Here is a 144,179-nt window from a genome sequence, read left to right on the forward strand (position 1 = left end):
TTTAGTGGGAGACAACTCTTGATCATGTTTCTTCGACAAAAAAATATGTTTTTTTGAGTTGGGAAAAATTGGTACCTCCATAGCCATTGATTTCAGATCACTGGGAAAACCTATATACATGTCAGTGATCCAAAAGCCGGTTTCCACTAAACAAAACCTATAGATCATATCTACAGTGTTAGACGTGAGAAAAAATACTTAAAACTACGATTTTCGAATGGGCCTAATGAGACCTAACAAAAAAGGGGCCTAAAGAACACACACACACACACACACACACACACACATATATATATATATATATATATATATATATATATATATATATATATATATATATATACTTAAAACTATGATTTTCGAATGGGCTAATGAGACCTAACGAAAAAGGAAGCCTAAGGAGCACATTACTCTCTCTCTCTCTCTCTCTCTCTCTCTCTCTCTCTATATATATATATATATATATATATATATATATAAACACTGTAGATGTGATCTAGAGGTTTTGTTTAGTGGGAACCAGCTTTTGGATCACCAGAATCTGACCTGTATACAGGTTTTTTTGGTGATCCAAAATCAATGGCTACGAAGGTACTAGTTTTTTTTGGCCCATAAAATCATATTTTTTTGTCAAAAAAATATGATCCAAGAGTCGATTCTCACTAAATTGTTCATGCTGAACACATCTAACCATTTAGATTTATCATAAAATACTTTAAACCTATAGGGCAGAATAAGAAATTGGGTCTAATATGTTTTCTCATATATATATATATATATATATATATATATATATATATATATATATATATATATATATATATATATATATAGAGAGAGAGAGAGAGAGAGAGAGAGAGAGAGATTTTGAAAAACTTTCCAATGGAAAACCCTCCCAAATAGATGTTTTATTGAATTTTTATATTTTTTTCAAAAGATATTATCTATATTCTTGTCTTTGTAAGAATTAGTTCTTGGAGCATTTGATTCCAATGCATGGATAAGTTTTTATAAGTTTCAAAAATCAACGGTGTACAATTTTCATAAAATTTTGAGGTCCAAAATTATGCTGTACACATATGTACTATCATAATTTTGAAAAAAAATACCAAAAAAAAATCATTTGGTAGGTTTAGGACCGTTTTCATTGGAGAGGTTTACATTCCTATATATAGAGAGAGTGTGTGTGTGTGAGAGAGAGAGAGAGAGTAAAGCGTTGGTTGAGTCCCTTTTCTCGTTCTGCCCCATTAGGTCCCTTCAAAAATCACAATTTTTTGCATTTTTTCTTACAACTGACACCATCAATGGCTATGAAGGCACATTTTTTTTCGGATGCTAAAATCATATTTTTCATCAAAAAAACATGATCCAATATTCAATTCCCAATAAATCAAGCATGCTAAACACATCTAACAGTTCAGATCCATCATAAAACACTCCAAACAGTGGGGCCTAATGAGGTAGAATGAGAAAAGTGAGTGTAATATGTTCAGTTTTCATATATATATATATATATATATATATATAGAGAGAGAGAGAGAGAGAGAGAGAGAGAGAGAGAGAGAGAGAGTCACTAGAATATGAGAAATGAAATATGAGAACCTGAAAACTGGGCATTTCCAACACTTTTTTTGCAAATCCAGCCATGAGCCTGGCATGATGAATTTACTAGGAATCAACGATTGGATTGTGTATTTTTGATGAAAAATGTGATTTTTGAATGCTTGAATATTTATGAAGATTATGAGCCATTGATTTTAAAGCCTTAAAAAAAACTCATTTATGCATCAAAATTGGATTATTCAAGAACGGGTTCTTATAAAACCAAGCATGTAAATCATATCCACACGGTTAGATTAAAGAGAAAAAAACAAAAAAATCATCAAAATTGCAGTTCACACATTTGTTCTCATATTTTCATTTCTCATATTCTAGTGATTATATATATATATAGGAAAACCTATAAGGTCGAACGGGCATTCCTCGAACGAGCATCAGATGACGCTCATTCGCCCAAGTGTTAAAAAATGGGAATTAGAAGCGATCCTTGACTGCTGCTAATTCCCTGGTTGAAAAACGATCTTTAGTGGAGGTCAGTGACTGCCACTAAAGGGCTCAAAACACACAAAAAATTTATGAGCATTGCCATTAATCGCACACACGATCAATGGCGATGCTTCGTCCGGTGACACGGGTTACTCTATATATATATGTGTGTGTGACAAAGGTCATAAAACCCTAGTTGGTACAAAAAAAAATACAAAAATAGCCGGTCTAGGCCTGATCCCTCCGTTACCACCATAAACCTTATTAAAAACTCTCATTGCATGGTCACCAAAATATTTTAGTACGGAGAGCAGGTCCAAAATTAAAGACACCCACAACATATACGTTCCATGGGAACACTTGCATCAGGTCCTAAATTGTGAGATTTTCGAGTTATACAACCATAGCATTTGGAAGCAGATCAGGTCACGCTGAACATGAGCTTTAAAATACAAAATGGACGGCCACGATGTTGGCATGAGCAAAAAAGCTCATGTTCAGCATGACCTGATCTGTTTCCATAGCATTTGGGGTTCGAACTTGCAACGTCCCAACACAAGGTGACGTGCACTAACTGCTCCTACCAGACAAGCGGAGCCCCCCACCTTTGGTGCCATGTCCTTTAACTTGAATGTCTTGAACAACCCACTAGTCAGGTGTGCAGGGCCATTGTGAGCACCTGTCCTTTGTAAATTAAATATAGTCTTTAAGTCGCACTTGACTATGACACAAAGGGAAGGTGGGTGGAAATGGGAATCTTAATCCCCTAAACTAATCCAAGTTCAAGTCAATTAAGTTTCTCTATCAAAGATAATACTCCTCTATTTAGCACCAACACTAACATCTCTGTGAAGTCAACGTGTGTAGAGAGAAATGCTCCTACTCCCACCCAGTAGAAATCATATGTGAAAGTTACATATTTTCAATCAGACTTCATATCAACATAGTTTATTTGATAGGAATCATGATTTGAATTATGTTTTTTTAACACAAAAATAAGATTTTTTTCAAGTTTTGAATTTTTGACATATTGCAGGCTGTCCATTTTTTAGGATCTTTTTTTTTAAAGGTAAGCTCGCATTAGGCAGACCCCCACCAATTATTATTCATTTGTACCACTGGGGTTTTGAACCTGCAGCGTCCCACCACATGGAGATGAGCAATAACAGCTTCTACCAACCATGCATATAGGTCACATTCATATCATTGAAAACTTGTTTTCTATTAAAAACGGCATGTAGATCATATCTATACAGTCTGATCAACCAAAAAACTCAAAAAATTTTAAAAAAAAATTAAAGCTTTCTTTAGGTGGGGTAGGTGCTCCCAGAGCACCTTATATATATATATATATATATATATATATATATATATATATATATGCTTTTTCTTATTTTTTGTTTTCCTCCACGATCTTGGTAATAAAGTCATCCACCACAGTAAACGCTAGTTAACTGATTGGTTGGGAACTTTTCCAATTACATCAACTTTACTTGAGTTACTTTAATTTTAAGTGAGTTGATGACCTGCATCTTGTAATTGGTTTTATGACGTCAATGTCAAGAAGTGACCAAAATGAACCCTAGGAAATCAAATTATATATCAAGCTACAAAAATTACGGCATTATAGTCAATTCGGGGGAAGCCACTTGCACCCCCCATTAGCACAATTTTATGCAATTTAAGTGCGTTGATGCTAGAATGGCCTAAATTGAATCCAAAACATGATCCTATTTTGACCCCGGGCCCATGGTTGAGGTCTTCCCGGCTAGAAGAGGGGGTTGAGAGTCTGCAGGCCCCAAATGTCTTGAGGTCGAACCACCCTAGTGCGATTTTGCGTAGCACAACACACTATCACATTGTCATATATTTGCTGACCTTGGTTAGGTCAGACAGATCCGGATCCAACTAGCATAACCTATATCCAATTTAGTTTCGATCGGCAAACCTCCTCAGCTCCCAACAAAGGCAAGAGAAGCTAACAACAACAAGGGCAGCAGCAACAATGATTTATTGTACTTCAAACGCGCCAACAAGCCCCCAAGTCATTCGTTGGCTTGACTTTTTTCTGTGAGATGGGCTGGTTATGTTGAAGTCATGAGGATCTGAACGTTGCAACCGCTGGCACAAACCAGGGATCGTACCACACAAACCCACTGCAAATTTCATTCTTGAATTTGAAGTACCATTTAGGTTGGTCCCAAAGTTTTGTCACTAGGAGTCACGTTCATGGCCGTTCACTGTAGGATGATCAAAAGAAGCAAAATGCTGTGCCTGATGATGCACCACGGTCCAGGCATGACACCCATAACCCACATATATATATATATATATATATATATATATATATATATATCAAGTTTTATCCCAACTACATGGGTCAGTGAGTGCTATTTCTTCATTTTTTGCCTATCTAAAGCTAAAACTTTGGTATTTTTACAATCTTTCATGTCACCTCTAAGTTTCTCCTTTCATGCCTTCAGTGGTTTTCCTTTTTACATGCGTCATGAAAGGTCTTTGTACATGTTCAAACCATTTTGAATGACACTTACTTTATCTTTTATCAGTCATACTATTAAGCGCATTTTAATTTGTTCATTTTTAATTTTATCCTTTCTTATAACCCCGACATTCATTTTAGCATACGCATCTATGCAACATGCACTAACAGTAGGCTTCATATAATAGTGTTGGTCTTATAGCAAGATTATAGAAACTTTCTTTCAATCGAAGAGGTACTCTTTTATTATATAACATGCAACTAGCATGTCTCTACTTAACCGTATTAGTGATATCTTCTTGAAATTCCTCATTTTTTTGTAATTGTAAAGGTACTCTTTTATTATATAACATGCAACTAGCATATCTTGTATTCTTATGACATTGCTCTCATTAGCTTTTGTACTAAACTTGAACTCTCTCTCTCTCTCTCTCTCTCTCTCTCTCTATATATATATATATATATATATATATATATATATAGTTTTTGTTCTACTAATTTGTAAACCATTTTTTTAGTATGCCCCTCCAAAGTTCAAGTTTTTTTTTTGTATAGTCCCTATCTTGATTAGCCAATATTATATCATTTATAAGAGCATACACTAAGGGACTTCAACCTGAATACAAGACATTATTTCATCCATAACTAAAGCAAAAAGGTACAAACTTAATACATACCCTAAAGTACTTCCCTAAGAGGGGAAGCACCAACTGAAGCGAAAAATGCTTGAACCCCACTGATCGGTACCAAAACTAGGAAAAGTTGTAAATTGAAATTGAAATTGAAATTAAGCAAAGTAAAGGAAATAACAACTAGGGTTTGTAGAATATCTGAACTAACTCTCCTCTCTCAAAAGAAAAAATAAATAATTTCTCAAAGTGGTGAAACTGGATCTGGACCATGAGAATATATCAAGATATGGATCACATGATGGATGCTATGCATAGGCTCGTTTAACCATGTTGGGCTTGGATCCGAGTAGGGAGGTGAAGACTAAATGCTCACTTCTTGTGCCCCTTCATCAACCTATTGGATCTACGCACAAGACGAATACTACAACTAGTCTCTACATTCATGAAAGAATCCACTTCGGGAACCAAATAAGTAGGCTTATGGTTCAAACCCAAAACTGTAGGGCCACCAGTATCATAGGTCCACTCTGCATCATTCTCCCGTAGCTAAAAAAAAGATTGGCTTTGACAAATCAATTGGATCATGGTAGAATAACAAATCAAAAACATTAAAGATTGGTGAGATATGCCAATCATCAGGCAGCTCAAGTAGATATGCATTGTTCCCTAATTTCTAGAGGATTCTAAATGGGCCATATTTACGTCAACTCAATTTTTTGTATGTCCCTGTAGGAAACTGTTCTTGTCATAAGTAAACCATGGTTAAATTACTGACCTCAAAACTAACATGTCATCAACCCTTATCCACATGGGATTTCTATTGAGCATAACTCTCCTCGAGTTTCGTTTTAACCTAAGAGTGAATCTCCTACATGTAACCAACAATGTCTTAAGTCATAGGCACAGTCTAGGCAAAGGAGCCAAATCCATAATATGGGTGGGGGAACACCCATAAATAATTTAGAAGGGTGACATTTCAATGGACCGGTTGATAGCATTATTGTAGGCAAATTTGGCTTATGGTAAAACAAGATCCCAAGTTTTAATATGGTTCCCTACTAAGTGTCAAAGCAAATTACCTAGAGTGTGATTAATAACCTTAGTTTGTCTATCAGTATGAAGATGATGTGCACTATTAAACTGAAGCTTAGTTTTTAAAAGGGTCCAAAAAGACTTTTAAAAGTGATCCACAAACCTAGTATCACGATCAGAGGTAATAATGTGAGAAAGTCCATGATAATGGGTCACTTTCTTAAAATAATAAGCGGCAACTAAAAAAACATCAATGGTCTGTTTATATAGAATGAAAACTGTCATTTTAGAAAATCGATCAATATAAAGAATCGAATCAAAACCCCCTCACAGTCCTAAGTAACCCAAGAATGAAATCCATGGACACATGCTCCCAAAGCCTATCAGAGATGGGAAGAGGAGTATACAAGCATGTGTTTTGCTTATTCCCTTTTGTTGTCTGACAAACATGACAAGATTTAATCAACCTAATGACATCATGCCTCATTGTATGCCAATAATATATTTCTTCTAAAAGGGAAAAAGTTTCTAACCAAGATGATCAGCAAACTCTGCAATAACTGTAATTTTTAAATGTTAATAAATTCATTATATGAAATCTATGGATCTTGAATTGGATCTAGACATGATCCAAAATCTAGAAGGATCTAAATCTTTTATCAGATCTGGATACTAATTCAAACCCATATATAAAAATAAAATGAATCTTTTAATGGATTAGGATATTATCCAAATAGATATTTTTAACAAATCTAGATATTTATCCAGATCTATATTTTAGGAATATACTTATAAATATTTAAATTGATCACGAGAAAAATAGTACAATTTTAGGTGCTTAATATGAAATACTAAAAAATATCAGATTTATGTTAGAAATTTATATAAAAATAATAAAAAAAATAAAAAAAATAAAAAAATAAAAAATATCATATTTTGACTAATGGCTGACAGCCAACCTTAAACCTCCTTTTCTAGAGGTGACACATCATTGGGCTATAAATACCCCCTCTAGAGTGTCTCTCTCTCTCTAAAAAAAAATCCAGAAGCACTATCTTTTTTAAGATAGATTTGAGATCCTATTGCGGAAACACTACTAAAATTGCCATATTCAAACGTGAATTTAAGAACGCACTACATGCCAAAATTTCTAAAACAAGGTATGTACCTGTAGAACTCATTTGGGCCTTCATATAAATTTATAGAATCTCTTAGCTCTCTTCTGAACCCTTAGGATTACTTTTATAGACCAAAATACAATAATTATGGTTAAATTATACTCCTATATAAGGGAGGTTCCGTCAAAAATTTTAAAATTACTTTTGGGTTTTTCATACTAAAATAAGGAGGGTTCTGTCAAAATTTTTAGAATGAATTTTTTATTTTTCATACTAATATAGGGAAGGTAATGTTAATTTTTTTTAAATAAATTATGAATTTTTTAAATTAAAATAAGTTAGGTAATATTCAAATTTCAATAAATTGATGGGTATTATTGCTAAAAAATAGAGTATAAATTTTTAAAATAATTTTTTAAACTACAATCTGAAATAGGGCAGATACTTCTTGATATTTTAAAAAATCTCAAAATGGAGAAAATAAATCTCAAAATGATTTGTATGATTTTATTTAAGTTATTATTTAATTTTTAAAACTTATTATGATATATTATGAATGATATAAAATAAAATCGTAGGCTTGAGGTTTTGGCACTATTTTCTTAATATAATTAAAAATATCTAGCACTCTCAAATTAATTAAATAATTTCTTAAGACTTTTATATAATATGTATGCTAAGATTAGTATATGTGCGTAAGATTGTGGTTAAGCCATGAGTGTTAATCTAAAACTCTAAAATTCTTCTTAGATCTATTCATGATTAAAAAAGCATAATATGATACGTTGAATTATGTTGATATAAATGTTGTATTATTTTTTATAATCATTTATGTTTAAATGATTTGAAATGTATATTGTAATGCATAAATGTGTGATAAAGTAACTGTATACTTCAATTGTAAATTTATGCTATTTGTATTACAAACATGGTGCATATTACATAGCATAAAAAAATGGATATTGGCTCAAAAAGTGCAACTTATTATAAATTTTGGGCATGTTGCATTTATTGTGAAAATGGCATGCATTTGGAAAATGTTTTTAGAATTATAAGAAAAGTTGCACTAATAATTTTGGAGCTTGTCACATTAAGAAATTATGGACAAGTGAGTCGGTCAAGTGTAAACCAGCATCAACACCAATCTCGTGAATTTTTCAGTAGTCTCTATAAGGGGTAATTCGCAACACTAGGTAGTCGGGACAAATTTTCTTGTGAAGATGAAAATCCAAGATTCACGATCCCTGTGAAGATCAAAATCCAAAATCGAGAAATCTAAAGGACAATGGATCATTTCCCTAAACTATAGTGGATTAGGAAGATTTTCGGGCTCGGCTAAAAGAAGCTAGTAATCTAACCATATACATGTGTTTAGCAGTTGTACTGCGATCATATCCAGTTGCGAGTGTAACGACCTTGATTTATAACTTGATTTTTCTCATAAATTTTTTCTTTAAACAACAGAATATACAAATTGGGATTATCACAGTTACTGTATCAAACCATATGCTTAACTAAATTATAGAAATCAAAGTATATCAACATCAATTGAATTGAATTAAAATAAATTTCATAGTATTCATTTATCCAGTTGCGAAATCATTCCTAAAATCCAATGTCCAAGCCAACCAAACCCTCAAAAATACAAGAAACCAAAACCACCACCTCGATAGGCAGTGTGTAAAGTCCGTGAACAGTTAAACAACATAGTATCACTCGGCCTCCTCATAACCTAAAAAATTTTCAAGTAAAGGGGTCCAACAACCCAAGTCTGAATAGACAATAACATACTTGCATAATGTACGATATCAAAATACATTCAAACATAGCCTCAGATATATCAATCATGTCATACACATCTTAGCAGACTATAGGATAAAAATCATACTAATAATAAAATAACATATCAGTTATACGCACATCCATTCATGTTAAGTTTTGCATCAACATAATAAATTATGCATATGCATGAATATTTACAAAATACATGAACATATATAATATGCATGAACTTACAATTTCAGTGTTGTGAATTCTTCATGCATGAATAACTTCTTATCTTCACTTATTATTTTCTGTTTAAATGATGCATGTCATGTTCTATCTATATGCAATTCAAAATCTTATTTTACTTGTCAATATATGTCTATGGGTATAACACAAACTCTCCCGGATGGAGATACGACCCAGGTTTGTACTTTCAAAAAAAATTGTCTTATTAACCTGCGTGATGCCCCAATTGTGCATACTCTGGAGAGGAAGTATAATTTTATAGAGAGAGTTTCAACTCTTGCAATCCCGATATATCAGATTTTCCTCATGGGTCGTACCTACCACACTGTAGACAAATCATGGTGGTTTCCCCTATTACTGATCCTATGGATGGGGGACAAAAGTAATCTTTTGTGCTAAGCCAAATATCTCACAAAACCATTAGTATCATGCTTACTCTCTCAATAAGCCCTAAGATAATTAATTTTATTTTGATTTTTTTAATTAATACTCTTGTTAATCGTGTCAATGCAAACATGTAACCACATTTAGGGTTCAAATGCAATAATATTCATGGCACTCTATGCATACTTTTGATTAGTTTCTATCATAAAATCAATACAATAATGCAATCATTATATATTTACACAGTCAAGGTAAGCTAATCATTGATATTTATGCATGCTCAATTCAATCAATAATGAAATGAATTCATTTAACATGCATATCAATCCAATATCTCATTTAAGCATCAACAAACATGCACCAAAAAGTAAAATACAACTAAGTATTAACACATGTCATACTGTGCAGTTGAGATCCCTGTTAACCCTATTTTGGAAAATCCACCAAAAATCATAGGTACCGAATTTAACTCTCGAAATTTTAATGAGATTACCTATCATCTTAGGAACACAGTCTAATAAACGGAATTGCAAAATTTGTTGTAATAAAATCAGAAAAATTTGGGGACTAAACCCTCTTCAAAAAATATATTAGACAGAACCTGTTAACTGTAGAAATTTAATCCGGTTTGAGAAATTTCTCAAGATTTACAAAAAAATCTTTTAACAAAATCTTTTTTTAAAGAATGGTTATATATATATTACCTTTCACCCAGATTTTTCATAATTTATTTTGATTAGGGTTTTAGAGCTTTCAAAATCTTTAGTCAAAATAGTCCTGCTGACAGGGCAGAAAATCTACGTTTTGTTGCAATAGATGTTTCGGCCTCTAAACTGAACCAAATGAGACGAAACAAGATTCTAAATTCATGCTATGGATGTGTAAAACACTTAAATATTTTTATTTTTATTTATTGACCTCATTTTTATAGAGATGTCAATTTTTGTTTGAGACTGGTTGGAACAAAAAAATAAGATAGAAGAACCAAGATCCAAACTCATGCAAGATCTATTAAGCAAGAACTAGAAACATGGTTAAACTCATACAATCATGATTTTTAGATGTTCTAAACACATTTACAACACATCTTTGATCATATTTAGGCTAATATTGTTAAAATATTAACAAACATAATCTAAAATTCATAAAACCCTTATATAATATCTCAAATATGATTTTATCTATGCAAGAATCACAAGAGACATAAAAATAACATGGAATCATGAATTATTTATTCAATAACATGTGTAATCATGCTACACATGTCATAATCTACCATATATGATCAGATTAATTTTTTTATAATAAAACAACAAAATCCTAAAACGTTTTTGGCAAAACCTTGTTCAAAATGATTTTTGCATTTTTTTAACCAAGATCTATGCAAGAGACATAGTTATAGCATTAAGAACAATGAAAAAATACTCAAAAATGTGCTTATACATTTATTATTCATGTTGAACAATCAAATAAAATACAGATCTATCTATTCATATGATTTTTGCATTTTAGGGTTTCAAAACTAGTCTTTTCCAAATCATTTTCTCAAAATTGATCTTTCAAAACACCATTTTGGGTTTTCAAAAATCTTTTTCATATAGATCTAATAGCCATAGATATTCTAGGCATAGATTACATGAATATTCAAGCCTTGGATCAAAAAGAGGGTATGCTAATGTATCCCAAAACTGAACATCATAAAAGTAGATATTACCTGCCACACCATGGACTCAGATCACTTGTCTCACCCCCTTTTTTGGAGTCTGCGCCTAGCGCACACTCATCAACTGTAGAAAAGGCTACTTAAGCTTGAGGTGAGATTTGGTTTTTATTTTTGTTCGTATTTCATTTATTTTGTGCATTTTTTAAGTTTTGATAATTCTAATGTTCGTATGTTATTTGTTTTCATGTTTTTTTTTTCGAGTTTTGGTGGCTCCCGCATACGAGGTACGAATCTCTGCAATGTCATCATTCCAAAAATAAAGATCAAGGGTTCCTGGTTCGGCCAATCCTTGCTCATCAAAGAAAAAAAGGCACTTTACCTTAAAGAATGGCTCACGCACTCTCTCAAAGTTTGAATTTGATTTCATATTCATTTAAAAATATATATATTTTAGTGAAAACCCCCTTTTTTCAAAATTCATGAGGGATCCACAGTAGTGGTTGCAACAGTCCGCAAAATGTGTACACCTTTTTTAACTAAATAGTCCTACATTTGTGAACATCCTCCTACCTATGCCCCTTATACAATTTTAGTAAAAGGAGTTCGCACATTTTGGGAACCTTTGCAACTCATGGTTGCAAATATCGTACTGCATGCATTTGCGAATATCATGACATATTAGGCAAAGGGCCTCATGCTTGGTATTTTCAAAAGTACCGCTAAAGGTAAAAAAATCTTTAGTGATACTTTGTCGCTAAAGCCTTTATGAGAAAATTCACATATTTAAAAGTCAATTCGTATATTTGGATATTTGGGGGAGGTTTGCATATCTTGAGAAAATTCGCTTGTGCGAAGGATAAAAAGGTTATTTTACAGCCAAAAAATTTTGAATTTGAACATCGAGTGGATTTTGAAAATTATAGGCAGTTTTAGAAAATGTGTCATTTTCTCTTTAAAAATCTATGGTTCTAAAGGTTTAAAAATTTTCTGCATTATAAATCCTACCTATACATCTAAAGTGTTTGATCCAAGAGTCTATTTATAGTTTTTTTTACCATCAAAATCGCATCCATATATACAGTCAATTTTTTTCAAAAACATCATTTTTATATAATGAATAACCCTAGCCGAGAATCAAGTGACTTAATGGGCAGACTTTCAATGAGGTAAACCCCAAGTGGGGCCACCAACACCCAAGCCCTTACAAAGCGCACTAGTTAAAGGCACCCACACACCCAGTGGGAGTCGAACTTGGAACGCAAGAGACAGCACCTTCTTCCAGGCCCACTGCCATTCAGGCAACCTGGTTCTCGATCGGCAGCCATTTAGTGGTGGGTGGACCACTAACATAAGAATTTGAATGGGAGGACGGGTGGATGGAACACATCCCTCTAAAATCAGCACCATCTACAATCTGTAGAATGTGGATGGTGCTGATTTTAGAGTTTTCAAGCAATATAAATCACATCGGTATGGTCAGATTTTATAGAAAAATTTGAAAAGACCATCCACAATGTATGGATGGTAGGAGAAACCAATCACTGTTTATAGAGAAATTGGTTCCTCTTACCGTCTATACGGTGTGGACAGTGCTGGTTTTCTATTTTTCAAGTTATGCTATGCAAAATTCAAGATTGACGATTTGTTAGGAACGGCCTCATGAATTTGTATTTTTTCATTAAAAATATTATTATTCCTACTAATCAAATCATGTAGAACACATCTGCACCAAAAAGAATAATTGAGAAAGTGAAACATTTTAAAAATTAAGACCGCCTATACTAATGGTCAATAGGAAGAATCAATCACTATATATATATATATATATATATAGGAAAATTGATAGCTGTGAAATGCTTAGGTACAAAAACCGTGGTCAATCATGTTGCCGTCCATAACGCACGTTGATGAACGGTCATGTGCAAAAAAAAAATAGCATCAAAATGATGAGTTTTTTCACCAAAGGGGCAGGTGACAAAATTGTCACCACTAATTATCAATAGAGCATTAGCGGCGATTTTTGTCATTGCTAATGCTCATTTTTTTGCTCAAAGCATTAGCGTGACAATTTTGTCGCAGCTAATGTCACTTTGGTGGATAAACTCGTCAAAAACGTGATTTTTTGTTTTGTTTTGCGCTGGCCGTCCAACGCGCATGATAGATGGTAGGCGTGTTTGAGCATGAATTTAGTACCTATGAATTTCACAGCTACCAATCACTCTATGTATATATAAGGCCTCTCTTATTTAGCACTAGGTGATAGCCTCGTCCAAGAAGGCACTTATAGCTAATATAAATCCTATTGCTAGGCTGAAAGCATTCAAATCTTCAAACTGCAAAAATACCCTGTTTGTTGGAAACTATGCATGTGACTCTTTCACTTTTGCTAGGCTACAAAGTGGGGGAAAGATCAGGTGCAATATGATTGCACAAATACATATTGCACAAATATTTGTGCTTTAAGCACTTGATCACCCTCCATCTTGGGGACAGAGCCTGTCAGTTGTGAGGCCCAAGGCCTGATGGAGGGCAATCGGGTGCTTAATGCACAAATATTTGTGCAATCATATTGCACCCGATTCGGACTTCTACTTCGGGATATTCCTAATGTCATTTGAGCCCTAGCCCTAAGAATCTTCCATTTCATCTATCACAATCAGCCTTGTGACACTGGTGATAGGATAGTTGAAAAGCAATGGCACATGCACAACTTGGGCTTTATCAGTTGCTAAGAGCCTGTTTGTTTCATTCCCATGCAAGAGAAGAGTCTTTCATGGGGGCATGGATTTCTGAACAATTCTGAAAGCTCAAATTTCTCATGAAACTCCTTTCATATGATGCGGGGAGGAATGAAAGAATTTACGCATGCAAAGAGGATGGTGATGAGAAAAAACTGGCACCCACTTACACCCCCAAGGTACTTTTTCTCTTATCTTTCTTGGGTGTTTGTGAGGGAAGGAATGCCGCATTTTCCCCTGAGAACTACATGAAATGAACGGGCCCTAAAACTTTCCAGATCATCACTTCAAATTCATCAAGAAACAGAAAACCCATTTACATCCACTTACCCCAATGAGAATCCAAGACTCCAACCTTGTCAAGTGCAGGTGGGTTCGGTCTGGACATTAACAGGCATGAATAAGTCTGACCTAATAGGATAGATCCTTTTTTCCCCAAGAAGATGCACATGAAGTGGTCAGAATGCCGTCTAGCCCGACCCTCCCCTCATTTGGTACCATAGGTCGCACTTGGCACCTCAGACCCTGAATCTGAGATTCCCCATTTACTGACGGGTTGGATATATATATATATATATATATATATATATATATATGTGTGTGTGTGTGTGTGTGTGTGTGTGGTGTGAGCCCAACACCGGGTCCGACCTCAAACCCGTTGTCCAGCGATTGCCCCCCTAACTGAACAAGGATAAATTAATCTAGTCAAGGACGAAGAAAAACTTTACCCGAATTGGAGTGTAACAAACAAAAAAAAAAAGGTTTTCTCAAACCCAGACATCATTAGCTGTTGATCCGAATCGAATATGATTTTACATGTGAATGGTCTAATCAGGTTCAAAACTCTTTATTGTATCTAACTAATTGGATTTTAGTTTAATCAGATAACCAAACAAAACTCAACGGTTGGCACTCCTACGTTCATGGAATCACTTGGATCAGGGTCCAACTGGCCACCCTTTTTTTTTTCTTTCCCTCTTTCTTACTTTTGTTCTTCCATGTAAAACCTGGATGGGGTCCAACCAGGACCGTTTTGCTTTGAAATTTATCTATTCGAGGCTTGAATCTAGTTTTAGTTAGGGCTCTCAAGGGCTGAGCGTCCGAGCCACTTGGGTGTACCAAAATCCACCAAACAAGACAGTCAGGTACAGATCATATGAATGTATTATGTAGATGTATTTTTACTTAAAATACGTGTGAAATACCTGGGATATATATTTGCTACGATTGCACCCACAATCGATTTAGCAAAACTTTTTTTTTTTTTTTTTGTTTTTCTTTGGTAATCTATCGACATAGACGTGAGCTGCATGATCACAAGTTAATAGGGGTGGCAATCGTGTCAGGTTGGCGGGTCAGCATACCTCAACCCGAACCCGACCCGTTTAATAAACGGGTAACCCGACACGACCTGCCAACCCATTTAATAAATGGGTTGGGTCGGGTAAACGGGTTCTCAGGTTCGCGGGTCGGGTTGGTGGGTCGACGGGTTGGCGGGTCGGGTTGGTAGACGGGTTGGCGGGTTGACCCACCTGCCTAACCCGTTTATTAACCGGGTCAGCCGGGTTGGCGGGTTGGCATACCCCCAACCCGAACCCGACCTGTTTAATAAACGGGTTACGCGGGTCGACCCGTTTATTAAACGGGTTGGCTTAAGCCCAACCCGAACCCGCCTAAGAGGCGGGTTGGCCGTCGTGTCAGGTTTTGCCACCCCTACAAGTTAATATATCGGCAATTTATTGTTTGCCACCCATATTGCATATCGGCTATATATAGCTTATATATCGTTACCTTTTTTTTTGAGAGAGAGAATGGTAATACCATTAATCCAGAAAAAACAGTCTCGGAGATGGAGATATCACATCTCAAACAGAAAAAGCTGTAAATATACAAATATAGAAAAATACCCCAAACCTGTCGATCAAGCAACAGTCCTATTGACCCCCAACCAATCAGGTTGATTGTCCGGCCATTTTAGAAGAACGGGATCTTTTATCTCCCACCTTAGCTGATAAATAATGTTTTCCATATCTCTTTCTCTTGCCTTGAATATCTGTTGATTACGTTCAAGCCAAATGAGCCTCCAAGATCCATGCACGCCATATAAAAATCCACCAGGAACCTTTTGAGTGCATGTGGTGCGCAATCAACACCTCACGCGGGAATGAAACGCTATCCCAATCCATGAAGACATCATGCCAAGCTCGATGTGGCAGTTTTCAGAAAAAAAAGACAGCTCCAAAATAAGTGTGGTGTGAGACTCTTCTTATATAAACCCATGTGAACTTAGATAAAGACAAAAAATGCAAAAGTATTCTTTTCATAAGGCAATTTCCATTGCAGTATGAGAAAAATAAAAAATAAAAAAAGGTAAATAGAGTGCAACCTGCAAAAGGTAAATAGAAAGGTGTGGCGTTTTCATGTCATTTCTTTTAAAAAAAAACTTGCTTTTTATATATTTTTAGGCTGTGTTTTTTTATCCTGTGCATAATTGTTTAGTTATACACTGTCTGTCCCAAGCCCTAATAACGGAGGAGGGTTGTGGTAGGCCAGTGACAGCCAGCGTAAAAACTTAGTCACACCCTATGAATATGAACCAATATGCGAATTTCGTTGGGGCATTCCCTACTAAGTGACGCTATGTACTCTATAGGGCTGGAGGCATTGATAAGTGGGCAAGGGTAGCTAGGACATTACCCAGAAGCGATGCGTCAAACCGGCGCTCGGGGGTGGGGTCAAATAGGCAAGGGTTTCCGCACTTTGTTGGACGGGTGAGGGGTGAAAAAGATAGTTCAAGACCATACAATTAGGTTAGCCACTTGGAACATAGGGTCTTTAACTGGTAAGTTGGTAGAGTTAGTAGATGTTATGTGTAGGAGAAAATTTGATATTTTATGTTACAAGAAACCAAATGGGTAGGTGAGAAAGCAAAAGTGATACAACCTTGGGGATATAAGATTTGGTATTCAGGAATACATAGGAATAGGAATAGAGTTGGGATTGTTATTAGTCGTGAGTTTATAGATAATGTAGTTGAGGTCTGTAGGAAAGGGGATAGGATTATACTTATTAGATTAGTAGTAGGTACGGATATTATTAATTTTATTAGTGTTTATACACCTCAAGTCGGCTTAGACGATTCCATCAAGCATCAATTTTGGGAAGATTTAGACGGAGTAGTACAAGGGATATCTCATGGAGAAAAGATTTTCATCGGCGGAGACCTTAATGGACATGTAGGCATTAGTAGGGATGGATTTGAGAGTATCCATGGAGGCTATGGTATAGAAGAAAGAAACGTGGAGAAATGATTTTAGATTTTGGTTTGTTCTATGATTTGATCTTAGCCAACACGTGGTTTAGGAAGAGGGAGTCTCACCTAGTAACATTTAAAAGCGGGGTTAATAAGAGTCATATAGTTTTTTTTCCTACTCAGAAAGAGAGATAGGGGTTGTTGCATCGATTGTAAGGTTATATCGGGAGAAAGTGTAGCTACATAGCATAGAGTCTTAATTTTAGATCTTAAAATTAGAAAATGCCACAAAAGGGATAGACATAGGAAAGATCCTAGAATTAAGTGGTGGTTACTGAAAGGAGCTAAACAAAGAATGTGTGTAGAACAGGTAGCTAAGGAAGCTAATTGGTGTCTCAAGGAGGATGCAGAATCAATGTAGAATAAGATAGCGGGTTGCATGCGAAAGGTAGCGAAGGAGGTTTTGGGTGAGTGTAAAGGCGGTGTACCGCTAGGTAAGGATACATCATGGTGGAACGAAGATATCAAATTAGCTATTAAGGTTAAAAGAGGGTGTTATAGAAATCTAAGTAAGAGTCGTGATAATGAGAATTTGGAGAAGTATATGGTAGCAAAGAAGAAAACCAAAAAAGTAGTTCGAAACGCGAGGGATAAGGTATATAAGGAGGTCTATGACAAGTTGGATACCAAGGAAAGCGAAAAAGATATTTATAGGCTTACAAAGATGAGAGATATGAAATCGAGGGATCTGGGTATGGTTAGATGTATCAAAGATAAAACACAAAGGGTTTTAGTTAAAGATGAGGAGATTAAGGAGAGATGGAAAGATTATTTTGATAAGCTATTTAATGGAAGGCATGCCCAGGATCTTGGAAGTACCTTTTCATGAGATAAATCGTGACTTCATGCCCAAGATTCAAAAGAAAGAAATTGCAAAGGCTTTGAAGAAAATACAATACAGAAAGGCAGTTGGCCCGGATGGTATACCTATCGAGGCTTGGAAATGCTTAGGTGAGAAAGGTTTAGTATGGTTGGCAAAGCTTTTTAACAAGATTTGGCGGACAAATAAGATGCCTAATGAGTTGAGGAAGAGTACTTTGGTGCCTCTCTATAAGAATAAGGGTGACACACAAGATTGCACAAACTATCGTGGTATAAAACTCATGAGTCATACTATGAAACTTTGGGAGAGGGTGATTGAGTATAGGTTGAGGAAGGTTGCCATGATATCGGAGAATCAATTTGGTTTTATGCCTCGAAGATCAACTATGGAAGCTATACATCTTCTTAAACAACTTATTGAGAGATATAGAGAGGGGAACAAAGATTTGCATATGGTTTTTATTGATTTGGAGAAGGCATACGATAGAGTACTTAGGGATGTTCTCTGATGGACAATGATGAAGAAAGGTATCTCTCTCAAGTACATTAGTATAATTAAAGATATGTACGAAGGAGTAGTAACCAATGTTTGCACTTGTGGAGGGGTGACAAACAATTTTCCTATAATGGTTGGGTTACATCAAGGATCTGCATTAAGCCCTTTCCTTTTTGCTATAGTGTTAGATGAACTTACGATATCAATTCAAGAAAATGTGCCCTGGTGTATGTTGTTTGTTGGTGATATTGTTTTGATTGATGAGTCTAGAGTTGGGGTTAATGCTAAGTTAGAATTATGGAGACAGACTTTGGAAGCAAGAGGTTTTACGTTGAGTAAGAGTAAGACAGAATATATGGAATGTTGGTTTAGTAAGCAACGAGGTAGTGATGAGAGTGTAGTGAAGCTTGGTGAGAAAGAAATAGCGGTGGATGACTGTTTCAAATATTTGGGATCTATCATTCAAAAGAATAGAGAAATTGATGGAGATGTAAATCATAGGATTAAGGTTGGGTGGATGAAATGAAAAAGTGCAACTGGAGTGTTGTGCGATTGTAGAATGCCATTGCGGTTGAAGGGAAAGTTTTATAGGATGACAATTAGACCCGCTTTATTATATGGTACGGAATGTTGGGCTGCCAAGAGACATCATTTTCAAAAAATGAGTGTAACTTAGATGTGTATGCTTCGATGGATGTGTGGAAAGACACTAAAAGATAAGATTCGGAACGGGAAAATACGTAAGAAGGTAGGCGTTGCACCCATTAAAAATAAGATGAGTGAGAATTGTTTGCGATGGTTTGGGCATATTCGGTGAAGGCCTAATGATGCTCCTGTTAGAAGGATGGAGAAATGGAAAAATATATTAGCTAAAAGAGGTCGGGGTAGGCCTAAGAAGACTTGGATGGAGATGATAAGAAAGGATATGAAGGCTTTGAACCTCACCGAGGACATGACATTGGATAGAAATGATTGGAGGAGAAGGATTCATGTGGAGGACCCAAAATGATTTTCTTTTTGGTTCATATCGCCGACCCCAAGTTGTTGTTGAGAGTGCAACCTGCAAAGATTTGCACATAAATACCTTAAAAATCAGTTTCTACGTAAACCCACATCATTTTGGAAGATAAAATCAGGAAAAAGAACAAAAGAAAGGAAAATATCGAGGTTTTTACTCAGAACTTATAGTGATATATCGCAATACCTGTTTTTTTTTTGCTGTTTTTTTAGAATTTATAGGTTCTGAAAGCAAATGGTGATATATCGCTATAGATAGACTATATTGTTATCATGGATATACATACTTTGTTTGGTAAGAATCGGCTTTTAGACTGCCATAATATGACGAGAATACAGGTCCTTTTTACAAATGCAAAATGAATGGCTACACCAAATTTTTTCGACTAAAAAAAATATAATGTGTTTTCGTTGAAACAACACGATTCAAGGAGTACCATCGGGGTCTCCGTTTGTCTGGCATGAGCAGTTAGTGCATGTCACCTTGTGTTGGACGTTGCAAGTTCGAACCCCAAATGGTATGGTTGTATAACTGGTAAGGGTCGGACTAACCCCACTTTCACTGTTGAAAAAAAAAATGACTCAAGTAGTCGATTCCCACTAAAATCGGCTATGCTGAACATTTCCCAAGTTAGATTGAGTCAAAAATGACTTTGCACCGTGAGATCCCAACTAGATTGTAGGTATACACCCACAATACTTGGGTAAGTTGGAGGCTGATGGTCAAACAAACCTGCAAGCGTTAATAAATATGAACCAAGAACCTATTACACAAACTGGTAAATCTTCAATGGCACACCAAGGAAAAAATGTAAATTTTTAAAAACTCATTTAAAGTTTTGGCCATAATCAAAATACATCTAAGTTTTGGACCATCCCAAGAACACGCCAAAATTTATGCTCCATTAATTAAAAAGTCATTTTCATCAATTTAACTTAGGTCGCCATTAACCAAAGTTGTGTTAATAAGATAACAGTTATCGATAAATCCTATATATTTTTTTGGATAATCTTTTAGAAATATGCCTATAGTTTTGGCAATAATAAAAAATACAATTAAGTTTTGGATATTGTTAGAATTTTTGGATCTCATGCCAGTATTAATAATATGGACCAGGCCTAATTGTAGTCATATTTATCTTACCCAGTTCTGAACAAGACCATCAACTCAGATATGGATAGGGATCATCTAGAACTAGGAGTCTAGGATGGAGTTTTCATTCATTTGCAGCCTACTAAAGTTGTAAAGTGGTTTTAATATTTCCTTGTTAAGCCTATGCTTTTGATTAGCAGACCGGACTGGGCTGGGCTGGTAACCAAGTGGTTTTGACGGACTTTAATATCATTTTTAGTATAAAATCACTACATAGGCCTTAAAAATTGGCTTTTTGCTTCATGAAAATTTTAAACGTCGATCTAAAAATGTGAAGATGACATGTTTTTTATTAATACCTAAAAGTTGGGTGTTTTCTAAAATGCTTTTGAGGATAAAAGGAAATTTCAGCATGCTCTGGATATTTTAAATTAACCATTAGAAAAAGTTAGGCAGCTTTTACCAATTTCTAAAACTTATCGTTCATATTTTAAGTGCCGCGTTCAGAATTTTTTCTAAAAAGTCAAAAGTGCCTTTTTCCAGAACACATTTTTGAAGGAGAAATGATAATAGCAACACATTTAAGATTTAACAGCAACTTTGATGGAAGTGGGATCTGAATTTCCTAAGAAAAACCAAAACGTAGGTATAATTTTTATTATCACCAAAAACTGTGTATATTCGAAAATCAGATCACGATGCAAAATTACTTTCATTCAAAGGTCGTTTCATACCAATATAAACAATGCATGTGAAATCCTAGATCGGCTTGCATATTAGAATATACTGCAGAAAATGTGGGACCTAAAGAAATAGCCGAATGTCCATTGTACAACAAAAGGTGAAGTGCCCTGATGGAGCTGCAGAATGCAAACCATAAAAGTTTTAGATAAGCCAGAATAATTCTGTTGGGAAACCAAGACAATTAATAGAAAGCATCGATAACAAAATTTGCTGCTGAAATATTGCTACATTTTTTTTGTTTATGTTGCATAATCAAATTATACAATCATCAACAACAAAAGAAGTTTAAAATCATAAAAGGTACAAAGAGCAAAGGTTTGGCACTGGATTGAACCTGTTGACGACTACTTGCTAGATGCATACTCAATAAGATGCCGATCAAGCTCAAAATATTTGCATAGTCGACTCTGCATCATCATAGTACAAGAACTTATCATGGTTGCTATACATTCTTTGCCAGGAAAACAAGTGAAATTGAAAATTATATAAGTATTTGTCATTGAGCAACAAACTGCACTCGATCCCCTAGACAGGAGAAAGTGGTTCCTGTGCACAAGCCTAAGCAAGTATGGGCTCTGGGGGCAGGGACCGGTCATGAAGTTTAACGCAGCTGAGCACCCAACCGTAAGTTCAGCAGGTTAACCCAGCACAGTTAGGTCACCGACACAGGTCCAGTTTCTCCAAATAAAATATAACAAAAAACAACAAGCAGCACTTCTTTTTCACTTATGGTATTGATGCCCCAAAAGATCCAGGATTATTATTACCATCCTTCAGGAAATTCTGGATTTTCAATGGCATGTGGATGAGCCTTTCTTGTGGCGAAAAAAAAAGGAGAAAAGGCAGAAACAGATGTATATGCATTTTCATCATTTCTGGGTAGGAAATTCAGAGGGCAAGAAAATCTAGATTTTTGGGTGCATCCTGATGTACACAAAAAGTTACCAGTAGCTGTAATCAGCTCAGAGGAACTAGGAATGCAACTACTATTGACTAAAAAACAAGTCTTTGGCCTCATGACAAGCACGGTTGATGCCACGTTCATGGCCTAGCTTACTAGCCAAGTGGACAGACCATGAGATACATCAGGTTGTGATCAACAACTTCAAAGAATCCCATGGGAAACCATGTAGGCCCTAGCGTCATTGCTGTATCACACACACATACACATGTGCATGCGTCTGCAGAGCATGTGCATGGCGCATGCAAACACAGATGCAAAAGCTGAAAACTGATAATAATGAGTGAAAAGGTTTATAATACTTAAAATGCGTATGAAGTGTTAGAACCTCTTCACATAAACAAACCTTCGTAATTACTGGTGAAAGTAACCTATATTCAGTCTCCATATCTGGAAAGCGAGCAATTTCAACTGCATTGTCAAATAATATGTATGTTGGAAGCTGACTTGTGCCCACTACAGGAATAGAATTTTGCCAAAGAAGAATTAGTACTGCAGGTATAATGCAGAAGAATAGTACTTCATATCATGCAAGCAACTTACCACCCAATGATATTCCAAATTTATCTGCAGCATTCGGGAAAAGCCCCAGGTCTACCACCCCAAAAGAAAGATTCTGATTTGAATACCTGGTAAAAGAGTGGAAAAAGAGTTACACCATACAATTTTAAGTTTGACCCTATGTCACACGGACACTCCATATTGCCCTCCATACCCGTGTCGACATGTGTGTCCCCTTATCGACACAGGTTGACAACTGTCTACCCTCCGTACATACAAGTTTGTATTCAATTTATAATTTATAATTTATAATTTATAATTTATAATTATATTTTCAGATTATAACTTTATTTTCAGTATATATTTTAGATATAGCATATATATTTAGATTATATTCAGTTTATTTTGAATTTATTTTGTATTTATGTGATATTTAATATATATATATATAGCCATGTCCCTGTACCCACATTTTTTGGAATTTCCATGTTGTACCCCTCCATACCCGTACCCCGCACCTGTACCCAGGTGACAGAGGTTTGACCAAAATATCATAGGTAGTTAAGAAATGAGTGTTGATATGCTGACAGCAAATAATTTGTAAGTCAGAGTAAAAATTGTGATTCTGCCATGTGGGCATTGTCAGGGGTCTACAAAAGAAATTAAGGTACTTTTGGAAAGAATTAGCTACAACTTTACTCGTGACAGACAATCATGGCAAAATGTTTTTTTCATTCTGAGTTCATTATAAAGCACTTGTTTTACTAAAAAATAATTGTGTATAGCTGCACAGAAACATGTGCACCTCAAGACATGCTTCTCTTCAAATAAAATGGTCTAGGTAGCATTCCAATGTTTAGATAGAAATATTCTTTACATAATACAGTGAAACGTTGGTCACAGCTTCCAAGAAAACGTTTTTTTCCAAACAAACCAAGTTACACATGAGATGAGCTCACGTGATTGATAGATCAGCAAATGACTGACTAGCATGTCTACATCTTGATGACCACCCAGTACAAAATTCAACCTGCAAGTCCATGACACACAGAAGTTGAGAATCACGCATAGAAGCAATAGCTTTGTGCAGAAAAGTTCCAAAATATGGCATGCAAATAATAGGACAGTAACTAGAATAGCATTTTTTAAAGGATATTCTGGAGAGAACTTTGAAAATTTTATAGGCGGCAGAATAAAGGTATCAGGACTTTCTCAATCATTGAATAGCATCATCACTTTCCACATTTATCCTTATCAGATAGTGTTGCCCAATTTAAAGTTCTCCACCGGTCCTACTCATACTGTCAAATCAATATTATGCAACTTTGAGTTCCCTGTTTTGGATTTTATCAAATATTTATCTGTACCAATATTAATTGTTAACCATTCAAAGGTTGAAGGGTCAACACCAAGAATGTCATCCATATCAGAATACAAATTAGCAAAAGAACAGGAAGTAGAAACTCATAAAAGCTAGACCATCTTACTCAACCAAACACTTTGTCAATAAGTTAGAGAATGCTCATTCATTATCAGTACTGTCTACAATGATTGGTAACAAGGGAAATATGACACATGTACACAAGATAGAGAAAAATGGTAAAAAGTGACTCAAGATTTAGGTGCCCATGCTCAAACATAAACTATTGAAGGATGAATACTGATAAGGCAGAAGACAAACCAGCCAGAACCTTGAGGTGTTGGCTTCAGTTAGCACGGTTTCCAACTGCAACGGAGTCAAATGACTTGAATTACCTATCACAGTAGAAAGAAAGGGAATCAGAGTCTTTCATAGAAAAGATGTCTTACCTTATAAAGCAGAAATGTTTAATGACAATTTGAGTATAAAAGACAGAATCATTACTTTCAGTTGTCTTTTTTCTTTTTTCTTTTTTCTTTTCACTTGAAGAACTACCAAAGTATATTATTAGAAATGGCCGGTGTACACGAAATGGCACGGAAACCAAAATCTAAATGCCAAACCAAAAAGCATTTGGATACAAACAAGAACACATTAACACAAATACAGTACAAATATTGTGAATGAATGATTTCATTAATAATGAACATTAAAAATACAAAAAAAAAACATAAAGACCTCATTACAAAATACACTCAAACACTCAAACACTCAAAAACTTAAAAACTATCCATCACTCTCACCAAAATATAATATGCACACTCACCACGAAACAGTGTGGAAACCAAGATACTCCAAACCGAAATCCAAATGCCAAACCAAAAAGCATTTGGATACAAACAAGACACATTAAAACAAATACAATACAAATATTGTGAATGAATGATTTCATTAATAATGAACATTAAAAATACAAAAATAAAAATACATAAAAGACCTCGCTACAAAATACACTCAAAAACCTAAAAATTACCCCACTCTAACCAAAATACAACATGCACTCACAACATATTTATAGAGAAGAGTAGAGAAAGAGGGATTGAAGAGGAGAGAGCAAAGGCCCTACTAGCTGTTAGACTAGATCCAATGGCTAGTCAAGTCAACCTTGGTTGACTTAGATTTATATTATATAATACATATATACATAATATATCATTATATATAACAAGAATATTATATATATAATATATATACATATATATACGTATATAAACACATACATATATATGATATATTATATATAAGAATATATATATACAAAAAGTACATTAATCTTAACACACACACACACCTCAAACTTTCGGTGACTCATCGTAGGTTTGCAATTACAAGAGAAAAATCCCATTACATAAAATGTTTTTATTGTTTTCAACAAGTTCTTCTAAGTAGTTTCCTTGAAGGGTGCTCATAATCTTCAATCATATGCTCTATTATACAAATGGTCTTTAGGATCTTCAATATCATCAATACTTGTCAATACTTGAGAACTTGTAAATGGAGCTAACAAAACATTTCAACCACACACACACACACACACACACACACACACACACACACACACATATATATATATATATATATATATATATATATAAAAGAAGATTTCAAAATTAACTATATTAGTTATATATTACAAAGACAGGATGGCCAAACACACCAAAAGTACAATATATATATATATATATATATATATATATATATATATATATACACACACACACACACAGAGAAAATATCCAAAAAGATGAGTGTTAAGATAAAATATTTTTTAATAATAATTTTAAGCACAAAATTTTAAACATAATAAAAAAGTTTAAAAACAAATTTGAAAAATAAAAAACGTATATATTTAACATGTAGTCATACATAAATATAAACCTTTAAATATCACGAACAAGATCAAAAGAAAACAATTAAACAAGACAACTCACCAAGGAGTTAAATCCAAACAAAGGGAAAATAAAATATTCATGAAAAAGGGTTTTTCAAAAAGGTAGCCATTTTCATACAAATGCAAAGTGGAAATGAGGAAATTCAAAATCCCACATACAACAAATCAAGAGAAATGATAATGTGCAACAATGGCAAACTATATCAAACAACAAAGACGATACTTTAATGTCTCAAAGAGATGCAAAGGCTCAACCTGATCATAACAATTTAAATTTCAATAATAGTAACAATATCTATAAATACATTCAAAATATATTAACCTATGCAACCAAGGCATATTATAAGCATGTTAATGGACCACGTAATGATTTAAATAGAAGAACAATGAAAATGCCTACAAGGGCAATAAGAGAGTAATATCATAAAAGGAGAAATGATATTTACAAATCCCAACAATAGTTTGGTCACCACAAGTAATCATTTCATTAGACCTCTAACTCAAAACCTCAAAATTCAAGTGTATCAGGAGATCAAACACAAATGTCAAAAATAACCATATGAGTGACAATGCACCAGCTATGTCACAGGGATTCGGCCAGACAGGTTCCGCACCCCCGCATCAACGCGACACGGGTGTGGGTGCGGCACCCAGTGCGGTCAACCCGACCCTGGGTGCGGTCAACGCACCCAGGGTCATTTTGTTCCATTTTTGGATTTTTTTTTTTTAAATTTGCCCTATGAAATGGGATGCGAAATTTAAAAAACTTTGGGGGGGGGGGGGGGGGGGGCTGCCCCCCTATAACCCCCCGCCAGGGGCGGCCCCCCTTGGACCCCCGCCCGCTGACCGCGCAGCGGGACCCATGCTGAGGGGAACCCCCGGGCCCCCCTTTATATATATATATATATATATATATATATATATATATATATATATATATATATATATATATATATATATATATATATATATATTGCCACACCCCCGAACCCAAGGTTTTTGAAAGTGCCACACCCCCGCACCCGCACCCATGTGACATAGTGCACCAGCAATTTTGGCTACCTGACAATACAAATCAGCTACAACCACAAGAGGTGCACATCCCTCACCTCATAAATGATTGCAAAACTGCAAGTAAAATCAGCAACAACATGTGCACATAACTCACCACAACCATGGTTGTAAAACTGATAAACACAAATCTCTTATCCAACAAAAAAAGGTCACTCAAATGAGAGGTATGGGTGGAGAAACAAGCAAGATAACGAGAACTTGTAATAAAAACAAACCAATGTCACTAAGAAAACAAGATTTGAAATCAAGATAAGAACAATGAATTTTACAAACTTCCAATAATATATAGTAAACCATTATGGTTTCAACGAAGAATATGACCATCACAGATAAGCATAAATACAAACATCAACAATATAACAATGGTCAGACAAACAAATGAATAATACAACAGACTCACAGAATCAGAAGTCAATCAATTGTCAACCATATCCAATCATACATGCAAATAGTGCACACCTAGACTGACAAGATGACTTGAGATACACACAACTCACCTCAACGACTAACTCTAATTCAATAAAAGAAAATAAAGTGAACCAACTCATGAATCCAGATGTCAATCAACTATCAGTCAGACCCAAGACAAGTGTCAACCAAAGTTACCAATCGAGGAAGCGGGAGCGGGAAGTCATACGGGAAGCGGGAGCGGGAAGCAAGGCACTTTCAAAATTTTAGGAAGCAGGGAAGTGTGGGACCACTTAGAAGAAAATTCCGAACCGTCTTGGAAGCGAACCGAAAGCGACCTAGGAAGCGAATAGGAAGCGAGGGGGAAGCAAAAAAAATGAAAAAATGGGGAAGCGAGGGGGAAGCGTGTTTCCCATAAAAGGGAAGTGCGCTTCCCAAAAAAGGGGGATGCTTCAGAAGCGCATTTCGGGGAAGCGTGACGTTTCGCGCTTCCCCTTTTACCTAGGCACTTCCGGTAACTCTGGTGTCAACACAACACTCATAAACTTGGTAGTCTAGACTGATAAGATGACTTCAGGTGTTTATGCTTGCTCTAATTTTGAGCCTAAAAGAGAAATCAAAGCACATTCAAGCAATCACACAAGACAATATTAACGTGGTTCAATCTAGGGAGGATCTACAGTACACAATTTTGGGAGAGTTGTACCCAACCCACGATTTTCCCTGTAGGGCGTGGGTTGGGTCCTGTGTGAAAGTATCTCCAACAAGATACTAATATCAAGACCTTAATATTCTTGATATTGAACCCACCACGAAAGCACAACAAGAACACTTTAGAACACTTGTGCACAAAAAGCACAACCCACAAATAACTCACAAATGCACAAAGGCATAAAATAATGGAATCAATTTATTGAGAACTTGGGCTTTGACTCAAAGCCATGAAGAAATACAAAGGGGAGAACCCCTATTTATAACATCACTAAAGGGGGCCTTGGAGGGGCTCCACCCATAGTCGTTGGAGCCCCTCCAACGGTCACAAATGTGACCGTTGGAGAGGGCCCAACGACTATGTTGGTGGGCCCCCCAAGGTACCTTTTAGGTACAAATCCAAAAAAGAAATAAAAAGATCAAAAAGAAAAATAAAATAAAAAAAAAGAAACATAATTACAGTCACATCCGAAAAGTGAATGTGCGCAAAAATAGGGAAAAGACTAAACTACCCTTATGACAAAATAAATAGAAATATATATTTTATATATATATATTTGAGTAGATACATATACATATATATTAATATATGTATATGTATTACCATATATATATATAATATATATATTACATAATATGATTAATGTACATAATTTAACACCCCCCCTCAAACTTAGGGCAGGATGACCGAGAGTTTGCTAAGAAGGAAGTTGAAGCGCGGAGCACACAAGGCTTTAGTGAAGAAGTCTGCCAACTGATACTCGGACGTGACATATGGAAGGTCAATGATTCCTTGGAGATACGCCTCCCGAACATAGTGACAGTCCATCTCGATATGTTTAGTCCGCTCATGAAAAGTGTGATTTTTAGCAATATAAATCGCACTTTTGTTGTCACAGCAAAGCTTGGTAGGCCCTTCAATTTTGATTCCCATATCTTCCAGCAACTGATGAATCCAAACAATTTCCATGGTAGTAGTTGCCATGGCACGATATTCAGCTTCAGTTGATGATAGAGATACCTTTTGCTGCTTCTTGCATCTCCATGAGATCAATGAGTCTCCTAAGAAAACACAAAAACCAGTGGTGGAGTGACGGTTATTTGGGTCACCTCCCCAATCAGAGTCAGTATAAGCAATTAATTTTAACTCAGAACAGGAAGACAAAAAAACTCCCTTATTAATAGTGTGCTTTAGGTATCTCACGACACGCAAGATAGCACCCATGTGAACAGAAGTTGGTGCATGCTGAAATTGGATTGCCGTATGCACCGCATGTGAGATATCGGGTCTGGTGATACTTAGATACATCAACGAGCCTACTAGTTGCCTGTAGGGAGTAGGATCGGAGAGAGGAACACCATCATCAATCTTCATTTTTGCTCCTACTATAGCAGGAGTTTCACAAACTTTATCATCTGTAATACCTGACCTGTCAATAATCTCAGATGCAAGCTTAGTTTGAGACAAAAAGTACCCTCTATGAGAGTATGCAACCTCAATACCCAGAAAATAAGTTAAGAAACCCAAATCAGACATTTCAAACTTATCCTTTAATATGGACTTTATGCTTTTAATCCCTTTAGAATCACTCTCAGTAATAAGCATGTCATCCACATATAGCAACAGAATAACAATCCCTGCATTAGACTTTCTAACAAACAAAGCAGTATCAGTAAAGCATGATGAAAAACCATTATCTAACATTACAGAGTTAAACCTATCATACCAAGCTTTGGGAGCTTGTTTTAAACCATACAGTGCTTTCCGAAGACGAAGCACTTTCCCTTTAGGATACTCCATTCCAGGAGGAACATCCATATATACTTCTTCGTTTAGATCTCCGTTTAAAAACGCATTCTTAACATCCATCTGATAGATGTTCCATTTGTTTATTGAAGCAACAGTTATAAGACATCGGACGGTGACCATCCGAGCAACGGGGGCAAAAGTCTCCTCATAATCAATCCCATATTTTTGACCATACCCTTTTGCAACTAAGCGGGCCTTATATCTCTCAAGAGACCCATCACACTTAGTTTTGACTTTAAACACCCATCTACACCCTATTGCTTTCTTATCTTTAGGAAGGTCTTGAAACTCCCAGGTTCTTGCTTTCTTTAGGGCTTCAAGTTCATTGTTCATAGCAACTATCCATTCTGGGTATTTACGTGCTTCCTCAAAATCCCTAGGTTCTATGTACGAGTGAATGGCGCTTAGACAGGCTCTATATTTTGGTGAAAAAGACTCATATGAGATGAACCTAGAAGGGGGTTTTCTTGATCTTTCGGTCCTACGAAGATTTCCTTCACTTGAAGGGGTAGACTCACTATCATATCTTTCGAGAGCACTTCTAAAAGTACTCCTATCTCTATGAGAGTAGGTTATAGGATCTCTATGTGGTTCTTCATTAATGGATTGATCAGTATGAGATTCAACATTTAGATTTGTTTCATCATCGCTAGTATCATCATCTTCAGTTAACAAATCAAACAGAAAAGAATAATCTATATTCTCATCATTAGTTTCAAGTTTTTCGAAACCACTAACATTTTCCAAGAAGCTTACATTTCTGGAAACATAAAGTTTATCACTCTTAACATCATAACAGCGAAAACCTTTATGAGTTTCAGAGTAACCAAGAAAGGCACAAGGAATGGCCTTAGGGGAGAGTTTGTCATTTTTATCAGTAAGGACAAAACATTTACATCCAAAAACCCTTAACCTGCTATAATCAGGTTCTTTTTCGTATAATTTTTCAAACGGGGAAATCTTGTTCAAGTTTTTAGATGGAAGTCTATTTATGAGATAGACAGAGGTAAGAGCAGCCTCCGCCCAGAGTTTTTTCGGTATATTTTGAGAAATGAGCAAGGTTCGTGTGGTTTCAATAATATGCCTATGTTTCCGTTCAGCCAACCCATTTTGTTGGGGGGTTTTGGGACAAGATTTTTGATGAAGAATTCCATAGTTTTCAAGATAGCTTTTAAATTCATTGGAAAGTTATTCGCCACCTGAATCAGTTCTAAAAATTTTCAAATTTCCATTGAATTGATTTAAAACCATCATATGAAATGTTTTGAAAGTTGAAAAAACTTCATATTTATGTTTAAGAAAATATATCCAACTAAACCTAGTGAAATCATCCACAAAGATAACATAGTACGAAAAACCTCCCTTGGATATCACCGGAGCTGGACCCCATACATCGGAGTGAACGATTTCAAAAGGTTTTGTTGTAAACATGGATCTTTGAGGAAAAGGAAGACTTCTCATTTTTCCAAGAATACATTCATTACAAACAAAATTTTCATTACAAAGATTCTTAACAAAAGGCAAATAAGAGATTTTAACAATGTTGGGATGACCCAATCTCTTATGCCATACATGAATATCTTTGTTTTGAGCAACATTACAAAATTGATTCTTGGGAATTTTAAGAAAATCAACATAGTAGAGGTCTCCTCTCCTAGAGCCTTCCCCAATCAATTTCCCGGACTGGCGATCCTGTATCCAACATTTATTAGAAGAGAACTTTATATCGCAACCATAGTCCGAGAGTTGAGAAACGGAAAGTAAATTTAAGTTTAGTTTTGGAATAAAACGAATTTTTGGGATAAAAAAATCTTGTTTTTCAAAATTACCCATTCCTTTAATTTCAAGAGGGGTTCCATCCGCGGTTGAGACAAAAGATGGAAGGCGATTTTCAGAATAATTAGAGAGAAAACAATGACTTGGAGTCATATGAAACGAAGCACCAGAATCAAGTAGCCAAGATGTCTTACCAAGAGAGGAAGAAGATGACATGGCGGCTCCAGAAGTGCCTCCTTTGAGAAGAGGTTGAAGAGCATCCATAATTTGATGAAGCGAAAGAGGTTCATTCGATGTTGAAGGTCGTTCCTCCGATTGGGATGCTAAAGCCGCGGCGAGGAATTTCTTCCATTTAGGACAATTTGGTTTGATATGTCCCGGTTCTTTACAAAAATGGCAAGTTAATTTGCTATAATCTCTCTTGCCATATCGATCATTTTGCCCTTGATTTTTGAAATGGGGCGGTTTGTAGGTCTTCAAATTATTACCGGGTCTTGACACGGCATTGACCACTTCATAGTCATTTTGAAAAGGTGTAGCAAGAATGCTTGGGTTATTTTTACTAATCCCCATACGTGTTTCCTCACCACTTAGCTTGGTGATGACATCTTCAATAGATGGGGAGGTAAAAGCCGATAGAAGGGAGGACCGAATTTGCTCAAATTCGGGTCTAAGACCATTTAAGAAGTTGAAGAAACGATCTTCCTCAAGTTGTTTGTGCCTTAACTCAATAGCTTCTCCACTCCATTTTGGTTCGAGCATGGCAAGCTCGTCCCAAATAGATGATAATTCGGCAAAATATTCCCGAATAGATAAATCATTTTGTTGAAGAGTCAAGGCTTTCTTTTGGAGGTAGTATTTGTGAGACAAGTCCCTTGACGTATACATTTTTTCAAGGTATAACCAAGCTTCGAAGGCCCTTTTAAATTTGATGATGTTGGCATTGATCTTGGTTTCAACGAACGAAAAAATCCAGGACAAAATTTTGAAGTTCTTCATTTCCCACTCATCATGCCTTTTGGAATATTCTTCTAAGGCCTTTTGTCTATCTTCTCCTTCAAGAATTTTGATTTCCCCTTTCTCTATAATAGAAAGCTTGGGTTCGGGTTCCGATATGGATCCTTGAACATAACCCCAAAGACCTTTCCCTTTGATGTGGGCTTCCATGTTGCCGGCCCAAACATGGTAGTTTGAACCACTAAGTTTAAAACCAAGAGAGAAGTGGGAGTCTTTTTCACCCATTATGGAGAAGAGAAGATGAAAAATAAAGCGTACCTTAACGGATTTTCAACCTTTTCTTGACAAAAGTTGCTTCTAAAATATTGCCCGGAGCAAATGCTTTACTCAAAAACTTCACTAGCTTGAGGGCACGATTTTCGAGGTGCTTCACAAGAGGCGAAATGCACGATCTTCTTTCTTCCAACGAGGCTCTGATACCATGTGAAAGTATCTCCAACAAGATACTAATATCAAGACCTTAATATTCTTGATATTGAACCCACCACGAAAGCACAATAAGAACACTTTAGAACACTTGTGCACAAAAAGCACAACCCACAAATAACTCACAAATGCACAAAGGCATAAAATAATGGAATCAATTTATTGAGAACTTGGGCTTTGACTCAAAGCCATGAAGAAATACAAAGGGGAGAACCCCTATTTATAACATCACAAAATGGGGCCTTGGAGGGGCTCCACCCATAGTCGTTGGAGCCCCTCCAACGGTCACAAATGTGACCGTTGGAGAGGGCCCAACGACTATGTTGGTGGGCCCCCCAAGGTACCTTTTAGGTACAAATCCAAAAAAGAAATAAAAAGATCAAAAAGAAAAATAAAATAAAAAAAAAGAAACATAATTACAGTCACATCCGAAAAGTGAATGTGCGCAAAAATAAGGAAAAGACTAAACTACCCTTATGACAAAATAAATAGAAATATATATTTTATATATATATATATATTTGAGTAGATACATATACATATATATTAATATATGTATATGTATTACCATATATATATATAATATATATATTACATAATATGATTAATGTACATAATTTAACACCCCCCCTCAGACTTAGGGCAGGATGACCGAGAGTTTGCTAAGAAGGAAGTTGAAGCGCGGAGCACACAAGGCTTTAGTGAAGAAGTCTGCCAACTGATACTCGGACGTGACATATGGAAGGTCAATGATTCCTTGGAGATACGCCTCCCGAACATAGTGACAGTCCATCTCGATATGTTTAGTCCGCTCATGAAAAGTGTGATTTTTAGCAATATAAATCGCACTTTTGTTGTCACAGCAAAGCTTGGTAGGCCCTTCAATTTTGAATCCCATATCTTCCAGCAACTGATGAATCCAAACAATTTCCATGGTAGTAGTTGCCATGGCACGATATTCAGCTTCAGTTGATGATAGAGATACCTTTTGTTGCTTCTTGCATCTCCATGAGATCAATGAGTCTCCTAAGAAAACACAAAAACCAGTGGTGGAGTGACGGTTATTTGGGTCACCTCCCCAATCAGAGTCAGTATAAGCAATTAATTTTAACTCAGAACAGGAAGACAAAAAAACTCCCTTATTAATAGTGTGCTTTAGGTATCTCACGACACGCAAGATAGCACCCATGTGAACAGAAGTTGGTGCATGCTGAAATTGGCTTGCCGTATGCACCGCATGTGAGATATCGGGTCTGGTGATACTTAGATACATCAACGAGCCTACTAGTTGCCTGTAGGGAGTAGGATCGGAGAGAGGAACACCATCATCAATCTTCATTTTTGCTCCTACTATAGCAGGAGTTTCACAAACTTTATCATCTGTAATACCTGACCTGTCAATAATCTCAGATGCAAGCTTAGTTTGAGACAAAAAGTACCCTCTATGAGAGTATGCAACCTCAATACCCAGAAAATAAGTTAAGAAACCCAAATCAGACATTTCAAACTTATCCTTTAATATGGACTTTATGCTTTTAATCCCTTTAGAATCACTCTCAGTAATAAGCATGTCATCCACATATAGCAACAGAATAACAATCCCTGCATTAGACTTTCTAACAAACAAAGCAGTATCAGTAAAGCATGATGAAAAACCATTATCTAACATTACAGAGTTAAACCTATCATACCAAGCTTTGGGAGCTTGTTTTAAACCATACAGTGCTTTCCGAAGACGAAGCACTTTCCCTTTAGGATACTCCATTCCAGGAGGAACATCCATATATACTTCTTCGTTTAGATCTCCGTTTAAAAACGCATTCTTAACATCCATCTGATAGATGTTCCATTTGTTTATTGAAGCAACAGTTATAAGACATCGGACGGTGACCATCCGAGCAACGGGGGCAAAAGTCTCCTCATAATCAATCCCATATTTTTGACCATACCCTTTTGCAACTAAGCGGGCCTTATATCTCTCAAGAGACCCATCACACTTAGTTTTGACTTTAAACACCCATCTACACCCTATTGCTTTCTTATCTTTAGGAAGGTCTTGAAACTCCCAGGTTCTTGCTTTCTTTAGGGCTTCAAGTTCATTGTTCATAGCAACTATCCATTCTGGGTATTTACGTGCTTCCTCAAAATCCCTAGGTTCTATGTACGAGTGAATGGCGCTTAGACAGGCTCTATATTTTGGTGAAAAAGACTCATATGAGATGAACCTAGAAGGGGGTTTTCTTGATCTTTCGGTCCTACGAAGATTTCCTTCACTTGAAGGGGTAGACTCACTATCATATCTTTCGAGAGCACTTCTAAAAGTACTCCTATCTCTATGAGAGTAGGTTATAGGATCTCTATGTGGTTCTTCATTAATGGATTGATCAGTATGAGATTCAACATTTAGATTTGTTTCATCATCGCTAGTATCATCATCTTCAGTTAACAAATCAAACAGAAAAGAATAATCTATATTCTCATCATTAGTTTCAAGTTTTTCGAAACCACTAACATTTTCCAAGAAGCTTACATTTCTGGAAACATAAAGTTTATCACTCTTAACATCATAACAGCGAAAACCTTTATGAGTTTCAGAGTAACCAAGAAAGGCACAAGGAATGGCCTTAGGGGAGAGTTTGTCATTTTTATCAGTAAGGACAAAACATTTACATCCAAAAACCCTTAACCTGCTATAATCAGGTTCTTTTTCGTATAATTTTTCAAACGGGGAAATCTTGTTCAAGTTTTTAGATGGAAGTCTATTTATGAGATAGACAGAGGTAAGAGCAGCCTCCGCCCAGAGTTTTTTCGGTATATTTTGAGAAATGAGCAAGGTTCGTGTGGTTTCAATAATATGCCTATGTTTCCGTTCAGCCAACCCATTTTGTTGGGGGGTTTTGGGACAAGATTTTTGATGAAGAATTCCATAGTTTTCAAGATAGCTTTTAAATTCATTGGAAAGTTATTCGCCACCTGAATCAGTTCTAAAAATTTTCAAATTTCCATTGAATTGATTTAAAACCATCATATGAAATGTTTTGAAAGTTGAAAAAACTTCATATTTATGTTTAAGAAAATATATCCAACTAAACCTAGTGAAATCATCCACAAAGATAACATAGTACGAAAAACCTCCCTTGGATATCACCGGAGCTGGACCCCATACATCGGAGTGAACGATTTCAAAAGGTTTTGTTGTAAACATGGATCTTTGAGGAAAAGGAAGACTTCTCATTTTTCCAAGAATACATTCATTACAAACAAAATTTTCATTACAAAGATTCTTAACAAAAGGCAAATAAGAGATTTTAACAATGTTGGGATGACCCAATCTCTTATGCCATACATGAATATCTTTGTTTTGAGCAACATTACAAAATTGATTCTTGGGAATTTTAAGAAAATCAACATAGTAGAGGTCTCCTCTCCTAGAGCCTTCCCCAATCAATTTCCCGGACTGGCGATCCTGTATCCAACATTTATTAGAAGAGAACTTTATATCGCAACCATAGTCCGAGAGTTGAGAAACGGAAAGTAAATTTAAGTTTAGTTTTGGAATAAAACGAATTTTTGGGATAAAAAAATCTTGTTTTTCAAAATTACCCATTCCTTTAATTTCAAGAGGGGTTCCATCCGCGGTTGAGACAAAAGATGGAAGGCGATTTTCAGAATAATTAGAGAGAAAACAATGACTTGGAGTCATATGAAACGAAGCACCAGAATCAAGTAGCCAAGATGTCTTACCAAGAGAGGAAGAAGATGACATGGCGGCTCCAGAAGTGCCTCCTTTGAGAAGAGGTTGAAGAGCATCCATAATTTGATGAAGCGAAAGAGGTTCATTCGATGTTGAAGGTCGTTCCTCCGATTGGGATGCTAAAGCCGCGGCGAGGAATTTCTTCCATTTAGGACAATTTGGTTTGATATGTCCCGGTTCTTTACAAAAATGGCAAGTTAATTTGCTATAATCTCTCTTGCCATATCGATCATTTTGCCCTTGATTTTTGAAATGGGGCGGTTTGTAGGTCTTCAAATTATTACCGGGTCTTGACACGGCATTGACCACTTCATAGTCATTTTGAAAAGGTGTAGCAAGAATGCTTGGGTTATTTTTACTAATCCCCATACGTGTTTCCTCACCACTTAGCTTGGTGATGACATCTTCAATAGATGGGGAGGTAAAAGCCGATAGAAGGGAGGACCGAATTTGCTCAAATTCGGGTCTAAGACCATTTAAGAAGTTGAAGAAACGATCTTCCTCAAGTTGTTTGTGCCTTAACTCAATAGCTTCTCCACTCCATTTTGGTTCGAGCATGGCAAGCTCGTCCCAAATAGATGATAATTCGGCAAAATATTCCCGAATAGATAAATCATTTTGTTGAAGAGTCAAGGCTTTCTTTTGGAGGTAGTATTTGTGAGACAAGTCCCTTGACGTATACATTTTTTCAAGGTATAACCAAGCTTCGAAGGCCCTTTTAAATTTGATGATGTTGGCATTGATCTTGGTTTCAACGAACGAAAAAATCCAGGACAAAATTTTGAAGTTCTTCATTTCCCACTCATCATGCCTTTTGGAATATTCTTCTAAGGCCTTTTGTCTATCTTCTCCTTCAAGAATTTTGATTTCCCCTTTCTCTATAATAGAAAGCTTGGGTTCGGGTTCCGATATGGATCCTTGAACATAACCCCAAAGACCTTTCCCTTTGATGTGGGCTTCCATGTTGCCGGCCCAAACATGGTAGTTTGAACCACTAAGTTTAAAACCAAGAGAGAAGTGGGAGTCTTTTTCACCCATTATGGAGAAGAGAAGATGAAAAATAAAGCGTACCTTAACGGATTTTCAACCTTTTCTTGACAAAAGTTGCTTCTAAAATATTGCCCGGAGCAAATGCTTTACTCAAAAACTTCACTAGCTTGAGGGCACGATTTTCGAGGTGCTTCACAAGAGGCGAAATGCACGATCTTCTTTCTTCCAACGAGGCTCTGATACCATGTGAAAGTATCTCCAACAAGATACTAATATCAAGACCTTAATATTCTTGATATTGAACCCACCACGAAAGCACAATAAGAACACTTTAGAACACTTGTGCACAAAAAGCACAACCCACAAATAACTCACAAATGCACAAAGGCATAAAATAATGGAATCAATTTATTGAGAACTTGGGCTTTGACTCAAAGCCATGAAGAAATACAAAGGGGAGAACCCCTATTTATAACATCACAAAATGGGGCCTTGGAGGGGCTCCACCCATAGTCGTTGGAGCCCCTCCAACGGTCACAAATGTGACCGTTGGAGAGGGCCCAACGACTATGTTGGTGGGCCCCCCAAGGTACCTTTTAGGTACAAATCCAAAAAAGAAATAAAAAGATCAAAAAGAAAAATAAAATAAAAAAAAAGAAACATAATTACAGTCACATCCGAAAAGTGAATGTGCGCAAAAATAGGGAAAAGACTAAACTACCCTTATGACAAAATAAATAGAAATATATATTATATATATATATATATTTGAGTAGATACATATACATATATATTAATATATGTATATGTATTACCATATATATATATAAAATATATATATTACATAATATGATTAATGTACATAATTTAACATCCTGCACTACTCCAAGTCAAGTCCAACCCTAACCCAAACCTTTTTTTATATCGGTGAAAGGCAAGGAAGAAGAAGAAATAGGAAGAGGAGGAAGAAGAAATAGGAAGAGGAGGAGAAGGAAGCAGAAGAAAATAAAAAGAAAAAAGGAGAAGAAGACGAAAGAGAGAGAGAGAGCATACCATACCCAGAACCTTAATCTTCTTCTTCATCCAATATGCCTAAGAGAGAGAGGTGGTGGGGCTAGGTCCTCACTTGGCCCTCCTTCGTCATCTTCTCGTTCTACTTCATAGAGAGAGAAAGAGAGTAGGGAAAGGGGTTATGAAATACCCCTTCACCTTTTATATTAAAATTTTCATTTCCCCCTTCCCTTTTTTTTAAACATTACATTTACAGACTTTTTTTTAATTTTAATTTTTAATATAAACCTTAATATGGATCCACATATGATCCAGACCAGAGTTACCGAAAGTGCCTAGGTAAGTGGGGAAGCGTGAAACATCGCGCTTTCAAAATGCACGAGGAAGCACCATTTTTATTGGGAAGCGTGCTTCCCTTTTATGGGAAGCGCGCTTCTCCCTCGCTTCCCCCATTTTTTCAAATTTTTTGTATTTTTTATTTTTTTAAAATTTTTTTCGCTTCCCCTCGCTGCCGGTTCGCTTCCTAGACGATTCCCGATTCGCTCCTAAGTGGTCCCACGCTTCCCGCTTCCTAAAATTTTGAAAGTGCCTCGCTTCCCGCTCCCGTTCTCGCTTCCTCAATTGGCAACCATGATCCAGACCCAAACTCTCTCTCTCTCTCGATATATATATATATATATATATATATATATATATATATATATATAGAGAGAGAGAGAGAGAGAGAGAGAGAGTTGTGTCCCCGTACCCTCATTTTTTTAAATTTTCGTGTTGTACCCTCCATACCCATACCCAGGTGACAGATCTCCACAGACTCATCTGGTTTATATTCCTATTGGCATAACAGGATGCAGGCTTTATCTAGATCCTAGGATTGGTTAAGTTTTGCATCCACAACTCATTTACTCCTTTGGTAGCCATATATCATATCATTACATACTTTTGAGGTAGTCTAGGACTCTTTCATATCTTTGACTTCAGAAACACAGTTAACAACCATTAGGCAGATGTCACTATTTCCAGATGCAGTGTAATTCTGAATTGTCTAATCCGCAGAACCGCATGTTAACCTGTATAGGTTTTTTCTAAAAAGTGCACCTAGTGATTCCTTCCGAAGAGAAGGAAGCGCACCCAGAAAACAGTAATAGGTTGTCATATTACCTAGTTGACCCATCACATTCACTCATACAGCTCCAAAAAGAAAGTTACATCCCCTCATAGAAACTTGACTTATTGATGAAGTTTCAAGAAGCTTCACATTTTTTGTGTCCCTTCAGATTCAATGATCATCATTTATTCATGAGTTCTTATGAAGTCAGAAGGTGGCACACTACTTATCTATAGTGGTGGGTGGGTTCAGATCAAGGTTGCCACACTAGGAAGCGAAAGCGGGAAACGATATGGGAAGCGTAAGCGAGAAGCGTTGCATTTTAAAATATATAGGAAGCGGGAAGCGAGGAATAAAAAACAAAGAAATATAAGAATTGAATGAGAATCAAAATCAAACACAAATAAAAACTAAAATAAAAGTGACTAATATTAAATTTCATGGCTTTTTAGTGTAAGAATTAAATTTTTAACAAAATCTAAAAATGATGACTACCAATTTAGCAAAAGCACATGGAAGTGAGTGAGAATAGTCAGAGAAAACACATAAAAAGCATGAAAAGTTGAGTAAGAGAACATATAATAAGAATAAATGACGCGTGTGGAGAGCATAGGAGAAGCATGGGGGAATTGAGGTTCTCATCAAGTTTCAGAAGCGAGGAGTATCGCGCTTCCGAAGCGAGCTTCCCACCTATCTAAGAAGCTTTCGGTAACTCTGGTTCAGATACCTTCTAACTGGATGTTTAATTGATTTTATGCCCAACTTTACTCATCTCACAGAAAAATTCTGCCTTATATTTATATTTCTTTCCAAACGAAGAGAAGCAGGAATGAAAGAGCTAAAAAAGAAGACAATATGTCACCATTCTAAAAATCAAAGCTCATTACACTAGAGAAAATAGACAATGTGATGGCCAATTCATTGAAAACATATTCAAATTGCTATAACCCTCTGGCCAACTCCGAGGAATTATTGTGCAGCGAGTGGCAGACAAAGATGATGCAGATCAAAACATGTTGGGTATTCTTGATTCAAAAAGAGCCTCCTCAAGAACTGGTCGCTGAGATGCTGGATGTGTGCAGGTTCATGTGCAAGTCTGGTTGGCTGAGGGGCTGATGGATGCACATGCCCTGCCCTGTCACAGCAACTAAGAATGAAGAGAGAGGAAAACCGGCTTGTTCTCATGCCACTAAGAAGATCAACATGAGACAGCACTAGATGCTACCTCAATGGAAAAATTCAAACCCAACGGTTACTAAGAAACAAAGAGAAAAGACAAATGAGAGAGAGAGAGAGAAGATGCTAGGGCTCATTAGAGGATGCGCTAATCCTAGGCTGATTGCCAAGCCTCCAAAAATGCAATTACTTGATTGATAAGATAACAAATCTCTACAATCCCAGCTTGATATAAACTAACTCTTGACATTAATTATCAATAGATAACTGTAACCCTCATCCATAGATAGAAATAAGGTACAGCTAAAAAATAAATATCCATATCCTAACTAGATGTGGGCTTCTTCTACTAAACTTGGACTTTGGACTCCATTACCCTAACCCCATAAATCCATATTCAAACAACCCAAAGAGGAAATAGTCATCATTTACAACTCACAATAAGAGACTCAATAAAGAATAAAACATAAATAGCATTGTCATCAAAAGGACTTACATCTAACACAAATATTGCATAGATGGCATGTCAATGATGCACATCATGAAGGATCTGAAAGATCTCACTGTATCATTAATAGCATGACTTATAAAATCATTGTTTTGTCTCCAAATATGTGGATTCCATTGCTCCCTAGAAAACCCTGCATGTCATTTCATGTCACAATAGCCAAAAGCTAGAAAATCATCAATATCAGATTTTATACAATTTCTACACATAATTCCATCTAGTGGTAATGAACTCGTCAAAAAAATCTGAAAAGAGCCAAGCATTCTATTTAAGCCATGCTAGGGAAAACATGAAGACAAACAAGAACGCTTTATCCAGCTAAATAAAAACCCCTAGATTGAGATTGTCAAAAGTAGGCAGCTTATCAATGCAACCAAGTGAAGAATTTAGCACAAGGGACCAACCCCAAATTCTTTAAGATGGATAGTTAACCATGTTCCAAAAACAATATTTGGCATTATTTCAGTGGGAAGATGTCATTTCCCCCAATTCTATGAAGAGTATTCTGGTATATCCCTGCATGGAGGCACTCTTTCTAATATTTCCATCAAGGAGTCCATTCTTCGAGATCATGATCTCCAAGGCCTCTTCACAATGTAATCCGCATGTAACCCTCTTGTTTGCAACAATCTTCCACATTTAACCTAGTGCAAGAAGCTAACATGTCCGTCATCTTGAGAGACTATTAATGCAAACAATAACAACTATATATAGTCTTAACCAACAGCATCTCAAGTCCTTCCAAGAGTTGATCAGGCGCTTCCTTAAACAATAAAGAAAAACTATGGTCCAAAAAGCTCCACAAGGACACACTTTTCCTTATTGACAGCTCCAACTCTAATGAGATATTGCGGAAATATAAAAAGTGCATACAAGCACTTACAACAATGAATAAAAGAGACAATATTACAAATCCACTAAGAGACAATACAAGCACAAGCCTTTAAGAAGGCAACAATATAAAAAGCCTCTTATTGAAAAGAGAGAGAGCTCTCAAGAATGAAAAATATACAAGGGGATCACCCTTATTTATACAAAAGGGAGAGGAGAGAAAGAGAGGCAAAATGCCTCAAAAGAAGAGCCCAAAAGAGGGCTCCCATGGAGTCGTTGGGAGCCCCCAACGGTCACATTTGTGACCGTTGGGGGCTCCAACGACTCTATGGTTGGAGCCCCTTTTGGCCTTTAAAAAATACAAAAATTAAATGAAAAAAATAAGAAAAGAAAAATACATTTTAACAAAAAACTGAAAATAGTTGTTTTCTAAAACTATGTAAATTTACAAAAATACACCTATCGGGTATTGATGCAATATTATATTATATTATATATATATATATAAGAGATACATTTTAACACCCCCCCTCAAACTTTACGGGGAAATGACGAAAAGTTTGCCAAGAAGGAATATGAAGCGAGGAGCCGGAAGAGCTTTAGTAAAGAAGTCCGCCAACTAATATTCTGAAGTGACATACGGTAGGGTAATTATGCCTCGTAAGAATTCGTCACGAACATAGTGGCAATTCATTTCGATATGTTTTGTACGCTCATGGAATGTATGATTGCTCACAATATAGATGGCACTCTTGTTGTCGCAACATAATTTTGAGGCTTCGGTAATATCAACCCCCATGTCTTTAAGCAGACTGCGAAGCCATACAAGTTCCATTGTCGTGGTTGCCATAGCACGATACTCAGCTTCTGTGGATGACAGTGAAACTTTTTGCTGCTGCTTGCATCGCCAGGCAATCAAAGAGTCCCCTAAAAAGACACAAAAACCAGCAGTTGAGACTCGATCATTGGGATTACCTCCCCAATCTGCATCAGTATAAGCAAGAAGATTCAAGGAAGAAGAAGAGGATAGAAATAGCCCTTTATTGATGGTATTCCGAATGTAGCGGATGATTCGGAGAACAGCACTCATAGCACTCATATGCACAGTTGTACGAGCATGCTGAAATTGGCTAACTGAGTGAACCGCATGGGCGATATCTGGTCTGATGATGGTTAAATAGGTAAGAGACCCAATGAGTTGTCTGTAAGGTGTGGGATCTTCCAGAAGAACCCCATCCTCCAACAGTAATTTGGCATTAATAACCTCGAGAGTCTCTACTTTCTTGTCATCAGAAATCACAGACTTAGAACAGATATTTGCAGCAAGCTTCATCTGTGACAAAATATATCCTCGAGAAGAATATGCAACTTCAATTCCAAGAAAATATCTAAGAAAACCTAAATCAGACATATCAAAATTATTTTTTAACATATTTTTAATATCAATAATACTATTTTGATCATTCTTAGTGATAATCATATCATCAACATAAAGCAACAATATTAGGATACTAGTACCTGCACTTTTAACAAAAAGAGCAGTGTCAGTATAACAAGAGTGAAATCCTAACTTTACCATGATATCACTAAAACGATCATACCAAGCCTTAGGGGCTTGTTTGAGGCCATATAATGCCTTCAAAAGCCGAAGTGTTTGACCTTGCTTAACATTAATTCTGGGTGGCAGATCCATGTAAACTTTTTCACTTAAACTGCCATTTAAAAAAGCATTTTTTTACGTCAAGTTGATAAATAGGCCATTTTTTTGTTGATGCGACAGCTATTAAGGTTCTGACACTGGCCATTCGGGCTACGGGAGCGAATGTTTCTTCATAATCAACGCCATATTCTTGGGAGTATCCCTTAGCGACTAATCTAGCTTTATATCGTTCCAAAGAGCCATCGCTTTTAGTTTTAACTTTGAAGACCCAGCGACACCCAATAGGTTTTTTGTGTGAGAGAAGATTAACTATTTCCCAACTATTAGCCTTTTTTAATGCATTTAGTTCAACTTGCATTGCTTCAACCCAATGTGGTATAGATTTAGCTTGATTATAGTGAGCGGGTTCAAAATAAGAATGTAAGGTTATTAAACACGCCCGATAGTTGGGGGTTAAGGAATCATAGGATACAAACCTATTTGGGGGTATTGATATTCTAAAAGAATGTCTAACTTGTGGTTCCTCAGTAGATTCAGAAATTTGAGAGTATTTTTCAAGGGCACTAATAGGATTTTCTTGATTTCTTCTTGAGTAAACATTTATATTTGTATCACTATCATTTACATTTGAATCACTATCATTTGAGGATGTTATATCAAGATGGGACACTTCACGTGTATCTTCTATGTTTTCAAGAAAATCTTCTTGTATGTCATCAATAAGATCATATAAGAATATATAATCAATTTCATTTGTTTCTTCTATTTTATCAAAATCGTTCTCTTCTTCTAGAAATGTTACATCTTTTGAAACATATAGCTTATCATTTTTAAAATCATAACATCTATACCCTTTTTTATTTTCATCATATCCTAGAAAAATACATTAAATTGTTTTGGAGACAGCTTATCCCTTTTATGTAATAAGACAAAACATTTGCAACCAAAAATACGAAGACAATTGAAATCAGGTGAAAATTTGAAGAGCTTTTCATAGGGAGAAACATTTTTTAATTTGGAAGAAGGCATTCTATTGATTAGATAAGTTGAGGTTAGAACGGCTTCGGCCCAAAACTTCTTTGGAATATTCCTAGAGACAAGTAATGTTCTAGCGGTTTATATAATGTGCCTATGTTTCCTTTCCGCTAGGCCATTTTGTTGAGGAGTCCTAGGACATGACTTTTGATGGCAAATTCCATTTTGGGTTAAATAGTTTTGAAATTCGTGGGATAAGTATTCACCATCGGAATCGGATCTTAAAATAGATATATTATTTTGGAATTGATTTTGAATCTTTTTATGAAAATCTTTAAAAGAAGTAAATACTTCTGATTTATGACTAAGAAAATAAATCCAAACATACCGAGTAAAGTCATCAATAAAAGTAACATAATATGAATAACCCCCTTTAGACATAACCGGAGAAGGCCCCCAAACATCTGAATGTACCAATTCAAAAGGTCTTGATGAGAGAAAAGTTCTAGTTGAAAATGGAATAGACTTCATTTTTCCAAAAATGCAATCTTTGCAATTAATTTCTTTTTCCTTACAAAATTTGTTTCCAAAAGGAAAGAGATACATTTTGGAATAACTTGGATGACAAAGTCTTTTATACCAAGTTTCCATGTTTTTTTCTTGGACATAAGAACAAAAATGATTTGAAGGGAGATCGAGATGGTCCATATAATAGAGGTCTCCCTTTCTATGGTCTTGCCCAATCCGCTGCCCGGACCGGAGATCCTGCACAAAGCAACCATTCGATGAGAAAGATATTTCACATCCATGGTCGGCAATTTGAGAGACCGAAAAAAGGTTTAGATTTAGTTGCTTCCCCCTTTATGGGTCCTCTTTAGTGCTTCCCTCCTCTATTTAAAGAGGAGGTTCCCCCTTGTAAATGTATGGGTTTTTACACCCTTGTCTTCCTTTCTTCAATAAATCCAACTTATGACTTTAAGTCATTTCCTATATTTGTGAGTTTTGTGTGTGCACATTTGGTGTTTGTGTTCTTGGTTCTTGTAGTCACTCTTAAGGAGTGACTTTTGCTCTAGCCTCTTTTCATTACATGGTATCAGAGCTCGGTTGGTGATTGGGCTTCTCTTTTGACATCTTGGAAAGCGTGCCTCTCAAAGTTTTGAAGAAAGGAAGTATATTTGGTGTCGATGGAACGTGACTCTAAAGTGGAGCTCTCTTTCAAGCTAAATGGGTCCAACTATCTCATGTGGGCCTCCGCTATGGAAAATCATCTAAGAGGTAAGAAACTTTGGGGTTTTGTTATGGGGACTAATCCCGAACCCTTTCTTGTTCTTACCAAAATTGAAAATGAAGTTGAAAAGGCTTTAGATGGCGATGAGCGCATCAAAGCCATTAATGAACATCAATCCAAAATCGAGGATTGGGAAAGTAATCATGCCAAAATCTTGGCATGGTTTATGAACAACGTAGATCTTAAAAATTGTGCCAATATTGCCAAGTTTAGAAGAGCCAATGAGGCTTGGTTTTTTCTTAAGGGTATGTATACCCAAAAGGATCTTTCTCGGCAATTCTTTTGCCAAGAAAAAATTCGTTCCACCAAACAAATGGATATGAGTGTCCGGGACTATTTTAGCTCTCTAACTCCTCTTTGGGATGAGCTTGCCCTTCTTGAGCCCAAATGGGTTGCTCCACAAGACATTGAACTAAGAAGGGAACAAATTGAAAAGGAGCACTTTTTTCAATTCCTTCATGGACTTCGCCCGGAATTTGAACAAGTGAGGGCATCTCTTCTCCATAGAAGCAAAGCCCTACCTATTGAAGATGCTCTTGCCGAGGTATGTCAAGAAGAAACTCGACTTGGCTTGAGCATTAGGAATGATGAGGTTTTGGCCGTTAATAGGCCCGGTTCTAATGTTAAAGCATATAGACCTCCCCACTTTAACAAAAATATCAATGGGCCTAGAAAGGGAATCATATGCCACTATTGTAATGAACCGGGGCACATTAGACCGGTTTGTCCTAAGCTTAAAGGAAAGGTTGCCGCGGTTGGAGAAAATTCTCCAAAGAAGGAAGAAAGTACCAAAGAAGGAGATATCAAAGAAACTCTTAATCATATCTCCGAAGTTCTCCAACACCTTCTCAAGTCTTCTCCTTCAACATCCGGAGCCGCCATCGCCTACTCTTCATCACCTCCAGGTATGTGGATACTAGACTCTGGTGCTTCTTTCCATATGACATCTCATAAAAACTCCCTTTCCAATGTTTTTTCCGAACCTATGTCCTCCTATGTCTCAACGGCCGATGGAACGTCTTTAAAAATTGAAAGTATTGGAACACTTGACTTTAAAAATTCTCAAAATTTCTTTGTTCCTAAAGTAAGAGTTGTTCCAAAAATTAATTTAAATCTTTTTTCCGTTTCCCAAATCACCGACCATGGATGCCAAGTCTCTTTCTCACCTAAAGATTGCATCGTGCAGGATCTCCAGTCAGGGAAGCTGATTGGGCAAGGCCATAGAAGGGGTGATCTCTATTTTATGGACTTTTTGACGCTTTCATCTAAGTCATCTTGCAATCTTGTTAAAGATAAAAGTATTGGAATTTGGCATGAGAGACTTGGTCATCCAAATTTTGTAAAAATGTCTCTTTTCCCTTTTTTGAACAATACTTGTAAAGACAATCACATGACTTGTAAAGATTGCATTTTTGGGAAATCTAAAGCTATTCCGTTTCCTCAAAGAAGTTATTTTGCCACTCGGCCATTTGAACTTGTTTATTCCGATGTGTGGGGACCTTCCCCTATTTTATCTAAAGGAGGCTTTTCGTATTATGTGGTATTTATTGATGACTTCACTAGATTTACATGGATATACTTCTTAAGTCGCAAATCTGAAGTCTTCTCGTTCTTTAAAGAATTTCATGCTATGGTTAAAAATCAATTTTTGGGAAATCTATCTATTCTTAGGTCCGATTCGGGAGGTGAATATATGTCTAATGATTTTCAAACTTACTTAAAAGAAAATGGAATTTGTCATCAACGTTCTTGTCCCAACACTCCGCAACAAAATGGTCTTGCGAAAAGAAAGCATAGGCACATAATAGAAACTAGAAGAACATTATTGATTTCAAAAAATATCCCAAAATCCTTTTGGGCCGAAGCGGTTCTAACTTCAACATATCTCATCAATAGAATCCCTTCATCCTCTTTGAAAAATCTTTCTCCATTTGAAAAACTTTACAATATGTCTCCCGATTATAAAAGATTAAGAATTTTTGGATGTAAATGCTTTGTTTTAACTCGCAAGAATGATAAACTTTCTCCTAAAGCTATTGAATGTATTTTTTTGGGATATGGCGAAAAACAAAAAGGATATCGATGTTTTGACATCCTTAATAATAAACTTTATATCTCAAAAGATGTCACATTCCTCGAAGAAGAAAATGGTTTTTTGCATCAACCAAATGAAAATATTGACTATTCCTTTTTATTTGACTTGTTACCTCAAGAAAACATCATAGATGATCATATTGATCTTAATGAACCTCTTGAAGATCTTGTTGAACATCCAAATAATGATCAAAACTTAGAAGAGAATGCTTCAAGACAAATACAAGTCTACTCTAGAAGGAATGAAAGAAATCCTCCATGTGCCCTTGAAAGATTTTCTCAAAATGAGTCGATAGAAGAAACCTCTCAAAGAAGATCAAATCGCATTCCTAAGATTCCAAATAGATTTGTTTCTTATGACTCTTTTTCCCCTAATTATCGAGCATGTCTTCTTGCTCTTGACTCATTTCATGAACCATCACATTACAATGATGCTAAACAATATGATCATTGGAATGAAGCTATGGAGCTTGAACTTAATGCCCTTAAAAAGGCACAAACTTGGGAAGTCATTGATCCTCCCAATGGCAAGAAACCCATTGGATGTAGATGGGTGTTTAAAGTAAAAACTAAGAGTGATGGTTCATTGGAAAGATATAAGGCTAGGTTGGTAGCCAAAGGTTATGCCCAAGAGTATGGGGTAGACTATGATGAAACTTTTGCCCCGGTTGCTCGAATGACTAGTGTTCGAGCCCTTATTGCTATAGCTTCTGCCAAAAAATGGCCCATCTTTCAACTTGATGTTAAAAATGCTTTCTTGAATGGTAATTTAAATGAAGAAGTTTATATGGAACCACCTCCAGGTATGAATTTAAATGGAAAAGTTTTAAAATTAAAAAAGGCTTTATATGGACTTAAGCAAGCTCCTAAAGCTTGGTATGACAGGTTTAGTACTGTATTAATCAATTTAGGTTTTTCTTCTTGTTATACTGACACTGCTCTTTTTGTCAAAAGAACAGGTAACTCCATTATTATGCTTCTACTGTATGTTGATATGATCATCACTGAGAATGACAAAAAGGGAGTAAATGATGTTAAGTCTATATTAAAAGATACTTTTGATATGTCTGACCTTGGTTATTTGAGATATTTTTTAGGAATTGAAGTGGCCTATTCAGCACGAGGGTACATCTTATCTCAAATGAAGTTAGCTGCGGAAATTTGTACCAAGTCAGGAATATCTGATGAAAAGAAAGTGGAGACCCCTGAAGTTATCAATGCGAAACTAAGACTTGAAGATGGTGTTCCTCTTGAAGATCCAACCCCTTACCGCCAATTAATTGGATCCCTCACCTATCTATCCATCACACGTCCAGATATAGCTCATGCGGTTCATGCAGCGAGCCAATTTCAGCACGCTCCTACGACGGTTCATATGGCGGCCGTAATGAGAATTGTGCGATATATCAAAAATACCATCTCCAAGGGACTCTTCTTATCCTCTTCCTCATCTCTTGAATTAACTGTTTTTACTGATGCTGACTGGGGAGGAAATCCCAATGATCAGATCTCAATTACGGGTCTTTGCATTTTTTTAGGTGAATCTCTCATCTCGTGGAGATGCAAGAAGTAGCAGAAGGTCTCCTTATCATCTACTGAAGCTGAATATCGAGCTATGGCAATGACAACTATGGAGATTGTGTGGCTCAAAAGTCTTCTTAGTGACATGGGCGTTAACATTTCCACTCCCACCAAGCTCTGTTGTGATAACAAGAGTGCGATATACATTGCCAGCAATCACACTTTTCATGAGCGGACCAAGCATATCGAAATGGATTGTCATTATGTTCGAGACGAATATCTCAAAGGAACCATCACATTGCCATATGTCACTTCAGAGTATCAACTAGCTGACTTCTTCACCAAGGCGCTCCCAACTCCACGATTCATGTTTCTTCTTGGCAAACTTTCGGTCTTCTCCCCGTAAAGTTTGAGGGGGCGTGTTAAATTATGTATATATAAATATATATATACATATACTTATATATATATATACATTAGTATATATATAAGTATATATACGTATATATGTATATATACATAATTATATTTTCGTTTTCTGTTTTGTATAAACCAAAAACCCGATAGGGGTATTTTGGTAATTCCCAAATGTACCTTTTTACTTTTCACTTTTTTCTCCTTTTCCCTTTTTTCTTTTTCCTTTTTTATTTCTTCTTTTTGCTTTTTGGAATCATAAAGGGGCCCCACCCATCTAGTCGTTGGGGCCCCAACAGTCATATTTATGACCGTTGGGGCTCCCAACGACTAGAAGGGAGCCCCCTTTATGGGTCCTCTTTAGTGCTTCCCTCCTCTATTTAAAGAGGAGGTTCCCCCTTGTAAATGTATGGGTTTTTACACCCTTGTCTTCCTTTCTTCAATAAATCCAACTTATGACTTTAAGTCATTTCCTATATTTGTGAGTTTTGTGTGTGCACATTTGGTGTTTGTGTTCTTGGTTCTTGTAGTCACTCTTAAGGAGTGACTTTTGCTCTATTTGTGCTTCCGCCTCTTTTCATTACATTAGTTTGGGAACAACTCTTACTTTTGGAACACAAAAATTTTGAGAATCTTTAAAAGAGCCAATGCTTGAAATTTTTAAAAAGGTTCCATCGGCCGTAGAGACACAAGAGTCTTTTGAATTGATGCAAACATCAATAAGTGCATTTTCATGGGGGGTCATATGAAAAGAAGCTCCGGAGTCAAGGATCCAAGAATACGTACCGGGTGAGGATGACGAAGCAATAGCCGCACCCGATGTGGAGGAAGAAACTTTTAGAATTTGATGGAGAGCCATAGATATTTGTCCAAGAGTTTCTTTGATGTTATTGTTCTTGCCTTCATCTTCTTTGGTGGTAGTTTCTTCAAGAGAGGCCACCTTAGGCTTGAAAGTTTCATTAAGCTTTGAGCAAGCGGGTTTAATATGACCCGACTCATAGCAATGATGACAAACAATCATTTTTCTTCCTCCATTGTAGTTTCCTTGTTTCCCAAAATGAGGAGGTTTATAGGTTCTAATATTGTTACCCGGTTTTGATACGGCAAGTACTTCATTAACATGTTTACTCATGCCAAGCCTTGTCTCCTCTTGAGTGATTTCGGCAATAGCATCCTCAATAGGAGGAAAAATAGATCTATGGAGAAGTGAGGATCTCACTTGCTCAAATTCGGGACGTAGCCCAAAAAGGAATTGAAACAATCGTTCTTGTTCCATTTGTTTTTGTCTTAAATCAATATCTTCCATAGAAACCCATTTTGGCTCCAAGAGAGCCAATTCATCCCATAGTGGGTTTAGGGCACTATAATAGTCTTGAATGCTAGAATCACCTTGTTTGGTGGTTCTAATCTTTTCTTGCAAGAAATATGCTCTTGCAAGATCCTTTTGGGTATACATACCCTTCATAAAGGACCAAGCCTCATTGGCTCTACGAAATTTAGCTATATTAGCACATACCTTAAGCTCAACATTGTTCATAAACCACGCAAGGATTTTTGCGTGATTGCTTTCCCAATTTTTCACTTCTTTTTTATGATTTTCAATGGCCTTGAGGCGAGCATCTCCTTCAAGAGCCTTTTCTTGACCTTCTTCGTCCTTTGTGAGCATAAACTTAGGTTCCGGAACGGTGCCCATGACAAAACCCCAAAGTTTCTTTCCTTTGAGATTATTTTCCATTGCCGATGCCCACATCATATAATTCTTTCCATTGAGCTTGAAGGATAGGTCAATCTTTGCCTCCATGATGTTGCCAAGAAGTGAGAAGAGATTCACCAAATATGAAATATACGAACCACATCTTTCCTTCAAGAATCGAGTGGCTCTGATACCATGTAATGAGATATTGTGGAAATATAAAAAGTGCATACAAGCACTTACAACAATGAATAAAAGAGACAATATTACAAATCCACTAAGAGACAATACAAGCACAAGCCTTTAAGAAGGCAACAATATAAAAAGCCTCTTATTGAAAAAAGAGAGAGCTCTCAAGAATGAAAAATATACAAGGGGATCACCCCTATTTATACAAAAGAGAGAGGAGAGAAAGAGAGGCAAAATGCCTCAAAAGGAGAGCCCAAAAGGGGGCTCCCATGGAGTCGTTGGGAGCCCCCAACGGTCACATTTGTGACCGTTGGGGGCTCCAACGGCTCTATGGTTGGAGCCCCTTTTGGCCTTTAAAAAATACAAAAATTAAATGAAAAAAATAAGAAAAGAAAAATACATTTTAACAAAAAACTGAAAATAGTTGTTTTCTAAAACAACTATGTGAATTTACAAAAATACCCCTATCGAGTATTGATGCAATATTATATATATATAAGAGATACATTTTAACACCAACAATCATCTTCATCCCCTTTTGGAAGATAACTATCTTCTCATAATCATTGTATATTGAAAAGTTATAACATCAATATGCCAACACTGCCCATTCTCACAGGGAGCATTGCAAGATACCAAACTACCCAATAAGGTGGAAGGCCACACCAAATTGCACGATGACTTTGTAGGAGCTATATCATTTTTTTCTCATGTAAACTGTTCAATAGTTCATGTGCTACATAACATAAACTGGTAAGAATCTCTCCACACCCAACTTATCCACATAAATCTGGTTTCTTTTTTCTTTCTCTACAATTGAAGTTTAGATAGTTCACAGCACCATGAAACTCAATTATGAACTCAAACTCATGCCATCAGCTTCGTATCTTGCCTACATCATCTTCAAAATTGTGATAATAAAAGATGTGGTCTGTGTGGAAAAACCCAAAATAATTGAAAAAAAAGCATGTTTCATATGTACAAAGAAAATAACACTGCAATAAACACTAAAATTCATGCTTTTGATTTCCACTTAGCCTACATACAAGAAGAGCAGAAGGGAATATTTAAAAACATTATATAACAGAAGGAAAAGAAGGTATGGTTTCACATGAATATGGAACAATACTCTGTATGCGTACCATGTGTGTGCAGGTGTAAAGTTTGGAAGACTACTAGCATTAAAATCTATGGGAAAAAGACACAAAATAAACATATCCAGCAATAGCAACTAATCTGATACCTGATTCATGGTAGTCTGGTTGTTGAGTGAGAATAGAGATAACTGCAGGAAAGAAGACAAAAAAGTTTCCCTAACATAAGAACAGAAAACAAAAATAGCATAAAGCTCACAAATGTGAAGAAAACAGCACAAAATATGTCTATGACATCACATAACTTTTGCATATTGAGTTTTTATGCAAAATTCACAAGAAACTCAATGATATTGTAGCTAATCTTCCAATATTCCATGTATCACATAGTAACCTACCACCTTATGTTAAAATACTGTATATATACCTGACTGATATTAGTATATCAGTTAGGGGTATTTTGGTCATTTTAGAACATGTATTTAGTACAGTCCATTAGGGACTGAAATGGATTTTTGTCCTTTTCTATTTTTACTTTTTATATAAAAGTGTAAACATGACTGTTGGGAGGCAGTCCAACGACTCACTACAAGTGAGGCTCTATAAATAGAACCTCACTCTATCCTTGTAATGTATGCTTTTAGAAGCATTTGTGTGAGTTTATAAAATTCTCTTTTTTCTTATAGGCTTTGTGCCTTTGTGTTATTGTGAAGTTCATATTTTCTATCTCTTTTATGAGATTGTGATTGATCCATTAGAGACCACGGTATTGTTGTGCACTTGTGTAGCCCTTTGTTGGCATTGTATTCGTAATTCATTACATGGTATCAGAGCTTAGCTCTTGAGAAAGTGAAAAGCTATCTCGAGATTATTCTACTTGTGGTGGTGCTCTTCAACTCTTGGTCTTCTTCCAACTCCTCTACTCAAAATTCTTGTAATCATTATAGGAAAAAGAGACTTCGCCTCCATCATCTCCTACAAGCTCAATGAAAACAAGTATTTGATGTGGGCGTCGGCAATGGAGAATCACATCAAAAGTAAGGTTTTGTTAGTGGTACTACTAATGAACCGCAACTCAAATTGACAAGAAGAGAAGGAGATCAAGTCAAAGCTTTGTCCGAAGAAGAAAAGGAGAAAGCTTTGCAAGAATATCAAAAGGTTGGAGGATTGAGAAGCGAGCAATGCTCAAATTCTCTCATAGTTTATGAATACCATGGAGTTCAAAATCGCCACCAACATCATCAAGTTTAAAAAGGCATGTGATGCATGGATTTTTCTAAAGAGTACCTTCATCAAAAAAGATATGGCTAGGCTATATTATCTTCAAGACAAGGTACGTAATGCAAAACAAAGAGATAAAAGTGTAAGAGACTTTTACAATATTTTATCTCTTATTTGGGATGAATTGGCTATGTTAGAACCAAAATGAGAAGGTTCGGTTATTGAAACGAGAAGATCTCAAATAGAAAGAGAAAAAAAAAATCTTTACTTTATGGCCTCCGACTGAAATTTGAGCAAGATAAGTCATCTTTGCTTCATAGGACCTCGATTCCTTTTATAAGTGAGGCTCTTGCTCAAATTTGCCAAGAGAAACAAGACTTGGAATGCACAAGTCTAATGACGAGGTCCTTGTCATGGCAAGACACAAAAAATTTGTAAAAACGTATAAACCACCTCACTTTGAAAGAAAATTCAATGGAAAATGACATAATGGAGGAGGATACAAAGGAGCATACAAAGGCAAAATCATTTGTCATCATTGTAAAGAACTGGGGCATATAAGACCAGATTGTCACAAATTTAAGAAAGTAGCCGCCTTAAGTGAAGGACGTCAAGAATCAAAGAAAGGGAGAAACTTCAATGATTTGACCATTGCTCAAATAGCAGAGGCCGTCTCACAAATTTTTAAAATCACTCCTACATCCGGCGGCGCCATTCCCTCCTCTTCTCCTCCAGGTAGACCTTCTTGGATTTTGGATTCGGGTGCCTCTTTTCACATGACTCATAATGAGTCTCTATTATCCGATTGCACTAATTCATATCTTTCATGTGTATCAACTGTTAGATGGTACCTCTTTAAAAGTTAAAAGTATATGAAACCTCAACAATATCTCAAAAAGTTTCTTTGTTCTAAAAGTGAGGGTTATTCAAATTGAATTTAAATCATTTTTTAGTTTCTCAAATTTCTGATTATGAATGTAAAGTATTCTTCTCATCTAAGACTTGTTGGGTGCAGGATCTTCAGTCGGGGAAGCTGGTTGGGCAAGGCCATAGAAGAGACCTTTACTATATGGATTCCTTGTGTTTACCTAAAAACTTCTTTTGTAATCATGTCAAAGACATTAATTTAGATCTTTGGCATAAAAGATTAGGACACCCAAGTATATCCAAATTATCTCATTTTTCATTTTTTGAAAAATTTTATAAAGATAAAGATTTTTTATGTGAAGATTGTATACAACAACAACTACACCTTCATCCCAAAACAATTGGGGTCGGCGATATGAACCAACAAAGAAAATCATTCTGGGTCTTCCACATGAATCCTTCTCCTCCATTCATTTCTATCCAATGCCATGTCCTCGGTGAGGTTCAAAGCATTCATATCCTTTCCTATCACCTCCATCCATGTCTTCCTAGGCCTACCCCGACCTCTTTTAACTAATATATTTTCCCATTTCTCCATCCTTCTAACTGGAGCATCATTAGGCCTTCGTCGAATATGTCCAAACCACCGTAAACGATTTTTTCTCATCTTATTTTCAATGGGTGCAACGCCTACCTTCTTACGTATCTCCTCGTTCTGAATCTTATCTTTTATTGTATTTCCACACATCCATCTCAACATACGCATCTCAACTACACTACTTTTTTGAATATGACGTCTCTTGGCAGCCCAACATTCCGTACCATATAGTAAAGCGGGCCTAATAGTCGTCCTATAAAACTTCCCCTTCAACCGCAATGGCATTCTACGATCGCACAACACTCCAGTTGCACTCTTCCATTTCATCCACCCAACCTTTATCCTATGATTTACATCTTCATCAATTTCTCCATACTTTTGAATGATAGATCCCAAATATTTGAAAGAATCATCCACCGGTATTTCTTGCTCACCAAGCTTCACTACACTCCCATCTCTATTTCGTTGCTTACTAAATCGACATTCCATGTATTCTGTCTTACTCTTACTCAACTTAAAACCTTTTGCTTCCAATGTATGTCTCCATAATTCTAACTTAGCATTAACCCCAGCTCTAGACTCATCAATCAAAACAATATCATCAGCAAACAACATACACCACGGCACATTTTCTTGAATTGATCTCGTAAGCTCATACATCACTATAGCAAATAGGAAAGGGCTTAAAGCAGATCCTTGATGTAACCCAACCGTTATAGGAAAATTGGTTGTCACCCCTCCACAAGTGCGGACATTGGTTACTACTCCTTCATACATATCTTTAATTATACTAACTATAAATTTTTTTTACAGCCTTAGAACACTTATTTGCAAGATTGAATCACTATGAAATTTTTGTGACAATCTTAGAACGCATATATGCATGATTAAGTCACTATAAATTTTTTTTGACAGCACTAGAACACATATATACATGATTGAATCACTATATAATTTTTTTGACAGCCTTTGAACACATATATGCATGATTGAATCACTATATAATTTTTTTGACAGCCTTAGAGTACATATATGCATGATTAAATCACTATAATTTTTTTTGACAGCCTTAGAACACTTATTTGCAAGATTGAATCACTATGAAATTTTTGGGACAATCTTAGAACACTTATGCATGATTGTGACACTATAAAATTTTTTTGACAACATTAGAACACATATATACATGATTGAATCACTTGAAATTTTTATGCTTCTCCCTATGAAAAGCTCTTTAAATTTTCACCCGATTTCAATTGTCTTCGTATTTTTTGTTGTAAATGCTTTGTTCTATTGTATAAGAGAGATAAGTTGTCTCTAAAAGCAATTGAATGTGTTTTTCTAGGATATGGTGAAAATCAAAAAGGGTATAGATGTTATGATTTTAAAAATGATAAACTGTATGTTTCAAAAGATGTAACATTTCTAGAAGATGAGAATGGTTTTGATAAAATAGAAGAAACAAATGAAATTGATTACATATTTTTATATGATCTTATTAATGACATACAAAATGATTCTCTTGAAAGCATAGAAGATACATGTGAGGTGTCCAATCTTGATATAATACCCTCAAATGATAATAATGCAAATATGAATGTTTACTCAAGAAGAAATCAAGAAAACCCTATTAGTGCCCTCGAAAAATACTCCCAAATTTCTGAGTCTACAGAGGAACCACAAATTAGACATTCCTCTAGAATATCAATACCACCAAATAGGTTTGTATCCTATGATTCTTTGACACCCAACTATCGAGCATGTTTAATAACCCTACATTCTTATTTTGAACCCACTCACTATAATCAAGTTAAATTTATATCACATTGGGTTGAAGCAATGCAAGTTGAACTAAATGCACTAAAAAAAGTCAATACTTGAGAAATAGTTAATCTACCCCCACACAAAAAACCTATTGGGTGTCGCTGGATTTTCAAAGTCAAAACTAAAAGCGATGGATCTTTAGAACGATATAAAGCTAGGTTAGTCGCTAAGGAATACTCACAAGAATATGAAATTGATTATGAAGAAACATTCGCTCCCGTAGCTCGAATGACCAGTGTCAGGACTTTAATAGTTGTCGCATCAACCAAAAAATTGCCTATTTATCAACTTGATGTAAAAAATGTCTTTTTAAATAGAAGCTTAAATGAAGAAGTTTACATGGATCCACCACCTGGAATTAATATTGAGCAAGGTCAAACTCTTCGGCTTTTAAAAGTGTTGTATGGCCTTAAACAAGCCCCTAAGGCTTGGTATGATCGCTTCAATGATATCATGATAAAATTAGAATTTCACTCTTGTTATTCTGACAGTGCTCTTTTTGTTAAAAATGCAGGTACTAGTATTGTTATGATGTTACTTTATGTTGATGATATGATTAGCATTGGGAATGATCAAAATAGTATTGTTGATATTAAAAATATGTTAAAAAATAATTTTGGTATGTCTGATTTAGGTTTTCTTAGATACTTTCTTGGAATTGAAGTTGCATATTCTTCTCGAGGATATATTTTGTCACAGATGAAGCTTGTCGCAAATATATGTTCTAAGTCTGGCATTTCAGATGATAAAAAAGTAGAGACTCCCGAGGTTATTAATGTCAAATTACGTTTGGAGGATGGGGTTCTTCTGGAAGATCCCACACCCTACAGACAACTCCTTGGGTCTCTCACCTACTTAACCATCACCAGACCAGATATCATCCATGTCGTTCACTCACTCAATTAGTCAATTTCAGTATGCTCCTACAACTGTGCACATGAGTGTTGTTCTCCGGATCATTCATTACATTCGGAACACCATCAATAAAGAGCTATTTCTATCATTCTCTTCTCCCTTGAATCTTCTAGTTTATACTGATGCATATTGGGGAGGTAATCCTAATGATCGAGTCTCAACTACTGGTTTTTGTGTCTTTCTAGGGGACTCTTTGATTGCCTGGCGATGCAAGAAGCAGCAGAAAGTTTCACTATCATCTACTGAAGTTGAGTATCGGGCTATGGCAACCACAACAATGGAACTTGTATAGCTTCGCAGTCTGCTTAAAGACATGGGGGTTGATATTACCGAAGCTTCAAAGCTATGTTGCGACAACAAGAGTATCATCTATATTGCAAGCAATCATACCTTCTATGAGCGTACCAAACATATCGAAATGGATTGTCAGTATGTTCGTGATGAATACTTAAAAAGAACAAATGCTCTACCGTATGTCACTTCAAAATATTAGTTGGCGGACTTCTTTACTAAAGCCCTTCCGGCTCCCCGCTTCATGTTTCTCCTTGGCAAACTTCCCGTCATTTCCCCGTAAAGTATGTACTTGAGAGAAACACCTTTCTTCATCATTGTCCACCAGAGAACGTCCCTAGGTACTCTATCGTAAGCCTTCTCCAAATCAATAAAAACCATATGCAAATCTTTGTTCCTCTCTCTATTTCTCTCAATAAGTTGTCTAAGAAGACGTATAGCTTCCATAGTAGATCTTTCAGGCATAAAACCAAATTGATTCTCCGATATCATGACAACCTTCCTCAACCTAGACTCAATCACCCTCTCCCAAAGTTTCATAGTATGACTCATGAGTTTTATACCACGATAGTTTGTGCAATCTTGTATATCACCCTTATTCTTATATAGAGGCACCAAAGTACTCTTCCTCCACTCATTAGGCATCTTATTTGTCCGTCAAATCTTGTTAAAAAGATTTGTCAACCATTCTAAACCTTTCTCTCCCAAGCATTTCCAAGCCTCGATAGGTATACCATCTAGGCCAACTGCCCTTCTTGATTTCATTTTCTTCAAAGCCTCTACAATTTCTTTCTTTTGAATCTTGTGCATGAAGTCACGATTCATCTCAGGAAAAGGAATGGAGAAGTCTCCAAGATCCTGAGCATAACTTTCATTAAATAGCTTATCAAAATAATCTTTCCATCTCTCCTTAATCTCCTCATCTTTGACTAAAACCCTTTGCGTTTCATCTTTGATACATCTAACCATACCCAGATCCCTCGATTTCCTATCTCTCATTTTTGCAATCCTATAAATATCCTTCTCACCCTCTTTGGTATCCAACTTGTCATAAACCTCCTTATATACCTTATCCCTCGCGTTCCGAACTACTTTTTTAGCTTCCTTCTTTGTTATCATATACTTCTCCAAATTCTCATTATCACGACTTTTACTTAGATTTCTATAACACTCTCTTTTAACCTTAATAGCTAATTTGACATCCTCGTTCCACCACGATGTATCATTACCTAGCGGTGCACCGCCTTTAGACTCACCCAATACCTCCTTAGCCACCTTTCTCATGCCACCCGCTATCTTATTCCACATAGATTCTGAATCCTCCTCGAGACACCAATCAACTTCCTTAACTACCCGCTCTACAAACATTCATTGTTTAGCTTCTTTCAGTGCCCACCACTTAATTCTAGGATTTATCCTATGTCTATCCCTTTTGCGGCATTGTCTAATTCTAAGATCTAAAATTAAGACTCTATGTTATGTAGCTACACTTTCTCCCGGTATAACCTTACAATCGATGCAACAACCCCTATCTCTCTTTCTAAGTAGGAAAAAATCTTTCTGACTCGTATTAACCCCACTTTTAAATGTTACTAGGTGAGACTCCTTCTTCTTAAACCAAGTGTTTGCTAAGATCATATCATAGGACAAACCAAAATCTAAAATCCTTTCTCCACTATCGTTTCTTTCTCCTATACCATAGCCTCCATGGATACTCTCAAATCCATCCCTACTAATGCCTACATGCCCATTAAGGTCACCGTCGATGAAAAGCCTTTCTCCATAAGATATCCCTTGTACTACTCCATCTAAATCTTCCCAAAATTGACGCTTAGTGGAATCATCTAAACCTACTTGAGGTGCATAAACACTAATAATATTAATAATATTTGTACCTAATACTAATTTAATAAGTAAAATCCTATCACCCTTCCTACGGACCTCAACTACATTATCTATAAACTCACGACTCATAACAATCCCTACTCCACTCATATTCCTATTTATTCCTGTATACCAAATCTTATATCCCCAAGGTTCTATCACTTTTGCTTTCTCACCTACCCATTTGGTCTCTTGTAGACATAAAATATCAATCTTTCTCCTACACATAACATCTACTAACTCTACCAACTTACCAGTTAAAGACCCTATGTTCCAAGTGGCTAACCTAATTTTATGGTCTTGGACTAACTTCTTTACCCCCACCCGTCCAACAAAGTGAGGGAACCCTTGCCTATTTGACACCACACCCGGGCGCCGGTGTGACGCGTCGCTTCCGGGCGACGACCTAGCAACCCTTGCCCATTTATCACTGCCTCCGGGCCTATAGAGTACAGCGCGTCGCTCAGTAGGGAACGCCTCACTGCCTCCGGGCCTATAGAGTATACTTGAAAAAATTCAAATGACACCTTTTAGATCTAGAACTTCTGTGTCTAATGAGATTTTTGAATTAGTGCATTAAGATGTATGGGGTCTCGCTCTCGTTATGTCAAAAGATGGTTATTCATATTATGTTACATTCCTAGATGATTTTAGTAGACATATTTCCTCAAACTCAAATTCGAAGTCTTTTTAGTTTCTTTCAAATGAATTTCAATTGTATCTAAAAATACATGGAATTGTACACCAAAAATCTTGTCTTAGGACCTTTTAACAAAATGGCATTTTTGAAAGAAAGCATCGTCACATTATTGAAACTACTAGGACCTTACTTATTTCAAAAGAAATTTCAAAAAAAAATTGGGCCGAAGCCGCTCTAACCGCAATATATTTAATAAATAGGATGCATTCTCAAAAATTGAAAAACAAATATCCTATTGAAAAACCTTTTAAAATTCCTCCTGACTTGAAGAGGCTAAGGGTATTTAGATGTAAATGTTTTGCGCTTCTTGAAAAATATAACAAACTCTCTCCTAAAGATATAAAATATATCTTTCTTGGATATACCGAAAATAAAAAAGGCTATCGATGTTATGATCAAACAAACGATAAGCTTTATGTTTTTAAAAATGTCACTTTTCTTGAAAATGAAAATGGATTTGCTTTTAAAAAACCTAAAGAAGAATACGAGTATGCCTTCTTATTTGATTTGTTACCTAAATCAAATAATGAAATTGTTGATAATGACATTGGTAATTTCGAGTCTATTAATGACTCAAGTGAAGAAAGAGAATCATCTCATAATCTCCTACAATACTCTAGACGAGATAATGGGGAGCATCCATGTGCGCTTGAAAGATATAATCAATCAACAAATGTCGAAGAAACTAGTGTTAGAAGATCTTAACAAATACAGAGGTCTCCAAATAGATTTGTCTCTTATTAATCCTTTTTCCAAACTATAGGGCTTGTCTTCTAGCCATTCATTCATATCATGAACCATCTAACTACAACGAAACTAAAAACATAAAAGAATAGGTTGAAGCCATGAAAATAGAATTAGATGCAGTGTTATTAAAAACGCGCCTCAAGGCGCAAAAAGCGTGCCTCGCCTCAAGGCGAGGGGCTTTATGCCTTGAGGCGTATGGGTAAAGCGTAAAAGGCCTGAGGCGTGCGCCTCATACGCCTTGAGGCGCACGCCTCGAGGCGAGGCGCGCCTCAGGATGAGGCGCATATGCCTCAATAATTTTGGTCAAATGAGGGTCAAAACCCTCATTTGACCAAAATTTAGGGCTTAAACATAAAGGGGTCGGGGGCCTTTATGTTTAAGCCCCTCTTTTTTTTTTCACAGCAGTCTCTCACAGAAACTCTCATAGCAGTCTCTCTCTCGGCTCTCACAGCATTATCTCGCTCTCTTGTGGTGAAGCCCCAAAACAGGTTCTCTCTCTCGTTTCTAGTTTTTTCCCTCTCTCGGCTCTCACAGCATTCTCTCGCTCTCTTGTGGTGAAGCCCCAAAACAGGTTCTCTCTCTCGTTTCTAGTTTTTTCTCTCTCTCATTCTCCTCTTCTTCTTCTTATCTCTTCTCATTCTCAGCCCATTTACATGTCTTCCTCAAGGTAGCTTTGTGCATAAATTAATGGGGACAGCATGATGCAACCAATTTTTCCATGTTCATTCATATATTTTTGTAATACATAGATGCTGTTAAAAGTAGGATTATGATGGATTTCTATTCTATTGGGTCTAATTTTATTGCTTTTAGAAATGAATGCAAAAATGATTTATCAGGTCTGACTGGGATTCAGTTCTGATCATTTAGATCCGAATCAGATTTAATGCGGTTAAGTTGGATCTGAATCGAAACTATATGTGGTAATACTGGATCCCATAAAAAATAAAGTGAAAAGCATGTTATTTGCATGTAAAAAATGCAAATGGATTGGATTTTGATCCATCTAACAATATTTATCTGGATAAAAAAATAATCCAATTTAATAGATCCATTTGCATCCCTAGCTGGAAATCATATCAGCTCGTTGCTAGTCCATCCAACGCAATCCTATTTGTTGCAATATAAAACATAATCTTTCCTGATAGAACACAAATTCTATATGATCTGTATTCAAATGCGGATCAATTTTAATTAGTTTGTGACTTTTACACGTAGACATGTTTCAACCTCTTCTTTCACCAAATCAAGTATTGCCTTATAAAATTTAATTCTGACTAAAAGTTTCTTACAGCAGATCTAGTTCGAATTTGGATTTAAAATTACCATTTAAAATTTATTTTGGATGTGGATCAGCCTTGTCCCTAGTCTCCTGACCCATATATGATCTCATTATTTCCTAGGATATTGTAATTGTGAGCATAAAAGGTACCTAGGTATTCAATTGGATCAGCCTTGGCTCCACCCTCTACTTCTTCTACTTCGAGCCACACATGTTGTTATTGCTAATATGCATTTTGTTGTTAATGTTAATTTTTTATTGAATGAATGCTCAGATTTTATTTCTTAGATACTTACATAGATCATATTTTTTCCATATTTATTTGAGATTTTTATTTTTTGTTGGTTGTTGCTTCATCAATAAAGCAATTCTTATTTATTTATAATTTTAGATAATTTTTATAGTTTTTTATAAGTTTTAATAAAAAAAAATTGAGGCTTACGCTTTGCGCCTCGAGGCTTACGCCTCGCCTTAGATTTTGGTGGAGCGCCTCGCTACGCCTCAATGCTTTTCACAACACTGATTAGATGCATTACATAAAGATCATACTTCGGCAATTCAACCTCTCCCCAAAGGAAATAAGACAATAGGTGTAGATGGGTCTTTAAAATCAAAATAAAAAGTGACGGGTCCCTAGAAAGATATAAAGCAAGATTAGTTGTGAAAGGATACTCTCAGGAATATGGAATAGATTATGAGGAACCATTTACCTCAGTAGCTCGTATGACCACAGTTAGGGCTCTAGTTGCAATAGCATCCATTAGAAAATGACCTATATATCAGTTAGATATTAAGAATGCATTCTTAAATGAAAACTTAAATAAAGAAGTGTACATAGATCATCCCCTTGGTTTGACTATTGAAAATGGTATTGTTCTTCATCTTCAAAAAACTTTATATAAGGTTAAACAAGCCCCTAAAGCATGGTATGATCGGTTTAGTGGTACTGTGTTGAATATTGAATTTAGATCTTGTTACACTGACACTGCCCTTTTTATAAGATCTACAAGTACCTCACTTATCATTTTCCTTTTATATGTTGATGATATGATCATCACTGTGAATGATCAAAAGAAAATTCAAGAAATTAAAATCATGCTTAAAAAATCGTTTGATATGATTGAACTTGGTTTTTTGATATATTTTTTAGGAATTGAAGTAGCCTACTCGCCAAGAAGGTACATTTTGTCTCAAATCAAGTTTGCAGCTAATATTGTTGTGCATTCGAGAATCACTGACACAAAATATGTCAATACTCTTGAAGTGATAATGCAAAAATGAGAGCTAAAGACGGGGTGTCATTAGATGATCCAACTCTTTATAGACAACTTATCGGATCATTAATGTACATATCCATTATCAGGCCAGACATTACGCATGTTGTTGTTAAAATGTACACTCAAAATCAATATTGTAAGTATAAATATATATACTTATATACATAGAGATACGTATACATATATTATATGTATACGTATCTCTATATATAAGTATATATATTTATACATTTTTCTCCCTTTTTTACCCGAAAGGGTATTTTTGTCAATTTACATTTTGCGCATATTCCATTTGGAATATGCTGTAATTTTTCCATTATTTTTGTAATTCTTTTAATTTTTATTTTTTTCTTTTTGCACTCTCAAAAAGTGCATTGGGGGTCTCCCCAATAGAGTCGTTGGGGAGCCCCCAACGGTCACAATTGTGACCGTTGGGAGCTCCCCAACGACTCCTTTGGGGAGCCCCCTCTTGCCTCCTTCCTTCTTGTATAAATAGGGGTGTTCCCCCTTTGTATTTTTCGAAGCTTGAGAGTCTCAAGCATTTGCTTTTTATGAAGTACATGCATTATTGCATGTTTATTATTTATACGCTTTTTGCGTATTTTGTTCAAGTGTTGTGAGAGTGCTTTTGTGCACTTCTTTTTCAAAGTATTTGTGCGTATATGCGTATTGTCTCTTCGTAGACAATTTTACATGGTATCAGAGCTCGATTGGTGATCAAGGATCGTGGGATTCTTCTTTTTTCAAGTGCCTCGAAAACCGTGCCTTCGAATTCTTAGAAGTAGAAGTGGTGGATCTCACTTCTTAAATATTTTAGAAGGATCTTGTGCAAGCTAGAAGTTGAAGCATTGTGTTGGTACGCCTCCCTCTCCTTTTCTTTTCTCCATAATGGGTGAAAAAGAGTCTCACTTCGCGCTTGGCTTCAAGTTGAATGGGTCCAACTACCATATTTGGGCCGGGAACATGGAGGCTCACATAAAAGGTAAAGGATTATGGGGTTATGTGCAAGGTTCAATTCCGGAACCGGAACCCAAAATAACCATGATGGACGGAAATGAAATCAAGATTCTTGAGGGAGAAGAAAGGATCAAAGCTCTTGAAGAATACTCCAAGAAGCACGACGAATGGGAAATGAAGAACTTCAAGATTCTTTCTTGATTCTTCGCATCCGTTGAAACAAAGATTAATGCCAACATTATCAAGTTCAAGAAAGCATCGGAAGCTTGGCATTATCTCGAAAAAATGTATACATCAAGAGATCTTTCCCATAAGTATTACCTTCAAAAGAAGGCTCTCTCCCTTACTAAAGGTGAAATGTCCATTAGAGAATATTATGCCGACCTCTCCTCCATTTGGGATGAGCTTTCCATGCTTGAACCAAAATGGAGTGGAGAGGCAATTGAACTCCGCCACAAACAACTTGAAGAAGATCGGTTCTTCAACTTTTTGAATGGGTTAAGACCGGAATTTGAGCAAATAAGGTCATCTCTTCTATCCTCATTTACCCCTCCATCTCTTGAAGATGTTCTCACCAAATTAAGTGGTGAGGAAACTCGTATGAGTTTATGTAAACAAGGACCAAATGTTCTTGTGGTTCCTTGTAATCATGAAGAAAACAATGAGGTTAATGTCATATCAAGACCCGGAAATAATGTAAAGACCTATCGTCCTCCTCATTTTAAATTCCAAAATCAAGGAGGAGATGGTGGACAAAGAGGAAAGAGGGACTATAGCAAGACTATTTGTCACTTTTGTAAGGAACCGGGGCATATCAAGCCCGTATGTCCCAAATGGAAGAAACTTCTAGCTATGGCCACCACCGGTGTACCACAAAAGGAAGAGGCATCATCAAGTGGGTCACTCTCGTTGAATCAAATTGTTGAGGCTCTTCAACCTCTTCTCAAGGGAGCTACATCCGGCGCCGCCGTGTCTACCTCTTCCATTCCAGGTAAAGTCTCTTGGCTTTTGGACTCAGGTGCATCTTTTCATGTCTCCAAACATGTTTTCACTTTCCGATTTTTCAAAACATGCTTCTCCATCTTTTGTTTCCACTGCGGATGGAACCGCTCTTGAAATTAAAGGAATAGGTAATTTTGAAACTCAAGATTTTTTCATTTCAAAAATTAGATTTATACCTAAACTTAACTTAAACCTTCTCTCTGTTTCTCAACTCTCGGACCATGGCTGCGATATTAAATTTTCATATGACAAATGTTTAATACAGGATCGCCGGTCCGGGAAATTGATTGGGGAAGGCTTTAGAAAAGGAGACTTATACTATATGGAATCTCTCCAAGTTCCAAAATCTTTTTGTAATGTTGCCCGGATCAAAGATATAAACATATGGCACAAAAGACTTGGTCATCCTAATGTCACCAAGTTATCTTATCTACATTTTGCAAAGGATCTATGTAAAAGTTCTTTTTCCTGTAATGATTGTATTCTCGGAAAAATGCAAAGTTTACCTTTTGAGTAAAGAACTATGTTCTCATCTAAAACCTTCGAAATTGTTCATTCCGATGTTTGGGGACCCGCACCTGTTGTCTCAAAAGGAGGCTTCTCTTACTATGTTATCTTTGTGGATGATTTCTCCAGGTATTCATAGATATATTTCCTAAAATACAAACATGAAGTTTTTACATGTTTTAAAACCTTCCACTCAATGATTAAGAATCAATTCAATAGTAATATAAAGTTTTTTAGAAGTGATTCTGGAGGAGAATATCTATCCAACCAATTTAAAACATATCTTGAGGATCACGGAATTATTCACCAAAGGTCTTGTCCTAAAACCCCTCAACAGAATGGTTTGGCCGAAAGAAAACATAGGCACATCATTGAGACCACTAGGACCCTGCTTATTTCTCAAAACATTCCTAAAAACTTTTGGGCTGAAGCAGCCCTCGCTGTTGTTTATCTGATAAATCGCTTACCCTCTAGGATATTAGGAAAAATATCCCCTTTTGAGATCTTATATAAACTTGAACCTGATTATAATAGGTTACGTGTTTTTGGGTGTAAATGTTTTATACTTACGGATAAAAACGACAAGCTCTCTCCCAAAGCTATCCCCTGCGCCTTTCTTGGGTATTCCGAAACTCAAAAAGGGTTTCGTTGCTATGATCTTCGAGATGATAAGTTATATGTTTCTAGAAATGTAACGTTTTTAGAAAATGAGAGTGGATTTGAAAAAAATGTTTCTCAACAAGAAAATTTTGATTACTCATTCCTTTTTTATTTATTGGCTAGTAACGATGATGTATCTAGTGATGATGATGTATCATCAAACCACGATGAGGATGGTAATGTTGAAGAACATAACCCTCTCAATGATCAAGAAAACAGGATTTCAAGTGATCCGATAACCTACTCCCGTAGAAACCAAGACACCTTTAGAAGTGTCATTGACCAATATAGTGAGCTTGTTCCTACTCTCGATCACCGAAGATCTGAGAGAAATAGGAGACCGCCAACTCGGTTTGTCTCTTTTGATTCTTTTTCACACTGGTATAGGGCTTGTCTTAGTGTCATTCATTCTTATTTTGAGCCAAGGAATTTTGAAGAAGCTAAAAAATGTATAGAATGGCAAGAAGGCATGCAGAATGAACTTAGTGCTCTAAAAAGGGCTGAAACTTGGGATTTCCAAACTCTACCCATGGGAAAGAAAACTATAGGTTGTCGATGGGTTTTTAAAGTTAAAACTAAAAGCGACGGATCCCTCGAAAGGTATAAAGCTCGCTTAGTTGCTAAAGGGTTTGGGCAAGAGTATGGAATTGATTATGAAGAAACTTTTGCTCCTGTAGCCCGAATGGTTACAGTTAGATGTCTCATTACTATTGCATCTATTAAAAATTGGAACATTTTTCAAATGGATGTAAAAAATGTTTTTTTAAATGGTGATCTTAACGAAGAAGTATATATGGATGCCCCACCAGGCATGAAGATTCCTGAAAATAAAGTTCTTCGTCTTCGAAAGGCTCTTTATGGATTGAAACAGGCTCCCAAAGCCTGGTATGATAGATTTACCAGTGCAATGTTGGAAAATGGTTTCTTCTCATGCTATACTGACACTGCTCTATTTACTAAGAAATCTAAAGCAGGAATTGTCATATTATTGCTCTATGTTGATGATATGTTAATTACAGGTGATGATGTTCAAGGAGTCAAGGGTATTAAATCCGTCTTGACTTCAAAATTTGAGATGTCAGACTTGGGTTTTCTGACATATTTTCTTGGAATTGAGGTTGCTTATTCGCAACGTGGTTATTTTTTATCTCAGTCTAAACTTGCTTGTGAGATTATTGACAGATCCGGGATTTCTGATGACAAAGTATGCGAAACTCCTGAAGTTGTGGGAGCAAAAATGAAAATTGACGATGGTGTTCCTTTAACCGATCCTACCCCTTACAGGCAGCTGGTAGGTTCGTTAATGTATCTTAGTATTACTAGACCTGACTTATCACATGCTATACACATCGCCAGTCAGTTTCAGCACGCTCCCACAACCGTTCATATGAGTGTTGTTCTTCGCATCGTGATACTTGAAGGGCACAATAAATAAGGGAGTATTTCTATCTTCTTCTTCTGATTTAAAATTACTTGCTTATACTGACTCAGATTGGGGAGGTGACCCTAGTAACCGTCACTCCACCACTGGTTTTTGTGTTTTCCTAGGTGAATCTTTGATTTCATGGCGGTGTAAAAAGCAACAGAAAGTCTCTTTGTCATCCACTGAAGCCGAATACAGAGCCATGGCATCCACTACCATGGAAATTGTATGGATTCGACAACTTTTAGAAGATATGGGAGTACCTATCCGAGAACCAACAAAGTTGTGCTGTGACAATAAAAGTGCAATCTATATTGCCAAAAATCACACCTTTCACGAGCGAACAAAGCATATAGAGATAGACTGTCATTATGTCAGAGAAGAATACTTGAAGAAGGTCATTGATCTACCATACGTGACGTCTGAGTATCAACTTGCGGACTTCTTCACAAAAGCTCTTTGTTCGCCTAGATTTCATTTCCTTCTGGACAAACTTGCGGTTATCACACCGTAAGTTTGAGGGGGGGTGTTAAAATGCACACTCAAAATCAATATTGTAAGTATAAATATATATACTTACATACATAGAGATATGTATACATATATTATATGTATACGTATCTCTATATATAAGTATATATATTTATACATTTTTCTCCCTTTTTTACCCGAAAGGGTATTTTTGTCATTTTACATTTTGCACATATTCCATTTGGAATATGCTGTAATTTTTCCATTATTTTTGTAATTCTTTTAATTTTTATTTTTTTATTTTTGCACTCTCAAAAAGTGCATTGGGGGTCTCCCCAATAGAGTCGTTGGGGAGCCCCCAACGGTCACAATTGTGACCGTTGGGAGCTCCCCAACGACTCCTTTGGGGAGCCCCCTCTTGCCTCCTTCCTTCTTGTATAAATAGGGGTGTTCCCCCTTTGTATTTTTCGAAGCTTGAGAGTCTCAAGCATTTGCTTTTTATGAAGTACATGCATTATTGCATGTTTATTATTTATACGCTTTTTGCGTATTTTGTTCAAGTGTTGTGAGAGTGCTTTTGTGCACTTCTTTTTCAAAGTATTTGTGTGTATATGTGTATTGTCTCTTCGTAGACAATTTTACAGTTGTGCACACTGCAAGTCAATTTCAACATGTGCCCACATCGGTTTACATGAGTGCAGTATTAAGAATAGTTCGATATATCAAGAAAACTATATCTAAAGAGCTATTTTTACCATCTTCATCATCTTTAAATCTTATTGCTTATATTGATTCTGACTGGGGAGGTGAGCCTAATAATCGTCACTCAACTACAGGTTTTTGTGTGTTTATAGGTGATTCTCTCATCTCTTGGTGATGCAAAAAGCAACATAAAGTGCCTTTATCTTTCAAGGAAGCTGAGTATAGGGTGATGGCTACAACAACCACCGAGGTTGTGTGGATGAGAGCACTACTTTCAGATATAGGTGTTGATGTTTCAGAACCTTTAAAACTATGTTGCGATAACAAAAGCGCCATATATATAGTCAGCAATCACAGATTTCATGAGTGAACGAAACATATTGAGATGGATTGCCACTATACTCGCAAAGAATATTTGAAGGAAACGATTACTTTGCCATATGTTCAGTCCGAGTTTCAGATTGCGGACTTCTTCACCAAAACTCTTCCTCTACTTAGATTTTTGCATCTTCTTAGCAAACTTTCGGTGATTTCATCGTAAGTTTGACAGAGAGTGTTAAAATACTGTATATATACCTGACTGATATACTTATATCAGTCAAGGGTATTTTGGTCATTTTAAAACATGTATTTAGTACAGTCCATTAGGGACCGAAATGTATTTTTGTCCTTTTTTATTTTTACTTTTTATATAAAAATGTAAACATGACTATTGGGAGGCAGTTCAATTGTCCCCTCACTCTATCCTTGTAATGTACACTTTTAGAACCATTTGTGTGAGTTTATAAAATTCTTTTTTTTTTCTTATAAGCTTTGTGCCTTTGTGTTATTATGAAGTTCATATTTTCTATCTCTTTTATGAGATTGTGATCGGTCCATTAGAGACCGGTATTGTTGTGCACTTGTGTAGCCCTTTGTTGGCATTGTATTCGTGCACCCTTGATTCATTACACCTTGCACAGCATTGTGAGGGGCTCAAATCAGGAATCTGATCATCAATTGGTAAAGTTGCATGCCTAAAACAAGGAATCCTATGTTGAAATCCCATACCTTCTTACAGCAGTAAGTAAAACAAAGACGCCACAGAAGTAATGAAAAATAGGAATCATATTGATTCCGTGGATGTTATGAGAGCATAGCAGATCTATCAACAACACTATGTGGAACAGCCTAAATGGTATCACATAAAGTATAGAGCATCAACATGTCTAAGGGTTGATAACAACTTACAATATTTATATTATAGTAGTTATAATAACTTTAAGCTGGTAATGTGATAAATGAATTTCAATTGTGTATAAATTAAAAGGTCATTTCTTACTATAACAACAAAGAACAAATTGGAGGCCACGTATGAGAAAGAATAAATACCTAAGAATCCCACAAAATAAAAGAAGGCCAAGTGGTAATCCAATATTGAAGCTAGTCCAACAAGAAGAACCTAACAAAACAACAGCTGCATAAGAACAGCATATAAAAAATAAAAGGAAAAAATATATGCTGGATAGGTACATAATAAGTGACTGGTCCTGATGCTAAGAGGGAGTCATGCTTTCAAAATATCAACACAAAACATATACTACACAAATACAGAATTGGTGCATCCATAACAAACCTACAACATGCACATATTCATCAGGGAGTCCAATAAACAACAACACTGAAAGTCCAAAAAAGAGGAGTTTAATGAAAGAAATAACCAGACCAATGGTCAAGAAAAAAAGGATTTAACGCATACCTTAGCAAAAAGAAGAATATTAGCTATGAAGGCTTCCCAAGTTTCATCTCTAACTAACTGTATCAGCAAAGACGAAAAAAAGCCAATTAACATTCAAGTTAAAGAAAAACTCTCAAAAATTATCAGCAGGAAACAAAGCTATCAGAAAATTTATCCTAATTGTTAAAAAATAAATCCACTTGTTACTGAGTGGTTACTATCAGTGATGTAAGTATTGTATTGTATCATAGGATACGTATTGTATCGACAAATGTTTAGGAGTAATCTTATGAGAGAAAAATCTCAATCATAGTAGCGTGAATGACAAGCTGGGACCCGGGGGTAGTACTATTAGAGAAAAAGCTCCTAATAGGTGACTGCCCTATAATTTGCTGCCTCCAACTCCAACTCCACTTCCTATGGAAGAACTTCCTCACCCTTTTCCCTTAGCTGTAGAGCTTCCTACTTTTGATGTTATGCTAGGGGTTATAGGATCAGAAGTGAAAATCTCATCATCACCATAATCACCCTTTCATGGTTGTGTAGATCTTGTTTCCACATCATACATATCCTTTTTTTGCCTTTTTTTTCTTAAATCACTAAGCAACTACTGACTTTCACGGCCTTTGGCAAATCCTTTGCCATTGATGGGGCGACATTTTGATGCATCACGGCTAAATGATGCTTTAGCCGAGACACACCATCAAAAAAAGTATTGCGACAATAGTTTCACTTGTTTTCTACACATTATTTGGGTACCCCATTACCATGTTGGGTCTCTTGATGTCATATTCCTTAAAAAAACTCGACAACAATCAAAGAATGAGAGATTTTTAAACTTAACTCACTTCCTTGAGTGAATAATTAGTGGAAAAATGCTCATGTGTGTGAAAAACATAAAAATCCTATTCCTTGTGCAAGAATTAGCCATCCAAAACACCTCCAAGACCCCTAGGTGCATGGCTTCCCTGCCAAGAGCTTCTAAAGAAGTAAGAGAACTAGCCCTAATGGGGTCTTTAAAACCCAAAACCCAAAACCAAAACAACCCTTTTCGGCCCCCTTTAAGATGTGACCAAGGTGCTGGGTCCGAATATATGTGTGTGTGTGTGTGTGAGAGAGAGAGAGAATTTTTATGTGCATATGTAAATAATATATATATATATATATATTAATGTGTAAATATTAAATATAATATATTTTTATAATATATATTATGATTACACATATATATTATATGTATATATATATATATATTCAGCCCGGCCCGGCCCAGCTCGATTAAGCCCATGGGCTTAACAGGCGGACTGTGGGCCGGCCCGTCAATCGACAGACTGAGCTGGCCCAGTCCATTAGCCTGTTACCCACCCCTACCGAATGTGTATCAACTACGAGTCTTGTGACATGTTAGCTTGATTGCATGATATTTTATAATTTGCATTTTTCTTGTGAGATATGCATGCATTCATAGCATATTATCTTTTATTATTTCATGTTTGAAGTCTTATGCAACTCACAAAGGTTTGGTCCGTGATATTATGGTTGTATCTTGTGCAATAGATCATCCTTTCATATGTCAAGAATTTTTTAGAATTTTTTAGAATTTTTTCTGTCCATTTTAAATGGGTGACACCAGCCAGGCCATTTCCCGACCGGTGGCTGGCTGGAAAATGGTCAGCCCTTTTTTTGTAAATTTTTCTTTTTTTATTTTGGGTGACCAAAAACCTGAAAACCAAGTTTTTGTCACCCAAACAGCCTTTTAAGGCTGGTTTTTGAAAAACTAAGTTTGTCAAAAAACTGATTTTAAGCAAAACTTAGGTTTCTCATGTTCGCAAGCATTGTAATGAAACAAGTGCACAGATACAATGCCACAAAGAGGCTACAAAGGTGCACATGCACGAGTACAAAAGCCACTTATGGGCCAAATACAAAAGAGCTAACACATAACCTCTCAAAAAAGAGCAAGAACCCAAGTAAAAAACATAACTCTTATTCAAATATGCTTAGAACATGCATAGGAAGTAATGAGAGGGAAGACCCTCTTATATATATATATATATATATATATATATATATATATATATATATATATATATATATATATATATATATATATATATATATATATATATATATATATATATATATATATATATATATATATATATATATATATATATATATATATATATATATATATATATATATATATATATATATATATAAGTGCCATGGCCTTGGGGAGCTCCCAAGAATCATTAGGAGCTCCCAATGGTTATATTTATAGCCCTTGGGAGCTATCCCAACCAAGGTTGTAAGTAGTGTATCGTTACCCGTATCAGTCGGGCCAATAGTAACATTGTATCATATCGTATTGCATCATAAATTTTTAATAAAAAAATTCAAAAAATCCAAAAAAATAAAAAAAAATAGTAAAATTTCTAAAAAAAATCATATCACATGAAATAATGATGAATTGCACAAAATACAACCATAAAATCACAAATGAAGCATTTATATCTCTATGAACTGCATAAGACATCATAAAACATCAACTAATATAGAATCATAAATAATATTGCATGCATATCTCACAAGAACAATTTAAATATTTTGCAATTAAGAACATACCACAAGACTCATACTTTCATATTACATAAACAAAAACAAAATAATCAAGTTTATGAACAATTAAGTATTAAATAACCAAGTTTTAATAAAAACATGAAAAATCAATAATCATAATCATCTTCATCTTCATCATCAATATCTTCGTCTTCTCCTCCTTCGACAACCATATCATCTCCAAGATACGTAGGGTCTTTATCATTTACCTATTGTGCTATTTCCATGTTAATCCAATGAATGTTCACTTCATTCAAAAGAGTCTTTGTTTCTTCTTCAACCCATGCATCAAATTCATCAAAATATTCCAAACTGATGGGATTGAATTGTTATGCTTCCTTGCTGATAACTTTTCGATTTGCCTAAAAAGATGACATGAAAAAATTAAAATTAGTTTGGTTTTGAATAAAAATGACAAATAAACTTTATAATTTTATATACCTACCTCTACCTTAGTCGTAAGTTGTAGCGAACGTAAACGAGGTCATTGAGTCTTTTATGTTCCAATCTATTTTTTTTTATGAATTTGCTCAAAGACACTCTAGTTTCTCTCGCATCTACTTGCAGTGCATGTTCGGCTAAGAATGTGAATGGCAAAAGCTCTCAAAATGAAAGGAATTTTATATTCAAGTCCGATATTGGTTATGGCATCTACCATGGCCCGAAAATGAAAATAATTTGTTGCATTAAAAGGAATGCAGGCATAATAGAACCATCTCCCAACAGTGACATCTGTCTGCTTGATTAAATGTTGAGTCATCACAGTACAAATGTCGGGTTGTGACCCAAGAGCAGTCCTATGAGAGAAAAAGCTTCTAATAGAGCCTCTAGCTCTACCATCTGGTCCTCCTCACCTTTTTCCTTCGTTATAAAACTCCCTACTTCTGATCCTATGCTATGGGTTGTAGGATCGGAAATAGGGAGCTCATCTTCGTAATACACATCTTCTCAGGGCTCCACATACCCCATTTATGCCTCATTCATCTCTCTTTCTTGTCTTTCTCCTCTCAGATCATCAAGTAATTGCTGGCATTGCCATTTTATGACATCCAACAATATCCACACTAGGAAGAGGTCATCAGAGTGTAACAGAAGAGTGTCGAAGGCTTCAATTTTGGTTTCTCTTGCTGAGCACAGTTTTCAAGGTGATGGCATCATCACACCCATGTGAAGTTTGGAATTTGTGTTGTTTGATTTGGGGATCTGATAGACACTGATTTTATGAGTCTTTTGAACCAAAAATCACATCAATCAGACCAATGGTTGATTTTTTGTGGATTTTTCTTTGAATTTCTGAAAGGCGATGAATAGTGGACTGGTTGGTAAATCTGCATATTCTACTCAATCAGTAACCCCCCCCCCCCCGACTTTATTCTGGGTTTATCTAGTGATGGCATTATGACCAAATGATGCACCTGCATTTCCCCAACATGGCTTAGCGATTGTCTCCATCTTACTAACATACACATGGCATCACTAGCATCTCATTCATTTTGGCAACCTAGTTATATGGTCATATGGAGAGAGAGAGAGAGAGAGAGAGATTCTATAACAACTCCCGTTGACAATTCATTCTTAAAGCTCATAGCCCTAAACTACACCCACAAAGATGATTCACTAAGTTCAATGGAAATTCAGCTGATTCGATCCAATCTACATTAATCTAATTAGAGTTCAAAGGTTTAAGTGGCTCCGCAATGTCTCTTTACATACTTGAGCAATTCCAACTAAATGAAAATAGAGAGTAGAGATGAGGTGACAGTGACACCCATCTAGAATCCCCAACTCGAGCCATCAATGCAGTGCTGCTCATGTGCATAATCAGTTATCAGCCATTATGCATGGTGGCACACTGTCATCATGTTGAGATTGAAATGTTAATGGGCGGCAATTTTCTCATTAAACCCCCATCACTCCCTAAAATGGATATGAGATCTCGCTTTTGATGGCTAGGCGGGGTCTTCAAGGGCATTTTCTTCATCAGACGGTGATCGTTTCACTGATTTGACTTCAAAATTCCCTGTGCCGCTATGAATTTATCAACAGTACTAGGGCATTTCCGCGACAAAGGCCCTCAGATTCAACAACACAAAATCATTGGATCAAAAACGATTGCAATGGCAACAAACCAAAATCGACTTCGTTGTTTTTTCCTTCTTAGAACAGGTAAAACACTAAATTCTGCTTATTTCTCACATAATTTCGGCTCAAAAGATCCATACATATCAGGGTGAAGAGAAAGGCTTGCGTACCTTCCCTGCAACAAAAATTAAGAACGCCAAGATCGCTTGGATTTCCTGTAAAAAATCGACCAAAGAAGAACAAATTGGATTGAAATATATAGCAAGTGACAGAATAAAAAGATCAAAAGGCAAAAATTCTCGAATTTTCACAAAATGGTCGAAGAAAAGAAAGATCAAAAGCCACAAGAATGGATCAAATCCCAGAAAACAGCCAAGGAGAAAAAAAAAAGCATCCAAAAAAGTTCGAAAAATTATCTATTTTCCTGAAAATCGCCTCTTTACGCTAAGGAAGGAAAAGACAGGGAGGAGCTAGGGTTGCTAAGAGTCACCCTGCGAAGGAGACGGCTCGAGAATTCCGGAGAGAGCGAGGGAGAAGCAGATTGGCGGAGGGCGAGGTAGGAGAAGAAGAGGAGAGAGTGGAGAACGTAGAAGGGCTCCGTAGTGAGGGCGTTGAGCCACGGGAAGGGGTGTTTCGTCTTCCTCTCCATGGGAAGAGGGGAGGGGCTCCGCTGTCTCCACACAGACGCTCTGCTGGGCTTTTCCGCATTTTAAATTGCTTTTGTGAGAGAGGGTCAGAGGAAAAAGGCGAAGCGGGAATCATTGCGCGATGCGTAGAGAGCAGATCAGGTGACCTGTCAAATCACTTTAATAAAGTAATTTAACATCTTCACCGTCCATTGCTTCATCCCACAAGGACATCAACATTGTAGACGGTGAGGATGTGGCAGGTCACTTGATCCGCTGTCGTGAGCGTCGTGCCCCGAGTGTTGCATGAGCTCGCTCATCTAGACTTTGGATCTTGTTAAATCGGGTCTCTCTATCTCTCTCTGTTTACATAATATGCAGCAGCCCAGCTGCATCATGCATCGCCCACACTGCCACCCATCTTGGCTCGAAATGGGTGTGGTCCAACGGCGCTGCATAAAAAATGCCCTATATTTTTCTTTATGGTCCCTTTACTTCTTTTTCATGTGTCATCGTAGGGTTGCAAATTGATCGGATATGGTACGAACCATGGCTGATGTAAACCAAAATTTAAGTATTGAATCCGAATACATATTAATAATAGATCCAATGAAGTATACTTGATTTTGGATCCAAATTTTATATGGCACTATCCAATCCGGAAAATTAATTTTAAAACATGGGCTTTAAAAGGTGCAAACTATTTGGGCTTGATGACTATCAAAACTCATATCTGATAGAAAAACTAACATTTTGCATTCAACTTTGAATAAAAAAAGAGGACAATACAACTTTGAATCCTATTCAAGCAATCACGATGCATGTGCTCGACAACCCTATTTTGATGAGGTGTAGATGTACAACAATATTGGTGATCTATGCCCTTGCTTCGAAAATATAACTGCATGTCATTAGAAAAAATTCAGATCCGTTGTCACTTTGAAAACGTTTGACACAAGTACTAAGTTGGTTTTCGACCAAAGAAACAAAATTTTGAATTAAAACACAAGCCTTTGATTTATGTTGCATCAAATAGACCCATAAATAGACCCATGTAGTTACGGTGAAATCATTCACAATAGTTAAAAAATAATGTGCTATGGTCAAAGGTAATGTTATATATCCATTCCAAATATCACATTAGATTAATTGAAAAGGAGTTGTGGTGGATATAGAACTATTAGGAAAAGGGAGATGAGTTTTGTTTGGCAAGCGGGCAAATATGACAATGATCATCAAATGAGCAATTACCAAAATTATTTGATTTAATCAAATATTTGAGTATAGCATTGGATAAATGGCCAAGACGATAGTGCTGAATTTTAGAAAGGGAGAAAGTGGATGAGGCATTCAAAGCAACATTACTACCATCTATTTCAAGAATATAAAGCTCATTTCTAAGCTTACCCACTCCAATCTTCTTATTCAAGCTAGGGTCTTGAAAACACAAAGAATCATTTGTAAATATGACTTCATATTTTAAGTCTTCACATATTTTACTAACAGAAATAAGATTAAAATAAAAATTACAAACATGAAGCAAAATATGCAGGACATGGTTTTGACCCAAGTAAATGTCTCCATAGGAAGGAAATGAAAGTTTTATTTGGCAAACCAACTGGTGGACAAGAAGATTAGGCAAGGAGTGTTGTGTCATTAATCCAACTATTTGTCAAGAAGATTAGACAAGGAGTGTTGTGTCACTTGTGTCAATAATCAAACTATTTGTCAAGGATATTAAAGTCAAAGGAGAGGAAAATGAGATATATCTGCTAGGTTTGCTTGATGATTTGGTTTACCTTGGTTGTCAATGTGTTCTTTGTGGGTAATGGTTGCAACATTTGCTTTGGAGATTGTCTGGACATTAGAGTGAGTGTTGAAAGAGCTCCCAATTTGAGGAGGGAATTCATGCATGATAACATTTGGCTTTTACATAACCAAGTTTTCCACAATGGTCACATCAGGGGAATACATTATCTCTTTGATTGTTGCCATGACTTCCTACAATAACGACATATTCATATGGAAACACCATGTGTAGATCCTTTTGTTTTTCTCTTGAACAACAAGTGAATATGCCTTTGCTACAAATGACATAAGATCCCTGATGAGAACTTGACTTCTAGTAATATTAAAACTTTCATTTAATCTCATTAAAAATTGTATGACCCTCTCACATTTTTGTAAATCTTGAATAGCCTTTATGGCTCTATATAAGCATGTTGGGATGTTAGTATATGTTGCAAGTTCATCCCAAAGTCCCTTCAATTTTGTATATTATGCAGCCACAATGTTTGCATTTGTTTATAATTTATAATTTTTTGTTCAATCTAGTATATTTTTGGACCATTTGATTGAGAAAACATTTCATGCAAACATGACCATACTTTTATTGTAGTCTCAGTATATATAATGTTGGACACGAGATCCTTATGAAGTGAATTAAGGATGCAAGAAAGAACCATGTTGTTGCACCTATCCTAGGCTGCAACCATGGTGCTTGGTTCAATAGGTCTCGCGATAGTGCCATCGATGAACCCTACTTTGTTTTTAGCACTGAATCCCATCATCATTGGGTAGTTATCACCCATCAGGGTTTGATATGCTAAAGACATCCCTGGGTTATCTGACTGATGTAAAAAAAAATTGGAAACATGTCTGATATAATCTTATCGCTAGAGACCACGATAGTTTAATTTGGGGTGACGCAAGTCTACACTACTCATGATAATGACCAAAAACAATCAATTGAGATTGTGAGTCACTTACAAGAGATTTCAGCAGAAATCGTTCAGTAGAAATCGTGAATGTGTGCAAATAGAACCACCAAAACTGATGGTGATGAGTCACCTTGATTGACAGAACATTAGTATTCTACTCACTAGAAATTAGAGCAGGTGTCAGCAATGGCCAGGATTCACAACTTTCGCTATGATACCATGATAAGGTGGAAACTGAAAGAAGATGTGAAAATGAGGAAAAAAATTTCTCATGTATTGATTATCTTAATTCAATTGTTATATAGTACATCAGTTACAAAACAAAAAAAGATAAAAAATAGTTACAAACATATTATAGAGAGAAATCTGGATAGAAGATTGGCATGTTGCTAACCATTTCCTCACATGTCGCTAACCCTTGGATATATAGGCCTCCTTTGTTAACAAACTCCTCATATGTAGCTAATGTGTCTAACACCTGGATAACTCGATAAAGTTACCATTTCATCACTTACAGTTTAGAATTTAGAATTTAGATAGAATAGTAGGAACATGCAGAGTTGAATAGTAGTTCCCATGTAGAATTTTAGTAGACTATTCCTTTTTTTTATCCCATATTTTACCTGACTAAAAAGGGGTAGTCTTATGCAATTATTACCATGACTACCACCAATAAAAATGAAACCAGGTTTGGTACTAGTTTTATTCATATGTTGGATTGGTTTCTATATTCACAGGGAACAGTCTCTAATGAACTTAGAAACAAATTCTCATGTGTTTCATAAATGGTTTCAATTTTTCTGGAACAAGATTTGTATCAGATACTGGTATGCCTAAAATAGGGTACGCAAGGCAAACTGGTGTTTTTATGCAACTATGGCCCAGATCTACTTGACCCAATCCAAAATGAACTTTTTCAAAGCCTACTTATACCAAAATCTAGTCAAGGTCTAGACTCGAATAATCATATCCAAAACCATCTTGTACTCATCGTTGCTAACTCAAACTCATTCAAGACCTTGGACTTGCTCAAAGCAGATAAGTATGGGTTTCGACAGTTACCTATGGATGATGTTTCTTCAAAGTAGATTCAAATTTTATCCCAACCTTTTGCTCTAGATGTATTCAATCTCGACCAACATAAAGACACACATGATTATTTTGGATGATTTGGAAAGAATGTTTCAAGTTTCAGTATGCACGTTAGGGAAAATTCTATGTGGTTCGTTTAGCTTATAGAGAAATGTAGATACCTAATTCCATATTGTGAGTCCACAACCCACAAGTTGGAACAAAATTGAAAGATGCAAAAGTAGGATCCAAACTTGAAGGTAAATATTTTCTAACCCGAAAAAAAATGATGCAAGAGCGAAGCCGAGTGACCTGAGATCCATTGGATTCATTTATTTTAGTTTGTTTTTTTGTTATTTGGATATTCATAATATGTGTCAACCTATATTAGTTTACGTGATACTAGATCGGATCATACTAGACAAAACCACAACTATTTCAAAATTCAACCCATAAATAGATGCATATTACCTAGATCCAACACCATGAGTTAGATCCAGTTTGAACCCAAGTTGGAACTCCAACCGATCTACGTGCCTAGTGAAATCAACAACTCTTGCTCAACTGTCTCATCTCAGATAGTCTAACAGTCCAACTTTCTCACTTACAAGTAGCCTTAAACATAATTCCAAAGACAATTAGCAAACCACATGTACACTTTGTCATAATCTTAGTGCAATAGTGGAAGCTTCTATTAGCCCATCACCATCATTGGATCCAACATGAACCAACTAAAATGACAGGAGATAGAGATAAAGATAAAGAATAGGAAAATCTTATAAAAAAAAAACAAATGAAGAAGGTCATCTAGAGGAGATCATCCAAGACCCGTCATTCCACTATTCAAGGGATGGTTAACATATATGGAGAGCATAATAGTGGTAGGTTCATGATGAGTCCAAGAGGGAATGTGAGATCCATTCTAAATGTAGTTCCCTCAAATATATATCAAATGTAAAACTGTCACACAAAAGCTTATCCTTGTACAACTCCTATAACTAATGAGAATATCCATCATACAAGAGATTGAGTGAGTGAGTGCCTTTATTGTGGATGTAGGTTGATCCTCAACCGAACCACATAAATTTCTCTACAAATTGTACTTTTTTTATTATGGTATCAGAGTCATAACTTGGATCAATCTAGTATGTCATCTGTAAATTCTCTATTTCATCCCTTGAATTCTTTACAACATTTTCTTGCTATTAAATTAATGATAGAAAATTACATGATTTAGGAATCTCAACTCATTCTGATATTGAAAGCCTATGATATGATGGGCTATGTTGATGGTTCACGGCCTTTCCCAGAAATATTCAAAGCTGGATCTCAAGACCTCAATCCTAACTATGCAGAATGGATGAGACATGATCAACTACTGCTCAGTTGGATCATATCTTCTTTAACTGAACCCATTCACAGTCAAATCATTGGTTTGTCAACCTCATATGATGTGCGGCAAGCTCTTAAGCAATCATATGCTTCTTATTCTTGTTCAAGGATCTTATAACTTAAATCTCAATTACAAGATTTTAAGAAGGGCTCTAGATCCATTGACAAATATGTTTAGAAAGCTAAAGCAATTGTGCATAAACTTGTTATTGCTTCGAGGATTGTTGGGTAGTCCCACAACGAAAACTACAGTAATTTCCTCCCACTTTCATTAAGAAATCTCGACAGGCTACGTCAATCCACCAGGTTATTGATGCTCGATCTTGACTTGCTGACAAGTCAGACACTTGGAAACATAGATTTCAACTTTTTTCTTCATGCCATTCCACCAATATTGTTGTTGAAAGTTTTGAACATCTTGATACTCCTAAAGTGGATAATGTACTTGGATTTGTGAGCCTTGTTCAGAAGCTCTCACCTCAACTCAAGGTCATTAGGTACATATATACGGTCTTTCATTCGAATACCATTGTCCTCTTTAAGGTGAAAAGAGCTATTGCTCTCCTGAGTGAGGGCCTTCAACTTTTCAAACTGAGGGTCCTACTCTGCTGCAAATTATCTTAGCAAGGATATCGTGCCTTGGCCCACTGCAAAGGGCCCCGAAGCGATGAAATCCTCTAACAATTTCTATCCTTCACTAATGAAACCGGATAGAACACTACTAGACTTTCAGCTAAGCGCATTGACTACTATATTAGTCTTATCCAGATGGTATAATAAGGAGAAGTCATAATCTTTAATGAACTCTAACCATCGATGTTATTGCATATTTAACTCTTTCTGAGAGAATAAGTACTTTAAACTTTTGTAATCTCTGAACACCTTTAACTGCTCCTCGTATAAATAATGTCATCATATCTTTAACGCAAATACTATGGTAGCCAACTCAAAATCATGGGTTAGATAGTTGCGCGCATGGGTCTTCAACCAACGCAATGTGTTGGCTATAACCTTTTCATGTTACATCAAGATGCAACCCAAACCAGTGCTTGAAGCATCTGAATAGACCAAAAAACCATCACTGTCAGATGACAAAAATAAAACTAGAGTTGATGTGAGCTTATGCATAAGCATCTGAAAGCTCTCTTCGCACTTATCTAACTACTCATACCTGACTCTTTTGCTCAGAAGCTTTGTCATAGGCAAAACAACACGAGAGAGGTCCTCGATAAATAGTTGATAATACATACCTAAACCAAGAAAGCTCCTAATCTCATGGATATTTTATGGTTGCTTTCGATTTAAAACTGCCCCAACCTTTGTGGGATGCATAGCCATGTCATTTGTCTATATAATATAAACAAGGAAAAATACTTTATTAAGCCAAAACTCGCATTTGGAGAACTTAGCATAGAGTTGGTACTTTCTAAGAGTCCCTAAAATAATGCGTAAATGCTCCTTATGCTGACTCTTGCTCTCTGAATATACCAAAATATCATCGATGAAGACAATCACAAATTAGTCTAAGTAGGGTTGAAAATTTTGATTCATCATGTCTAAGAATGCAGTTGGGTGGCATCACTATGAACTCATGGTGCCCATAACAAGTCCGAAAAGCAGTCCTAGATATATTCTTCGCTTTGATCAATAATTGATGGTACCCGAATCTTAGGTCAATCTTGGAAAATACCTTAAAAGATAAACAAATAAATGAGTATCACAAAGGAGATAACAAAAGAATATGTTTTATTTCAAGGGTAAACACACAAAGGTCTAGATTGAGATTTTACCTTAGCCTTATACAACTAATCGAATAGGTCTTTGATACGAAGCGATGGGTACTTGTTCTTGACAGTGACTTGGTTAAGTATTCAATAGTTGATACATAACCTCATCAATCTATCTTTGTTCTTTATGAATAAAATTGGCACTTCCCATAGTGATACACTCGATTGGATAAAACCGCACTCCGTAAGAACTTGGAGTTGCTTCTTCAGCTCTTCTAATTTAACCGGTGCCATACAGTATGGAGACTGGAAAGGTCCACGATAAAAGCTCGATGCCAAACTTCACTGCTTGACGTGGAGAAAGTCCTGACAACTCCTCAAAAAATACATCAGAATAGTCTTGAACTACCGCTAGCTCCTCGATAGATGGAACCTCGACTCCTACTAAAGACAAACACACAAAAAATGCTAAATATCCCTCCACACATATATCTGAGCCTTGATTAATAAGACAACTCTGTATTCTAGAGACGGTTTAGACATTCAATGCTTAATATATGAATAATTGGGTCAAGATAATACCACTTTGCCCTCCCAACATCATATGATAGCGTAATGCTCATACAACCAATCTATGGCAAGGATGACATCAAATTGAATCATCTCGATCAACATAAGACTCGCAGGTAGGTTATGCCCGCTGTAAATACCCCAAATTGTCACCTTCATTCACAAGCACCTTTTCTCTTGCCATTGGGGCCCGCTCTCTAAGTCCTTCAGGAAACCAGTTGGTCGACATATGAGCCAGGGCTATTTAGAGCCCGAATTTTACCCCAAATTCAAATATTTCAAAATTCAATCTCCATTTTAATCATTAATTGTTGCCTTCAAACAAAAATGGTCAATTCCTTGTTTCTGCCAGGGGTTCGGGGCTTCAACCCTTATCCAGGGTTTTGCACTTTGCATATCATTGTATGTCATTGCATGTCATTGCTTTATATCATTTCATTGCATTGCATATCGTTTTTGAGATCCAGCACTCTCGTTTTTAAAATCTTCAATTCAGATTCAAGTTTTAAAACTTTTCTTTCAAAATCAATTTTAAAAACCTAGGTTTTAGATCGCTATTTGCCATTTGTCAACCCCTAGGATCTTATATTTCTTTATTTCAAAGTATTTTCCTTAGAAAGCGATCTGGATTTGTTTTAAAATCAATTTTTAATTGATCTTAACTCTTAGATGAGACCCATCTAGGTGGTGTCACTTTTAGATCCCTTCTTTCATCCATATTTCTCAAATTTCAGAGTCCTAGTCAGATTAGAACTCTATCTTTTTACCTTTTAAACCCTTTTTAAAATTCTATTTTGGTTTTAAATCAGAGGTAGCCTTATCTCTAGTCCATTTTTTTTATTTTAACCAAAATCTTAGAGTTTCAGTGGGACTAGGACTCTACCATAGAGTTTCAGTCGGACTAGGACTCTACCACAGAGTTTCAGTCAAATTAGGACTCTATCTCTCATTTCTTTTTTACCAATTTTCAAGAAAACTTTTCAAAATCTTTCGAAAGAAGTCAACATTTTAGAGTTTTAGTTGAATCAAGACTCTATTCCAGAGTTTCACTTGGATTAGGACTCTAACCCTGACTTCATTTTTTAGGAAATCTTTCAAAAACTTTTTTATTTATCTTTCAAAAAATCAAATTTCAAAATTTTAGGACTTTATTATAGAGTTTCAAAATTTTAGGACTCTGCCCCAGAGTTTCAGTCGGTCCAGAACTCTACCCTGACTTTCTCTTTTTACTTTTATTTTACTTGTTTTTTAAAAATAGCCCAATTCTAAGAGTTTTAAAATTTTAGGTCTCTATTCCAGAGTCTCGGTCGATTAGGAATTTAACCATGGTTTCATCTTTTTGTTCATTTTTACTAATCTCAGAGAAGATTTTTCAAAATCTTTTTGCTTGTCTTTCAAAAACCCAAATTTAAGAGTTTCAAAATTTTAGGATTCTAGTCAGAAGTTTTAGTTGGTTTAGGACTCTAATTTTCTCGAATTTTATCCTTTGCTTTTATTCTCATATGTTTCAAAAACTTTTTTTTAACCTTTATTTTAACCTGCTAAAAAACTTAGATGTGGAGCCCACATACCTGGCGCCACATTTGAGAGATTTTTAATTCGTCTAGGACTCTAGAAGATTTAGAATTTTGATTTTCACCTTTTGTTTTAAACCCTTTTTGAAAATCTTGTTTTTAACCCATCTATTTTCAGGTTTTTAAAATCGTTTTCTGAAAAATCAAATAGGGCCCACAGTAGGTGGCACCACATTTGAAGAAGTTTAGGTTAGTTCAAGTTTAGTTAGTATTCTAGTTAGATTAGAAGTTTTGGAAAAGTTAAGATCAATTTTAAAACCCTATTTTCATTTTAATATTTTAAACCTTATTTTAGCTTTTATTTAAACTTTTAAAAACCAAATGTGGGCCCACAGAGGTGGCACCACATTTGATGTTATTTTAAATCAATTAGGATCCAATTAGATTAGTTAGTTAGCATTTTAGTTAGGTTAGAAGTCCACCAAAAATTGCCCCCCTTAATTGATTTAATTAAAAAGAGTTTAAAAAAAAAAACTCCTTAGTTAACCCTAATTAAGGAGGTTTTGAAAAACTATAAATACGGGACTCTAGGGGGGGTCAAACATGTTCTCTCACCCTCTCCCTCTCCAAAATTTTGTGGCTCTCCTCTCTCCCTCATCCTTCTTCCATTGTTGCAGCCCCCAAGGTGAGTCATCATCTTCTTCCTTTTTTATTTGTATTATTTATTTTTCCATGTGTTTTTGCCATTGTCGCCCCTCTATGCATGAGTTTTCCTATTTTTTTCATTCAAGATCTATGTTCCATGACCCAAGAAGATAATCTACTGATCATCCATGGGGTTTTATAAGTTTTTTATCCGTTGAAATCATTGATAGTTTGTTCATTATGTTAAACACCCAAAAAAGATCGAGATTCGATCCCTCTATGGATCAAATCCCTTTTCCAATGGCTAAATCAAATTCTAACCCTGCTTTCTTGATTTTATTTGTTTATTTCAGCATATTAATGTTTGTTTTATGTGTTCAAGCATCAAATCATGATTTGTTATATTATTTATATTTTTTAATGGTTTTTACATGCTTAATATAAGTTTATTCATGTGCTTTGCATTCTTGATTTTGGGCATGCGAGAATGACATTATTTCATGTTCATTTTTCTATCATTAAATTCTATTTTTTTTAGGGTTAAACTGTGCATGTGTCAGTGATTTTCTATAAAAATTTTGAATTATTTTGAGTTCTATAACTCTACTAAAAAATAAAAAACCAAACTCTTATTCTGGTATCGTGAGAGCGTTGTACAGAATGAGGCACAGTTTGCCGAAGAGATATCTCTTTCATCAGAGATTTGATCAATGATCCATAAGTTGTAATGTGTTTGTTATAATGTCAAGTAAATTTTATGAAATTTTCATATTTTTATACGGTTGTTTGCTATTTTTCCTCTGTCAGAAATCAAAACTTGTTTCACAGTAGCCGTTATGTATGGTTTTAGCTTTGGGTCAACTTATGTAGATTGTATCTCCCTAACCAAAGATCTGATCGATGATCCATAGAAAATTACTAATTTAGCAGCATGTCTAGTTTTATCAGTGTGATTTCTGTAATTTTTTAGAACTATTTGCTACTTTTAATTGAACCAAAGTCAAAACTATCTTTTCTAGAGCCGTTACGTATTCGCCAGAATCAAGCGTATATTGCCGGAATGATATCTTCCTAACCGAAGATGATTTTTCCAATCTCTAAAATGGAATATGTTTGTTTATCTGTCTAGTAACTTTATAAAAATTTTATAAATTTCTATGGTGATTTGATATCTGATTCGGGTCTGACATTGTGATAGGTACATGCACGTAGGCAAAATTATATATTTTTAGGTTTTTTATTTAATTTTCATATCAAAATAATGTCAAAAATATATTTTTTTGATAGCACTTTAATTTTAAGTTTATTATAAGTATCCATGTCGATTTTTATAGATTTTAGAATTTTTTTGAGGCCTTATTTAGTTAAATCATAAAAATAGGATGTTCGCGGAGTCCTGATTCAACTCAAACACAGGCAAAATTGATATTTTTATGATATTTTGATTTTTTAAGAAAAAGTTTTATATTTTTAGGGTTTGATCATATCCACAATCATGCTTGGGTGCTCCACACCCAATTTGGTGTTGATTTGAATCTGTTTGACCCCTGAATTAAAAGTTTTACAAAAATCTTTTCTGAAAACCCTGATTTCAAGGCCATAGTCTTGTTTTCAGGGGTATTTTGGTTATTTTCCTAAAATTCTGAATTTGAAAGTTATTTATTTTTATTATTTATTCAATTTTGCATCATCTTTTATTATGCTTATCTTAAAGAAACATGGAAAAGGCTTATATCTGGATAAATTCAGCAATTTTTAGATATTGATAGATAAATCCCGAAAAGTCGACATAACTTCACTAACAAGTTTTCAAGTTTTGCAGAGACATTCAAAACTATATTTTCTTTATTTCAATTTATTATTAACATAAAATGTAAGATATTGGAATAAGAATTTAATTTCCTCCTTAGAATAGAGTTGCATTGCATATAGTTTATTTCAATAATATTAATGTGTAATGAATGATGAATCATGCATATTTAAATCCACCATGGTCTATACAAATGGCACATGCACTCGCTTCTAAGAAGTTAATAAACTCGATTGAGTTCGTATTTGTGGTCATAGTCAGAATACGAACAATATCCAGATTTATCATCTTCTTTTAAGCCACAAACAACCTACACTCTTAGGCTATCTTAAAAAATCATTGTATTTTCTTAAAAGTTTTCTAAGTATTTTTTTTTTTTAACCAAATGAGATACATTCAATGTATATTCGTGGTCATAGTTAGGGATATGTAAAGTATTTATTTCATCTAAACTCTATAAGATACAAAAATCCTTTTTCAAATGATTTTCTCAAAAATTCTTCAAAAAAATACCTTTAAAATTTGCATTCATTCATTTATCTAAGTTAATTTGCATCATGAAAAGACTTTCACAGGGCCACATGCCCATACCTTTTGATCTTTTTCAATTCAATCTGAACAAAAATCGATTTTCTCTAAGTCTTTTTCTAAAATTCAATTTTCTCAAAAAGATCTCCTTTTCTTCAAAAATTGATTTTTCTTCAAAAAGATTTATCAAATGTGATTCACGATTTCCAATCATCCCTTTTCCAAGTTATTATTGCAAAATTTTACTTTTGCAAGTCAAACTGACCTTTGAAAAAGATTTTGAAAATAATTTGCCTCCATTTTAAAATATGGGAAAATTTCATAGAATGAGACCCGCTTGTCAGTACGAGATTCAACCATTTATGGTGTCATAATCAGGGCTAATCGAACAAAAAATCAATCTAGTACTTTGTTTTGCTTTGCTCAACTTGTCTAAATTGATGTTTTATTCCTAAATGCACAAAGAATCAGGCATGTGCTATGAAATTCAGGTGACTCTGAGAAAATCAATTTTTTTGAGATAGGATTTTTTTGTTGATAAAAAAGAATAAACGTGTGGCTCTGTGAAATCTTTTCATGATGCAATCTAACCTAGATGATGCATGAATGCAATTTAAGAAAATATTTTCTGAAGAATTTAAGAAAAATCTTTGAAAAAGAGATTTTTGTGTCTTATAGAATTTAGATGAAATAAATTATTTATATATCCCTGACTATGGCCATGAATACGTATTGAATATATCTCATTTGATTCTAAAATGGGTAAATACTTAGAAAAGTTTGAAAAATATGCTATGTTTTTTTAAAATGCCTAAGAGTGTAGGCCATTTGTGGCTTAGAAAAAGATGATAAATCTGGGTTTTGTTTGTATTCTGACTATGGTCACAAATACGAAACTCACCGAGTTTATTAACTCCTCTGAAGCTAGTGCACGTGTCATTTGTGTAAATCATAGTTGATTTGAATATGCATGAATCATCATCCATCACACATCGACATTATTTAAAAATACACTATATGCAATGCAACCCTATTCTAAGCAGGAAATTAAATTCTTATTCCAAATTTATAATTTACATCAATAATAAATTAAAATAAAGAAAAATAAATAACTAAAATACAGTCTTGAGTGTCTCTTCAAAACTAGTAAACTTGTTAGTGGAGATATGTTAGTTTTTCGGGATTTATCTAGCAATATCTGGAAATTGCTGGATTTATCCAGATATAAGCCTTTTTCATAATTTCCTAAGATAAACATAGTAAAGGATGATTCAAAATTGAACAAATAAAAACAACAACTTTAAATTTAAGAATTTTTGGGAAAATAACCAAAATACCCCTAAAAATAAGACAATGACCTTGAAATCAAGGTTTTTAAAAAGGATTTTTGTGAAACTTTTGATTTAAGGATCAAACGGATTTAAATCAACACCAAATCGTGTATGGAGCACCCAAGCATGATTATGGACATGATCAAACCCTAAAAATATAAATCTTTTCATGAAAAAATTGAAATATCATAAAAACATCAAATTTTGCCCGTGTTTTAGTTGAATTAGGACTCTACGGGCATCCTATTTTTATGATTTAACTAAATAATGCATCAAATGAATTTTAAAATTGATAAAATTTGACATAGACACCTATAATAACCTTAAAGTTAAAGTGAAATAAAAATTTTATTTTGGTATTATTTTGATATGAAAATTAAATAAAAAATTTAAAAATATGTGATTTTGCTTGCAGACACGTATATGTCACAGTGTCAGACCAGAATCGGGCATCAAATAGTAATGAAAAATAGTAAAATTTTACATGAAAAAACTAGACAAACAAACAAAAATATTCTTTTTTATAGATTGAAAAAATCATCTTTGGTTAGGGAGATATCGTTCCGGTAATATACGCTTGATTTCGGCGAATATGTAACAACTCCAGAAAATATAGTTCTAATTTTAGTTTAATTAAAAATATCAAAAAAAGTTAAAAAATTACCAAAATCATACTGATAAAACTATATGCTGCTTAATCTGTGGCATCTTACAGATTAGAAAAAAATATCTGGTTAGGGAGATACGATTTGCGTAAGTTGAACTAGGCTTAAACAATATATAACGGTCACTATGAAATAAATTTTAATTTTTGACAGAGGAAAAAATAGAGAACAACCACAAAAAAATCTAAAAATTTCACAGGATATACTAGATATCATAAAAAAACACATTGCAACTTACGGATTGTTGATCGGATCTTCTATGAGAAAGATAATGCTTTAACAAGGTGTACTTGATTCTGTACAATGCTTTTAGGGTACAGGAACCAGGTTTCAGTTTATGATTTTTTTAGCAGAGCTACAAAACCCAAAATAATCCAAATTTTTTATGAAAAATCACTAACACATGCACAATTTAACACTAAAAAAAACAAAATTTAATGATATAAAAATAAATATAAAATAACACTGTTCCCACATGACCGAAATCAAGAACACATATTATCAATAAAGTGCATGAATAAACCTAATTTAAGCATGTAAAAACCATTAAAAAATGCAAATAATGCAACAAATCATGTTTTGATGCTTAAACACATAAAATAAATATTGACATGATAAAATAAAAAAAAATCAGGAAAAACACGGTTGGAATTTGATTTGGCTATTAAATAAGAGATTCAATCTGATAAACGATCGAATCTTGATCTTTTTTTGGGCGTTTAACATAATAAATAAAAAATAAATTTTATTAATGGACTAAAAATGTTCAAAAGACCAACAAACCTCAGTTAATCATCATCTTAAGGCCTTCAAATGATTTTTTTGAAATAAAAACAAGCGAAAAGCATGCTAAAAGGGGCGACAATAGTGATTTTAATGAAAAATAAACAAAAATTAAGAAAAAGGAAGAAGACCTACCTTGGAGCTTCAGCAATTGAGGAAAGAGGAAGGCTTGAAGGAGAGAGGTCCACAAATTTTAGAGAGAGAGAGAGGGTGAAAGAACATGCTTAGTTGACCCTCTATAGAGCCCCTATTATAAAATTTTCTAACTCTTAATTAAAGAGTTGGATTTTTTTGAAACTTCTTTAATTAATTAAGATAGAGCAAATGGGGAGAATGATTTTTGGTGGAGTTCTAACCCTAAAAGACTCTACCTAATTAACCTAATTGAGTCCTAATTAGCCTAGAACAATCCCAATTGTGGAGCCACCGACTGTGGGCCCACATTTGATTTTAAAAGCCCTAATTTCAAGATTTAAAAACAAGGTTTTAAAAAGTGAAAATAAAGGTTAGATTTTAAAATCAATTTTGATCTTTTTTCAAATTTTAATTCAATTAGAACACTAAACAAACTTGAACTAACCTCTTTCGAATGCGGCGCCATCTACTGTTGGCCCCATTTGAGTTTTCAATAAAACGATTATTAAAGTTTGAAAATAAAGAGGTTAAAAACAAGATTTTTAAAAAGGGTTTAAAACAAAAGGTAAAAATCAAAATTCTAAATCAACTAAAGTCCTAGATGAATTGAAAATCTCTTGAATATAACACCAGTTATGTGGGCCCCACATTTGAGTTTTTGAACACGTTAAAATAAAGGTTTAAAAAAAGAGTTTTTTAAAACAGATAGGAATAACAACAAAGAACAAATTCAAAAAAAATAGAGTCTTAAACTAACCGAAACTCCTGACTAGAGTCCTAAAATTTTGAAAATCTTAAATTTTGGTTTTTGAAAGACAAACGAAGAGATTTTCAAAGATCTTTTCAGAGATTAGTGAAATGAACGAAAAGACGAAATCAGGGTCAGAGTCCTAATCAACTCGGACTCTAGAATAGAGTCCCAAAATTTTGAAACTCTGAGAATTGGGTTTATTTTGAGAAATAAGTGAAATAAAAGTAAAAAGATGAAATCAGAGTAGAGTTCTAGATCGACTGAAACTCTGAGGTAGAGTCCTAAAATTTTGAAACTCTACAATAAAGTCTTGAAATTTTAAAATTTGATTTTTTAAAAGATAAATGAAAAAGTTTTTGAAAAAAATTTTAAAAAATGAAGTTAGGGTTAGAGTCATAATCCAACTGAAACTCTAGAATAGAGTCCTAATTCGACTAAAACTCTAAAATTTTGACTTCTTTCAAAAGATTTTGAAAGATTTTCTTGAAAATAGATAAAAATAGAAACGAAAGATAGAGAACTAATCCGACTGAAACTCTGAGATAGAGTCCTAATCTGACTAAAACTCTAAGATTTTGATTTCTTTTAAAAGATTTCGAAAGGTTTTCTTGAAAATGGGTAAAAATAGAGATGAAAAGTAGAATCCTAATTCGACTGAAACTCTATAATAGAGTCATAGTCTGATTGAAACTCTGTGATAGAGTTCTAGTTTGACTGAAACTCTAAAATTTTAGGCAAGAATGAAAGGTTTTAAAAGATTTTCTTGAGAATAGGTAAAAATAAATGTGAAAAATAGAGTCCTAATCTGACTAAAACTCTGTGATAGAGTCCTAGTTCGATTGAAACTCTGAGATTTTGGTCAAAATGAAAGAAATTGATGAGGGATAGGACTACCTCTGACTTTAAACCAAAATAGAATTTTAAAAAAGGTTTAAAAAGTAATAAAACAGAGTCTTAAATCAACTAAAACTTTGAAATTTGAGAAATGAAGGAATCCAGAAGCGACACCACCTAGATAAGTCTCATCTGAGAATTGAGATCAATTAAAAAATAAGATTAAAATGAATCCAGATCGCTTTCTAAAGAAAATATTTTGAAATAAAGGAATATAAGATCCTGGGGGTTAACAAAAAGCAAATATCGATCTAAAAACCTAGGTTTTTAAAATTGATTTCAAAATATGGTTTTAAAATCGAATCTAGATTTGATGGTTTTGAAAAACCAGAGTGTTGGATCTCGAAAATGAGATGAAATGTCATGAAGTGATTTGAAATAACACAAAATGATAGGAAATGACATAAAATGACATGAAATGATATGCCTAAATGCAAACTCTTGATGAAGGATTTAAGGTACCAGACTCCGATCAGCAATTGTACCAATTAGAATTGATAAACTGAATAAAATGATCTTGAAAAATGATTTTGCCCCTGCAGGGCAAAGAATGATACTAAAGACCAGGGTTTAAACTGGTTTACACTAGGTTTTAGGGTTTCAGAACTCAAATAAACTGACAAGACACTAACTCAACTAAACTCCTGGATCGAATGATTGAGAAATGATATAATTTTTGGAGAAATGATGAGAAATGATCACTGGAGTGAAGTGAGTTATGAAAATAAACTGGGTTTGAGCTGAAATAAAGATTAGTAATATTAATATGAACTAAATCTGAAACTCAAACACTAACTCAACCAACTGAATTTAGCTCAATTTCAGCTGAAATGGGCTAAAATGGACTCAGAGACTGAGGAAGGTGGAATTGAACTAGATCTAGGCCACTTGAACTCCTAGTGAGCTCAAACTAGACTCAAAGGGATAGGGTCAGCTGAGATTAACTGACTTAGAGACAATTGGCTACATTTCAGCCTAGAATTGAGCTCATTTCTAAGGAAATGAACCAATTTTAGCTGAAATGGTCAGAAATGAATAGGGTTCGCTTAACATGAGCTCAGGTGAGCTAGAAATGACTGACATTCTAACTATTTTGAACTTAAAATTAAGCTTAGTCGACTCTGACTACCAAGGATCTAAGGTGACCTAGGGGTAAAATGGTAATTTTTCTAATAAAAAAGGGTGAAATGACACCTAAACTTGGATCAACCTAGAGCTAGACTTCTAAGGTGACTGACATCTGCTGAAAGGAGGTATCTGAAAATGTATGAGGAAAATTTGGGGTGTTTACACAAGTATTTTCCAATATTTGAAGCAAACATCATGTTTTCAATCTTCATTTTTTAAAGTTCATAACACATGCCTAATTCTTTGTGCATTTAGGAATAGAATGATGATTTAGACAGTAGAGCAAAGCAAAGCACATGATTGGTCCTTGGTTCGATTACCCTTAGTTATGGTGTCAGAAACGGTTGAACCTCGTACCGACAGGCGAGTCCCATTATTCGGAATTATCCTACAGTTTAAAACGGAGGTGAGTTATTTTCAAAAAAAAAATCAAAGGTCAGTTTGACTTGCAAAAGTAAAATTTTGCAATGATAACACCCGCCCAACTCAATTGATACATTAAGCATAAAAGGTATACACAAACAATGATTTCCTATAGGATTGTATTTATCGAACACGTGCTTTAAAGATTCGATAGGACTCAATAACTAAAATGCAAATCTAGCAGAAATAAAAGATTGCATAACACCACTATCAAATAACAATAAAGTTGCTTGATCAACTACCAAAATAGTACCTTAGACCAAGTTGCCATCTTTCTGGTCACTTCCAATCGCGAAATAAATATGGCCAGGTGCCTTCTTATGATCATGTTGTAGTTGAGGTTGCTTCTGCTTCTCTCCTTGCTTGGCATGTCTCTTCTAATATGTCAGCCTTTTTAAATAATTGTCAGCATAATGTCCAAGTTTGCCACAATAATGGCAGTCATCAAATATCTTTGGGTATGACTTGCCTTTTTTGATGCCCCCCTCCATAATGTTGCCCATATGGCTTTCACTATTTCTTTGGAGCAAAAACCCAATCTTCCTTAAGCAAGGTGGCCACCTCCATGGACTCAGCTAGGGCCTTGAGACCTCTAGTGAAGACTTTAGTCCGAAGTGCAGGCTTCAAGCCTCTAGGAAACTTCATGGCCCGCTCCTCCTTAGTCATATACATATTTGGGCAAAACTTTTCTAACCCATGAAACTTTGAAATATAATTTGGTAAAACCATGCTCCCCTGCTAAAGATCCAAAAACTCTTACAACTTCTTCGACCTCTCATGCTTAAAAAAATATGCTTCAAAGAAGATGTCAACAAACTGATCTCAGGTGATGTACTGGTTTTCAAACTCCACTTGGTGGAGAGTCTCCCACCAATGCTCAACATGGTTATTCAATTGATACATAGTAAAATTGAAATTTTGCTATTCTGAAACCTGGAGTACCCAAAAAATGTTGTCTATCTCTCAAACTCAGTTTTCTGCTTCTACTGGATCTACTTTCTCCTTGAATATGGGAGGTTCCATATCCATAAACCTCTTATAACTTATCTCCCCCTTGAGATTGTGTTGTCCCTGGGCCATCTTATGCAAATTGGCCCCCATGGCTTTCATCATGGTGGCCTGTTGCCGGACCATACCTACCAGATTGATCAGAGTGGCTATAAGGTTGTTGACCCTTCCTGCCCATGCCATCTAGCAAAAAAAGTCACAACAAAACAATTATAAGTTTTAAGCATATTTCTAGGTTTCAATCAACATCATACCAAACATCATACATGTTTTAAATATTCTACATCTATAAGACAAGTATCATACCCGCGAACACGGTCTTACCATCATCTCATGGTCACTATTAACCCTTGGGCTCTGATAATAAAACCTATAACGCCCCCAAAATCTAACCTTTAAAACTTTCACAAATTTGATAATTTAGAGATTTTTTTATGCAACTCCCTGAAAGCAATTAATCGACGAGATCATCGATGATTACGTTCCAACCCTAAATATGACAGTTGATGTGCTGTTATAATTGTGCACAAACATAACCACAATTGTGGATCAAATGCACTTGGCAAGTTATGGGTTGAATTTAAAGATGTATTTGGAGTTGGAAGCACTTATCACAAGATTTTTTTATTTATGTCCTGACTTCCCCTCTAAAGTGCCATCCCCTATATCCTTGATTTTTGTCCTGACTTTCATCGGATTGCTTTGAAGTTATGTTGGCAGTAGGATTGATAGGTTCACTAGGATTTTCATCTAGGCTAGCAAGACGTGCTTGCTGAACAAGAAGTGTATTATGTAATTGATTTAACAACAAATAGTCAGACCTGGTTTCTGTAGAGACTTTAAAGGACTCATACTCACTTAGAAGGCCTTTTAAAATTCGCATGATCGGATCAACATGATGTCATATGGGTAATCATGGATAGATTGATCAAATATGTGCATTTCTTACCCATTTGAGTTATGCAAACCCTTGAGAGTCTTATCAATATCTACATCAAGGAAGTTATTCATCTGCATGGAGTACCCATCTCAATCATATCTGATCTTTACTTTGAGATTTTGGGGTCTGTTTCAGTAGACTTTGAGTACAAAGTTGAAGTTTAGCACAACTTTCTACCCTCAGACTGATGATCAGTCTGAGAGGACCATTTAGACCCTCGAGGATATACATCGGGCTTGCGCTTTGGATTAAAAATTTGAGTGAGATATTTACGTGAATCTTGCAGAGTTTGCGTATAATAATAATAATTATCATGCAAGCATTGGTATGACTCTATATGAGGCACTGTATGGGAGGCTATATAGATCACCCATCTATTGGGATGATGTTGATAATTGCAACATAGATTAACCTATCATCCTTCAATATTACACAAACCAAGTATAGATCGTTCAAGATCAATTGTGCACAACTTAGAGCCATCAGAAGAGCTATACCGATTATTATCGCAAAAAACTCACTTTTGAGGAAGAAAAATTCATGTTCATCAAGATTTCTCTTATCAAGAGTGTGTTTCAAGAGGTATGTTGGTCCTTTAAAGATCTTGGAGAGGATTGACAAAGTAGCATACCATGTGGCCTTACCACCTAAATACTCACAAATTCATTATGTGTTTCATGTGTCTATGTTGAGAAAATATATTCATGATCCTTCTCATATTATTCAATACAAGGATGTAGATTTCTAAAAGGATTTGTTTTTCATTGAGAGACAGGAAGGAGCAGGTTCTGCGAACCAAGGTCATACCACTTATCAAAGTGCATTGACAACATCACAGTACTAAAGATTGTACTTGGGAACCCGAAGCAAGTATGCGGGAAAAGTGTCCCAAATTATTTGTGTAATTGTGTAAATTTTGAGGATGAAATTTTCTTTTAGCAGGAAAGGATGTAAGACCTATACATTTTTTAGAAATTACATTTTTATAAAATGAGCATTTTACTTATGTTGAGTAATATGGCATAACTTGAATATTTAAATTTTCTGGTTAGTTACGATTAAAATAGATTTGAATAGAAAATCTTAATTGTTAACAAAAAAATATTTTTTTTAAACATAAAATGGTTTTTCATCGTGGACCTTGTGTGTGAATGGGTTTGGACCCAATTTATCATATGGTTTTGATCTCTTTGAATTTAACCTCATTTTGAATTATTTTTGACTTAATCCTCAGTTTTATTTTTATGTGATGAATTTTCTTATTATTTAATGTCATTATTTTTTTTTTGTTGGCTATTTTTTATTTTCATATTTTTATTTTATGTTGTGGTGTAGTTCATTTTGGTTCCCACCCGATTTGGAGTGGAAACTGACCCGTTGTTGCCATTTGGAGTAGCACTACCACCACCAATGATTTTTGGTGGTTTAATCTATCTTTTCTTTTGGATTTTCGAGGTTTACCTAATTCCTAAAGTAGGATTACCTCTATCCTACCTGTAGAAAACATGTTTAGATGTTCATTCCATATAGCATGATTGTTTCATTCTTGGTTAGGATTTTCATGCTTGTTTAATGTAGATTTCTTCATTTTGTTAATTTATGCTTTAAATTATTAGCATAGCTAATTATGTGCCTAAATTTGTGTTTAGATAGTGTTTAAATCATTATTATATTGATTAAAAAATCAGTTATAGCTATTTGTGTTGCTGAAAATTTATTTCTACCTTAGATGCATGCCTACCTATTAAGTGTTCGATGAAATGCCTATATGAGAAATTTTTCCAGATTTGAAAGGGCTTTTTGGTGCAAGTTTTTTGTAAATATTACATGCTTGTAAAATCAGTTTTATGTGAGATTTATAAAGTATGTTATGTAATGCTTTGAGGTAGATCAAATACATGTCAAATGAGTTTTAAAAATATATTAAATGGTGTTAGAAATTTAGTTTTACTACATGCATGTATATGAATTTGAAAATTTAGATTCTACATGCATATGAATGTGTGAAAACTAGGTTCAATACGCATGTGCATGTATTACAAATTTAGATAGTTTCATGCACATGAACATGTTAAAAATTTAGACATTTACATGCATATGAATTTGTTAAAAACATTAAATTTTATATGCATGTGTGTGTTACAAAATTTAAATATTTACATGCATATAAACATGTTGAAGATTTAAAAGTTTACATGCATATGAATGTATTAAAAACTTAGAAACTTACATGCATATGTGTGTGTTAAAATGTAGATCCTATATGCTTATGTATGTGTCAAATGAATTTAGATTCTATGTGCATAGAATGCATGCTTGACAGGTACAAATGCATTATGCGATGATTAAATGAGACTTTAAGCCTATGCACATAAAATTGGCAATGACATTGGAAAGAATGTCAAAAAAATGAATAATATACCATGGTAAGTAAGCATGATAAAAGACTAATGCTTATGAGTGAATGAAATGAATGAAAATAAGAAGTGTATTTGCTTGTTGTGGTATGAAAGTCATGCTTGACATGTCTTAGTGTAGTGGCTATACATAGTGTTTTTTTTGTAGGTACACCAAAGAAATGGACCATGTGTTGAATGCATTGATTTTGATAAATTGAATGACATATATCGTGTGTTGAGCTCATGATGTGCATGAATTTGATTGAATCATGCCATGTATGAGAGTGTAATGTGTTCAAAGCATGTTATGTTTGAAACCATGATATGCATGGATGATTGAATCATGTTAGGTATGAGAGTGTAATTTGTTCGATGCATGTTATTTTAGAGGGCTAAAGGTGCCTCTATCCTCGTCCCATGTAAGTTAGGGGACTGAACTACCATTATATACTAGTTGATAGTGTTGTATCTCTCCAAAGTATAAGTATGCATACCGATTTGTTTGTCATCCTACGTCGTATCTAGGTTCAACCCTGGAAGGATACAATAGCTATAGGATTTTCTTTCAGCCAAAGATGTGTTATCACTTTGTATTAAATGTAGAGGATTGTGCTCTAGTAGGGCTTCAGGACAAACTAAAATACATAGAATAATGAATATCTTGAACGATTATATTGGGTGCGAACACCCATATTTGTAACTGATAGATTTTTGTTTTAATAAAGAGAAACAACGCATTAGAAATTTAGGAACACTTTTGTCATATGCATGAATTAGTATGATATAGGCATATGATTTGCTTATATTTATGAATGTTATTGCATATGACCGTGCATGTAAATGAAAAAGATGTGTTGTTATGGTCATGTGATTGACCTATTTATTATGGCAAGGATATGGCTGTTGTATTGCTATGCATGTGCGTGTAAAGCATGTTGAAATGGTCAAATGAGTGACCTAATAAATCATGCCAATAATGTGGTTGAAATGTATTGAGATACATGTGTGCATGATTTATGTTTGGTAATAAGTAACTTTTTTCTTGATTATGCAAATGATAGAGTGCATATGAAATGGTGCTAAAACTTGTATGTCTTGCATGCATATTGTATGAAATGCAACAACATGTATGTTTTGATTTCATACGGGATGGGATGTTATAGACTTGTATGTCTTGAATGCATATGGAATATGCTTACTGATGTATATTGAAGTTATTTATGTTGAAATATGCCTATGTGGAATGATATACTAGTGATGAAATACCTATTGTGTGCATTGACACATGAATGCTTGAATGAATGAATTACGGGATTTTTCCCTTGATCTTTGAATGATGGATGATGCATCATGGTATTGCCTATGAATGCTCGATATGTTTTCTTCAAGTTGGGTATTGGTGTTTTCTACTAAGCAAGTTGCAATTTATAGATATCATTCTTGATGATTGACACAAAGTGCAGGTCACCCCCCATCATTGGGGGCTTTACTGTTAACCATCATGATCTATTGTGAACTTCAGTTTTAATTTCTTGTTTTTAAAGGACTTGTAAAGACTGATAAACTTTCATATTTTGAAATGATAAAACCTTATGAATGACAATTCTTTAATTATGTATGTGGTTTGAAGATTATATCATAAGATCACATTCTTTATTTTTCTTCTGTGACTCCACCCAAAATCTTAACCATTTTGAGAAAAATCATTTCCGCATTAAAAGACTTTATTGTTGTTACAACTTCTCTTATGTAATAAAATCCAATCATGTTTTGTCTATGCGTGGTTTCGTACTGGACCTGATGTTAGTAGCATAATAATATCCTCACACTTGAGCTCATGCAGTGCCTCTAGCATTTGATACAGTTGAAATGTAACCGTTGATGATCATGTTAATTAATTGCTTTTGGGAAGTTGTATAAAAAAAAATCTTCAAATTCTCAAAAATATGAAAGTTATAAAAGTTAGATTTTGAGGGTGTTACACCAATTGAGTTAAATAATACCGAGTCTATTAGTGATGTAGAAAGTTTTAATACTATTGATCAATCCCCTTGTCCTCATCATGAGAATGATCTAAACGAGTTCTTTTGTTAGCAATGTTCAAAATGTTGTCCAATCTATTGTTACCCAAGATGAGCCCACTCAACCTGTCTGAACCCATCATATGGTCACCAGGCTTCAAGATGAAACCTGGAAACCAAAAGCCCATATTTTCACCATTTGTCCTATACCTTTTGCCCTATTAACTGCATTGGTTACTGATATTGAACTTGTCGCTTTCAAGTCAGCCAACCAAGATTCTAAATGGCATAAAGCCATGCAAAATGATTAAGGTCTTGAGGAAAAATTCTACATGGGATCTTGTGCCAGTCAGAAAAAACCAACATGTGATAGGATGCAAGTGGATATATAAGATCAAGAGAAAAACTATTGAATCTTTGGAACAATACAAGGCAAGATTGGTAGCCATGATCTATATACAAAAAGATTAGACTATTTTTAAACTTTTAGTTCAGTCATAAAACCAACCTCAATTAGAACTATGTTATCCTTAGCGGTCAATAATAGATGGATGGTTCATCAACAGGATGTGAACAATGCCTTTTTGAATGGTCATCTCACAAAGGTTGTTTATATGGATTAACTTCCTAGATTTGAAGATCCAAAGTACCCCAATCATGTGTGCTTGTTGAAAAGTGCTCTCTACGGTTTATAACAAGCACCTAGAGCTTGGTTTCTAGGCTTAGTTCCTTTTTTAAACCTCATGATTTTAATGATTCAAGAACATATAACTCATTATTTATTTTCCACAAAAATTAGTTGAAATTGTATATTTTAGTTTATGTGGATGATATTATTGTTACTGAAAATTCATCCAGTCATATACAATGGCTAATTGACAAAATGAGTTCAGAATTTGCTCTAAATGATTGGGGAGATTTGCATTTCTTCCTAGGAATAGAAGCCATAACCACATCAAAGGGTCTTTTGTTGTGTCAGTGAAAATATATATTTGATCTTCTGAATTGTTCTACCATGATAGGATCCAAACCCAGTTCTACTCCTATGACTATCTCTTCTACTATGTCAGCTCATATAGGAGAATTTCTAGAAGATCAAACCACTTATTGAAGCATAGTAGGAGCACTACAATATGCAACCATGACTCATTCTGATATCTCTCATGTTATATGCATGCTCCAACAAATGCTTATTGGACTATAGTCAAACGTATCCTAAGATATCTCAAGGGTATATTTCACTACGGTTTGTTAATAAGTCCTTCAGAATCCATGTCCCTATCCACTTTCACAAACACAAATTGGGCAAGGTGCCTTGATGATAGAAGATTCACAAGAGGATATGCGGTGTTTGTTGAAAGAAATTTAGTCTCTTGAAGCTCTAAGAAACTGAATACAGTGTCCAGATCCAGTACAGAGGCAAAATATTGAGCCTTAGCCAACACTACAACTGAGCTCACATGGATACAATTTCTTCTTAAAGAACTTGGAGTTAATGTAAATGGTATTCCTACAATATGGTGTGACAACTTAGGTGCTTTCTACTTGGCATCTTGTAACACCCCAAAATTTTTTTATCCCAAAAATTATGAATTTTTTAAATGACTTTATAAATCACAACAGAACTCCAGAACGGGATAAAAGCTTTGGCGTATTATAGATCTATCATATCATTCATAAATAAACTTAAAATTTAAAATTTAACATCAACAATTGATAAATGTCCATTACAAACTTTTAAATAAATAATATCAGAGTCTTTAAACAACTCTGAATGTTCACAATCTGAAACACTAGCAAAAATGAGAAAGATTTGGCTCGGTTCTCGCTGCAACCTCCCGGCATCGCATGATCCTTTATCCCTACTTAAAAAATATTTTAATAATAATAGGGTCAAACTTAACAAGTTCTCAATAGAAAAGCGTTATTCAATACACATAAATTAAAACAAGCATTCAAAAGTATATTCCAACACTTACACATACATAATTCAAACATCACTTTAAAGATAAATATGATGCAATGCTTACACAGTTTTCAATCATTCACATTAGCACATTTCTTTCAATTAGAAGCAATTACATATTCATAAATATTTAAACATGCATGAACAGTTAATAATGCATGCACTTACCAAATTTGAATGGTATGCATGAATGACTTTAACCTCTTTAAATTAGATTTTCTTTTTAAATGATGCATGCCATGCCTAACTAAATGTATAATCAATTTAGGTTTCAGTTCTTAGCCTTGTGGGTACTAACACGGGCAATAACCTGAATCAGGGCCACATCGCAGGCAGTGTCTTTATACGATTGTGGCTTTAGCCTGGCCGAACACCATTCACCAGTGTCGAGTGAGGGATGATTGAAGCAAGAGAAGCTCCCAACACCACTAGCCCGATGCATCAGACTTTACTCATGAGATTTTATCCTCTATGTTATCGTATAATGTGGAGGGTTCCCCTATCTTTGTGATCTGGGAGGAGCAACCTTTTGTGCTCAAATATAGTATCCACGAAGCCAGAAGTAACACTTACCCTTTTTTTGTAAGCATCAGTATTTAGTGTTACATGTTCAACTCTTTCTAATTTGTTGATTCCATGCAATGCATAATTCGAATTAATTTACAAGATTGAGGCCTTTTCAGGGCTTATGGATGCACATGTTTCAAATGCAAGACAATAACCATGCATCAATGCATTTTTAACTTAAACATTCATTTATGAATATGCAAGTGTCATAAGCAATTAAAACATCCATATTCAAATTACAATTCGTGCTCATTTCATCCAGTTCAATAGCAATTTACGACAAAATCCAATTAGTGAATAAACACTTCATTCATTTTGTGCCTCATATTAGACACTCAACCTCTGCATACAAATTATTTTAACAATACATATGCAACATTATACAATTGGTATAAAAGCACATTTGGATGCCTTATAAAATATCACACGTATTGTTAATCGGGCTTTTAGCCAGTTTCGGGATCTGTCGGACTTCTAATCTATCTTACTGTTACGATTGTCATAGAGAAGTTTATAGTCTATGAACAGAGCTAAAATTTTGAAAAGTTATAGAAAAATTTGTCGGTTTTTCGATGCCACAAACCGTTCGTAAAAAAAAATCACATGAGGGAGATATGGTCGGTTTAGTGCACACTTATACTTTTTTGTTTCGACTATCACAGTTCAATGCTTATTATGAAAGCAGAGCTTAAAATTTCACAGATTGTGTGAAAATTTGTTAGCTTTCCAATGCAACAAATTGTTCATAAAAACTTTTACAAATGAGGGAGATACAAATGATTTACCAGCCGGGTGTCAGGCCAAAAATACAAAATAGCAGAAAACATGCATTCAGGTGAGTAGAAATAGGCCACCCAAATTAATATTTCTGAATTTTTTCAACAACAATTCATTAAATAATATTTAAAAAAATTCAATTCATGATATTACATATTTCTTTAAAGGAAAATCCCATTTCTACAACCATTAGGCTGGAAAATTAATACATCCTTCCGAAAACTATTTTCTCAAAAAAGTTTTCAGTATTTTTCTCAGATTCATGCATAGCGTTATAATTTTTTCATAGTAATAATGGAAAATTTTCAATCAACAACATGTAACATGAACAAGAACATTAAATCAATCAATCTAACTAAACTTTTCACAAAGATTCAGTATATGTTACCCTATTGCATTTCAAAAACGGTTTTTATTTTTGAAAAACACATAATACACCACTTGCATCAAATCTTACGTTTTTAAATCAAACAAAAACATTTTTTATTGGGATTGAAAACCCTTCTTTACTAATATACTTTAGGGTTTATGAAGGGATTTTATTCAAAAACTCTTAATACTTCAAATATGGGCTAATCGATCATGCTCAATTTGTCCATATTCGAACCCAATGCATGTCAAAAATCGAATCCAATGCATGTCTTATACACCTCTTATTCAGAGTGTATGCACTCATATTAGTGTCACAACCAAATTTTAATTAAGATCCGAAAAGACTGATTGAGCAAAATCAAATTTTTAGAAGGTTTTTCTTTAAAAACCGTCTCTACTTTAGTTTTGATGAATCTGACATTGAATCCTCATATGAGAGGTTCGGTACAGGGTTCATCTAATTAGAAATTGAAATAAACTCATGCATATGAGTTTTGATCTACGTGTAGATAATAGAACCCCCTACCTTTTTCGATAAAAATGATTCTTCTAGCCGAAAAAATAGATTTTTCTATCGAATTGTCTCATCTGCTTCGCATGCTGGCTGCAACTCGATGCTTAGCTTCCCTCCAACGTGTGTGTACTCCTCTTGGTTGTGTGAAAAAAGAAAACTAGAAAAAAAGAAGAGAAAGAAGAAAGAAGAAAAAGAAGAGAGAAAGAGGATGTTAGAGAGAGAGAGAAGAAGACTAAAAAAAAACAAATAGGGGGGGCATGAGCCTCTCCCAGCTCCTTTTATATGTTTCTTTTCTTACAAATCTTTCTCTTCTTTTTTTTACTAACTGATCTTACTATATAACATATATGATATTTCATATCTTAGGTAACATAGTTAACTATATTTATAACCTAATATATTTATATATTATATGTGCTTAAGTAAGTTTATGGGGGCTTACTAGCATGGTACATCCCCTCCATTGGGCGTACTTACTAAATCTCAGAGGCAAGCTAAGCTTGCTTGTTAAATAAGAAATTGACTTGCTCTCCTTTTTTTTTGCAAATTATATCTTTTTATTTCCTAAATCTTTTAAATTTTTACTTACCATATTACATAGTTATATTTTATGATATAATTTCATTAGCTATTTGATGTATATTATATAGTCAAATAAACACATGGGGTTCCACCAACATGGATGTCCCCCTTGTATTTTGTTTTTTTCCATTTTTCAACATAGTCAAACTTGCTTGCTTGGCATGGTCTTATTTTTTTTCTTTCCTTCTTCCATATTTTCCATTATTATTATTATTGTTCTTTGGCTTGTCAGCCTATTTGTTTCCTTTTCTAACCTTTCTATTTTTTTTAAACCTTTTGTTTTAAAGTTGTAACCATTTTTTTTCAAATTAACCTGAGGCGACACATAGGTTGGGCCCCATAAGGAATGACCTGCCTATGAACCTCTACTATTTTATGGATTTTAGTTAAATCTAATTTTTTATTCTATTATTTATTTATTTTATTAATTGATTTTATTTAATATTTTGGATTTCAAAAATTTTAAACTACTTTTAAATTTTAAATGAAATGACTCTACATGTAATCCAAATGATTTCAAATGCATATAAAATTCTTTTAAATACTAATTTACCATAATTATCCAAATTTCTTTCTCAAAAATACCATTTTCACTAAACTTAATTTCGAAAGTGATTTCCACTAGGGTCAACACGACACATAGTTGTTTTCATTTTTTTGTAAATTGGATTTCAAACTCATGAAACTAAATTCAAATTTATTGAAATTAGTTACATGTATATAAAATTATCCTAAATTCGTTTGAAATCATATTCAACTTTATTTTGATAAAATTTATTAAATTTTATATTTTTCATAAATTCAATTCTAAATGCAAATTTCACTAAAATCAACTTGAATCAACTTTGTTTTTTCATAAGATGTTTATTATCATTCATCTTAGGTTAATTTACATTTTTACACTCTTTGCTCATAAAATTTCATTATTAATACTATTTTATTCACTAAAAATACTCAAAAGAATCAAAGATATTACATCTAACTTCAATTTTAAATCCCAAATTCAATTTTGACAAAAATTCAAATTATTATATAATTCAAACTTGAATTGACAATCAATTAAGTATTGATTTAGATTTGAATCAAACTAAAATCTAATTATAATATTTGAGACATATTTATTATATTTGAATTAAATCAAAATTCGATCCAAATTAAAATTAAATTCGATTAGATATCAAAAGTCACAATTCAGAATAACTTTCGATTAAAAACTCAGAGCCCAATCTAGAATAAATTTCTAATTGAAATTAATCCTGAATCCAATTTAAAGCTCGAATTATAATTTAAATCTCATTTTAAGTTCGAATAATATTTTAAGATTGGACTTTATTTCTCGTAAAATATCAAAAATTCATAGGTTTTATACATCTCATTCAATTTATCATAACAGGTGTAAACACATTGAAATTCAGGAAAAGCTTGCGATCAAATACATCTCCATTAAGGATAAAGTAGCAGACATTCTTACCAAACCCTTATCAAGTCAAAGGTTTCAGCTTCTAAGCACCAAGCTCAACGTTCCAGGTTTGTTGAACTTAAGGTGGGCTGTTAGCGGATCACCATCATTGGATCCAATAAGTTCTAACTCAAGATCCAACTCCAATCCAGCTCAAATGATAGGAGATGGAGATAAAGATAAGGAAGAGGAAAATCTTATCAAAACAAATCAAATGAAGGTCATTAAGAGGAGATCGACCAAGACCAGTCATTCCACTATTCAAGGGACGGTTAACATGTATGGGGAGCATAATAGTGGACAGGTTCATGCTGAGTCCAAGAGAGATTGTGAGATCCATTCCAAATATAGTTCCCTCAAATGTATATCAAATGCACACAAAAGCTTATCCTTGTACATATCCTATAACTAATGAATTTCCATCGCACACTCACGAGATTGAGTGCCTTTGCCGTGGATGTAGGTTGATCCTCAACCGAACCACATAAATCTGTTTGCAATGTGTATTATTTTCTATTAGCTTCAGCTATATATCAAGCAGGGAAATATTGGCTACCCTACCCTCTAATAGAAACAGTCTGTTCTATCACATTCTCGGCTTTTTGTGGATTAAACCCTAATGGTTATTATCTGTATGGTTTGTTTGGTCATGAACATGTTTTTGATGGTTCAATTGCATTGTATAAGCAGATTTTTTAAAGGCTTAAAAAATCAACGGTCCACAATGTGTAAATTTTTTGCAACTGAGAAAATCATGTTTTTACATGCAAGCTACTCAATCAAAAGTGCTTTCCCTAGTACATATATAATGATGAATGCATGTATATATACAGGTCAAATTAATGAAATAAAACTCCCATATGAGTTTTAACTAGAGAGTACAAAACTCTAGAGTGAAGCCAATATTTTTCCATAACAAACAATATTTTTTCAATATTTTTCCAAAACTCTAATGCTTTCGCCAATATTTTTCCATAACAAATGTGCAGTCCAAAATTTCAAAACAAATTGCTTGTTACAGCTTGAACAAAGAATACGCAGCCAACAACTTCCTGCCCTGAAAAAATGGTAACGCCTACAAACAACTTTTTGATCATGAGGCCTGCTTGCTCTTTAACAGCCTTTTTAAGGACTCATGAAATTCAAATAGAAAGAGGACCCTGCAATCTTCCAACCAGCAGGTACTTGATCAGGTTCAATTTGGCAACATGTCAAACGAGTTCTGAAGAGGTATATGTCATAAAGACAACAAAGCTCTCCTACAATGATGGGAAACAATTGATCCTATGACATGATGCCGCACATCATATATTGATCCCAGCTACTCAACCAAATGCATCCTGACCATCTACATTCTTGCCCCTAGCCGTCCAGACAGCTTGATGGCTAGGATTGAATCGGATACAATCTTTATATGCTGCAACAAGGTAGTAGACAGTAGAATCGAGTTGGAGGCTGAAGCTTTGCCACACTTGTATCAGTACATGAGGCAAAGCCTCAAAGAACTTGCAAAAGCTACACGAGCTTTCCCCCTCTAACGAGCAAAGCAAAGCCGGCAAGCTAGCCAACATGTTTGGCAACATAACCAAGAATGTATTCTTGCAAACACGAAAGGGTCATATTGTTGTCTCTAACACTAAGAGGTAGAAATTGTTGCCAAACTATAACCAGGGGTTTTAGCAACACTTCCTGCCTTCATCCTCATCCTCACTCTCTGAACTTCTTCCCACATGTTTGCGCTAGCGTATATGTTTGACAGAACAACATACACCCCATCACTATCTGGCTCCAACTCAAGCAGATGCCTGGCCACCCATTCCCCAATCTCTACGCTCACATGCTTCTCACAAGCACCCAGCAATGCACCCCATATGACAACATTGGGCTTCATGGGCATGCTCTCTATCATCTCCTTGGCCTCCTGCAACCGCCCAGCTCGACCAAGAAGATCGACCATGCATCCGTAATGTTGCATCATGGGAATTATCGCATATCCATGCATCATCTCATCGAAATACCTCAATCCCTCATCCACCAGACCAGCGTGAACGCAAGCGCTCAACACACCTACGAAAGTGACATGGTTCGGCCTCACATCTGCGTTCTGCATTTGCTCAAAGAAGCTCAGAGCATCATAAGCGAGCCCGTTCACTGCTAGGCTGACTATCATTGAAGTCCACGATGAAACGTTTCTCTGAGGTATTTCATCAAACACCAACCTAGCGAGGTCCATTCGGCCACACTTCCCATACATATCCACCAGTGCATTGCGAGCCAAGACCTCAGACTCGCCCATGCACACTTTTACCGCACAGCCATGGATTTGTAAGGCCAAGTCCAAGTTCCCCAAGCTTGCGCAAGCCGGCACAGTGCTAACGATAGTAACATCATCAGGCACCAATCCAGCCCTCCCGAGCTCAAAGAACGTTGACAAGGCCTCATGGCAGCGACCACCTTGCACAAACCCAGAAATTACGGCATTCCAAGACCCCAATTTCCGTTGAGAACTTTCATCAAACACTTGGCGCGCGTCATCAAACTCGCCGAATTTTGCATACATGTGAACCAGCCCGCTCTCAACGAACACATCGACCGCCAACCCAAATTTCAGAACAACACTATGGATCATCCGGCCCTCCCTGACAGCGAAAATCTGGACGACTGCCTTCAGAACAGCCGGGAAAGTGTAATTATCCGGCGAAGCGCCGACACGTGATGTTCGAACAAATGCAAAGAACGCAAGACGAGGAGCGCCGAGCCTAACGTACGATCGAATGACGTTGTTGCAGAGGAACGTAGAGAATGGGGCGTCCATGAGGCCGGATTTGATCATTTGGGCGTGAATTTGGTTGAGTTCCGGCAAGCTGGCGCAGGACTGCAGGTGGGTGATGCATGCTTCTTGGGTGAAATCGACGGTGGAAAGCCAAGAATAGTGGTGACATTGACGGTGGGAGACGGTGGAGGTGGTGGGGAGGGAGGCCATGCCAGAGAGGAGCCGTTGCCCGGTCGTCTGTAGCCATGGGCGGGAAAGCCAACGCATAAGGAGATGTTGGAGAAACGTTTTTTTTTAGTCATAGACCGGGCATCTCCAGAGTCGCAATGTTGTCAGTATCAGTATCGGGCCTTTACCCCTTGACCAACGATTCTGGTGAATCTGCCGATACAGATATTCAAGGGAATCATGTGACACATGTTAAAATTATTAAAATAATTTTAAATAATTAAAAATTAACTGATTCAAGGGTGAAGCTGTCGATATAGGCCGATACTGACAACATTGGAGAATCACCATTCTTCACAAGGGGTGACGCCCATGAGATTTGAACCTAAACTAGGGGTGTCGAGTGTCCACAAGTTGGGTTTGGTTCAGACCCAGGATGAACCAGACCTAACCCTAATTTTTTGGGTATAGTATCGGGTTCGTATGCAAGTCTAATCCGGCCCACCATAAGAGAAACCATACCCGAACCGGATAAGAGCTACATGAAATAGACTCGGGATATACCTAGGGATGACAGTGGATCGGGGTAGGGGTGGGGGACAAGGTCTCCACCTCCTCCCCATTTCAAAATCTGAACCTTCATCCCCGCCAACATTCCGGCACGGGAATGGATTTTAACCTCCACCCCCACCTCCATCCCCGTTTCATGTCCTCCATCCCCGGTCCAAATGGGGGTGAGGCGGGGCAGGGTCCCGTTTCCCCTCGGTGTATAGTCATTCCTTAAAGGATTGGGGGTGGGGTGGGGAAAGGAGTGGATTGAGACGGGGATGGGGCGGGGTGGGAGAAAGCGTAAGTCCATCCCTGCACGGGGATAGATTTTAACATTCATCCACGCCTCCATCCCCGTTTCATGCCCTTCATCCCCAATCCAAACAGGGCAGGGCAGAGCCCGTTGTTCCCCAATCCACTGCCATCCCTAGATATACCCGATAAATACTATTTTTTATCATTTTTACATTGAAAATTTGTGAGTCTTAATTGGAACTCTGGTCAGGCTTGGGTCTAGTATAAAATTTCACAAATTATACTCAGATTTATGCATTAATTGAACTTCGAGTCTGGATCGAGGTCTTACTCAGGTCTTCTTATTTATCACCATACTCGAACCCTGTTGAGTTTGGTACGGGTTGGGTCCAGTTAAATCTGATCCATTGACACCCCTAACCTAGAGTCTTAGACCACCTTCCTAGTGGTCTAGGTCTCATCCCACTATGCCAAACCCTGCAAAAATGAAAAATGCAATAGCATCATTAAAACTCTAATAATAACATTTTTAATCATGAGTATGAGTTAAAAATGCAAATTCTTCGTTATACAACTAAGAATATTATTTTGAACCATAAACATAAATTAAAAATGTAATGTCACCATTAATACTCTAAGAACAACAATATTAACCATAATCATAAATTAAAAAATGAAACTACTACTAAGATAGAAAGAGTATCAACGAGATTGAATTTTCATATTTATACCTACATATAATACGTGAATACATGTGTATAATGATAGAAAGATAAATAGAACAAATATTGAACAACTCTAATGTGGAATTAAACTTACTCTTGATAGAAAAATTAACAAATAGAACAACTAAACACCAAGAACCAAAAAAATGTTTAGGATAAGTCGATAATGGTGGACTCACCCTACACCTACATGGAAGGTGGTAGAGAAAAAATCCAAATCCTCCAAGAAATTCGGTGGAGGAAAAGAGAGAGAGAAAAAGAAAAGGAAATAGAGAGTACAAGGATTTTCGAAATCCAAGGAATGAGTTATCTCTAGGGATGGCAGTGGGGCGGGCCGGGGGACAAGGTCTCCACCCCCGCCCCGCCTCACGATTTTATCCTCCACCCCTGCCTCCATCCCCGACGGGGATGAATTTTATCCTCCACCCCCGCCTTCATCCCCGTTTCATGTCCTCCATCCCCGGTTCAAACGGGGATGAGGCGAAGCGGGGCAGGGATATTGCGGGAAAAAGTGGTCAGGGCGGGGTTGAGGCGGGGATGAGACGGGGATCGTGGCGGGGACGGGGCGGGAAAAAGTGCACGTCCATCCCCGCCTCCACCCCCGGACGGGGATGGATTTTAACCTTCATCTCGCCCTCCATCCCCGTTTCATACCCTTCATCCCCGGTCCAAACGGGGCAAGGCGGGGCGGGGCCCTGCTTTCCCCTGGTCCACTGCCATCTCTAGTTCTTTCATTGCTTTAGAAGGGTATTTATAAGGTAAAATAGGTTAAGATTAGATGTGTGGTATAACATACATGGGAGAGGATGGAGGGCTAGGATGAAACCTAGCCTTCACTCCAAAAGGTTGATGTTTGGGCTTGACCACTCATTACAAAATTCATTTTTTTCCTAATTTCACAAAAAAATGAAATGTGCCTTTTGTCCTTTCAAAGGATTTCATGATGGTTGGAACAAACCTTGGGATTCTCACACATGAAATTACCTTGGAAGTGGCATGAGAGGAAGATCCTCTCATGCGCATCCCAAAGTCTCTCTTCCCCATATGCACATGGCATAGGGGAAGGCCCCACATGAGAAACTTGCCTCCCCTTGGTTGGCTAGTTGGTTCAATCCCAACTATACCAACGAACCAAGTTTACTTTATTATATTATATATATTATTTTCAGGCCATTGTGTTGTGGAGATTTTAGACAAGATCTTTGGTGAATAATTTCATTTTGTTTTAAATAGCTTTGAAATTCATTTGGCATATAAACTCCACCTGAATCTAATCGAAAACTAGAAATATTGGTTTGAAATTAATTTTTGATAAGCATGTGAAATTCTTTAAAAAAAGACAAAACTTGCGATTTAAACCTAAGGAAGTATACCCATGCATATATAGTAAAGTCATCAATAAAAATAACATAATACGAATATTCTCATTTTGTCATGACCAACGTTGGTCCCCATACATCCGAATGCACCAACTTGAAATGTTTTTTAGAGACAAAATTACTACTTGGAAAGGGAGAAGTATGCATTTTCCAAGAATGCAATCATTGCAAATAAATTCTTTTCCATTACAAAAAGTCTCCAAAAAAGGAAAAAGATACAATTTTGAGGCACTAAGATGAAAGTCTTTTATGTCAAGCAGTTACAATTTTGTTTTGAACATGATTACAAAAAAACTTGGATGAAAGTGACAAAAAATTAATATAGTAGAGGTCTCCTCTCCTATGGCATTGTCCAATCAACTTCTCAGACCAGAGATCCTACATAAAGCAATCCGTAAGTGAAAAAGAGACTCTACAACCATGGTCGGAAATTTGAAAAATGAAAAATAAGTTTAATTTTGGAATCATTTTTATTTTGAGAACACAAAATTCATTTGAGTTCAAAACTTTTTTAAGTTTTCAATTCTCTTGATTTCCAAAGATGTACCATCGACGGTAGAAACAAATGAGTTATACGAGTTTTTTTTTCTCAATATCAAGAAAACTCAATTCCTATTCGCTTTCCATTTGAATCCTAGGTTGCTTCCCTCTTTGCTTCCGATTTGCTTCCTAAGCCATTTTCGGTTCGCTTTTCTTCTCGTTTTCGAGACGATTCCCAATTAGCTTCTAAGTCATCTCGTGCTTCTTGCTTCTTAAAATTTTAGAAGTGCCTCGCTTCCCGCTTTTGCTTCCGCCTCCTCGACTGGCCGCTCTGGTTGTGACTCATTACAAAAGTGACATGATTTACCTTCCTTCTCCATAGTTAGGCCTCCCAAAACGAGGAGGCCTATATGTCTTTAGATTGTTCCCCGATCTTAAAACAACATGAACTTCATCAACCTCCTTGTTTGTGGAGAGACGAATCTTCTCTTGACATAGTTTTGTAAGTGCTTCATTTAGAGGAAGAGTTCTATAAAGTAATGAACCGTTGGGGAGTTCCCAATGGCTCTATGGTCATTTGACCAAATATCCCATATACAAAAATAAAATAAATAAAAAATAAAAAAGATAAATCTGCCCCTAATGGGCAGTACATATTATTAAGTGACGTGAAATAGGGACCAGTTTGGGTCTGATCCAGACCCAAACTGGGTTTTGCGTGTTTGACGTCCTTTCAGTGTCATTCTTGTAATATTCTGTTTACTACCAAATTGTTTTGTAACCTGTGTTGCATATAAATATCAACTATTAGGTCACGTATGATGAATGAAAAATATGTGAACCTATTGCAGCTCATAACGCCCTATCATCTTTCTCTTCTTCCACCTTTTCTTCTTTTGCTCCTATTGCAGATCGACTCTGGTGAAAACTCAAGATCTAACATGGTATCAAAGTAAGGTTGGATCTAGGGCTTGGTATTGCTTTCAAAAGGTATGAACACAGAGATTAATGTCTACTTTTAATCAGGAAATACCCTTTCTTCATCTTTTCTTGGTTTTTCTTTTCTGGTGAAATCTGTGTTATCGTATAATTTTCTTAAATACGATCTCTTCTTCTCATCCCCATCTCTTCTTGAAAGTGTTGTCGTGTTCTCATCTAAAACATGCCCCCTTTATTAAAAATCTATTGGTCATGTTCTCATCTGAAACACGCCATTCTTTTATTAAAAATCTATTCTTCCTTCAAACCGGCTGCAACAGGCAACATTCTTTCTTCCCATCTTCACCCAATTCGTGACTTTCTCTTCTCTTTTGGAAGTTGTTCATGTGTCTCTAAGACGACCCATCGTATACAAATTTTGAAACTCGTGTTTTCTTGAATCGTCAATTTGGAAACCATTTACTGTGATCCTTCATCTTAGAATCACGATTTCCTTGATTCTGTTTTCTTATTCTCTCATCTAAAAAATTGATTCTTGATAAGTCTGAAAACACGATTTTATCGTGATCCTCGTGTAACGATCTTTTCTTAAAAGTCTATTAATGTTAATCGAACACGACGTGTTCAAATGATGAACAATAGACATAATGTCGATTTCTCTGGTATTTCAACTACTTTTCACGAGCAGATGACGATAAAGGGTGCTTCGACGGTAATAGACGATGGCAAAGGGTACTCCGACGGCAGTAGATGACGACAAAAGGTGCTCTGACGACAACAGACGACGACAAATGTGCTTCGACGACAGCAAACGATAGCAAAACGTGCGCCATCAAAGGGAGCACCTGTTACAGTAGATGATGCGTTGTCAAAGAGTGATCTGGAACGTTTAGGGTGAAATATTGCGAGAAACTCCTGTTATAGCAGAGGAGTTTACTGCTTAGGGCGAAAACAGAATATTTGAACTTTAAAGAGTTAAGATCATTCTCTCTTTTCTGGACGGAGGACATTTTTGTTCTTTTCTAGAATCATCATTTCATGGTGGGAATGACAAGAAAGGGTACTTAAGTCTTTGGAACCACACCGGTCTCCGATGCTAACGGATGACGACACACACGAGGATACAAGCCCCACGTGCTTACATACGTGGTGCTCATTCGGACCCCCAAAGACGTACCTGCGTGGGGGGGGGGGGGGACATATACCCTGCTTAGGTTTCATATGGACCCAAATAATGCCTCGCCACTTAAGGGAAGAGAAAGACAGAAAACTAGACAAGAGGTATGAAGATGCACAAATAATGCCTTTCAAACCACGCACGCTCTTATGTGCAAAATGTGCAAACAGTACAAGAAACAACAACGAAGGGACTCATCTCACTCCCTGTAACCAGCAATGAAGGCACTATATCTTTAACAGACAACTTGCATCAATGAAATCCCTAGGGGTATGAAGATAAGGATGAGTTCGGGGATTAGTGGAACCGATTTGGTACAAAGAAAGGGCAAAGGAAACAGTTATTGCACACTTGAAGATGCAGAATTGGTAACCACCTATTCTATTTATCAGATTGTTTTACATATAACAAATCACAAACCTAATGTGCAAGAATTAAATGAATGTATAGTCTTCGAGCAACAAGGGAAAAATAAATTAGGTTCAAATACAACACAGTAAACTATGTTTAATGCATTAGATTCTGCTCACTATCAGACTACTCTTGATACTTCTTCTATCAAATTGCAATCAGCCTGCTGCTGAAAACTTGACATATGAGACCTCTTGGACAAAAGCTTACAGTAACGTTTCAACTCTTCACCAGTCTCTACTTCTAAGCCCAGAGAAGATCACTCCCCCAGAGAAGAGCACTCCAAACATCTCCATCTCACCGCATCGTTTATGCATATCTTTGATCTTCTCGACTGACTTGCAAATGCCGATGTAACTAGGGGTGGCAATTTCTGACACGACCCGCCATCCCCGCCTCTTAGGCGGGTTCGGGTTGGGCTTAAGCCAACCCGTTTAATAAACGGGTCGACCCGTGTAACCCATTTATTAAACAGGTCGGGTTCGGGTTGGGGGTATGACAACCCGCCAACCCGGCTGACCCATTTAATAAACGGGTTAGGCGGGTGGGTCAACCCGCCAACCCAACCCACCAACCCGTCTGCCCGACCCGCCAACCTGCCTACCTGCCAACCCGATCCGTCAACCCGACCCGCAAACCTGAAAACCCGTTTACCCAACCCAACCCATTTATTAAATGGGTTGGCGGGTCGTGTCGGGTTACCCGTTTATTAAACGGGTCGGGTTCGGGTTGAGGTATGCTGACACACCAACCCGCCAACCCGACCCGATTGCCACCCCTAGATGTAACCCCAGTCAAATGATGTGACGCACATGTTCCCAGCTTGCGCCTTCCACTGGCAATCTTGATAAAAGGAAATAAAATGTAAACATAAATGGCCATACTTTCACTTTAATAAAAGAGAAAAACATTACAATTTTTCAAAAACAGAAAAAAAAAATATTTTTCTGCATCTCAAAAAATGCTCTTAGGGATTTTACCTGGTGGAGTAACACAGCACATGTTTTGCTCATCCATGTGCTCAACATCCAGCCCAATAAACCAAGAACCAAGTGAGACATCTTCATGGGCATACTTGTGTAATATGGGCATACAAGTCAAGCCGCACCGCATACCTAGTGTTCATATTAAGCTTCCTGAACCTATAGTACAAGTTTGAATAAGCTTTTAATGAGCCAAACATGAGCCGCTCAACTTGTTTCACAGCCCTATCCACACCATGGTTAGCAAAACCTTGTTTGAAAACAGGTTTTTTCAATAAAACTTTAAAAACAAAAAAACTAAAGTATTTAAAGATATTTAACTCAAGCTAACTAGTTGAGGAAAAAGTAGAAGCATATTTCTGATATTTTAAAACAGGTCCTTACTTGCATAGTGACAAAAGTTTTTTATCGGCAATTTCTCGTTTTTCAAAAACTCGAGAGAAATTGAAAAAATTCCACAAATCTCGCATTTTTTGGCAAAATATTGGCAATAAAAAATATATAAAATAGTTTTTATAAGAAAATATTAATAAAAATTATTTAAAAATAAAAATATAGAATTCTTTTGTGATAAATAGCCGTTTAAAACGTAAAATACTGTGTTTAAATCGCGATATTTATGTTTTTTCATAAATCTCACAATATTTTGAAAATCTCGCAAGAAATTGCCGTTTTAAACTTTCAGGCAATTTCTCACGATATTATCGCTAGATTTTTCATAAATCTCGCGATATTTGTACCATGGTTAGAAAGACTTAGGACTGTATTAGGAATTTCAGAAAAGATGGTACCTGACTTGGAATTTTAGATAAAGGGTAGGTCTGCATCAGCAACTCACCCCCCATAAATATCCATTTGAGAGAAAAAAAAGTCGGTGGAGATGATTAGTTGGAAACTCAACTAAAAGGTGGTGCTCTTTTGGTACAATCCAATAGAAGACAGATGAAAGTTGCTTATTGCATAATATTCTTGAGCCCATTTTCTCTATAGCAATGATGTCAACTTCACCAAAGATAAGGACATAGCAATGTGGTGAGAGAAATCCCAGGCACTTGTGCATTTGTACTGTAAATGTATTAGATATCAACGTCAATATAACCAATAATATCAACATGACCATTATTTTTCGTCCAAATTCCATCTCAAAAAGTATTATGTGAACACGTGACTCTTTCGGAGGGCATGCCTAAATTGACCTATATATGTATAGTGCCTACTCCTTCCTACCTGCCACATAAATTGAATGTGTTACATATTTACCAAAATTGGTGCAAAAAGTAATGAGTAAGGTATAAAGTGAGAAGCCATTGTTTAAGAAATTTCTTAATTAGTGAAGCATGTGGCACCTAAGAAACATAAACAAAAGGCAGTGAAATTTAAAAAACAAAGTCACTGTTTTCCTACTTAAATATATCTTTTAGGCTATGTTTGGTTGTGGTTTCTGCATTGCTCTCTTTCTCTCTTGCTGTTGGAGAGCAGTGGCATTGCTGAAACAATGTAATGGGAAGGGTGTCTGCAAACCCAACACCACATTTCAACACCATTTTAAGAGGATGTTTTTGGCAACTCCATCTATCAACATGGCATTGGCAAGGACCAATGCTATCATTTTCGGTGCATATCGGCCTGTATCAGCCTATACGTATCTTATCGCCAAAAAATCAATATGATTCACCCCTGAATAGGTTATTTTTTAATAAATACTAAAAACTAATTTTTAATATTATTTTAAAATTCTATTATTTTTTAGTCGATACAAAACGATTCACTTGAGTATCGGTATCGGCCGAAACATTGGCAAGACGAATAATCTGCCAAAATTCAAAACTAGTGAATGCGACCCTAAAAAAAATTCAGTAGATGTGCATGTGTCTTAGCTAAACACATGTTCAAACCTAAAGTCAAAATCATTAGAAATTAATTTTTTTAAATTTAGACACTGAAATCTCTTTTTCTATCCATAACAGAGGTTTGTTTGTACCAATACATGACTTGGACAGTCAATCAGAATAACTTAAACAATGCAATAACTTTTGATAATTTTTCAAAACAATGATTGATCTGTCTACAAACAGTACCCAAAACTTAGAGCCAAATACATTACCAAAATTTTATTAAATATTTTGTACCATAGATAGTTTCATTTCCTGGACAAAACAGAATTAAGGACAAAATTGTTTCTAGCCAAATTGCTTGATTTTTAATTCATAAAATATAATAAATCAAAACATAAATTTTTTATTGCAGATTCTTTTTTATGTTAACTAACAATCATAAAAATATAGAATCAAAACATCATAGCATTTTGGGGCTATGATTTTTCTAACACGGGTCTATCGAGATAGATTCATTGTCCCGAATAGAATTCCTATTTTACCTTTTGAAAGTCATAACTCCTTCATCCGAGGTCACATTAACTCAAAGGTTAGACCAAAATCTTAATCTACGTGGGTAGAAGGTCCACACAAAATTTCATATTTTTCTAACGGATGTATTTGCATAAATCAAATTTTTATTAACATAGATTGAAATAAAATTTACAACAAATTGGATGCCACATACGAATCAAAGCATACTTTAAGATCTACCACAGAAATCTTCTAAAAATGAACTTGATTCATTAAAATATCATGTAAAAATGCTTAAATACATTTAAACATGATACACATGCATATCTACAAATCTAATCATGCTTTCATATACGAAACATATCTAGAATCCATAAATAACAAAGTTTTTCCAAAATCGATCTTTCAAAAACTTATTTTTGAATTTAAAAACATAAAAACATATTTAATCACATTCGATCTCAGATCTGGACCATTTTTCGATCATAGGATGCATAGAAAACTCATCTCAATCATGTACCATGTACCTTAACTCGTGCATAAATCCAAAGATAGTGAAACCTACCTCAAATGTCAAAAAGAAAAACAAGAAACGTAGAATGTCATTGACTCCACCAACATGTTCAGCCTTTGATTCGAGTTATACCACCAATGGTTGTACTACAACCCATTTGACTCACCTAGCCTAGGGCATGAAAGAGAGAGAAGGAGATAAAGAGAGATCGAGAAAATTAACCAAGAGGAGAGAGTGTGTGAGTTTTGAAAAATGTGCAGGAGTTCTCAAATTCTCCTTTTATAAAAAACCTAGACCCTAATCTCCCTTCTAATTCAATCTCCATCGTTCATCTTCGAAAGACACCTTGATCTACCATCACATAATAATTAAATATTTATCTAATTAATTAAATTTATTTAAATTAAGAAGGTATGTCACATGGCACGCTCACACTCCACCCTACAGTAATGTGGGTCCTATATCAAAATCGTGTAGAGGGGTTAGGCTCTATCCTAACCTCCTCTCAAAAAGAATATTCTTTGAAATAAAAACTTTAATTATCTAAATTAAATTATATAAAATATTAAATTTATAGAGTTATGCCACTTGGCATTCTCATAAACTACCAATGAGAGAGAGGGAGAGGACTCCAAATCCATTGACAGAGTTCAGAGGAGGGTGCATGTGTCTGGTCCTTGCCAATTCAACTGACTTGCAATGTAGGGTTATTTTACCAATGTGCGTGAGTAACGGGCCAGCATGTAGGATCATGTTGGACTACACCTCAATATACATGTCAATCCACCTCCCTTGGTGAGATCAATGGCATATTATGTGCGATCGAATCTCGTGATATATGTGTGTGATTCGAACCATATAAAAGAAAGGGAAAAAAGGGGTTTATATATATAGATATTACATGTAAATGTTGCATGCTTGTGTGTTATGATTTAAAGTTATTCAAAAGAAATATATTTACACACGCATGTTATGAGTTAGGTGCATGTTCACGTATTGGAGCTTGTACATTTAAATGTCATATTTCCTTTATGTAAAATTTGAATGGGTCAAGCATGCATCCCTGATTTATATTTGTGTAGATCTTTCATATTGATTGCACACACCTCGCACACATAAATTTTATAATGTTTGTTTTCATAAAAAAAAAGAATGATGAGGTGTGTGGTTGTATTCGACCCCAACCCTCATTTCGGGGTGTTTTGGCATTGCCAGTAAAACCTGGCCATTCTAGTCAGTCTGACCTGGTGTGACCCGGGGACTGTTGGCCCTGAACCAAGCGCAACTGGCACGGTAGGGTGCACTGCACCTTGTCGGCGTTGTTGTTGCCCGCCATCCATACCAGGCGCAACCGACTGGGGTCTGCAAAACCCTAGACTGCTGCTCTGTCATGTGTATGTCAGGCTACAACTATGCGTAGCACGATGCCCTACACCATGTTGAGCACAGTCGGCTAGGGTTAGTTTGACCCCAGCAACAACTTGTTGCTGCCTGCCAGATTGGAGCAGTTTATGCAATGTTACCATGTGTGTGACGTTGTTTCAACCCGCAAGGCATAGCAGTATAGATGTTAGGGGTCTGCCTAACTCAGTTAGAAAAAAAAAGAGTAAGAGGTTGGTTGGGTCTGTCGACCCCAGTCGAATGCCATCGTGAGTACCGCAGGTTGCTACTGCCCTGCTGAGCACAACAGAATCAGTCTACTGTGTTGAGCGATAAGCAGCAGTTGTTGCACCCACAAGGGTGCAACAGGCTAGGGTCTGTCGTCCCCAGCTCGCCTTGCTCAAACTCGGGTGACCAGCAGGGTGTGCCACCCTGCTGGTGCACCACAACGTTGGTGGCAGCAGACTGCAGGCCTGCCTCAAGCCTGCTGAAGCCCGGCTGCAGTCTTGTAAAATGTTATAAAAAAATGGATGAAACAAATTCTCCTTAGTTGTATGTGGTTGATGAATGCTTGAATTCATAAACTTCAGTTAAATACATATATGGGATAATTGTTCTTGACGATAATCCAAAGAAAAATGGAAATCTGATAATTATGGTCGTCGTTTCATGCAAAATAGTCTATGTGGGGACACTTTCGCCAAATTTGCACACTTCTTGATGACCAAAATGAATTATTTATTTTATTGAAGAGTTTTACAAAATACATAAAATGACAATGGTGATACTTATTTGGCCTGCAAATGAGATATGCTTCGCAATTGAATGACATTACCAGGTATCTTTCGTGTACCACGTTCCATTAAATGTATGATTTTTATGAATTGCACTACTATGATTTCTTGCAGAGTTATGTTAATGCAAAGACTCAAAAATGAGCATGAGGTTCAGCAGAACCCTTGTGGTGTCACACAAGCACTTATGATATTTTATGTGTGACATGCAAACTCTATACTATTATTTAATGGTGTATTAGATACACCTGTGTGATTTCCCCAAACTGGGAATGTGGTCGGCACTGACCTATGGGGTACCATGGGTACACCCAAGACATTTAATTGCTAGATCACATGTGCACAAGTTTAATAAAATTCCTGAATGGTTTAAATGTATCGGGGCTTGATTCCAGCACTCATTGGTTGAAATGCACCACGAGCTCAGAGGATACATGATTTGAACACACCAAGTAAAAATATATATGTTTTGACTGCCTCTTTTGTGTAGTCTGCACACTTACCTTACAGACAGGTATTTGTGTACCCCCAGTGTGTTACTTGGGTTCTCGAAACCCTGATTTGACCAAGAGAGGCTGGTATAGGTGACTTGAATGAATCAAATTAAAAAGAAAAAAATGGATATTCATTCAATGTTGGGTAACCTTAGAGCGGGTAGATAGTACAAACTTTGTTGGGTTGTTGTTATTGAAAAATACAATGTTTAATATTATGCTATGAGCAGCAATGATTCGATAGTCATCCACCCACAAAGTTAGGGGACCCAAACTACCAAAATTTTATCCTAGGTGGGTAGGTTCTAAACCTTCTAGAGAAGTCAGATGTGTCCTGTTATATATCGACCTTTAGGGGTTATCTTTCGGTCATTACTCCACTCCCTTAAGCATATGATTCAGATAATCAACTGGCGTATTAAAATATATGAGAATAATAGACCCCTAGTTGATCTCATATGTCTCAACGTATTGAAACTGCACGTACCCATAGGAGGTTAAGCAAGTGAAACATAATTATTCCTATATATCTTTACTTTTCTGCACTTAGATGTACATACATGTTTGAATATGGTTTCTAAAATGCTTGAGCTAAATATCAACTATCGTGTTGTCTGTTTTCAAATTTTTGTATGCTCTTATATGCTTGGCACTTTACTTGTACACCTTGAAAAGAGATTTTCTACTAAGACGTGTGAAGTCTAACCCCCGATATTAACATTTTATAGGTCATGAGGATTGAGCAGGAGTTGTTGCAAGATGTTTCAGTTGGAGTCGTGAAGATCACATTTTCCTTGTCGATTTGGGATTGATTTTTAATTGTTCAAGCATTATTATTTATTTTTAGTTAACTTGGTGTCATAACTCTTTAAAAATTTGGTGTATTGGTATTTATTCAATACTACTGTCAAATGTCAAATTATTTGAAATTGCCCAAGGTTTTTTCCAACCTCACTTTGATTATTTTTGTTGTGTTTTCTTTTAAAAGAAAATAAAAATTTGTCTAAAAATTGGATACATTTTGGGGTTTTATATTTGTCTTTATACAAGATATTTTCATTGAATATAACATCTCTCCATCTTATGATATTCTTGTCCTGATCATATCAGAACCAATATCCAAATTCATTATTACCATATCTAGTGAAAAAATACTTCTTGGACTTTGGATCCAACTTATCTCTGTCATCATAATCTACATACACATATAAAATACAAATAAGAACTTTCAAGTGTGATAAATTTACCTCTTTGTTTGTCAATGCCTCCTTTGGTAGTTCAAAGTCTAAAAGAACAAAAAGCAATCAGTTAATCAAGTAAGTTGTTGTGCTCACTGCTTCAACCCAAAATGTTTTCAGTAGTCCAGCATGTATCTTCATGCTTCTGGCTCCTTCATTCAAGGTCTCATTCACGCGTTCAACAACTCCATTCTATTGTGGGGATCTTAGAATTGTCTTTTTCATTCGAATCTCACTTACTGCACAAAGCGTCTTGAATTCTTTGTTATTATACTCTCCTCAATTATCAGACATCAAACACTTTATTTTTACCTTGACTGATTTTTAACTTGACTTTTACTTCCTAAAAATAGTGAATACATTAGATTTATTTTAAAAAAAATAAATTTATACCTTACGAGTAGAGTCATCAATGAAGGTAACATAATAGCGTGAGCCTCCAATGGATAGTATGGGAGCATGACCTCATATGTATGTATGTACAAGCTCCAATTTTTTTGTCTTTGATGTTCTTTCGGTCTTTGAGAAATTAATTATTTTTTGCTTTTTAAAAATACAATCCTCACAAAGATCAACATCCATAAACTTCAAGTCAGATACTTCTCCTTTGATGAAAGAATCTTCATCTCTTCACACTCATATGCCTTAGCATAGAGTGCTAAATTTTAGAATCAAGGGTTGAATTAATGACAAGCATAGTGTTTCTCATATATGTGATCGTATAAAGGGTACCCATGTTGTTGCCTCTTGCTACAATCTTAACACTTTTAGTAATTTTTCAAGATCTACCTACAAAAGTTGTAATATACCCTTCATCATTATGTAGTCCCACATATATTAGATTTCTCTATAAGCTTGAAACAGGTGTGACATTGTACAACTTTTACAGGGTGCCATTAGTGGTCGTAATTTGGACATCACATTTTTCCATAATATCTAAAGGTGTATTATCAGCTAGATACAACTTTCAAAAAAATTTAACAACATAATTATATATACCTTCTTTGCATCGGGTAGAGTGAAAGGATGCTCCAGAATCCAAGATCAGTGATTTAATGGTGTTGTCAACGCTCAAAGATTAAGGCATCAAGAACTTCTTCTATTGTTGTTGCATTGGCAGATTCTTCATTCTGCTTCTGATTTTGTTTCTTAAACACCCTGCAGTCTCTCATCAAATGCACTTTCTTCTCACAGTTCCAGCAACTAGGACCTTCTTGCTTATTTCAGGGTTTAGATTGATTCTTTCTTATGAACTTAGACATGCCACAATATTGACCTTATTGATTTGTTCTTCTCCTACCTTTAATATTCAAGGCAAAACCTGAGGATTTACATGATTCCCTTCTGTGAATATCTTTATTTAGAATTAGGTTTCAAACTTCATTTAACTTTAACTTGATTGAACCAGAAGAACTGCTCACAACAGTCACAGTCGCAACCTAGCTATTCGGTAGAGAGGACTACAAAATCAATGTTTAAACCTCATCTTTAAAGTTGATATCCACCAAACTCAATTGGATCGTAATGATGTTCAATTCATTGATATGGTCTGCAATAGATGCACCTTTGGTCTTCTTCATATTAAACATACGACACATTAGAAATACCTTATTTGACATTGATGTTTTTTCATATATGTTTGAGAGCAACTTTATGAGACCAATAGTGGTCTTCTTGTTCTTGATGTTGAACACAACATTTCAGGCCAACATCAATCGAACAACTCTCAGTGCCTATGTGTCTAACAAATCTCAATCTTTCTGATTCATATTTTCTGGCTTCCCTCCGGCAAGAGGCTATTGCATATTCTTCTAATACAGATAGTCTTCGATCTGCATCTTTCAGAAGCCGAAACTTGTCGATCGATCTAAACCTTTCTTTCTTCTGCCGCCATCGATTCCACTTTTCCATCTGAACCGAAGCTCTGATACCAGTTGTTGGGGAACGACCTTTCAAACTATCGATAGATCGAAGAAACAAACACACAAAGAACAAAAAAAAGAAAACAACCACACACAGAACAAAGATTTTATGTGCTTCGACAAGAATTGCCTACGTCTGCGACCTTACTGACTCTTCTTTATTGATTGAGATACAATATAAGAGCCAGATTGCCTCCTTTAAATAGAAGCCTATGAGTTTTACAAAGAGTCTACTAGTGTTATTGAATATAACAAGGAGTCTAGAGTAAAATTATAGAACTACCTTCCAAAAAAAATAGTACCTTTTAAATTTTTACTTACAGAGGGCGTTTGATGGCGCTGAAATATCTAATCAAGGATAAATTTACCATGGCTTCAAACGCCCTCTCAATTTCAGAGCCTGCACCCCTTTTGCTCAATTTCACATTTTCATTTTGGTCCACTTTGAACTAATCAATTATTGAAAATGGCGAAATAATTAAAATTCTCATGTAATTAATTAGAATACCATCTAATCCATATCGCATCAATTTTCAAAGTAGAAAATTCTATGCAAGTGCTTTAAAATGAAGTGGGGCTTCGATCATCTAAGTTTTACGAACTCTTTTTTTACTGCAAGACTTACTAGCTCTCGTGGTAGCTGGTCTTGTGAATTTCAAATTTTGCATTGATCCTCCATGGCATCCCTAAAGCTGGTAAACGAGCCGATCAAACTGAACATAGATCATTCAAACTTGTTTCATTCTCGAGGCTTCCCGAACTGAGCTTGAGCTCGAGTTCATGGCAAGCCCGTGTTGAACGAGCCGAGTTCAAGCTGGCTCATTAACAAAAAAAAAAAAAATTGAAAATTGTAGAAAAACTCAAACTGGCTTATTTACATAATAAATACATTGTCTCAAAGCTGCAAGCAATAGCATTTGCACTCTAAACTTATCGCTTGCAAATAATATATATAACACCCCTGCAACCCCCTGCCAACTTACAATAAAGTAGATCCAAGAAAATTAAAAATTTATATCAAGTTCTGCATTCCTCCAACATTTAAATGGTTTTTGAAAATACTGTGATAAATTTTGGGTTTGGTTTCTAAGTTTTCTAACCAATGTGGCCAGATTTGGGTTCATCCATCCAGACCCTCAAGTTGGATCCAATCATGGTGGACGTGATTAAATGGCCTGGTGTGGTTCGGATCCACTATTGGCAACACCAAATCTACACCATAGTTACCAATTCCACCACTTCAGGTTGCAACCCACAAACCATGACCCACCTTACTGCATTGAATCAGGGTCTACATACCTCACATGAATGAGCTCCCAATATATTGAGATCCTTAGCCGTTCATTAACCATGAGTCCATGACCCGGTAGGCCGTGCCCGTGCACATGGGTCATATACTAGCCATATCATAGTTGATCCGAATCTGAATTTTAAGCAATAAGTCTATATCTCAATCTACAATAGATCCAAGGGACTATATTCAAATGCAGGTGTGAATTTTGTACGGTAGTACGGGTCCAGTAGAAACAGGTTAACAACATGTATTTTACACGGATTCAACTTGATATGGACCCCAGCAAAGATCCACCATAAAATGTTGACCCAAATGTGAGTCCAATTCCAAGCGAGGCTCAACCGTCTACGGTCCGAGATCGATACGAAAGCACATCCAATTTTATGGTACAACTGGTTGCATGTATTTTGCGTGTAAAAGTCACAAATGGATTGGACTTGATCTGGATCAAAACATAGATCCAACAAAAGATGTCGATTTGAAATCTTAGTCCAAATCCCAAAAAGCACCTAGTTATCCAAGTCTGAATTCGTTATGGAAACACATTGGATTCTATTTTAAAATTCATACCCATAAAAAAAATTGGATCAGAAGTTTGACCTAGTCCGATCCATTTAGACCCCTAGGTGGACCTGAGCTGGATCCAGAAGCATCGAAGCAGGCAGCGGGGTCCCGGGGTTCCTCCGGTCCACCGACGCACTCACACTCACCCGAGGACTGGCCACGTGTGCTTGACCACCGCCAATTAAGGCTTTTGACACGAGTGATTCCCCTCAATGTCACATGCAGCCTGACACGCCTCCCTGTACCTTTCACGTGCCGCGTGGGCCCCACCCTCGCGATTTCCTCCTGTTCTCAGAAAAAAAAAAAACGAAAAATACGAAAAAAAAAACGAAAAAGAAAAAAAGAAAGGGAAGAAAACCTCTACGCCAAGCAACGCCGATTCCGCGGGCCTTTTTTTTTTTTTTTTCTCACCCCTCGCTTTTAATCCAAGTAAAAAATAAATATAGTGTACTCTCAGGTGGTCAATCTCGCCCCCAATACTTTGTAAAAATGACGTCCATGTCTCTCTCTGTGTTGCGTGCGTGCGAGGGTGGGTTCGCGTTTGTTCTAAACGGGATTCGGATCGACTGGCAAGGAGACCGATTCGTAACTTTAGCATCAAAGGCTAGCAATTGGATATTTTACTGATTCATGGCCCGATTGGATCGCATTAGCCCAAGGGTTTGGTATAGGAGAGGGATAGGTGTAAGTGGTGACAAAAGATCAATTTGGTCGGACTTGGCGGACTCTTGGTTCATACAAGTCAACCACGAGGTCCGTGACATACTCGCCGTCGACCTAGCAAGTTAGATCGATTTGGCCGAGCCCTTGAACACCGTTGTTATGGACAAAAGCTCTATTTGTCAGCACGCACGAGATTTCCACAATGCGAAAATGACAGTCTTGTCCCAAATGGAAAGGGTAAAACAGTCAACTTGGTGAATGGGGGCCGCACGTTAAGGCAAAGGATATTTTAACGTTTTAAATACTTTTAAGGAAAGATTTGTTATCTCTGAAGGCAGATCAAGCCTGGACAAGAAAAAGACGATTTTGTCCCCCCATTAACATGTGGGTCAAAATAGTGTCAAAAGAATCATTTCGTACGCCAAGTATCGTGAAGGCCACAACTGAAACCACGTCCACCGCAGAGGCAATAAAATAAGCCCACCACGTCAACTCGAGGAACATGTCCGTCATGTGTAACAACAATTTAGGGCAAATCAGTCATTTCATCCCAAGCTTCCGGACACGTCAGTAGCACGGGTCCCACGCCGGCAGCGGCGCTCTTCGTGCCGCCTTGGGAGACTGGGTTCATGCGCGCCACGTGGCCGTCGGCAAATGAGGATACTGAATTACCAATATAACATTACCATAAAAAATTTACATCCTCCCTTGGCCTTATGAGCTCGTTAACCGGTTAGGGATTGTTTGAATGCCTGTTTAAGATTGGACGAAATGAACAAAATTTTGTTTTTTTTATGTAATCCCTAATCAAATACAATAAAATCCCTAATCAAATTAACTAATCTTAAATTATAATAAAATAAATCATAAATAAACCAAAAACCCTTAAACTATAAGAAAAAACCATAAAATTAAATAAAAACCCCTAATCCAAACCTTAACCAAAGAAAATAAAATAAATTATAAATAAACAAAAAACCCTAAACTATAAGAAAAACATAAAATTAAATAAAAAAACCTAATTCAAACCCAAACAAAAGAAAAAAAAACTATAATCAAATACAAGAAAAGCCTTAATCAAACTAACTATAAAAAGCTTTAAAAAAATTGATTCAAAACCCTTATCATAAAAAATCAAAGAAAAACTAATCAAATAAAAGAATCCTAATCAAATTAACTATAAAAAGACCTAATCTAAAAATTTTGATTAAAAAACCTAATAAATGAAAAAAAATCTCAAATGATTGAAATCAATACAAAGAACAAGAAGAAAGAGAATAACAAAGAAAAACATAGAAGAAGATAAATGAAGAAGGACAAAGACAAACAAAGAAGAAGGGCAAGCAATAAGAAAAGAGAAAGAGGGAGAACCATGGGTGGTCTGCCGGCCACCGAACGGCTGGTGGCCTAGCCCGGCCTGCACAGAGGAGAGAGAGAGGGAGGGTCGGGGTGGGCAATCAATGAAATCTCTTAATATGATTATTAAATGAGCAAGTGGAGATCGACGATTGGCTGCAATGATGGCTTTTAGTTGTGGGCATCACCGGGCTGAACATGAGACCCACTTTTCTGAATCTTCCGGGTCAGTCTGTCAGTGTGAGCAAATGGGAGCTCCAACCTGACGGTTATAACTCGAAAGAGAGATTGACATAACCATTTTTACTTAAACGTATGCGTCAATGTACTCGACCAAGTTCAGATCATACTGGACAATCGACAAAAATCATATGTCAAACATGCTTATTTTGAGTTGGGTCCTGGTCCATCTTGGGGTCGGGTTGGGCCCCAAAGTCTCATGGAATCATCTCCAACGGACAAAGAGGGTTGATCACAGTCACATGTGGGGTTGTGGGCTGGCTTTGTCTTTCCGCTCGATGAGGGAGAGGGTATTTTTGTAATTAAATGCAAAAGCAGAACTACCCCACAATTATAGCGACTGTTTTTATCTTTTTATTTTCCTGGCCCCTTCCCCTTTTTTTAAATTTTTTTTTTTTTTTTTAGCTGTCATTGTCCTCTCCTCCCCCCCACACCTCCATCTCTCAAATAAACCCTACCACAACCCTCGTCCTTGCATTCCCACTCATTCTCCTTCTTCTTCCTTTTCTCTCCGATAGGGCCCTTTTCAGAGTCTCTTACTGGGAATGGAAGCACCGGAGTTTCCTCATGCCGGAAGTTTCCGAGCAGGAGCTTCCCAATTCTCGCCCGAGGGGAAGTTCTGCGACCTAAAGAGCGCTGATTTCTTCCCCATCGAGGACCTACTGGACTTCTCCAACGATGATGTCTCGGGAGGCTTCGAGGCTGCGGCCGGTAACTCCACCGACTCCTCTACCCTCACCGTCTCTGAGACGGCCGGCAGCTCCAACTCGTCGTTCTCCGGCGACTGCTGCAACTTCACCGACTCCCATTTCCCCGGCGAAATATGTGTCCCCGTAAGCACCACGTCTCTCTCTCTCTCTCTCTCTCTCTCTCTCTCTCTCTCTCTCTCTCTCTCTCTGCGGAAATGAAGCTACGAATTTTTAGGGAATTTTTCTGATTTTTTGTTGGGTTTTGTTTTATGGATAGTATGACGATTTAGCGGATTTGGAGTGGCTATCGAATTTCGTGGAAGACTCGTTCTCGAGCGAGGATTTGCAAAAGCTTCAGATCATCTCGGGGGTCAAGGCGGGGAACGACGCATCGAGCGCTGCCGCCTCGTCGGGCGCGGACGTGGCGCCACGGCCGAACTCGAGCCTAAATCCAGATGCACCCGTTCCGGCCCGAGCGCGGAGCAAGCGGTCCAGGGCGGCCGCATGCAACTGGTCCTCGCGGCTTGCAGTGCTCTCGCCCACGTCCTCTTCGTCGGAGTCGACCGACGCACTCGCAGTCGCCGCCCGGAAGGTGGCCAAGGACTCCAGCAAGGTGATCAGGAGAAGGGACGCTGCCGAGCACTCGGAGGGAAGGAAGTGCCTGCATTGCGCCACGGACAAGACTCCGCAGTGGCGGACGGGCCCGCTCGGCCCGAAGACGCTCTGCAATGCCTGCGGTGTCCGGTTTAAGTCCGGCCGGCTCGTGCCTGAGTATCGACCCGCTGCGAGCCCGACGTTCGTCCTCACCAAGCACTCGAACTCACACCGGAAGGTGCTCGAGCTCCGGAGGCAGCAGGAGTTGCAGAGATCGCAGCAGCAATTCTTCCAGCAGGCCGCTGGAGTCTTCAATGTCTCCACTGGAAGCGACGCCGGAGACGAGTTCTTGATCCACACCGGGCCCAGTTTCCGGCACCTCATCTGAAACAAGAGGACGCCTCTCCATCCTTTTTCTCCCGTCGCTCTTTTCCAGTTTCGCCCATCGATTTTTGTTATCAAAAGAATTTTAGGTCAGGTGTAGGCAAAATGATCGAAAATTGGAGTTCTACGATCGGTTGATCCGTGTTGGTGGTTAGGAATCGGAGACACTTCTCTGTAAAAGACTCGAGTTTTAACTCCTCTCCTCCCTATATCACTCTTTATCTTTCCCCCTTGTTTTATCCTTTTTGTTCATTTTTTTAATCCTGTTTGCGTTTTATTCTTACGGTTTTCCACAAGAGGAAAATGGAAAAATTAGAAAAAGATTTACTATTTTTTGTTACTATTCTTGGTCGAATTTTGCAATATTCTGAAAGGTATCGCCTTCGGATTTGAGTTCTTTCCGTTAATTTCCACAATTAAATCTTTCCTTAAACGGGAAAATGGAAGTTGAAGAAGAAAGAAGAGAGTTTTTCAGGACGACATCTCTCTCTCTCTCTCTGCCGACCAAAGGGCACCGACGACAAGCAGTTCTCCGATTCCGGCGATTCCCGGCAGAGCGAGAACTCTCGGGGCCGTCGGCCAGGCGTTCCGGAGGGGCTTTTGGACTCCCGGCCAAACGGGATTCCCGTTATGCATTGTTTTCCGTTCAACTTTTGTTATTTTTTGGCACGGAATTTCTCGCCGTGTGGGGATTCGGGAGAGAAGTGGTACTGAAATAATGGTCTCGATTCTCTCAATCCGTATCGATCCCCTTGGGAATGGTATCGATACGGATTGAAAATTTCTTTTAGAAACCAAGTCGACGTGCTGACGACTCGTGTGCTCGTCCAAATCTCGTTCATCGTCAGGGGATTGAATGCTTATAAAACCAGCCCGGATCGGCTTTCTTGTTGGTTATTTTGCAACTGTTAGGCTCGGGTCAAAACTGTATAAGGTCATGTTAATTCGATCGAGTCGAGTTCTCAGGTACACAGAATGGCCGTTGCTTCTGTCCATGAATTCAACTTCTTGTTTTTGTAGCTGTTAAACTCGGTTCATCGGTTATCCATACACCCTCTGTTATCGTGTCTTCTCATTATATTATTACACAAGAACCGTGTCTATTGTGTCCGTTTTGCCGTGTCCTTGCGGTCGACAAATACTTCAATTTAGCGGGCGTTCCGTGTCCCTAACTGGGTTAACCAGTGGGCGACTGACTCATCATAGCTTTTTTAGTGGATTCGCTTGCTGCTATTTTCTTATCGTTGGTTTCGCAACAACCAAATTGGGTCAAGTAGACTCCTACGAATATACCATATCCTCGATTTTCTTTTTCTTTTTTTGAAAGAAATCCATATTCTCGAGATTATATTTTCCAAAATGATCCAAATATTATTCTTACATAGTCAACCCCTCTCTAACGGTCAACACTAAAGGATGTATCGGTCATTGACTCCAGCCTGGCCCACCATCAGCAGCTATATATTGAATTTGAACACTTTCCTTCTCTTTTACCGAACTATATGGCCCACAGGAAAAAAGAGTGTAAGAGAATTTTGAACTGTCAGATCCATGGTCCCTGAAGGTTGCTTACTTGCTTGCTTATTACTCATATAGATGAGATGAGCACGGCCTTCATGCACTCATCATACGACATGTAAGAATTCTCTTCCCTCGTGTCATTCTAGAAAATGACCCATGCGCTCTTCCACTCTCTACAAAGGACTTCCGTACCCCCTAACCTGCGGCCAATGGCAATCACAAATAACTAAGAAAAAAAATGAACCCAAAACGAACAAACCCACTGATGGTAATTTTTACAAAAGATAGGGATGGTTTTGCCAATGTAAAAAATGACTGAACAAACCCGCTGATGGATGGACACGGACGCAGGCAAACCAGGCTCGAATCGTGTCCGGATGGGCCAGCACATGATATGGTGAGAGATAGCATTCGTCGGTGGCACATGTGGGTCTCACGTGAGCATGAACCCCAGAGGACGCGACCGCCACCGGGGTTTTACGATAATGACATGTGTCTCCCTGGTGGCACCAGGCACCCCTCCCATAAAGAATTTGCTGTGCTGTGTTGTGTTGTGTGCCCATGAGTTCGCGGCAAAAGCCATGTGCTCGGGATCGGGGCCAACCAAAAGGGTATATTATTGTTTCGGACCGGTTCCGTGAAAACTATACATACATATATATATATATATATATATATATATATATGTATATATATATATATATATATATATATATATATATATATATATATATATATATATATATATATATATATATATATATATATATATATATATATATATATATATATATATATATTGGAAAGGCAAGCTGGGGTTAGGCAGACCCCACCACTTTTTATTCAATCGTACCGATGGGGTTTTGAACCTGCAACGTCTCACTACAGGAAGACGTGCACTGACAGCCATTACCAACCACGCGGAGCACCCCGTTGGTAAAAACCATAAGTTTTGGATTTGAGACTCGGGTCGTGAAAATGGATAGATAGGTGAGACCCAGTAGGATTCCGAAAGATGACTGGTAGGGTGCTTGCATTTGTGTTTGCTTCCTGACTTGGCTCTTTTGGATCATTGGTGGCTCAAAAAATGGATCTGACCCAGATGAACCCAAATACGTGAACTGTTTCAGAAGACAAAACACCGAATCTTGAGGTGCACTTGGCTCACCAACTTGTCCAAAAAGCCACGGCCCCACAGTGCAGTGCCAGTGCAACATCCCAACGAGTTGGTGCATCCAGAGAGAGCTTGTGCGTGCACCTCTGGCAAAGAAGCACCCTTCTTCGTGGAATTGGTTGAAATTGGAATCGGAGTACATCAATTTCTTTTCATTAGAGAAGGAGAAAAGAGAATTTCGATAAATTGGATTCCAACTCCACCATATCCCAATAACCCAAACACACACGAAAGTGGCAAGCTCGCCTAGGGGATATTGCTCTGGACTGGCATTAACCAATGGGGGTGGTTAAGGAGCTATAACGTTAGGCTACTCGGCTTCGGGGCAAACGCCGTGTCCCCTCGCCCGTCAGTGGCCACACCACACACTCTAGCAATGGTGCAGCGCAGTTCAAGCATATAGCCATGGCAATAATAAGACACCATCAACCCAACCGCTCTTACCCACTACCACATCTGCAATAACAACCTCAATTCCATTGCCAACCACCCACATTGATTTGCATGACATCACTTTTGACTTCCAGCAATATCATAAACCACAATCTTCAATCGCCATAAGTTGCCGATTTATGTAAGGTAGACAGCCGGTCATGAATGCATGAATAGTTCTTCAAAACAACATATACTTTTCCAACTCTCAATTCTCATATCGATTTGCATGTCACTTATCTCCCTAAGTTGCTGATTTGCATCCCTAAAAAGCCAGTGATGGATGCATGAATTGTTAATCAAAACATTACTTTTCTGAAATCTCCAATTGGCCCCATTAAGGATGCTTCCAATGCGAGGGACAAATTTCCAGCATCGACAACACAACATGGAGTGCCAAGACAACCCTCTCCAGCATTGTTGAGGACGTCATCAAAGACCTTCTGTAATGAGGTGTTGGGGGAGATGAGGATGGTTTTAACATGGCAAAATGTAGACAAACAGCAATTAGAGAGGAGAAATCAGGAGGTTCAAGACAACACTGCCAATGTTTGTGAACTCCTCGCATCAAGACTTACACAGAAAACATGTTCACCAACCAAATTTTTACCAGGCTCAGCCATGTCTCACATGGACTCATGCAGTGTTGCTCGGTCATGACGGGCATCTCAGACATTGATAAATGCAGGTATCGACAGAGGTTGGGAAGTCGACTGTTCAAACCTGAGTCTTTAAGGCTCCAATAAACTTATCAAGCAAGAGGTGGTCAAGGATTAGGTTTTCACTTTTCTTAATGGTGGGGTCATTGCATAATAATTGTAGGAATGAATAAAATAAGGAGCTACTTAGCAGTGCAGAACAAGCTAACAAAGATCATTAGATCTTTAAAAGCAAGCACAAGCTCATGCACATGCATGTGCACAAACATTGGATGGCAACCACTTCAAAGATAATGAAAAACAATAATAATAATACTAATAATAACAATAACAATAACAATAACAATAGGTGGTTATCTAGTCCAGCCACCCTAATCACGGTGGCACACCAGAAAGCCAATTGATCCCAACCACACCGATACCGGAAAACATTGGGTGTCCATTGAAACATAATCCATCTTAATCCCTCTATTAAGAAGCGAAGAGGACTTTTTTTTTTTCCTTCCATAATAGAGCTGGGGGAATTAAGGCTCCCTCCTTTTACGGCAGTTACATAACCACCTACAAACCAGTGGGCATTGAACTTGCAATATCTCATCACATGGTGGCGTGCACTAACTGCTTCTACCAAACAAGCGGAGCACCAATTGGTAAGCATCAGAGGATTTAATCCTGTATAGAGGAAGGCCCAGAAACCACAGTGAAACAGGATGGTGCAGGCCACACTGGCTTGCAGCCCCACTGGTGCTACAACCGGTTCCGTCAGCAGTTCAATGGCAGCCTTTGTTGGTGGTGGACAAGCTATTAGTGGAGAGCTGAGTACAGGCACCATGGTTGTCTATGCATGTCATGGTCACAATGTGGACCATACAGTTGTAAAATGGTCGGACATCACATTTTCAGCATGAAGATGAGATGCTAGGTCATGCTGAATGCACCACAAGCCTTGACTTAATCACTCTGAAGTGGGGCCCGTATGGGATGCTGATTCCAAGTCCGACAGTTACCAGTCTGGGAGCAACTAAAAGTGTGAATATATACATCACAAAGGTTATCGATTACACAGAGTGCTAAATTATAACATGGGGAGAGGGAACAGGATTGCTGCCAGAGTTGAATTTCACTGTTTCAAGCTTCAGCACCTACTTTGAGACCGGAGTAAGAATGCTGCACGTTCATGAGCTGGTCGCTAAATTGGCCATATGACAACTAGACCATGTCACACTTCAAATGCACCCATCAGGGAACTCGGGTTTCATAGAGGAACTCAAGGTTGACCAATATTAACTGGTTTCTTAACCCAGTTGAACCAAGAACACTTGGAACTCAATACAAGGGTAAGACCATGGCCTCTATTCAAAATTAACTGGTTTCTTTATCTAGTTGAACCAAGAAAACTTGGAACTCTGCGCAATGGTTGGAACATGACCTCTATCCCAAGTTGAGATACCAGTTAAAACTTTGGTATCAACATCATAAAAAAGGAAAACAAGAAAGAGAACATGGCTTATATGTTGAGTAAACTGTGAAATAACGAGCTTCTATGAGTTCAACCACTGTTAGTTTCCAAATAAAAGGAGAAATTGTCAAATATACCACCCAAGAGTCTGCAATTTCAAGTGTACATGTAAACCATCTAAGATGGGCGAGCCATCACCTTATAAGATTCATTTAGAAACAGCCAAGAAAGGCAACAAACAAATTATTCTGCATCTTCCATCACAGTATTAGAATCTAAAACAAAATAAGTCAAAAGTGGTGGAGGAAACCAGCTACTGGTCACCAACTTGAACTCTTTCGCCATGAAGTACACGGGCCCGACTCTGATCAAATCATTTAAGATGACATTTTTAGGGTCCCAACAAAGCAAGTAAAAAATTGGAACAGAATACAGACAGAATCACAGAAACACTCAAGGATATTATTATTTTGGTTCAGTTTTTCACACAGAAATGCACAGATTCCATATCTCCATTTAATATAAGATTTATCTACCTGTTCCCAAAAAAAGTTTATATTTTGTAAGAACTAACTGTAATGAGCAGTCATTAAGAGGAAAAAGGAAAACAAGGATGTTCTTGACAGCAAAATCATCATTGTTTCTTTTCCTAGAAACAGGAAAAGCTCCATAACCTTGCAGAATATATAATAGTACATGTAGGTAAAGGCTTGAAGTATGTCCAAACATACAGAAGCTTGGAATAAATAAAGAATCAATAACAATAAAACAGGCTTATGCTATACCTGTTACTAGATTCAGCAAAAGGATTCTGAATTTTCACAACTGGCAATAACTGATGATTGTTCAAGAGTATAAGCAGAAATATCTATGGTTGTTCCATGTGCCAGCCTAATCAAGCCCGCCTCCTCATGGTATCAGAACATATGTATCTTCCTTATAGGCTGGTAAGTTTTAAACTAATTGGTTCAATTAGCTATGTTTTAGAAAAGACTAGTTGAAACTGAAATCAAGGGAAAATAGGGTCATAAAGAATGAAAAGCAGAAAACAGGATCAATGACAATCACAAGAAAGGTTACTGGAAGCACTACCTACACTTGGAAAGCACGATTCCCAAGAAGACTGCTTTGAAAAACTAGGAGATGCTTCCCTTGGCAGGGGAAGTGCATAGAAAGAGTGGTTTTGTTCTATGACCGACAGTACTCTTATTTAAGAGTACTCCCAGTTGGAGTGGATGCACAAGCACTTATTTGAAATACAAATATTCTAGTCTTTGTTCAAAAATTTGGAATGGATGTTTATTCAATTTTAATTAATTAACAACTTCTACAAAATTTAAGAGAGTTTTTTAATAACACAAGTTATTAAGAAGAAATACATAATAAAATTTATACTTAAATTAATACTATGCATGTAGATACCTATTTCTATACTGGAATAGTAGAAGAAAAATCAATACAAAATCATTTGTCAGTATGTTTGCGCCATTTTAAATATTGAAATCTTCAAAAATTCCAGTTTCTCTTTCCAAATGCTTTCCATTCAGTTCCTGCATCTAGCTTCACCTGGGAATGAAAACTACTTGCTTTCGTTTTTTAAGATGATATTTGGCATCGTCATTTCACCCATTGCAATGTTCCATTTTTAAAGTCATTGTCAAATAAAGGAGTCATATCTAAGTGTCTTGTACTAAGTTGGTGAATGACTTTTACAAACTTGACAACTTGCAAACAATGACTCGTCCATTCCTTTTGAAATCATCCATTCTGATGTCACATTCATAGATGATTATAGTAGATATACCTGGATATTTTTCATGAAATGTAAGTCTAAAGTTTTTGGCATGTTTCATCAGTTCTACTCCTTTATTCAGAGTTGATTTGGGCAAAACAGTCAACTTTCAAAGTGATGGTGGGGGTGAGTATAGTTCCCATGCAAGGATTTTCTGCATGAACACAGTATACATCATAGGAAGTCATGCCCCATATACTCCACAGCAAAAATGAAGTTGTTGAGGGAAAACACAGGGACATTGTAGAAAGCGCACTCAGTATGATACATATGGGTGGTGCACAATTGGTACTGTGGACAGAAACTTTTCATACCACTGTGCATATCATTAATCGGCTACCAATGAAAATCTTAGGAGAGAAAACACCATATTACACACTATATGGTGTAGAGCCATTGTATGATGAATTAAAAGTTTAGGGTTATGTGTGTTATGTTCACATAGATGATTCACAGATAAGTAAGTTTTCCCCAAAAGCACAAATCTACAGATTTGTTGGATATGCCGATGGGTATAAAGGCTATAGGTGTTGGAATCCAAAGAGATGCATAGTTACATCGATACAGTCTTCAACGAAAAGAAATTTGATATTGCTGAAATTTTAAAGTGCAAACGGGTGCATGAGTCAACAACTCTCATATTTGTGCAGATGATTTTGTATCCTGGTCAAATTTGTCATTTTGCAGGGTGTCAATGGTGAATGAAATATTGATCATGATCAATCCATGCAAAGTCGTGAAGAAACATTGAGTGTCAATGCACCTGCTTATGTAGAAATGCCAGCAACAAGAAATCTCAATGTTGTAAGTGTAATGAAACATGAAACAAGAGTGCACAAATACATTACCAACAAAGGGTTACATAAGTGCACAAAATAATATGGTCTCTAATGAACCGATAACAATCTCATAAAAGAGATACAAGAATATGAAACCCACAAGATCACAAGAGCATAAAGAAAAATATTATATTAGAATATCTCAAATGCTATTCAAAAGCATACTTTACAAGGGGGAGTGAGGCTCTATTCACATATAGTGAAGGGACTGCCTTCAACGGTCATATTTATGACCGTTGGGGGCAGTCCAATGACTAGTTGGACTGTCCCCCAACAGCCATATTACATATTACTTAAAGAAAATAAAAAATAAAATAAAAGTAAAAAGACTTTTCAGTCCTTAATGGATTGTAGTAAAATACATCTTATAAAATTACTAAAATACCCCTGATATATAGGGATGGCAGTGGACCAGGGCGGGGGACAAGGTCGCCACCCCCCACCCCGTTTCAAAATCTGAACCTTCATCCCCGCTTCCATCCCCGCACGGGGATGGATTTTAACCCCCACCCCTGCCTCCATCCCCGGTCCAAACGGGGGTGAGGCGGGGCCCCGTTTCCCCTCGGTCTATAGTTATTCCTTAAAGGATTGGGAATGGGGCGGGGAAAGGCGGGGATTGAGACGGGGACTGGGCGGGGGAAAGCGTAAGTCCATCCCCGCACGGGGATAGATTTTAACCTTCATCCCCGCCTCCATCCCCGTTTCATGCCCTTCATCACCGGTCCAAACGGGGCGAGGCGGGGTGGAGCCCCGTTGTCCCCCGGTCCACTGCCATCCCTACTAATATACGCATATTGTATAAATATACATATATCAGTCAGGTATATATATAAAGTATTTTAACATTGCCCCTCAAACTTACGGTGAAATCACCGAAAGTTTGTGAAGAAGATACAAGAATCTGGGTAAAGGAAGAGCTTTGGTAAAGAAGTCTGCAATCTGAAACTCGAACTGAACATATAGTAAAGTAATCATTCCCTTCAAATATTTTTCGCAAACATAGTGTCATTCCATCTTAATATGTTTTGTTTGCTTATGAAATGTGTGATTATTGGCTATATATATGACGCTTTTGTTATCGGAGCATAATTTTGAAGGTTCTGAAACATCACCCATATCTGAAAGTAGTGCTCTCATCCACACGACCTCGGTGGTTGTTGTAGCCATCGCCATGTACTCAGCTTCCGTGAAAGATAAAGACACTTTCTGTAGTTTTTTGCATCGCTAAGAGATGAAGGAATCACCTATAAACACGCAAAAACCTGTAGTTGAGTGACAGCTATTGGGATCTCTTTCTTAGTCAGAACCAGTATAAGCAATAAGATTTAAAGATGATAAAGAGGATAAGAATAACCCTTTAGATATAGTTTTCTTGATGTATCAAACTATTCTTAATATTGCACTCATGTGAACCAATTTGGGCGCATGTTGAAATTGACTTGCAGTGTGTACGGCATGCGCAATGTTTGGCCTGATAATAGACAGGTACATTAATAATCCGATAAGTTGTCTATAAGGAGTCAGATCATCTAATAACACTCTATCTTCAGTTCTTATTTTTACATTTATTACTTCAGGAGTATCGACATATTTTATGTCAATGATTACCAAATGCGCAACAATATTAGTTGTAAACTTGATTTGAGATAAAATGTACCCTCTTGACGAGTAGGTTACTTCAATTCCTAAAAAATATTTCAAAAAATCAAGGTCAGTCATATCAAAAGATTTTTTAAGCATAATTTTAATTTCTTCAATTTCCTTCTGATCATTCATAGTGATGATAATATCAACATACAAAAGGAGAATGATAAGTGAGGTACCTTTAGATCTTAAAAAAGAGCAGTGTCAGTGTAACAAGATTTAAATTCAAGATTCAACACAGTACCACTAAACTGATCATACCATGATTTAGGAGATTGTTTAAGCCCATATAAAGTTTTTTGAAGACGAAAAACTATACTATTTTTAATAGTCAAACCAGGGGGAGGATTCATGTACACTTCTTCATTTAAGTTTCCATTTAAAAATGCATTCTTAACGTTTAACTGATATATAGGTCATTTTCTAATGGATGCTACTGTAACTAGATCTCTAATTATGGTCATACGGGCTATTGATGCAAATGTTTCTTCATAATCTATTCCATATTCCTGAGAGTATCATTTTGAAACTAATCTTACTTTATATCTTTCTAAGGACCCATCATTTTTGTTTTGATTTTAAAGACCCATCTACATCGTATTGTCTTATTTCCTTTGAGGAGAGGTTGAATTGTTCAAGTATGGGCCTTATGTAATGCATCTAATTCTATTTTCATGGCTTTAACCCATTCTTTTATGTTTTTAGCTTCGTTGTAGTTAGATGGTTCATGATATGAATGAATGGCTAGAAGACAAGCCCTATAGTTTGGAGAAAATGATTCATAAGAGACGAATCTATTTGGAGGCTTATGTATTCGTTCAGATCTTCTAACACTAGTTTCTTCAAATTTTGTTGATTGATTATATCTTTCAAACGCACATGGATGCTCTCCATTATCTCGTCTAGAGTATTGTAAGAGATTATGAGATGATTCTCTTTCTTCACTTGAGTTATTAATAGACTTGAAATTACCAATGTTATTATCAACAATTTCATTATTTGATTTAGGTAACAAATCAAATAAGAAGGCATACTCAGATTCTACCTTAGGTTTTTCAAAATCAAATCCATTTTCATTTTCAAGAAAAGTAACATTTCTAAAAACATAAAGCTTATCATTTGTTTGATCATAACATCGATAGATTTTTTTATTTTTGGCATATCCAAGAAAGACACATTTTATAACTTTAGGAGAGAGTTTGTTATATTTTTCAAGAAGTACAAAACATTTACATCCAAATACTCTTAGCCTTTTCAAGTTAGGAGGAATTTTAAAAAGTTTTTCGATAGGAGATTTGTTTTCCAATGTTTGAGAAGGCATTCTATTTATTAGATATACTGCGATTAGGGCTCGGCCCAAATTTTTT

The 144,179-nt window shown here is 36.2% G+C and overlaps 3 protein-coding genes and 1 long non-coding RNA gene across 5 annotated transcripts in view; 1 reads left to right on the plus strand and 3 right to left on the minus strand.

Moving 5' to 3' along the window:
- Nucleotides 1–21,825: 21,825 nt before the first annotated feature.
- LOC149814833 (Thioredoxin superfamily protein) lies at nt 21,826–78,340 on the minus strand. 2 transcript variants are annotated; one of them, XM_089989509.1, is made up of 10 exons: nt 78,152–78,340; nt 77,832–77,876; nt 72,979–73,035; nt 72,612–72,681; nt 54,062–54,103; nt 24,755–24,828; nt 24,033–24,103; nt 23,116–23,201; nt 22,919–23,028; nt 21,826–22,018 (listed from the first exon to the last, which is right to left on the minus strand). In XM_089989509.1, the coding sequence occupies exons 1-10, from the start codon at nt 78,308–78,310 to the stop codon at nt 21,956–21,958; spliced, it is 777 nt and encodes a 258-aa protein (XP_089845635.1). In that variant the 5' UTR covers nt 78,311–78,340; the 3' UTR covers nt 21,826–21,955. The 2 variants fall into 2 exon arrangements, with proteins under 2 accessions (XP_089845635.1, XP_089845636.1); XM_089989510.1 differs by lacking the exon at nt 72,979–73,035.
- A 31,528-nt stretch (nt 78,341–109,868) lies between these two features.
- Nucleotides 109,869–111,986, minus strand: LOC149814834 (Tetratricopeptide repeat (TPR)-like superfamily protein). Its single transcript, XM_089988981.1, has one exon. The coding sequence runs from the start codon at nt 111,960–111,962 to the stop codon at nt 110,616–110,618; it is 1,347 nt and encodes a 448-aa protein (XP_089845107.1). The 5' UTR covers nt 111,963–111,986; the 3' UTR covers nt 109,869–110,615.
- A 20,090-nt stretch (nt 111,987–132,076) lies between these two features.
- Nucleotides 132,077–133,635, plus strand: LOC149814835 (GATA transcription factor 9-like). The gene is made up of 2 exons (XM_089989753.1): nt 132,077–132,458; nt 132,592–133,635. The coding sequence occupies exons 1-2, from the start codon at nt 132,171–132,173 to the stop codon at nt 133,294–133,296; spliced, it is 993 nt and encodes a 330-aa protein (XP_089845879.1). The 5' UTR covers nt 132,077–132,170; the 3' UTR covers nt 133,297–133,635.
- A 4,989-nt stretch (nt 133,636–138,624) lies between these two features.
- The window catches only part of LOC149814836 (uncharacterized), a 14,178-nt gene continuing 8,623 nt past the window's right edge, over nt 138,625–144,179 (minus strand). The window contains exon 3 of the long non-coding RNA XR_016428094.1: nt 138,625–138,901. This is a non-coding gene — a long non-coding RNA (uncharacterized LOC149814836). The remainder of the gene's footprint in view (nt 138,902–144,179) is intronic.

The sequence above is a fragment of the Nuphar pumila genome, chromosome 15 (assembly GCF_984573655.1).
Source record: "Nuphar pumila chromosome 15, dmNupPumi1.hap1.1, whole genome shotgun sequence".
NCBI classification, from domain to species: domain Eukaryota; kingdom Viridiplantae; phylum Streptophyta; class Magnoliopsida; order Nymphaeales; family Nymphaeaceae; genus Nuphar; species Nuphar pumila.

Excerpts from the sequence above, each read along its gene's own strand:
- LOC149814834 (XM_089988981.1), bottom strand. The coding sequence starts at position 111,962 with ATGGCCTCCCTCCCCACCACCTCCACCGTCTCCCACCGTCAATGTCAC.
- LOC149814833 (XM_089989509.1), bottom strand. The coding sequence starts at position 78,310 with ATGGAGAGGAAGACGAAACACCCCTTCCCGTGGCTCAACGCCCTCACT. Across the intron at positions 24,104-24,754 it reads ACACCTCAAGGTTCTGGCTG|GTTGAATTTTGTACTGGGTG; the intron begins GTTTGTCTTCTG and ends ATGGACTTGCAG. Across the intron at positions 23,202-24,032 it reads TTTGCTGATCTATCAATCAC|GTATTCAAATCAGAATCTTT; the intron begins GTGAGCTCATCT and ends CTCTTTTACCAG.
- LOC149814835 (XM_089989753.1), top strand. The coding sequence starts at position 132,171 with ATGGAAGCACCGGAGTTTCCTCATGCCGGAAGTTTCCGAGCAGGAGCT. Across the intron at positions 132,459-132,591 it reads CCGGCGAAATATGTGTCCCC|TATGACGATTTAGCGGATTT; the intron begins GTAAGCACCACG and ends TTTTATGGATAG.